The sequence below is a fragment of the Amblyomma maculatum genome, chromosome 10 (assembly GCF_055883805.1).
Source record: "Amblyomma maculatum isolate TAMU_Amacu chromosome 10, ASM5588380v1, whole genome shotgun sequence".
Classification (NCBI taxonomy): Eukaryota; Metazoa; Arthropoda; class Arachnida; order Ixodida; family Ixodidae; genus Amblyomma; species Amblyomma maculatum.
Window position 1 is genome coordinate 44,850,717 of NC_139353.1, and position 142,718 is coordinate 44,993,434.

The 142,718-nt window shown below is 46.9% G+C and overlaps 7 protein-coding genes and 2 non-coding genes across 18 annotated transcripts in view; 4 read left to right on the forward strand and 5 right to left on the reverse strand.

Moving 5' to 3' along the window:
* Positions 1-7,208, reverse strand: part of LOC146176313 (microtubule-associated protein 1 light chain 3 alpha-like) — a 30,023-nt gene extending 22,815 nt beyond the window's left edge. Inside the window, exons 1-3 of one of the 2 annotated variants that reach the window (XM_084582651.1) lie at positions 6,998-7,208; positions 2,024-2,271; positions 1-106 (exon numbers count right to left, since the gene is read on the reverse strand). The exon at positions 1-106 is cut by the window's left edge and continues 11 nt beyond it. In XM_084582651.1, the coding sequence (XP_084438777.1) occupies positions 1-106; positions 2,024-2,144 (227 nt within the window). In that variant the 5' untranslated portion in view covers positions 2,145-2,271; positions 6,998-7,208. Of the gene's footprint in view, positions 107-2,023; positions 2,272-5,968; positions 6,157-6,997 lie in introns of those variants that run through there. The other variant, XM_084582650.1, reaches the window with a different exon arrangement.
* Positions 7,209-22,467: 15,259 nt separating this feature from the next.
* Positions 22,468-41,177, reverse strand: LOC146176314 (lysosomal proton-coupled steroid conjugate and bile acid symporter SLC46A3-like). Its single transcript, XM_084582648.1, has 7 exons — positions 40,939-41,177; positions 36,716-37,273; positions 32,934-33,362; positions 31,570-31,803; positions 27,021-27,104; positions 25,389-25,545; positions 22,468-23,190 (listed from the first exon to the last, which is right to left on the reverse strand). Exons 2-7 carry the CDS (start codon positions 37,209-37,211, stop codon positions 23,076-23,078), a joined length of 1,515 nt encoding a protein of 504 aa, XP_084438774.1. The 5' UTR covers positions 37,212-37,273; positions 40,939-41,177; the 3' UTR covers positions 22,468-23,075.
* A 6,762-nt stretch (positions 41,178-47,939) lies between these two features.
* Amnionless (amnion associated transmembrane protein) lies at positions 47,940-75,642 on the forward strand. The gene is made up of 13 exons (XM_084582654.1): positions 47,940-48,066; positions 48,726-48,889; positions 55,482-55,566; positions 56,007-56,257; positions 60,961-61,095; positions 61,920-62,019; positions 63,100-63,179; positions 63,802-63,958; positions 64,961-65,056; positions 68,101-68,215; positions 71,187-71,322; positions 73,017-73,168; positions 75,503-75,642. The coding sequence occupies exons 1-12, from the start codon at positions 48,021-48,023 to the stop codon at positions 73,128-73,130; spliced, it is 1,479 nt and encodes a 492-aa protein (XP_084438780.1). The 5' UTR covers positions 47,940-48,020; the 3' UTR covers positions 73,131-73,168; positions 75,503-75,642.
* Positions 75,416-97,117, reverse strand: yata (N-terminal kinase-like protein yata). The gene is made up of 19 exons (XM_084582653.1): positions 96,686-97,117; positions 96,447-96,506; positions 96,252-96,332; positions 96,049-96,168; positions 95,728-95,945; positions 94,184-94,274; positions 93,927-94,082; positions 93,680-93,838; positions 92,157-92,264; positions 91,827-92,033; positions 91,406-91,468; positions 89,744-89,932; positions 88,300-88,375; positions 88,069-88,212; positions 87,089-87,243; positions 80,162-80,278; positions 79,434-79,583; positions 78,059-78,149; positions 75,416-75,639 (listed from the first exon to the last, which is right to left on the reverse strand). Exons 1-19 carry the CDS (start codon positions 96,797-96,799, stop codon positions 75,479-75,481), a joined length of 2,460 nt encoding a protein of 819 aa, XP_084438779.1. The 5' UTR covers positions 96,800-97,117; the 3' UTR covers positions 75,416-75,478.
* On the forward strand, positions 90,966-91,039 carry TRNAF-AAA (transfer RNA phenylalanine (anticodon AAA)). The gene has a single exon. It is a non-coding gene; the product is annotated as a tRNA-Phe (tRNA).
* Positions 97,118-112,848: 15,731 nt separating the features above from the next.
* LOC146176318 (uncharacterized) lies at positions 112,849-134,409 on the forward strand. Its single transcript, XM_084581286.1, has 6 exons — positions 112,849-112,920; positions 114,725-114,793; positions 115,250-115,399; positions 128,602-128,670; positions 131,240-131,269; positions 134,094-134,409. Exons 2-6 carry the CDS (start codon positions 114,728-114,730, stop codon positions 134,379-134,381), a joined length of 603 nt encoding a protein of 200 aa, XP_084437412.1. The 5' UTR covers positions 112,849-112,920; positions 114,725-114,727; the 3' UTR covers positions 134,382-134,409.
* Positions 134,410-138,063: 3,654 nt separating this feature from the next.
* LOC146176319 (glutaredoxin-related protein 5, mitochondrial-like) lies at positions 138,064-139,306 on the reverse strand. Its single transcript, XM_084582655.1, has one exon. It carries the CDS (start codon positions 139,093-139,095, stop codon positions 138,613-138,615), a length of 483 nt encoding a protein of 160 aa, XP_084438781.1. The 5' UTR covers positions 139,096-139,306; the 3' UTR covers positions 138,064-138,612.
* Positions 139,307-139,669: 363 nt separating this feature from the next.
* TRNAR-CCU (transfer RNA arginine (anticodon CCU)) lies at positions 139,670-139,742 on the forward strand. Its single transcript has one exon. It is a non-coding gene; the product is annotated as a tRNA-Arg (tRNA).
* A 1,662-nt stretch (positions 139,743-141,404) lies between these two features.
* The window catches only part of LOC146176321 (dnaJ-like protein 60), a 12,689-nt gene continuing 11,375 nt past the window's right edge, over positions 141,405-142,718 (reverse strand). For all 9 annotated transcript variants that reach the window (XM_084582658.1, XM_084582656.1, XM_084582665.1 and 6 more), the window contains one exon: positions 141,405-141,551. In XM_084582658.1, coding sequence (XP_084438784.1) covers positions 141,461-141,551 — 91 coding nt within the window. In that variant the 3' untranslated portion in view covers positions 141,405-141,460. The remainder of the gene's footprint in view (positions 141,552-142,718) is intronic.

Consider the following 142,718-nt stretch of genomic DNA (forward strand, 5'->3'; position numbering starts at 1 on the left):
GTCCTGGCCGACGTCTCTCCGAAGGGCCTGCGCGGCAGGCTGTGGAACCCTGAGTCGTCCAGCTCTGTTTGTGGCAGGAAACTTGAATGCACCCATGGACACCAACCTGTTTTTGTTTTTCAGAGTCATAGCCATCGGAGAAAGGTAAAAAATAAACATAAGACGGCACAAAGGATGGCGTGGCAAGGAAAGACACTGTGTTTTATAATTTATAAACTGCTGGGGTTAATCCAAGCGTCTCCTCACCCTTTTGTCACTTTATTTACTCTGTGTTTTACGACAATCTCATCTCCTTGCCCTCTCTATGCCTCTTATTCTACACGCTTTATGCATGAGAAAATATAGCATTCCTTTTCCGTTCTTGTTTTATTCCTAAATTTAAATAGTCCACGTTGTTATGCTTCCCGTTCCTGTGTTTCCAGTTATCAGCTGTTGGCTGCCTCAGTTTCTTGTAGAATCAGAAATATTTTTGCTCTCTTACTTGTTTCCTTGCTTAGTGACAGTTGCCCGCAATGCTATGAAATTATTATTAAATGCACTACGCGATCGAAGGAGAGGGGCAACATTTGGTGCTCTTAAAATAAAATGAGCGACAATGTGAATTTTAGTAAAAAAATCTGGATCCCTTAAAGCATCAATTAATTTATAACGCAGATTCTGGAACACACTTAACGAGAATTTCGGCAAGTGTCTTAGAAGATACAAAATGAGCAGAAGAGAAAGTTGTATACATGTTGATGTGACTGGCTAAATGTCTAAGTGTAGCAATAAAAGCTAGCGATGATCTTTGCAACAAGAAACGAGACAGTCATGAACACGAAAGAATAAATAAGAGCAAAAAGGTATCTTGTCGGTGTGATGCTGCTGAGACAAAAAGGTAGTGACCCCCTTTTTTTTTATTGGTAGAAAATTTCATAACTCAGTCGACAGTGAGAGGCTAAATTAATGCCTCTTTATCGTACGTCCTTTATATAAACGACTTCAATATTCCTTCAGTGAGCCATTTTTGTAAGAAAGTCACGGGAACTTATATATCGAGTGTCACTACTATTCAGATATGAAGGAAGCTCCAAAATTGAGCGAAATATCAATCTCTGGACATACACTCTTGTTATCCGACAGACGTTCTATTAAATGAAAAGATGATCAGTGTCATGCTTCATATGTTTTATTTTATTCCAATGAAATAGAGTCGTTGGTTATATGCGCCATGGCTGTAAACAAAACCGCTGCGACTAGTTTTATTTCACGATGAATCTTGTATTTTGCAGCTCTATAGCAAACGCATTTCGTGCGCAACGAACTCCTTTTTCAGATTGGGTAAACAAGTCAAGGAAATCGTGAAAACCGAATGTGATGGGAGGCACCCCGTGTGCTGTCTTCTGGTTCGCGAAAGTGCACTGTTTAAACTTCATTGGAGACAGCTTTTAATGGTAACTGGAGACGCGGAAATGCATAACGACGTACTGCAATCACGAACGATATGCGAGTACGCCGGAAACAAATATTGGGCATTGGCCTTGTCAACTATAGTTTTCTGGTATTAATCACAGAAAATGAAGCACGCATGCCTTCATATACAATTCCAAACTATCCAAAAAATTTGTTTGCCTGTCCTCAGAGAAATGGTCTCTTTTGTATTTGGTACCCCCAACCCGCAAAAATGGATCATAACTTTGATATAAGCCAGGCTACTCTGGATACAGATGCTAACACGCATAGTAGTATACTCGCTCAACACGAAGCTCTTGAGCTTGCGCTATTGCGTACGCTTTTCTTGGTATTCACACAAGAACACTAGAAGCAAGTGTGGCTGCGCTATATAGGAGCTGTATACTAGCGAAAGTCTACGATTTCAACAACTACTCTTGTCTACACGAGCACATCATGCGCCTCTGGAAACCGTTTTCCCGCGCGCGCGCTTCTGGCTCTATACTGCGTTGCCCTATAGTAAGCCGGCGAGTTAATTCTATACTTTTCATCATGCTTGCGCATGCGTATGCGTTCACGCGACGTTACTCACCGGTGTAGAATTTGACGTGCCGTTCGTGCCTGGCGCCTGTGAGAGCCGTCTTGAATGGCCACTGGGGGGTCAGCAGCTCGTCCGCGATAGCCGCTTCCAGGCGTCGATAGTGGCTAGCCATCGTATATACGCGCTTATCGTTGACTTGTGCGCGGCGCGCCTCTTGGACTCGGCCCTCGGTCGGGTGGGGCAGGCAGGGCCACTGAGCAACGAGTGCTCGGGGCGTTGTCGAGAGAGCACCCTGCGTGCTGCGGATGTTTACGTTCAGTTTAGGATGACTGCAAACATGCGAAGTGCTCACTGGATTGAATCACGCAATGAATGGCAGTGAGAAAAATGCAGAAATGATATCTTAGATGGGAAAAGTGGATATGAAGCGAACGAAAATCTACATTCGAGGCAGATAAGGGCTGAGGTGGGGTTGTGATTGATGAGTGTAGGATGCTTGTTGGAACAGAGTGTTCAAAACCCCTGCAAGACGAAGTTATGTTGACTTTGCTCTGAGAAGCTTTTTACGCTGCAGTATACAAATAAAGGGCCTCAGGATGGAATGGTACTCAATCAAACGGGACAAGGGCAACACAGTACATGCCACTCGGATCTTGCGAACATGCAGCACAAAGCGTATGAAATATACACCGACGTCTGACCCAATGTGGAACTCACATAGCGGAGAGCCTCACCATTTGCAGAGCTCCATTAACACTGAGCGCTAAGGTCTGTCTGGCGCCTGATTTCTGTTCGAAAGCTACACTGTCGTCGCATCTGGCACTAAGGAGGTGGACATCTGCCAGCACACTGCAGTACTTCACGCGAGCTTCAGCGACGCTTTAGTGAGACTAGACCATCTAGCCAGCGAAGACTAGGATGTCAAAGTTTCGAGGTCAGTTATAATAAGTGGAAAAAAGAAGAATGATGCACTGCTGGCGCATTTTTGTGACGACACTCACAGGAAAATGCCGAATTGTCTTGTGCGTACGTGTTTGCTAAGGAATGCATCTGTGCATATTGTGTCGACGGTACAAACGTTCGGTATAGTGGTTCTTGTCCTGTACTGAAGCTTGTTCTTCCGTGAACCTGAACCCTCTTAGCATGCACTAACCTGGCAACAAGACCCCGTAAGGCTTTACTGACAGCGATACCCACTTCATATAAATAAATGCAAGTTGGACTAGATTTTAAGCCCCTTTTTTTAGTAACTGCAAAAGGGGTCACAAGATGGTCATAAGATAGGCAGGCAGTCATCAAAGCTGCTTTCCTTGTCTGAAAAGTGAAGTTTCTTCTTAGGAATCCAGGCAGCATAGACTGCCGGCGTATCACAGGTTAGCTATTATTACTAGCTATGCACGCTTCCATGTATATGAATGTCGCTTTTCCTTCTATCTGCTCATATTTTCTCAGATGTATGCGGTTTGAGACGGGCGTTACTGTCCTCCGATAATTTTTAACACATGCCGCGGTCAACCCAACAGCAGCTCTCCTTAGAGATTTATGGCTCTAGTAAATTTTATCTGAATAACACCAATAGCGTTATTGTTGTATGTATTACCGTCATAACTTCGTAGATTTCCACTCATGTGGTACACAGGTCGCGGGCACAAGTTGTGCCAGAGAATATCCTGATCTCACTCAACCCGGTTTTCCGCCGTCACGGCTGTCTTCTACTGTGGTGTTCACACTATTATTTTAATATAGACAGTGAGCTGTGGGGGGCGGAAGGGGGGTTATAGGCGTTGTAGTCCCAGCTTAAACAGCGCCAATTAACGTTTGATAAATAATTATCGATCCTCGTATGCATTAGCCCGCACGCCTGTCTGAGGCTGTTCTTGGATATACCACTGTAGCATCAAATCGGGCGCTTTGCCTTTTCCCTAACCCAGGCTGTTGCCTTCTGCTAGCATCTTAAATGAAGTAACCAGCTGCAGATGGCCATGTCATTATAACCAAGCCTTAATTGGCTCTTGCGTTCAGCCGAACTGTATTCTGCTGACCTCTTCAACGAATCAGTTACTTGTAGATGGCTACCTCACTGACTTCATATCAGGCTATTTCCTTGATCAAGGCTGCTGTATTCTGCTTGCTCATTTGATGGATCAATTACCTTTTGAGGACAGCCTCATTAGTGCCAAACCTGTCAGTTCGGCTCTTCCTGCAACCAAGACTGCTGTATTCTGCTTACATCTTCAACGAATCACTTGCCTCTAGATGGCTACCTCATTAGTGCCAAACCAAACAGTTGGTATATCCTTGACCAAGGCTGCTCTCTTCTGCTCACCACTTTGATAATTATCTGTTGAGGACCATCCCATTAGTGTCAAATCTGACAGTTGGGCATTTTCTGCCGCCAGGACTCCTGTATTCTGCTGACCTTCAACGAATCAATTACTTGTAAATGGCTACCTCAAGATGCCATATCGGGCAGTTGGGCAATACCTTGATCAAGACTTCTGTCTTCTAGCCCCTTTGACAGAACAATTATTTGTTCAGGACATCCCCATTAGTACAAAACTTACAGATCGGTTCTTCCCGCCACCAAGACTGCTGTATTCTGCTGCCCTCTTCAACGAATCAATTACTTGTAGATGGCTATGGCTACCTCAATGAGGCCATATAAGACCGTTGGGTTGGGCTACTTTCGTGATCAATGTTGATGTCTTCCGCTCACCCCTTTGATTGATCAATTGCCTGCAGAGGACCACCTCATTAGTACCAAACTGGCAGTTGGGCTCTTCCCACAACCGAGACTGTTGTATTCTGCTGACCTCTTTAATTAATTACTTGTAAATGGATACCTCACTGATGCCATATAAGGTCATTATGATAATTTCTTGATCAAAGCTTCTGTCCTCTGCTCACCCCTTTTATGGATCAATTACTGTAGAGAACCACTGCATTCATACCAAATTTGACAGTTCGGCTCTTTTTGCAACCAAGATTGCTGTATTCTGCTGATCTCTTTAACGAATCAGTTACCTGTATAGGAATACTACATTAATGCCAAATCAGAGTTGGGCTATTTCCTTGATCGAGGCTACTCTCTTCTGCTCGCCTTTTCAATGGACAAAATACCAGTAGGAGACGACGCCATTAGTATCGAATCTGACATTTAGACCTTTTCCTCCATGCACCCGCCTTTCGTCTTCTTCTGGCCTTTGCATTATATCAATTGCTTGTAGATGACCGCCTCAGTGATACCAAAGCTGATTTCTCGGTATAACCCTTTCCTTGGCGCGCGGTATATATAGCCTTAACTGCTTATGCACCCCAAAACCTAACACAACATGACTGACTGCTCAGCTCTTTCCTTAACCCGGGTTGCTGTATTCTCTGGCATCATCAGCCAATCGACTGCCTGTAGGGTAATACATTACTGGCGACAAATTTGATATGGGCTTTCTTCCTAATTGTTTTCGTTTATTGGGTTTAACCTCCCAAAGCGACAAAGATTAAGATAGACACTGTAATGGAGGGCTCCGGAAATCTCGACGACATGGTGTTCTTTAACGTGCACTGACTTGACGCAGTAAACGTACGCCTTTCTTCACGTCTCCATCGAAAAACTGCCACAGTGGCCGGGATCGAACGCGCGTCTCCGAGTTCAAGTCAAGCGCCCTAACCACTGAGGCTGCTGTCTTCTGACCTCTTCGATGAATCAGTTAGCTGTAGGAGGATCACCTCATCAATACCATATCTGATAGTTCGACTTAAGCCGTACGTTAGGCCGCTGCGTTCTGCTGACCTCTTTAGCAGTTCAATTACCCGTAGAGGATGAGGCCATCAAATCTGGCAGTTTGGTTTTTTTCCTTTATCCAGCTGCTTTCTTCTGTTGACCACTTAAAGGGATCGGTTACCTGTAGATGACCTCTTCATTAGTACCAGCTTTGGCACTTGACCGTTTCATTAACTCTCACGCCCCCCTGGGTGACCTCTTCAGTCATCCATTACCTGTGATCGATCACCTCAGTGTAATGCATCCGACAGTCCGTCTACGAGCTCTCCTGTTGCTTCTCCTCGATCCGCGTGGGCAGGCACTGCAACGGGCTCCGCGAGTGGCGAACACGTCGATATATATATATCGTTCAAGAGGCCAGCCCCTCGCTATCCATTGTGCCCAATTCGGTTTTCTGCTGTCGCCGCACCGCGGAGTCTCGCAACCAAAACAGGAAAGAGAGCTGCAACGCACTCGCCGCCGTCTAATCACTACCGGCACGCGTTACACGTTGTGCGTGTTCCTCTTGGGTTGCCACAGCAAACTTCCGGTGCAGATATGCAGTCGCTGGCAGTGCTGTGGCCACGTAGGCACTTCGCGAACTGCGCGATCATATAAGCAAGCACCATTAAGACTGCAATTCACTCTAGAGAGGGAAAGGCGAGGATACATATTAACGCGACCTCAAAGACCTGGGGTTTTGGGTACTGCCAGTTGTGAAACTACCCACATGAGCACCGTGTTTGAAATTCATCTGAGCTGGCTGCTGCAAGACTTAAACGTTGCAAGATCCTAGAGCCCACTGAGCCAACAAATTCCACCGTGACCGGGATCGAACCCGCGTCCTTGAGTTCAGCATTCGAGCCCCCTAACCACTGAGACTGCTGTCTTCTGACCTCTTCGATGGATCAGTTACGTGCCGAAAACCACGTCATCAACACCACATCCGATAGTTGAGCTTACCCCGTAACCTAGGGCACTGTGCTCTATATAGATTAGGTTAGGTTGGAGGATGACGCTATCAGCCGACTCCGGAGTTACTGGGGAGTGTGAAGGGGGCTCTGTCTGCTAACAAAAACAGGGCGGTAGGAGACACATAGATTTTGGTTGGAAGTTTCGGGTCTGCAACAATCGAACAACTCTGAGCAGTAACGACACCGCTATTTTGGGTCTGTGGCAAGACTTCGCATTTCAGCGCTAGAATTGCCTGAGACAGCACTTTTGGATGCTGTGCAAATTCAGAAGTTATTTTTATAAATACTCACCGCAACGTTCATCATCTCTGAACAAAAATGGTGTCAGGGCTCCTTGGCTGAAGACCACGCCTACATCGGAGTGTCGATTTTTCTATAAACATCTCTTCATTAAAGCTTTGTCCTCCTCCTTCCGTTTCTGTTCCTCGCCTGTTGCTGTCGCATTTTTAACGGAGACGAAATACCGCATACTTCGGCGGACGCACTTTGAAGATTCCTTGTGGTCGAATATAAATTGTGAAGCCCTGTAAACTAAAACGTCGCCGATTGCAGTGCTGCTTGGTCCATGTTGTCGGTGTCATGAACGCACGAATACTGCACATATACGAGACGAACTACATTGCAAATGCGAACTATTTCTTAACGCGCAGTCACGCGCTGCCTCCCTACCATTCCCATGTTCCCTCGGCACCGACTGGGCAGCGAAATTGCGTCGTGCTTCTCCGTGAGGGCAGCACACGCTGTTAGGTTCTAGTCTATGCAGGGCTTGTGAAACGCGGGGCTCGAACAATGGTCGGCAGTCAACGCGTCAGCAATTAAACCGAAACAAGTACGGGAAATAACCGGCTCACAACGGGGTTTTCTTCGACGCCGGACAAACGCGCTTTCTTTTCCCACATTGTGCAACTTCCTGATCACTGTGTGCTCGTGAAGTGGACTGTGCTGTCGTACTGATAAGCGCCCGCAGTGGTACTGCACTCTCGAGATAAGCCTGAACAAGTGCATTGTTCTTCGCGTGGCTGCTGCTACGTCGATTTCAAGCGACGTCCGGCTATTGCTCAAATCCCTGATGCCTTAGGATATAAGAGAGGCTGCATGCGGCGCTTGAAAGCCCTGAACATTGGAAAAACAACAACTTCTTTATTTACTCCGTGTTATTTTGAGCGCTCTTTGTATTTTGTTTCCATGTTCATTGTTTCATGATGCCAGATTTGCAACTGTGTCAGTGACTGCTCTTTTTTATCATTCTGACTGAGTTGAGGTGTTGCTCAGAGTCGTGCAGCTAATGGAAGTGAAGCCTGACGGCACTTGATCACATGCAGATTTTATGGAACTCTTTATAGGAAACGAAGGATCGGGACGCGGTCGCTCACTATGAATACAGTCTTGCAATTTCGGCCCCAGGTTGAATCATACCTGCAGGTGCAGGTTTAACGCTTCATTGTTCTTATTTGATTTGGTTAACTTTATATGCATGGTTTAACGTCCCAAGTGACTCAGCGCGTGAGGGACACCGTAAAGATGTAGAAGACTCTGGAAACTTCGACCACCCGGGAACGTGCACTGATATAGAGCACAGTACGCTGGTGTCTTGCTCTTCGCTCTCATCGGAAATGGCCGCGCACCCGCGGCCGGGAACGAATCCGCGTCCTTAGGATTAACTGTCGGACGCCCTAAACCACTGCGGTGGGGCAAGGTTTTTGTACAGGAATGTCGCTGCAGGCTTGTCCATAGAGCGATGTATGACACAACAGGTGAGGCAAGTTTTTCCCCGAGAGCAAGCATTGTGAAACCCAGCCATTAGCTGGCATAAAATTTCGCTTCATTTGCTCGTGAAAGCGCTGTTGTAGTGCTGCAGACGTTTGAGTCAGAAGAATTCTATTCAGTTTCTATTGAGGCGAAAACCTTTCTATACTCAAGAGGTGCGGAAATGCTCGCACAAACTGGCAGTTAAGAAAAAGAAAACGGGAAATCGAACCACTATCTCTCCGATCCCCAGCCGGGCGCGCAAACTACAACGCCACGTCTGGCTTTTTTTTTTTTTCTTCATTGCGTGGAAAAACTTCCGAGGAATAGAACTAAGACCGCTCATGCCTCAAATCACCGGGCTGCATAATGCAAGCGCGCTATATAACCCAGTAATTCACCAGCATAACAAATGTCAAATTTCTGGGAGGCACACAGAAGCATCGAGATGCGGTCGCCAACTAGCCGGTTCTTTCAGGGCAACATACACTCCCCACACCAAAGCGCACTGCTCTCGGAATAAAGGCTTAGATTCGTGACTTGATTAGCCTTAGATTATACACTCGTGGGGATTCAGCACGACGGTCCATCATTCGCCTTTTCAATAAACTAAATAGCCATATCAACATAAACAAATTATAAGAAGCACCATAGTTCTTCCATAACCTCCTTAGTTCTTCCGAACGGGCAAAAGCGAGAGGTATTTCGATGTCTTCCGCTGTAATATGTCCCAGAAAAACACAGCATCATGGCACTGAATATAGCAGTGGTCAATGGTCTCTGGCATGTGACAAGGCGGCAGTTCACGGGCCATGGCACAAACATCTGCTTGGTGTGAAGAGGGAGCGGTGATGTGTGCAGTTAAAAAAAAAAAAAAAGAACGTTTTTGCAGCTGACTAAATGCGCATGCTCTTAACATGCTTAAAAATGCTAGTGTCAGGAAACTCGTGATAAGGTTGCCGATACAAAGGTATTGGAAACAAAGACTCAGTACGAACCTGGTCATCTTCCTTCTGGATAGGCTATACAGTTAATCTAAAGAAAAGCACACAGCGAGGAAATTGAAGATGGGAGGCTGCGGCCCCCTCTCTCCTATCTCTACCTGTGCAGTTTTTGTGTCGGCGTTCAGCTGAGATTTCAGTTACAAATCAGATATATATTCGGCGTGCCAACGATACTCTGCCAACGCTGGGACAAATTACTTAGTAATTACAGAGTATATTCTTATTTTTAAACTCCGCATATCCCTTCAATGAAACCACGCTGCCACAGATTTTGACCAGTGAAGAAGATTAGAAACCGAAACTTAGGCGGGACCAGCTCATTTCTGTATAGTGTAGGTTTTGCCTTTGCGTTTTGTGAAGGCTGAACTGCACGTCGCACTTTGCAAGGGTCAGATAAGCTGTGGAGAAAACAAGTTTCTTTGACGTCAAACCTGGAAGTTCTCGTCGAGCATCGGAAACTACTGTGCAACGAGTTGATACACGATAAATAGCAGACAATGCATTGCATTCACCATCGATTGCCAAAGCGCCAGACATGCGACATTTATACGTGCTCAGTTGTTTTTTCAGGAATGAGATGATGTCTAATCGGAAGTGTTCTATCTGCTGGCAGTCTCTCCTAGGCCGCGCAGAAGCGCGTAGTTCGTATGTGAAATAAATAAATAAATATATATAAATATATATATATATATATATATATACATGATGCGAGATTGCGACCCCTAAAAACGCGTGATGCTCCTGCCAAACTAATGCGTGCGTGTACGTCTAGCATGGGACTCGCACACACTGAAAGATAGTCTTTTTTTTTCGCAAACTTGTCATAAAGCATATATGAACGCGGTTCCTGCTGTTATTTTCGTCGATCAGTCAATCGGAGAAGTCCTCTTACTTTGTCGTCACTAGTCCCACTTCCTACAGAATGTGTGTCATTGACACCCTTGTTCCATCACATAGTCCACAGCAGGTGGCGAACATCCATCTTTGAAGCATGTGTATAGAACATTTGAGATAGGTCTGAAACAGTCATAAACTTCAAGAAAAAATTGCTCTGGTTTAGCTCTAGCTAAACCGGGTTGACCCTGCGAAGGTCTTGTAAAAGGTCGCAGTATCAATAAATAAAAAAAAAATTGCGTTAGCAATACTTGGGTCTCTCGTTTCACATGGGACGGTTATGTCAGAATCAGCCTGCTAGGACCCTGGCAATCACGTTACCACTATAGACCACTATAAGGCACGTTCATACGGCTTGGTTAAAAAGCGGGGCTTTATATGTGGGCTGGCAAGAGCTACCAACTTAGGTCTCTCGTTTCACATGGGACGGTTATGTCAGAATCAGCCTGCTAGGACCCTGGCAATCACGTTACCCCTATAGACCACTATAAGGCACGTTCATACGGCTTGGTTAAAAAACGGGGCTTTATATGTGGGCTGGCAAGAGCTGCCAACTTAGGTCTCTCGTTTCACATGGGACGGTTATGTCAGAATCAGCCTGCTAGGACCCTAGCAATCACGTTACCCCTATAGACCACTATAAGGCACGTTCATACGGCTTGGTTAAAGCGGGGCTTTATATGTGGGCTGGCAGGAGCTGCTAACTTGGGTCTCTCGTTTCACATGGGACGGTTATGTCAGAATCAGCCTGCTAGGACCCTGGCAATCACGCTACCCCTATAGACCACTATAAGGCACGTTCATACGGCTTGGTTAAAAAGCGGGGCTTTATATGTGGGCTGGCAAGAGCTGCCAACTTAGGTCTCTCGTTTCACATGGGACGGTTATGTCAGAATCAGCCTGCTAGGACCCTGGCAATCACGTTACCCCTATAGACCACTATAAGGCACGTTCATACGGCTTGGTTAAAAAGCGGGGCTTTATATGTGGGCTGGCAAGAGCTGCCAATTTAGGTCTCTCGTTTCACATGGGACGGTTATGTCAGAATCAGCCTGCAAGGACCCTGGCAATCACGTTACCCCTATAGACCACTATAAGGCACGTTCATACGGCTTGGTTAAAAAACGGGGCTTTATATGTGGGCTGGCAAGAGCTGCCAACTTAGGTCTCTCGTTTCACATGGGACGGTTATGTCAGAATCAGCCTGCTAGGACCCTGGCAATCACGTTACCCCTATAGACCACTATAAGGCACGTTCATACGGCTTGGTTAAAAAGCGGGGCTTTCAAGAGCTGCCAACTTAGGTCTCTCGTTTCACATGGGACGGTTATGTCAGAATCAGCCTGCTAGGACCCTGGCAATCACGTTACCCCTATAGACCACTACAAGGCACGTTCATACGGCTTGGTTAAAGCGGGGCTTTATATGCGGGCTGGCAGGAGCTGCCAACTTGGGTCTCTCGTTTCACATGGGACGGTTATGTCAGAATCAGCCTGCTAGGACCCTGGCAATCACGTTACCCCTATAGACCACTATAAGGCAGGTTCATACGGCTTGGTTAAAAAGCGGGGCTTTATATGTGGGCTGGCAAGAGCTGCCAACTTAGGTCTCTCGTTTCATATGGGACGGTTATGTCAGAATCAGCCTGCTAGGACCCTGGCAATCACGTTACCCCTATAGACCACTATAAGGCACGTTCATACGGCTTGGTTAAAGCGGGGCTTTATATGTGGGCTGGCAGGAGCTGCCAACTTGGGTCTCTCGTTTCACATGGGACGGTTATGTCAGAATCAGCCTGCAAGGACCCTGGCAATCACGTTACCCCTATAGACCACTATAAGGCACGTTCATACGGCTTGGTTAAAAAGCGGGGCTTTATATGTGGGCTGGCAAGAGCTACCAACTTAGGTCTCTCGTTTCACATGGGACGGTTATGTCAGAATCAGCCTGCTAGGACCCTGGCAATCACGTTACCCCTATAGACCACTATAAGGCACGTTCATACGGCTTGGTTAAAGCGGGGCTTTATATGTGGGCTGGCAGGAGCTGCCAACTTGGGTCTCTCGTTTCACATGGGACGGTTATGTCAGAATCAGCCTGCTAGGACCCTGGCAATCACGTTACCCCTATAGACCACTATAAGGCACGTTCATACGGCTTGGTTAAAAAGCGGGGCTTTATATGTGGGCTGGCAAGAGCTACCAACTTAGGTCTCTCGTTTCACATGGGACGGTTATGTCAGAATCAGCATGCTAGGACCCTGGCAATCACGTTACCCCTATAGACCACTATAAGGCACGTTCATACGGCTTGGTTAAAAAGCGGGGCTTTATATGTGGGCTGGCAAGAGCTGCCAACTTAGGTCTCTCGTTTCACATGGGACGGTTATGTCATAATCATCCTGCTAGGACCCTGGCAATCACGATACCCCTATAGACCACTTTAAGGCACGTTCATACGGCTTGGTTAAAGCGGGGCTTTATATGTGGGCTGGCAGGAGCTGCCAACTTGGGTCTCTCGTTTCACATGGGACGGTTATGTCAGAATCAGCCTGCTAGGACCCTGGCAATCACGTTACCCCTATAGACCACTATAAGGCACGTTCATACGGCTTGGTTAAAGCGGGGCTTTATATGTGGGCTGGCAGGAGCTCCCAACTTAGGTCTCTCGTTTCACATGGGACGGTTATGTCAGAATCAGCCTGCTAGGACCCTGGCAATCACGTTACCCCTATAGACCACTATAAGGCACGTTCATACGGCTTGGTTAAAGCGGGGCTTTATATGTGGGCTGGCAGGAGCTGCCAACTTGGGTCTCTCGTTTCACATGGGACGGTTATGTCAGAATCAGCCTGCCAGGATCCTGGCATTTACGGCACGTTCATACGGCTTGGTTAAAGCTGTATTCGGCTCGGCTGCGGCTCAAGGTCAAACGTGGCCCTTCCCGGGACGACGCGACGGGCTGAAATCTGGCGCAGTATTGCTAACGCAATAAAATATGTATCGTTTGAGCTGTTGTTTAAAGTGACTTGCAGCTGGCGTCACGAGCGCCATGATGGTGCACCACGTATGCCTTCTACGACGCATACCGGAGCAAATGCCGACAAGCGGATAACAGAAACGTGCGGGTTTCTGCTGCGCTTATGGTCCCCCACCATAGCGACTGCTACGTCGCCGGTGCCAGCCATCTGCTGCACTTGAACCACTCGCCGAGAAAGAGAGGGACAAACATTTATTCGGAACAGGCGTGAAATATTCAGCCCTAAGTGGGCAGCCTCCTCAGTCCAGGAAGCCGTGGACCCGAGCCATCTCCCGAGTCCGGTTCACCAGACTACGCTGATCCTCCAGGCTGGGGCTTAACAGCTGAGTCTCCCACTGCTCTTCGGTTAAGTCCTTGGTGGTTATAGTAGCATTTGGTCTCTTGCATCCCCACATTCACCATATGTTGTAGGGTGTTTGGTACGTTGCAAAATGCGCATTCATATTTGTAGGTGATGGGCGAGATTCTGTGTAGTAAGGTGCCGTGGACGTGGCTGTTGATTTGGATTTTTCGGAGGGTGACTGCTTCTTCTCTGGTTAGTTTCTTGTGGGGTGGGGAATATTTTCTTCTTCTTAGGATGTCTATATTTCTTGGGTACATCCTGTGTTCACCGAAATCCCTCTGGAAGTGGTGCCCGGTTAGCATATCCTCGGGCTGAGGCGTCGGCGTCCTCGTTTCCTTCCAAGTGAGTGTGTCCCTGAGTCCATATGATGTAGGTGTCTGGGAGGTGGAAAGAGGAAAACATTTGTGCTGCACTTTGGACCACTAATTAAAGTGCGATAAGGCGAAAACCTTTGTTTGTCATTTCGCTGATTCCTGGTTTTACTGCGTCTGCTTCTGTAGGCTGCGTGATGCGGCGTTCTAGGAAGCGCCAAATGAAGGGCGCCACACGGATCGGTATGACGCGATAGCGTAAGCTACCAGCCAACGTATAAAGCCCCGACCGAGCCGTATGAACTTGCCTGCGTGGCGTAGGGATAACCTGAAATGGTCTCGGCAAGCTGATTCTGATATCACCCTCCCATATGAAATTAGGGCAGCAGCGCCTGCCAAACGTAATGTCAGGAAGCCCTACGTCCAGTTGGTGCTCGGCCATGTTAGTTGACAGCTACCGCATCCCACGTAACGAAAGCGTATTAAGGCTTACGACTTAATACGTCCCCATTTGGGGGGAGGGGGAGGCATGGGCCCAGGGTGGCCTTCCTTGACCCATGGTGGCCGTCATCTTTGGTGGTATCACGTGACCTAGGGTGGCCGCAAAGTAGGACCCCTTCTGCGAACGACAATTTATGAGGCTTTCGCCTTAAAAATCGGACTAGACTTTGTTCTCTAACTTTTCCAACATTTACACTGAACTTAAGCGGTGACAATTTAGTGATTCCTCAGCTCACGCGATCATTAACCTAGAACCACGAAAAACCTTCGCTGTACGATCGTATTAATTAAAGTGCAGCGCTTACTCGCTCATTCCTGATTTGTGTGGCGTCGCCACCGCCAACTTGGGACGCTAGATTCTGATCGGCCTCTCTCAGCCCACCTTCGACATCCAGAATACAGACAAAGTCTGGGATGCTGAGGGATTTCTTAACGCTAATGCATCCTTTTGTCTGGAATAGGGCGCCATCCGCGGCTATCCTATGTATTGAAACACAAGCATTATGAACGGTATACTGCTGTGGAGCTTGGGGGTGAGGTTGGCAGTGGCGGAATAGGCAAAGGTATAAGCTTAAGGTGGTAGGCAGAGGAGGAGGGTAAGTGGCGCGGTGGGCGTTGTGAGCGAACAATCACGATCAAGCATGCCTCTGGCATGTTGGAATTGGTTGGCCACACGAATTGTAGGCAAGAAGGTGATATAGGCTGCCACCCGAGTGCGCAGCTGCCAACTCAAAAGCTGTCAGATGGGAAGCTTGGTGACGTGGGAAGCTAATCTGGGACTCTAGTGTCATGAGTCAGATATGCAACCCCTATAGGCCATGTAACGTTGAGATAGGAAGCGAGCAGAGTTGCTCAGAGAAATAACTCGAGTTGATAACATTATAGTGGAAATCAAGAAGAAATGGGCAAGGGCAGGACATGCAGTGCGCAGAAAGGGCAACCTTAGGGTAACAAATTGGATTACATGGGTAGGAAAGTGAAGCAGGGGGCGGCAGGAAGTAGGTGGGCGGATGAGGTTAAGAAGTTCGCTGGGGTCAAGTGGATGCAGCTATCACAGGAACGCGTTAATTGGAGGAATATGAGAGAAGCCTTCGCCCTGCAGTGGGTATAGTCCGGCTGCTGTTGCTGCTGATGATGATGATAGGCATGTGCAGGGGCTTATCCGGACGGCTTTGTTGAAGCGGGGCTTTTACATCTGTGACTGACGGTTTTGCCCACAATGTGGCAGTTTACACGACTGCTGATGTCTGATATGACGTGTGATATAATAGGGGCACAAATTAAGAGAATAATGATTTAGTGAGTTCGAGAGGGCGTGAACGTAAATGAGAAAAAAAAGGGAGCGGCAGATGGGGGCCACAAACTCTGTCGCATAATGCCCTAAAGGCGGATCTTAAGGAATGCGCAAAATATCCACTGAAATATGTTTTGCGCAGAGCAGAAACGCGGCCACATCCCAGGGGGCACATACAGTCGGCCAATATTGGTACCGTGTTGGCAATGCAGTGGTCCTATGTTGTACCGGGTACTGCCAATGGAGTACCAATATTGGGTCAGTAGTGGGGCTGCCTGGCGTCTTTCACGCGCCACTCGAGGCGTGGTCGTCAGAACACGACGCCGGCACCACCAGTTGTCATAATAGCGCCTCATATATAACAATCAAGAACCAATGAAAAAGGGGTTAGGGCAAGTTTAAGGATGATTATAGTTTGGTTTGGTGTGTGGTGGGGGTTTAACGTCCCAAAGCGACTCAGGCTATGAGAGACGCCATAGTGGAGGACTCCTCCGGAAATTTCAACCACCTGGGGTTCTTTAACGTACACTGTCATCGCACAGCACACGGGCTCCTTGCTTTTCGCCTCCATCGAAAAGCGGCCGCCGAGGCCGGTACTCGATCCCGCTTCCTTGGGAACAGTAGTCGAGCGCCGTAACCACTGCGCCACTCCGGCGGGTGGATGATTATGGGGTATACAGTATAGGGAAGGCTGAAATTGCGCATATATAAAGAAATTCTATCAAATTCTTTATCTCAGCAAATTTCAAAAACTGAATTGCCTGGATAGCCGCGCTTGAACTTCAAATATCGTAATCATCGACCAATTTTCAGGGCGCATCTCTGTGCACCATTGAACTTTGGGCAAGGAAAAAATAGTGCGGACAGCTTCATACGTCTTGCGAGTCTAAATATAGTATTCTGGGCTTGCTCACAGGCGTCGCATCAGGTTGGTGAATTCCCTCTTTCGAGCGCATGATCGAGCTTATCGATGTGACGAGTTCTCTTTTGGCACCGAAGCCTGCTGAACGTATAGTGTATATCGCGGTTTATAACATATACTCTGGCAGGGTATATGGGTGACCCGAATAGTGCTTCACCTAGCGCTGAAAATCTCTGCGGGGGGAGGTGGTGAAGGGTGGCAGTTCCTGGCCCTACGGGGCTGGGATGGTAGGTCAACGCCGCTTGCGGCGGGGGCTAGCCAGCCACCGAATTTTTATCTTTTGTAGGTCGTCATTGCACCCGCCACCGCTTAGGTGGTGAACGATGGCTATTGCGGCGCGCGTCTTTCTCTCCCTCTTCTTTTTTCTCCTCTGTTTTCTCTTCTGTCTGCACGAGGCAGCGGAGGTGGTTCAGCTACAGAGCCAGTAGCAGGCCCGTGCATTTTCTTTTCCTTCTTCCTACAGCCACAACAACAACAACGAAATATCCGCGTCCTTGAATGCCGCCTAAATTTTAACGCGAAAGCCTTTAATGGTTCACGACTCGCCGGGCTGTCCATTCGCGAGAAGTGTCCCACTTTTTCGAGATTCCGCGGGATACCGCGATATTGTGACGTCATCTTCTGATGACATCATCGGTCATGACCAGACGTGACATCATGGCCTATGATCCTTCTTTTAACGGTCGCTGCTCATTCTGTGTTGAGGTGGCCAACACCGTCCACATGGTTTGGGAATACAGAGAAAATCCTCGCCTTCTCCAATCGCCCCTTCCCCTACCTAAGGAAAGTTCGGGGCGGCTCTGCTAAGCTGGAAGAAATTATCGGCCCAACGAGCCCTGGTTCGGCGGACCTGTGCAGCGGTCAATACCAACGGGATTCCGGAATTAAGGACTCCACTTGGTATTGTAAGGGGTGAGACCCACTATAGTTTTCTGTCCCCGAGCAGCTTTCTATAAATACAGCCAAATAAATGCTTTTCTCGGCCACCACCGCACGAACTGTAATAGAGAAAAAAGTTGTTGAGGCACATAAGAGCGATAAGGCGAAAGCCTTCGGGGCTGGTTCTACTGTGGTGTTTGATAGAACAACGCCGATAACGCAGTGTAAGTCAGCGGCTTTTTCCTTGCCGGATTCGAGGTGAGTAGCTCCACACGGTGGCGATGGCACGCGCTCCTTGCGGAGCTTGGTCTGCATAGCTAGCAGCAGATGGCGTGCGCCACCCTCCCTCCTGGAGACCGGGGTGAAGGCATTCTCATCGCATCCCTGTGTTGTCATGGGGACGGCAGAAAGGCTAAACAAGGAGAGCTGAGTTTCTCACGTGTCCGGCGTAATCGGTTAACGCGCTCGGCAGATTATCGAGGGGTAGAAGTTCGATTCCCGATGGAGTACACATCTCGCGGACTGATCTCGACACTCGAGATTTTCACCATGAGCCAAGTAGGGCTTCCGCCTTAAAAACATCGCCGCGATTGGGTTTCAAACCCATGCCAAAACGAACAGATCAGTTTCTCTGTGCCGGCATGACTATCGCCGCATCGTTTTTTTTTTATTGCATCTAAAAAGTTCCAAGAACTAGAAACTAAAACTGATAATGTCTCGAATCACCGGGCTACATAATGTGGGCCCGTACCTTAGTAATATACTCCACCATCCCATAGGTCAAAATTCCGGGAGGAACGCACAAGCATCCATGCGGCAGCCAGCTAGGCGGCTCTTTCAGAGCAGCATATATTCCCCGCACCAAAGCGCCCTTTTTCGTGCGAGGAACGTAAGTTAATACTTCGATTATCGTGGGGATTCGGCATGGCCGTCCATAGTACGGCTCTTCCACAAACTGAACACTCCCATCAATATAGATAAATCATGAGCACATCACAGTTTTTCTCAACAGGCAGAAAACGAATACTGTAGAGTGTGATTTCAATGTCCTTCTTAAGCGTTCGCTGTAATACGTCCCAGAAAAATACTACGTCATGGCACGGCATAAAACAATCATCACTGGTATCTAGCGTATTACACAGGTGATAATTCACCGGCCTTGGTACAGAGGCCTCTTTAGCATGAAACCACGTCTTTAAAGGCAGCGTTGATGTGTATAATATAAAGAACGTTTTTGCGGCATTGCTTAACCCTCTTTATAACGCTATTGTCTTAAAACATAAGATAAGACTGCCGATATAAAGGCGTATGTAACAAAGACTCGGTAAGGGTCTGGGTCATCCGCCTTCTGAGGAAGTTATGCAGGTAATCTATACAGCGAATCGCGCAGTGAAAACTGAAGATGTCCGCAACCTACCCTAGGAATCCTCCATAAAGTCCCTTTACGCACTTGTCCAGTCAGTACGAATAGATAGGGCAAATGAGCATTAAGACGCCTATTAAGCAAAGCTACTGAAGTGGTTTGCTAATTTATAAAAAAAAAATGTCCCAGAAAAATACTACGTCATGGCACGGAATAAAACAATCATCACTGGTATCTAGCGTATTACACAGGTGATAATTCACCGGCCTAGGTACAAAGGCCTCTTTAGCATGAAGCCATGTCTTTAAAGGCAGCGTTGATGTATATAATATAAAGAACGTTTTTGCGGCAGATTGAATCACATCTGCTTAACCCTCTTTATAACGCTATTGTCTTAAAACATAAGATAAGACTGCCGATATAAAGTTGTATGTAACAAAGACTCGGTAAGGGTCTGGGTCATCCGCCTTCTGAGGAAGTTATGCAGGTAATCTATACAGCAAATCGCGCAGTGAAAACTGAAGATGTCCGCAACCTACCCTAGGAATCCTCCATAGAGTCCCTTTACGCACTTGTCCAGTCAGTACGAATAGATAGGGCAAATGAGCATTAAGACGCCTATTAAGCAAAGCTACTAAAGTGGTTTGCTAGTTTATAAAAAAAAAAATGTGAAACAAGTTAACCCATGGACAAGTGAACAAGGCCTATTCCACCAGACTCTGTAAAACTAGGTTTAACCCGGATAAACCTCCTCAATTCTGTTTATGACTATTTCGACTGTTTTAATGAAACCACCCTTTTTAACTCTGACGAAGCGAGTTGCCAATGTTCTTAACTTTTTAAAAAGAAACTCTAAATACCAACCTTTACTAGGGGATTGCCAGAAGAGGCGAAATCTTGTTCCTCGATGTTCATTTTGTCTTCTCATATAGAGATCATGTATGTTGGGTGTACAACCTATAGATACAAGAAACGCCTCACACCGTTCAACAGTGCCCGCTGCCGAGTAGAAACTAATGAAACGGGGTATTGCCATGGAATGCCTTAAAGCCACCTTCTCTAAATCCTACAAATACCATATGCAGATTGGATCTGTCAATAAGTTTCAGAGATAAGTAATGTCGGCCATCCGCACTTCATGAAAACTACTGTGTGCAAACCTATTCTGCAAAAACTGAAGTGCGCACGCACAGACATAAAGCCAAGATACTAGAGGACTGTTGCACTAATTTCATACATGGATAAGCTAAGGCACATTAAGAAAGCCGGTAGTTGCTTTAATGTGAATGTTGTTTTTTTCGCACCACCTAAACGTACTAAGATCTTTCCTATGATGAATACAACAGGCTGCCAAAAAATACATATACACGTCACGAACCGTCGAATGCGCTTCACTGAGTGTGATGCTTTGGTCAATATGAGATGACTCCTAAATGCTGATATGTCTCTTCTGGCCAAACAAGCCGTGAGTACAAGCGCTCGCTGGAAAATAATTCGAAATGCAATCTGCGAGGCTTTTGCAATGAGCGAGAAAAATTGAAGCAAGAAAAGGGCTCATATCGAACATAAGAAAATGGAATTTTATCGGCGAAGGAAGAGAGCAATCGGAAACAAAGTTACTGAAGCCTATTATATTGTGACATATATACCCTGCATCGCTGGAAGTTGAAGATGACAACGATCAGCAACAGTGACACAGAAGAAGACAAAGTGGTAGCAACGATTGATGCTAGAATAAGGTCGACGCTGCTGTGTTTCTGTGTTCTGTGTGCAGTGCCAGCCTTGACTAACCTTCGTGGGCTAACCTTGCCACGTATCAATATAAATATATATATATATATATATATATATATATAAAGAACGCTGGGAGAAGCTGTATCACAGCACGGAAGGAAGGGGGGGGGGGGGGGGGCTGAGCAATCAGGAACTTGGTTTTCTGGAGGGTATGTGTAAATGCAGATTTCAAGAACTTAGCGATTTCGCCTTTTGCATGTGATACCTGTTTTCTGTCAGTGTGCTGAGAGATGCACTCATAGGATCACATATGCCGAACATTAGAATTGTGTGTGTCGTCGCTCTGATTGGCTAAGCCGTTCGGTGAAGTCATCAATCCGAATGACGTCACTAGCCGTCCCATACGGTGATGGCTATAGCAACCGGCTGGACCGGCAGCCCTCATTTGAAACTCGCATTCCGTAACAGTCGCGGGCATACACCTGACAGATAGTATTTTGCGTCACTAGAAGTAGGACGCATCATTCGACTGAGCGATGTGTCGCAAGCATCGCCATATTTGTTTTAACTGATTTATTTATAGGAAGGGAAAGGCGTGGTAACTGTCTCACTTGTTTTCTGTAGACACCGCAACCGCGCCGTAAGGGAAGGGAGGAAGGTGGGAGTGAAAGTGGAAAGAGAGAAAGAGGAGCCGTAGTGGAGGGCTACCGAGTAATTTCGACCACCCGGGGATCTCTAACGTGCGCTGACATCGCACAGCACACGGACGCCTCTTCGTTTCGCCTCCATCGAAACGCAGCCGCCGAGGTCGGGTTCGAACCCGGGTACTCCGGCACAGTAGTCGGGCGTCTTACCACTGCACCACCCCGGCGGGGCGCCATATTTGTTTTTGTCGCGCCGGGGATAGGAAGAAGAGGCGAGCTCACCACAGGAATGGCTGACGCTCGAGAGGGGAAGGGAAGAGCGCAGGCCCACTAGGCCATAGTTGGGAAACGCTAGTCGCAGAATAGCATGCTACTAGTTCGAGTCGAGTTGAATCACAGTTTTGAAAGTCCGAAGAGTTTGAGCAACAAATTCAATCAACGAGACCTAGTATCCCCAGAGAGAATGGCCACGTATGAGATGCCGCACAGGACGACAGGTCATTTTAAATTGTCCCGGCCGAAGCTCATGCAAAGGCAAGGGTGGCGCTCAGCAGGTCCAACAAAGCCCAAGAGGCGTCAGTGAACAAATTCTCCATCCTAGCCGTTTTTTATCCGCAGCTTCACTCTCAGCGATATGCCTTTCATCACAATCGATTAGCTTCGTCAGCTGTTGTGACATTACAGAGAAAAATATTTTGAAAGAAGAAGCGAGATCCTTTTGTCCTGCCACTTAAACTAGCGATCACACGGCATCACGCAGCAGAGAGAAAGCGGAGTGATCAGCTCGAAACAACACGCATCTACTTGAGGTGCATAATGCGCTCACGAGTCGCGAAGTACTCTATATAACGCACTCACGGGTCACGAGGTACTCCTCTTTGAGGGAGTCAGGTCATTGCGTTGAAACGGCACTGCTCACTTTTAATGAGGCATGCGTATATACTCTGCGATGCTAAAATCTTCGAAACCACTCTTGTGTTTAAGTGGCGGATGTCTATTTCGGTTGTGGAGTTCGATGAGCAACAAGAGATTCACGTTTACTGGTCAGCACCCCCCCCCCCCCCCTCCCTCCTGAATTTTAATAGCACAGCCTGCACTACAACTGTTCAGTAAACACCCCGCACTTATTTGAGTAACGACGCGTCGTGTTTCCTACTTTCAAACCTTCGATGATTACTTATGGGCGATGTTTTATTACTCATTCGGAATTCGGCACGTGAGCTTAACATATCTATATACATTTTATTGCAGAAATTGAGGTGAAAAGGTGAAGTATTTATATCAACAATTGAGGTTATTGGTATAGTATTTTGATACGAAAAGAGCTAATTTAAACAGGGAGCGCCCAGGGAGAAAGAAACAACGAACCGGATGAGCGTTCGAAGCAATGCCCTGGTCTTCCCTGGCCGTGCTGTTTAATTTAGCGCTATCGACTGCAAAAAAAAAAAAAAAAAAAAAAAAAATTGTGACACAAGGCTTTAAAACATGACATTCGCACGCAACGCACTTATCACACACTTCAGTTCCTTCAGAAGAATCAAGCGCCTCTAAAATGTTTCAGGCTTGATTACTGCTGAGGAGAAAGAAGATTTCGTGCATTTACACACAAAATATGAAGTATGCAGGTGCGGTACATGGGCCGATGAATTCGCTGGATTAAGGTATGGACGCGTTCTGTTGCCTTGCGGTGTCGCTTCACATAATAGCGGCACCGAAGTCCGGTCTTGGTCCCAGGTTTCGAAGTAGTGGCACCTTTTCTTCTTGAATCAGGTTGCCCAGGTTTCCAATACGAAGGTTGCGTCGGATGTATCTGCGATTTGTCAACACGACTACGTCAGAAATGGTTACATTGTATCCGCTCTAAGATCGTGTGCTGCCCGGCATCACACCTCTGTTCTGTCACACTGTCACCCCTCGAAACAATTCAGGCGAAAGCCTTTTATGGCTCACACTGTTGGCGTTCGTTCGTCCGCTCACACTATAGCTGTCAATCAAATGACGTCATAATGACGTCCTCATAAAAATAACAATCCTATCTCCACCGGGAATCGAACCTCATCCCTTCGATCCCCAGCCGAGCGCTTTAACAAACTGTGCCACGCCCGGGATCGTGAAACGCACATCACAATTCTCCTTCTCTACCGTCGGGATGATAGTAGCGATTACAATGACGCTGCAATCAGTGATAATGAAGATGATGACATTAGCTATGATAATGACGGTGCATTTAGTTGATAATGAGAGCAAACGTGGTGCACCGTGTGCACCAGCAACGCCTAGACTTTCGCTTTTCCTCAGTGTAGATTCCTCAGTGTAGATTCCTCAGTGTAGATTCCTCAGTGTAGATTCCTCAGTGTAGATGCCTCAGTGTAGATGCCTCAGTGTAGATGCCTCAGTGTAGATTCCTCTGTGTAGATTCCACAGTGTAGATTCCACAGTGTAGATTCCACAGTGTAGATTCCACAGTGTAGATTCCACAGTGTAGATTCCACAGTGCTCTGATTATTTTCTGTCCAAAACGAAAAGCTGAGTTAGTTGGTTGTCATTCAGCCTGTTTGTCAAGCAGCGCAAAACAGGAAAGAAAAAACAAATAAACAAACACTGTCGTGTGTGACGCCCCACACCTGCTTTTTTTGTTGTTGTTGTTGTTGTTGCCACTGGCTCGCCATCAAACATCGTGCTTCCCATTTTCCCATCGCCAAGTGCAGACAGACAGACCGGAAAATTGAGCAAGGCTAACCTGCCTTTCTTCTTTTGTCAAGAAACCACTCTCTCTTCAGTCGCAATTGCTGTCACCTTCACCTTTGATTTATACCCAAGAGAAGCACATAACCTAAGTGCACTTACAACGACTACGACTACGGTTCACCACCTCGAGTGACACTTTAGCATAAACAGGAGAGCAGAGTGTACTTTTAGAGAATAATAATGATGAAAAAAAAACGAACGAAATGTTTTAAAACGTGATGGAAAATGAAAACTACCTAAACATGGATTGTTTGACATAACAGAGAAGTAGAAATGAACTTGAACTTTTTAACACCTACAAGGCACATAATTCACTAGCGATTCATAACCTAAGGTACATTTTAAGCTGGAAGAAGAGTATATGTGTAGGGGGGGGGGGGGGGGGGGGGGGCATGTTACGCTGTCAACAGCGCAGTTGCAGGAGGGGATGGGTCGGGCGATGCTACGAAGTTCTGCTGCAGATTGAATCTGAAATGCCTTTAAGAGGAATGTTTGAGAGAAAAGTCAGCTCCCTTCCGTGAGAGCGGTGCCTGTTTACGTAATGAACATCGTCTTTAAGGCCATGATAACGCGCCATCTAAACTACTCGGTGGGTAAGAAGTCGAAAAAGCGCCCGGTCCTTAATTTCCTCAATTTAAGAAAAATATATAATATGGCATAGTGATTGTAGATGTGTAACGCGAGAGTCAGTCAAAGCTGTTTGCTGCAGTGATTATAGTACGGCTTTTTCGTAAGCCTTTGTCCTCACTAGCAGAATGCACAGGACCTCACTAAGCTGTCAGTAATTGTGCGGCACGCAGCAGAGCGCTTGCAGTGCTATCCATGACATCACCACATACTTTTTAACCGGTGGGGGTGCGATGTACAGTACGGTCTAGTGTTAAAGGGAACACGAGACCACGTGGCTGCCGCGATTTACAAACAACTCCCGCGAGAGCTGGCGACTAATAATCGCTCAAAGTGCATGAGCAGTAAGCACTGCCGGCTGGTCTTCTCAAGCATGCACATGGGTGCTGTCTACTCTATACCAGTTGTCGGCGGCAGCCTTTCGCACGTTCCCTTTAACAGTGGACTGTTTCGTACCTGTTTCGCCCTCTCTCCGCTTACTCTCTTTCTTCTTCATAATAGCTCGAACAGTAGATCCAGGAAGCGACAACTGTTGTCCAAGGAGTCCCTATAGTCCAGCTCTGTTCTAAAACCTTGTGAGCAAGACGGTTGCGGAGAGCATGGTGTATTGGACGCCTAGCTGTGTATACTCACACGAGAAGTAGGCAGACCAGTGTGCCCACGAAGATGGAGAGAAGGTAAATGAACTCCGTGACCTTTGCGTTCGTGGCCGAGAAGAGCTCCCAATAGGCCACGTTGGCCAGCATCGGTGCTGCGATGCTCAGAACGGCCACGTTGGCGAACAAGCAGCCTGCGCAGACAGTTGCAAGGGAATTAGTACATGAAGACTCGTACTAAATAGAAAGCGCAATGTTATAGTTATACCGGTTAAAACAATACATTAGTGGTCCTTCTGTTGACCTCAGCCTAATGAGTGCTACCGGGCGAGTGATTAAAGTGTTTCAAAAGTGGCACCAGTACGTTTTGAAATGATTTTCCTATGACTTAACATAGATATTTTTGGCGCATAAGCAACTGTTATTGGCTGACGCTTATGTTTGACTTCACTAACCTTTACGAAACTTGAAATGAACTATGCACACTTTATAAGAGGCAATATTCCTTATAATTCGGACGATCCAACTGTACTTCACTAATGACGGTCACGTAACACAACTGTAAAATGAAACATCATTTACTTGTGATCTACTCTAGATTTTGCGTGTGTGTGTGTGTGTGTGTGTGTGTGTGTGTGTGTGTGTGTGTGTGTGTGTGTGTGTGTGTGTGTGTGTGTGTGTGTGTGTGTGTGTGTGTGTGTGTGTGTGTGTGTGTGTGTGTGTGTGTGTGTGTGTGTGTGTGTGTGTGTGTGTGTGTGTGTGTGTGTGTGTGTGTGTGTGTGTGTGTGTGTGTGTGTGTGTGTGTGTGTGTGTGTGTGTGTGTGTGTGTGTGTGTGTGTGTGTGTGTGTGTGTGTGTGTGTGTGTGTGTGTGTGTGTGTGTGTGTGTGTGTGTGTGTGTGTGTGTGTGTGTGTGTGTGTGTGTGTGTGTGTGTGTGTGTGTGTGTGTGTGTGTGTGTGTGTGTGTGTGTGTGTGTGTGTGTGTGTGTGTGTGTGTGTGTGTGTGTGTGTGTGTGTGTGTGTGTGTGTGTGTGTGTGTGTGTGTGTGTGTGTGTGTGTGTGTGTGTGTGTGTGTGTGTGTGTGTGTGTGTGTGTGTGTGTGTGTGTGTGTGTGTGTGTGTGTGTGTGTGTGTGTGTGTGTGTGTGTGTGTGTGTGTGTGTGTGTGTGTGTGTGTGTGTGTGTGTGTGTGTGTGTGTGTGTGTGTGTGTGTGTGTGTGTGTGTGTGTGTGTGTGTGTGTGTGTGTGTGTGTGTGTGTGTGTGTGTGTGTGTGTGTGTGTGTGTGTGTGTGTGTGTGTGTGTGTGTGTGTGTGTGTGTGTGTGTGTGTGTGTGTGTGTGTGTGTGTGTGTGTGTGTGTGTGTGTGTGTGTGTGTGTGTCAAGGGCACAATTCGAGCAGCCTTTGCTACAGAGAGAGTGAGAAAACACATGCGAGTGGAGATATGTAAGGCAATCTTTCGAGCTGTTAAGAGCCCTGCAGTCTTGACAGCCAATCCACAAAAAGGAAATGTGTACATTTTTTTTGTGCGGCGTGCACTACAGTCCGTCGATTGAATGTTCGGAAGTAAGTGTAGCACTCAGGTAATGTTTATCGCTAGCCTTTTTTTTAGAACACTGACGCGCCTTTGAAAGAAACGAACTGCGTAAAGCTCAGGTCCTGTGACCGAACTCACCAAGTTCCTCGGGCTGGATGAGCTTGGACAGTAGCGCCAGCACGGCGATTAGCATGACAGGCGAGAACGCGCCGACGACGACGGCTGGAACGAAGAAGGAACATGAGAAATGCACCGAGAGCATTTGGCGTGGCATAACGTGTATATTGAACACGCATATTGACTCTGAGGATGACTGGAATGTATCTGCTGCAGCGCGATGATCATGCATGACAAAAGCGAAGCTTATGCGTTGCTCGAAATGAAGCACCAGCGTCGTTATAATGTAGCTGTGTTCTTTAGTGCGAAGGCATGCATTGCTACAATGAAACTGAGCGAATCGCGCGAAAAGAAAACGTGGTGCGCTTTGACCGAGGCACAAAGACATTGCCACCGCGTGCGTAAAAAAAAAAAAGTTTTTTTTTTCTAACATCCCTCCACAAGCCGAGTTTACGAATTCACTGGCGATTCATTCAGATCACAAAAAAAAAAAAAACCTAGGGGGCACTTTGAATCAGCCTTTCCCTTCCTGTGAACCAACCAACCAACCAACTTTGAATCGCTAAACTTTGGTTGTGGCTGTAGGAAGAAGGAAAAGAAAATGCACGGGCCGCGTATTTGGGTTTGCTCGGTACGGTGGCTCCGCAAGGGACAAAACGACAGAAGAGACGAAGAAAGCGGGCTGTTCCGACTAGCATCTACCGTCCCCAGGAGCCGAGCAGCCTAGCGATTAGCGGCGCATGCTTTTTCAATGGGCGTCATGTTGGACGCGGCACTACCTTGAGAGAGCCTATAATCTACTACTACTATTACTATTATTATTATTATTATCATCATCATCATCATTATTATTATTATTATTATTATTATTATTATTATTATTATTATTATTATTATTATTATTATTATTATTATTATTATTATTATTATTATTATTGCCACGTGCCTAGCGCCGCGCGACAGCCGTGTTTGGTGCCGACGACGACGAAGCGGTGGTTAGCACGAGCGGCGCGCTGGTGCTGGACTCTGTGACTCTGTGTTCGGAACTACAAGCCGACCTTATTCTCGGGTCCTCGGCTACGTGTACTTTCACGGCTCCCTCTGACTTCATTCGTGACACTGGTGGAGGTGCTGGGTATCGATCCCAGTACCTCTCGCAGTACCTAAACCGAGTCCGGCAGAACTACTACTGGCCACATCTTTCTCCGAGCGTTAGACGTTACGTACAGACTTGTCGACAATGCCAGCGGCAAAAAAAAACCACGCTCAAGCCATCCGGTATGTTACAATCTATTGAACCACCCCTCACACCCTTCGAGCAAGTGGGCATGGACCTTTTAGGCCCATTTCCTTTATCCTCGAACGGACACAAGTGGATCGTAGTCGCCACAGACTACTTAACACGCTACGCTGAAACGAAGGCCCTTGCCCGAGGTACTGCCGGCGAAGTTGCTCGATTCTTTATGAACGACATTGTGCTCAGACACGGTGCACCGTCGACTATCATTACTGACCGAGGAAAGGCGTTTACAGCTCGGCTACTGCGGGAAACCTTAACTCTCAGCCATACCGAGCATCGCACAACAACAGCGTATCACCCTCAGACAAACGGATTAACGGAACGACTAAACAAAACTTTGGCGGACATGATCTCAATGTACATGGATGTTGAGCATAAAATGTGGGACGAGATCCTGCCGTATGTCACCTTCGCCTACAATACGGCGCCGCAGGAAACCACGAAGTTTACGCCGTTCCGTCTCGAATATGGCAGAGAGGCCCGCACGATGCCGGACGCGATGCTCCCGTGCGAGGAAGAAGCGGTCGAACCCGACGCAGCCCATTTCGCGGAACAGGCCGAGCAAGCCCGTCAGCTGGCCCGCTTGTACATCAAGGAGCAGCATGCCACCGACGCTCGACACTATAACCTTCGGCACAGGGAGGCCCACTACGAACCAGGGGACCAAGTGTGGGTGTGGACCCCCGTGCGTCACAAAGGCTTGAGCGAGAAACTACTCCGCCGCTATTTCGGACCCTATAAAGTCCCGCGCCGCTTAAACAACGTTAATTACGATGTCTTTCCAGATGGAACTGTGACCGTCAGTATTCGACGCCAGCGGCCTGCAATTGTGCATGTGGTGCGCTTAAAGCCGTACTTTTCGCGTGGCTGAGCGTTCCCTGCAAGTGACACCTTGCGTTATTGTACAGTTCACCTCATGCCTAATTTTTTTTTTCTCCTCTCACCTTGTCATCGGGACGATGTTTTCTTTCACGGGGGGGGGGGGGGGGGGGGATAATGCCACGTGCCTAGCGCCACGCGACAGCCATGTTTGGTGCCGACGACACTCTGTGTTCGGAACTACACGCCGACCTTGTTCTCGGGTCCTCGGCTACGTGTACTTTCACGGCTCCCTCTGACTTCAGTCGTGACAATATTATTATTATTATTATTGGTTTGGTTTGTGGGGTTTAACGTCCCAAAGCGACATTATTATTATTAGTAGTAGTAGTAGTATAGAGGAAGACTACTGGCTCTGTAGCAGAGCCACATCCGCTGCCTCGTGCGGACAGAAGAGAAAAAAAACATTTATTTATAGGAAGGGAAAGGCGCGGTAACTGTCTCACTTTATTTCTGTGGACACCGCAACTGCGCCGTAAGGGAGGGAAGATGGGAGTGAAAGTGGAAAGGGAGAAAGAGGAGCCGTAGTGGAGGGCTGCGGAGTAATTTCGACCACCTGGGGATCTTTAACGTGCGCTGACATCGCACAGCACACGACGCCTCTTCGTTTCGCCTCCATCGAAACGCAGCCGCCGAGGTCGGGTTCGAACCCGGGTACTCCGGCACAGTAGTCTGGCGTCTTACCACTGCACCACCCCGGCGGGGCAGGACAGAAGAGAAAATAGAGAAGAAAGGAAAAAGAAGAGGAAGAGAAAGACGCGCGCTGCAACAACAGCCGTCGTCCGCCACCGAAGCAGTGGCGGGTGCAATGACGGCCTACAACAGATAAAAATCGGTGGCTGGCTAGCCCCCGCCGCAAGTGGCGTTGACTTACCCTCCCAGCCCCGCAGGGCCAGGAACTGCCATCCTTCACCACCTATCGCCAAACCCCCTCACTAAACTGCGATGAGGAGAAAGCCTATATCACGCGTTGGTCCGAAGCCCTCCATTACAGCACCTCTTCCTCACTGCCACTTTCCTCCTTTTCGTTGCGGGGCTCGGTTAAGGTGTCCGCGGAGAATTGTGACAGACACGGCGCCTTTTCTTTCCTGCAAACCAATTTGAAACCCTACTGATGCCTGCTGTATTTGCGTCTGCTTCTTTATGCTGTGTGGTGCGGCGTTCTAGCGCCAAATCAAAGGCGCGACATGGACGCCTGAATCGGTATGACGCGATAGCGTAAGCTACCAGCCAACATATAAATCCCCGCTTTAACCGAGCCGTATGAACGTGCCTGCGTGTCGTAGGGACAACGAGAATGCAAACGGTTCTGGCAGGCTTATTCTTATATCCCCCTCCCATATGAAAGGAGAGGCCCGAGTTGGCAGCTCCTACCAAGCGTAATGTCAGGAAGCCCTACGTCCAGTTAGTGCTCGACCATGTCAGCTGCCAGCTACCGCCTCCCACGCAACGAAAACGTTACGGACGGACAGACATGATCTTGGTCGCGAGCATGGACCATTAAAGACTACCGCCTTAGTATTTTACGGCTGACGCGCTTTAGATTACTCTGACACTGTCAAGCGCCTGGGTGGGGCAGTGTTTCAAGCCCCTTTCTGCTTTCCTGTCTTGTGTTTCTTTATTCGGCGCTAATGCACCAGCTGCAGAAGTACAGGAACGCATTAACAAATTATATTTACATAACTTTATGTCATGAATGGCTCGCTAGTGTTGCTGTTTGTTGCTTGTTGATTATCGTTCGTCATTACTCGTTGCTTGTCGCTTGCTGCCGCTTGTTGATCATCGCTTGTTAGGCAACGTTCGTCCTTCGTCGTCCTTTCTTCTGTTTACGTACGTTTTTTTTTCTTTTTTTTTTGCGCTGTTTGGTGCTATAGAGTTAGCGTGTCGGTCAAAGTGTGCTGCTGGTCAGTTTGGAGTGCTCTGTATACAGCGGCACAGTACACAGGGAGGTCAAGAAAAACTAGCACATGGCGGAGAGATCGGTGTCGTCCCGCGCGTATTCCATGTCAATTTCCTACACCCTCTGCTGCTGCACCGGATAGTTAATATCTCCAAGACAGAGCATAATCACAACATGGTCGGCTCCAAAAAGAAATCACAGGTGCAGGTTTGCTACACCGGCGCCTATAGGATTCATTACGCTTGGCTGAAGACAAGTGACCCCTTCCCGAGCAGATTGAGGAGGAACGTTTCACCGGTATTCGTATAAAGCATACTGTAAGCGTTGAACAAGCTCCGGACGGCCTATTCTAGTTGGTCACTGCCAGGTCGTTTGGGGTCCGCATAATCTGGTGACAAGTACACTTTTAACGATTACACTCCCGTAATTGATGATGCAAAGGCGCTGCTTTAGGAAGTTTCATTTTTCGACCACTAAAACGCGGTACTAACCAATGCCGTGCATTCCTCCGGATAGTGCGATCGCCTTGACGGCCGACGCACCCATGAAGGAGATGGTACCGGCGATGGCCAACGACGAATCCTGGAAGCCTAGCCGCTGCGAGACGCACACGGCGAGCAGCGTGAACACAGCCTCGCACACGAACTGTAGGCCGATCATCAGCGCTGCCTGGTGCGTCCAGCCGAAGCGCCGGAACAGGTACTCGGCCCACACCACCTGCTCGCCTGCACAGTGAGAAGATGCACGTCACTCTCCTGCCTCTTGTGGCAAAGTATATAACAGACATTTTTTTCGAGGAGTCCATGCATACCAGAGCATAGTTTTCCACAGATTAAAGCAATGCAGTCCACATACACGTCCTCACAGTCAACTATATGCACCAAATGGCAATCAATGGTATATCAGTGTACGTATATGCCTACCTGGATAATATTGTAAACTCTTCCTCTCACACCAAATACAATGTTGCTAAAACGAGTAGACCGCTCTCGCCAGCTCTTCAGAATTAAGTGCTGACTTGGCAAATCGGTGATGACTTTGATGGCAATGCTTTTTAGTAATATGGTTCATTCTGTCTATCCACGTAGCTGTTTATAAAGAAGCTGGACAAAGCGATAGAGGATGTGAACATAAAACAGTTTGGCAGACTCAGATAAGGCAGCTGTTTGTCTCAAAACGCCTTGATATCAGCAGTGCGAAAAAGCGTACGAGCACGCGTGCCTAAAATTTGCACAATTTTCACTTAACAAATCATTGATTTGGCAAAATGCCTATCTGAAGCCCCGGAACAGAAATATATCCATTTAGAGTGCGTTTACACTGAAGTTTCATGAGAGTATGTTTACTCCGTATGGAGCGCAATACGAGGTGCTCACGTGGGTAGCATCCCCCTCACTCATCGGGGCAAACACCTGCCGCCCACGCTTACTCATCCGAGTTCAGGAAGCAAGAAGCGTAGCAGCCAAAAGAAAGCTGCGAGACCATGCATACAGGCAACGACAGCAGCAGCAACTACCACAGCATCAGTGAGTGAGTGAGTGAGTGAGTGAGTGAGTGAGTGAGTGAGTGAGTGAGTGAGTGAGTTTATTATAAGCAAATAGCGTTTCACATTGTCCGCGTAAGCATGAATGCTTGTATGTGGACAGGGCAGTCCAACACATATGTCACTTATATACGCGAAAATGTAACGCAAATCTCCGCTTTACACAACATTTTAAGGCACTGCAAGCAGCGGAAAAAACTAAAACAGAAAATCTTTTGACACTGACAGCATTTGAAAAAAAAAAAAAAATACAACCTCTGTACATATACTATAGAAGAATCATAAATTAACTGTGAGTGAGAATATACTCACCGCAGTAGATAAATCGTGCGAGCAGGAACACGGCGCACAGTACAAGCACGAAGTCTCTGCCCTTGGTGTTCCTCTTGCGCACGGTGAACAGTACGACCCTTTTCAGCTGGCGCATGCATACAAAGTCCCACGCGGGGCTCCCGTTGTAGCCTGGCATGATGCGCAGGGACTCTCGGACAACCATGATAACGCCCACAAAGCACACAAGGTTCAGCACAAGCTGCACGCTGACGACGATGACGGTGACGCGGGCGAACGAGTGCACGACCAGGGGCTTCCATATCTGCTCGATGAACACCGAGGAGGAGCGGCCCACGTACAACGCGAACGTCAGGCCTCCGATGCGCATGGTACGGCTCCTGTGGTCCGAGTTGTCGCTCACGTGGCACAGAGCACCTGCCGTGAACAGGTTCGTGCCTCCCAGTAGCCCTGGTCAGAATAGGCAGAAAGGTTAGAAGGCGACAGAGGTTAATGAAGACTGTGCAAAAATAACTATGAGTGGATGCGGCAGAGTTGGTGTGACTGCGGGGTTCCCGTGTCCCTCCTGTCTTAGCTCTACCTTTTGCTCTACCTTTTCGTATTTTTTCTGTCCGGTATTATTGCAAGATCTGGAATATCACTTCATTGTTTAAGAGTTTTTGTTTTGTGTTACGATGCCTGTCGTTATTTTTTCCTCGCGGATTGTTTGTTTTTATTTGTTTTTCCCTGCTAATATTATCTGCTCACGATTGTCATTTATTGTTTTGCACAATGTTTGAATGTGCCTTTCCTGATAGTACCATATATGATTTGCAGTATTTGAAACAAATACATGGAACCTTTTTTTTTTTTTGTAGACACGATGGTCCTATGCAGCACGTAGGCCTGCTTGTTTATTTTTGGCTGCCACAAGTCCTACGAAGGCTGGAAGAATATTTCCTGAAGAAGTTGCATGAATACTTTAGGTTACCGTGTGCAGAATACATCAAATCAGCAGCCTGCTTACAAGCATATCTCATGCAACACTAGACCCGAGAATTAGGTTCCAGTGTACTTCAGGTAGCGAATACGCCCTGAATCAGCAAATCTAATTTTCTTCTCAGCATTCGGCGATGCTGTAGAGAAACATGAGAACACATCTGGCGTGATCTCCTGATTTAAAGCTCCGGCTTTCGTCCGGCCTCACCACGACTGGAAGAGACTTTGTCGCCTGTGGCCTCGTGTTGCCTTCACAGACCCATAATTCTTTTTTCAGCGGCATTGCTGATAACCATGCGTGTGACACCTGTGGTAATGAGGAACCCATTTTACACAGTCTTTGTGAGTGCTCTGAATATAGTGCCGAAAGACGATCTCTAAGTCTTGCACTAGAGAACCTAGACCAACGCCCGCTGTCAGAAAAACAGATCCTCGGAAGCAGCGACCATCTGCGGTGAAGGACTGCCAGGTGCTCTTTTCCTAAGAACGTCGGGCCAGCGCAACCAGTTGTGATTTTACAGCGCGTGCTTCTCTTAGTGATTCTCATTTTGGCCTTTTGCTCCATTTAGTCTTTCTCCTTTATATCCCATCATCCTTTTCCCGCCAGTGAAGGGTAGCAAGCCGGCTTCTTTTGCTAGTTAACCTCCCTTCTTTTCCTCCCCCTCCTATCTGGCGTGACGTAAGAGCTCGCTTATGATTTTTGTCGGCAAGTACATCGCCTCAATGACAACAGAGTGATCTAAGAGTTGAGCTGTTGTGTACTGATGAATAGTAATCACTGCAGCCACATTTCGATGGGCAAACCCTCGTCTACCCAGTTTAGTTTACGGGGTTTAACGTCCCGAAGCAACTCGGGCTATGAGAGACGCCGTAGTGGAGGGATCCGGAAATTTCAACCACCCAGGGTTCTTTATGACGTGCACTGACAACGCACAGCACACGGGTGCCTAGCTTTTCGCCTCCAAGAAAAGAGGCCGCCGTGGCCGGGATTCGATGCCGCATCCTTGGATATAGAGCACTCGAGTGTCCTAACCACTGCGCCACCGAGGCGCTGCCTCCACTTCTATTTTTCCACTTATATGCCCCGTGCAATTGATTCCGTGAAATCAGTCAGAGGGACGGATGATAAAAATGAAGGAGAACCGCGCGCAAATAATCTTATCATAGCCGTCTTACATTCTGCATGCCTTCCCTCCGCTGCAGTTTTATGATATGCAGGCTCGTGATGCCTTCAGTTTTTCAGCTCCGATGAAACAGAGTGCAGAATAAAACCAAACGCACTCTTCTCGCTTTCTAAACTTGTCCACGTGAATACAGAAATTGGTATTCATATTTCGAGTAGAACGCGCTTTATAAAATTTCCGAGTGACAGGCAAACTTTGTTTTTGTTGCACAACAGTTCAAGCAATCGTTAGGTCTTGCTTTCCTGTCAAGATAAACGCGCCAAAAAATGCCATTCTAGACGTGCCATTAATCCTTTTCTCCGAAAAAGCGTCCATTCTTTCAGAAGAATAGTAACGCCGCCATATTTAATTGCAAATACCTTTTAGCTCAGAGAACACCTGTTTGCAGGTCTGATCCGCAAGCCCCCTCAGACCGTTGCCGACCACAGCAGTGAAGCTATCGTCATTGAGTGAGCCCTGCAGCAAGGTTGCCAACGTAACGAGTCTACGTGCGTTCTATGGGTGCCCATCGACAAGAACTGGATGGTCGGAGCTAATAGTGACATCGGCATAATGTGAATTCAGTTACGGGGTTGCTTTGCAGCGTCATATCGAAGCAACAGAATCGGGCTGAGCGTCAAGGGGGAAGTGAAATCAATTCCGCTGGTGGATCAACCTCCCCGCCAAGTCGGTGAAGCCCGCAACATCCACTGCATGACAACGCAGGTTTTTAACTGCCATTTCTTTCCATCGCGGTATAGGGCTTGGAAACATATATCAATTGAAGACATCAGATATAAAGCATGTAATGATCTTGAATGTATTCCGCGCAAATCTGAGCCATTTATATTCTTGTCAAAATCCAGATTACGGTAGTGATTGGGTGCACCTCGCTCTTTATCGAGGCGTAAAGATTGAAGTGAATATTTCAACTCTGAGGCGTCCTGATTTCTAAAAACTTAGTGGACTTATTATCTACAGCGAGGACTTACATGATAGTGGACAGGTCATAGCACGCCGATTTTCAATTCAAGCGCCTAGCTTACCTCGATAGTGGACAGGTCATAGCACGCCGATTTTCAATTCAAGCGCCTAGCTTACCTCCCCATCAATCCGTTCCTTAACTACTCCGTCAACTTGCCGTGTAACATTGCAGATCTGTTTTTGAATTCAGGAACTCTTTTGCAATTTATTCTTTTCAGTAATATCACTATAGCCTCTTGCGCCCATCATTACGAGTCGGCACACTTTTCGGAGATATGTGGCACGAAAAATCTGCTCGGCTATACACCTTTTCAAATTTGGCCAAAGGTATACACCTTTTCAAAGGTGTATACCTTTTCACGACCATGGGAGAAACCGGTTTGACTGGGCTGTGAAGCAGGCGCGGGGGGAGAATCCGCAGCTTTTGGCTGTGCTATGAGCACAGCCCAGTCTCCAATATGGCAGCGCCCTTTGGCCAAATTTGTAAACGTTGACGATCTCGGTCCTGTTCTACAGAGACAGCCCGCTCTGACCTCCATCACCTCGAATTTCTTTCTGTCGGAAGAGTGTAATGCTGAAACATCGAAAGTATCGAAAATCTAGTAAAGTAAAGACATTGAACGAGAAAATCTGCAATTTCCCGCATTTCTGATGGTTACTTGGAAAATAGTCACGCACCTGACGCTATGGTTACTCCGTAAATGACGTCCCGGCCAGGCATTTTTGCGAGCACGAACACCAGCGCGGCAAGGTCTTTTATGAGGGCCCCTATGAGGGCTAGGATTAAATGCAGCTTGCGTCCGTGGGCGTCACTCCATCCGCCCAGTATCACACAGATGACGAATGAACATGCCAGCTCTACGATGGGAAGGCTCAGTACGAGGTCCTCGAGGGGGACTTGTTCAGGCCCGATGCTTCGGTTCGCTACTGCTGCGGCGCACCTGTCCAAACGGTCCGGGACAGCGCCCGCCTGCGACGTCGCCAACCTCAAGCTGATGTCGCTTGGTAAAATCTTGCCCCCGTAGATACATTCGGAAATACTGAGGAGGAGCTGGTGAACACTTCCAGAGCTCGTTTGTGCGAAGATGTATAGGAAGGCGAAGGCTTCCAGGACGAAGTCAGAGGCTCGGAAATGGCTGTGGCGGGAGCGCCGGCTTTGCGACGCTGGATCCATGATGATCAAGCTCTGGGGTTAGGCGTCACACACAGGCTATGGCAAGCCAACGTCGGCAGCTCCTGCATGTTAGAGGAAGATAGAGACATTTTAATGATTGCCGAGATCTTCCTTGGTATAATATAATTGGAATGATATCCGAGGTGAGGTTTAAAAAAAAAGCGAAAGCGAGCTCACTGCAGATAATACTCGCGCACTCTCAACACAGAGAAATTTCAAAAAGTGTGCATAAACTCCATGTCCTCGAGGTATGTTAGGAGGCCTTTTGTTTAATGAGCAGCCAAAGCCGGAACAAGACAAGTCTCAAGGACATGCTGCAGCCTCCCGGTTTTCCAGGCGCAGGACGTCGTCCTAGCGGAGTCCTTAATCTTGCGGTGTACTAAAATTGTGGCAGCAGGAAACCAAGTATTCAGGATTTTCACGCACACCGAATATCGACAAAAAAGGCTGTTCGATGCACCAATTTTATGCAGAAAATAGTTCTTAAAATAAGCTGCCACGCAAGTCTGGTATAGCAAATTGCGGTCACGCCTGTCTAAATTGCCTGGCATGCTAAAATTGCATGTCGGCCGGGTCAGTGACATGTTAAAATAGAAGCTTGGGCACGTTGGTAATCCATTGTGTAGAACAGCGCGAAAAAAAAATGACAGGGACGAAGAAATGGCGCCATTGGTCGCGTCGAGAGGGCGCAAGATGCCTAAGGTGAAGGCTCATTCCTTCGATGACATGCAGGGGTCTGTGCTGACGCTCCGGGTCACACCACAGAGAGAATTGCGACTACCATGATTCACCATGTCACAAGCATGGCTCAGTCACTTCGACAACAGGGAATGGGAATCAGCACGGATGTATGGTCATGCGTGCCACTTTCGCAGCGCTGTCAGCATGGTCGTCGCCTGCGACTTCGCACGGATCAGCTAACCATTAACTGCAGCACAACGCGGTGGCTTATCTCGCAGGCTTAGCTCGGTTGGCCATGAGATACTGCTGACTGCGCGATTGCTTTAATATGCAGCCCAACAGCCATGCGAAGATAACCCGTGCTGTAGGGTGTGGTTACAGAAGCGCTTGGTAGCAATAGTCAGAGCACGGTGACGTCACCAAGATTGTAATGCACGTTGATGGTACCCAGAGGACGACTGCTGATAAAACGGGCGTGACAGACCCTTCAGTGTAGGTGCGGCAATGCGCACTACAGTATCCGTAGATGTGCTCAATTGAGGGAAAAATATTTTCAGTACTGGTCCGGGGATGCTGGCATTGCTCATAATGACAGGTGTAGTCCTGATTAACTACACAGCAAACTTCCAGAATATGGTGATGCCGAACACTATAGGACACTCCGTCTATGACGTACGCTGCAAGTGGATGACTAAGTTCACGTGCCCCAGACCGCGTCTGGCCACGAAGCAGCTCCTGTGTTAGCAACTTTTATAGAGAGACGTCAGCGCTCTGCCAGAGTCCCTACTGTGGAGTCATTCGTGGAAAGATCGAGGCAGACTTCCAAGTCTAAGCAATGGCATGGCTTTCAACAGTTTTATGTCATGCTTGCGAGATACCCCGAAGAGCAAAGGGACTGTCTATAACGCGGAAGGGCTTCAAAGAGCACTCCATACAGCTATTGAAATGAATCTGCAGAGCAGGCTCTTCTGACACTCGAGTGTGTGTGAAAGATAGAGGCGTATGAGTAGAGTTTAATCTTTAGCTTTTGGGCGTACCGGTGGCGAGGGAAGGTACTTGTCAAGGATCCCAGCTAGAAATTCTTGGCTTGTGATAATATTAAGGTGGCAGAGACTTTCAGCACGTAGCGCAGAATGTCACTCCTTGAAAATACAACTGCTGCGAACTTCTTTGAGGGCACGATGAGACTCCCCTTGCTCTAATTCAATACAGCATATTGCCGTCTGTATAGTCGCGCATTCACATTGCGCCTGCTGCTTCCGGATCACCAGATACGGATGCCTTCTATACAGGAGCAGATATGCCACTACCGCTGCGGCATGGAAAATAGGCCGCTGTGCGCATGCGTGCCTCTCCCCTGGTTGAAAACAAACCACCAGCCCCCGCTGCGCATGCGCAGCTCTTGGCCTCCGCGATCGGCGTAGCCGGAGCTGATATCGGGGGTCATGCGCAGTTCATATTCGTGACAAGCGTATGCGACAGATGGCGGCAGCTGTCAAGAACAAATATCACGATTTCTCGGGTGGCTACATTTCACAAGGACGTGAAATTTCAACCAGTATAGACGAATTTTCAACAACTATCAGAGGCCGCTACATTTTGTGAAAAAGGCGGATTGTCACATTTAGTTTTGTACCACATTAGATTCTCGATCTGTCCTTCGACGTTCATGACAACGCTTGGGCAGGGATACAGGATAGCGCGAGAGTTCGGAACGAATTAGCGAACTGGGTGGTTTAGCGTCAACTGCTGAGAGCAATTTATTCTTTCTCTCTCTCTCTCTTTTTCCCCCGATTATTTGGAGTGTAAATGAAAGGAACAAAAATGAAATAATTACAATACTTCTTTAAATGAAATGCGCGGCAAGTAAAATCAAAATAAAAATGTAAAAAAGAACTGATCATTCTGGCCCTTTCCTGGACGTTATCTAACTCATATTCGGTTGTTATATACGTCGTAATATTTAAGTCTTGGTCGTGATTTCTTGCATATATATGTAAGGCCGCGCTTGCACACAACAAACGAGAAGCGCTATATAAGTACACCGCGATGAGGTGAAGGAGGATGTACATATTCTTCTTATTTCTGCTTGTTTATTTACTACGCTATCGTTTTGTATCGTACACTCGAGCTTAATTGCACCTTAAACGAAACCGCGTGCACCTGTATCTTTCAGCCATGCTTATAAAAGCTCTCAGCAGCTGTACGATGCAAAGAAACAGTGGATGCTCTCAGCAGCAATGCATGATCTATTGCGTGCGACGCAATAATAGAGCTAAAGTCATTTCTTTTACCCTGACATCGTCAGCATGTTGGATTAAAACCAGCTGCTGATGCACGCCATTAGCTAAGACATCATGACCAAACCAGGCCGCAGATTATCATACGAAAATGAATATTTCCCCGGTAGTCGTAGCCGCATGTCACGTTCTTTGAATGTCGCCATCGGTCGCGTCGAGAGGGCGCAAAATGCCTAAGGTATCTCCGAAGGCTCATTCCTTTGATGAAAATTATTCTAAACGTGCGTGGAACACTATACTAATGTCGCCTCTTAAAAGCTTTCTATCACAGTTTCTGGCATAAAATAAGAGAATACTGAAGTCCGCTTTCATAGTCACCATTGTCATCTAGCAAGTGGCGTTCACTGCAGATTGTACGCATTTCCCATTGCTCTCACTAGCCGCCCTGTCGTGTTCTATAGTCGCAGCCACTCTATCTCGACAGATTATCTAATCTCTCCCCCCCCCCCCCCCCCCTCCTCTTCTTCCGATTGACTCTGCCTCTCACGACTACGTCTCTAATGACGGCTATCGTCTTCGTGTCCCTTCGACACCCCTATCGTTTTCCTTCCAACAGCCCACTCCGATCTCTGATATAATATAACTCATGACTTTTCGTTATATTATTTAGCATTCCCCTCACTAGACGTCCTCTCTCTGTTACCTCCTCTTTCGAAGCGTCAGCGTGCAAGTGAACTATGCCACACAAAGCAGCGCTGTATTGTTGCGTATAGAAAAGCCGCTGAAAAGAGCACACCCAGACTCACCGTACGTGCTGAAGCATGGACGGCATTTCTGGCACTACAGAGACGTGCGACGCACTCTGCGCAGGCCCGACAGCCGGGAGAGTGTGTAGTGTACTCGACGCAGTTTTCCATCATTTTTACGCCTTTCTTTATACTTCCTATTTCTCAGCGGCTACCTTATCTCCGCAGCCACCGCAATGAGGGAACGGCGAGTTATCCCAGGCGCACAACGCCGAGATTAAAAGCGGGCACTTCAGACGGTTTCGACACCTCGTTATGTGGAAATATCCTGAACCGTGTGCGCATGCGCACGTTTTTGATACTGCGCTCTGGCGCCTCCCTCGCCTCTTCTTCACTCCCTCTGATTTCTTGGTTTGGTACTGAGCTACATAGCCAGGAGCATGGGTGACAAGTCTAATTTGCAGTCATGCGCGCACTTCAGAAACGGCGAAGACTGGTGAGGCCGCTCCGCGCATACCAAGACACTGGTAGAGCTGTAATCAGGCGACAGCGAGGCACTGATAGAGGATGGATGCGTTGGTAAAAATTTCCCAAGTGCGTCAAGGACGGAGCTGCAACAACGCGTTCCGCCATTCCGGCATTAACCGGCTTCACTGAGCACCAGGAGTCATACGCGGAAGCCCAACTCTGGCAAAGCATCCAAGAGTCAGTGAATCTGTGCAAGAGACGTGCAAGAGACATGCACGAGCCATGGGCTCGGCTCCTACGAGCGGTATGAGCGTATACCACGAATCATCCCCTATTTGACTTGATTATTTATAGATTTATTTTTTTTTTCTCTTGTCAACAGCGTGATACAATTTTCGATCTCATCTACTCATCTGTATTTCTGCCGCCTCGTCCTCATTTACTTTTTCTTGGGACCCGCTCTATTACCCTAACGGATCATTGGTTATATGTCTTCCATATTAAACTTCCTGTTAATGTCCGTTTCTTATTCGCGATTTCAACCACGGATACCATTAAGTCGCGTTTGTTCCCTGACTCGCTATTCTTTCTTCGTGACTCTTTGGGAACAGTAGTCGAGCGCTTCCAGTGTCCTCCCGAAGGACAGGGGTAAGCCGATTACAACTTTTTGTAAAAGCACGAACAATTAGTCTGCTGTGGGATCCGAGTGTAACTATCTTGGCAGTTGATAGAAGAATAACCGACCAAAAACAATGAGTGGCGTTGCACAGACGAAAGGCAATCGCTGTTGTACCCAAAGAAAAAAAGAAATACTACGCTATGAGCGACTTGCTTTCGTCCGTGGGGGTGACACTCCTTTTGTTCGTGTATATGCTCTCCAAGCGCAGGCACCATCTCAGACAACAGCCATGGGTTAAATACTTCGTCGGAGCCGCGAACAAAATGCGTTGGTTGACGCGCACTCTGCTCGCTTTGTTTACGGCAATCTGCGACCGAGATGCGCAAAAGCGGGACTACTGCGCAGGGAAGAGGGTCAATATTCGTCAGATAAGATGAGCACATAGAAGAGTGACGAAAGTCATGCTTTCTTTGAGTTACCTGTTTTTAATATTGCTCTCGCGTATCATATACACCGCCGAAATCTTCGTTCGCCCCAAACGGATAGTGATCGGGCCCTAACACACTTGAACAGCGGATTACTACGTCTCTTTCACGAGGTAGTCCGTGTAGTAACGGACCGCAAAGCTTCACTTGCGATGGCGACACATGGTACTCGGGGCACGCGTGATCATAATATACCGCGAATATATAGCCTTCCCAACCGGCGAACGCTCCATTTAATTGTTTCTAAATTATTCAAGAACAAACGAGCTGTATCATATACGCCTCTTCTTACAAACACCCTAAACAAAAACAAGGCACCGCAGACTTCATTACGTATAGTGTAATCCCAGTCGGAAAAAACTACAGAAACTGTTCTGTTGTTACGACAGGATTTCTGTGCGGTTTTCGACGGGAAACCTGTTGTGACAACAGAACTTTCTGTGGTAACATCAGAAATTTCTGTAGTTACGACAGAAAAGTGCTACAGAACTACAGACAACAGAATTATACTACAGAAAAACTATAAAAACTATATAAAAGTACTACAGAACTACAGAAAGATTTGACGTTTACGACAGAACTACAGAATATTTTGCCGTATTTTTGACACGGTTCTGTAGTTTTTTTCGACTGGGATCGCAGCCGATTTATGGAATGTCTAGCGGACGAACGGTAACAAAGGCCAGCGTAATGACCCAAGGGCGAGGAATGACGCACACAACAGACATCAAAGTATGAACTGCTTACCTTTCTCCTGCGGAGAAGCCTTCTTTGTCAGCAGGTAAGTAGGTACCATGCTGTCTGTACGACAGTCCTCCTGCAATCTTGATCTGTGTTGAGAACATAGAGTCATCGCTTCGGCGTCCGCTATATAGGAGCAATGCTCGTATAGCGACAGACCTCGACGACTTTTGCTCGGCGCCAGCTCCCAAGCCGGCCCCAGATTCTTCTGCTGCTTCAGCGGCTCAGCGCGCGAACTGCCTATCGGCTCTTTCGAGAATGTGTACGACGCTATCGACCCTATCGTCCGCGTGCCTTGTAGAAGCGCGCAGTATAAATGTGTACATGCACATGCATATGAGTGATGCAAGCGAGGTAGACGAGTTGTATCCTAACGTCCACAGAGAGAATTCATCCCTTTTTGTAACAAAATAAGTGAGCATGATGTGCGGCTCTGCTTAATCGCGTGTATTGTTGAAAGCCTCGTTTTCAAGATACGAAAAAAAAAACAACAAAAAACGCGGACTTATTATAGACAAACCGTCCGTTTCCCGTTTTAAGACACATCCGTACACGTTCTGTACGAGATCCGCACCGGAAAATATGGCTCGACGCAGTGGATTCTGGTTGCTCAGCGGACTGAAGTGGTGACACCTGCACCGCGCTGCACTTAACATTTTTTGTTTTACCTTTCCTAGCACATATAAGCTCCATTTTCAGTGACTTAAGTAGATTCTGCCGTCAGAACGTGCATGGTGATCTATCGATGCAGACCAACCTCAATTGTTTCATGGTTCCGCTATGTGAAACTATTACAGGGATTTGTGTTGCGTGACGTGTGAGATAAAACGAAGAAACTTGAGCAATATACTTTTGAGCCTTGCCTTCACTTTCTTTAAAATCTGCCAACGTCGCCACTGTCAGAGCTGTATCGAGGGCTCCTGAAGCGATGTACTTCGAGTCCAGTACCAACCCACTCGATCAGTTCTATGAGACTGCAGCGAGGGGGCTGTGGTTTTATCGTAGTCGGTAAACATTGGAGCCGCGGGTTAAAAGCTGTGCGAGTTTGTCTCTCAAGTGACAGCTTTCGGCACATTTATCTCAGAAGGCGGTTTGGCCTCTAGTTGTCCTCTTGCCCAGATGCGCGCAGAAGCATAGAGTATGGTGAACTTTGTCGACGCCGATATCTTATCTAAACCGCATATCATTGTGGAGTGTTAATGTGGCTGCTACACTGGCCTGCGGCTGTAGTTGGCAGAGAAATTTCCTGTATGCACACGTTGCATATTCATGACACTTATAGCCTGTAATCGTGTGTGAGCGTAAGAGAACTGTTAAAAAGAAAACCGTTCTGCTCGCTGGAACTATGAATATCGCGTGGAAGTTTAATTGCTCTAGCTTTACTTATTTTCGTTTCATTATTAATTTGGTTTGCGCACACACGCATTTACGCTTGCTCCAGCCACATAAATCGTACATATGAGGCAAGCGCCGTAGCTAAAAAGCTGTGTTGCAGTACGATCACAGTTCAATGCTGATTGTTTCGTCTAAACTTGACGAGTGCTTCACAGGCACTGCCTTTGGGCTAATATTTTAATTTCTCGTTGTTTTCAGTTGTTCGGTCAGATCTGCCTCACTAGTGAAATGTGGCTTCGGCTAGCATAGACTTTCCGAGTTTCGTACTTAACAATGATATATATATATATATATATATATATATATATATATATATATATATATATATATATATATATATATATATATTTACTGCTGGCTACTAATACAACTGTTACTGCTCTACTGGAGTGGGATAAAACAAGTAGTTGGCCACACGAACAAAACCGAACAAAGGTTGAGGGAGAACTTCAGCCCGCAAGCTGAAGTTTCGACACGGGACTTGTCTTCATCTGGGCAGCGCGGTCATCTCTATCGTGGTTTACATAAGCCTTTCCTTTCGAAGAAGAAAAACATGTTTTTCTTCTTCGGAAGCGACATCGTGGCATGCCCTGTGCCCTGCAGGGCAGAGGGAGCGAATATGGCGAGGATTGAGAGTGGTTTCTTAAAACTGGCTTTGTCTGATACTGTATGGGTGCACTTCGATTGCCCAGTATCTGTCTCACTTTTCGGGGACACCTACACTTAAATAGGTCAAGGTCATTCAGACCCAGTGAGGCGAAATCCGAAGTTGCACCTAGAGTAGTAGAGCTGCTTATTACTTTCATCACGCCATTCGGGAGGTTTTCCTTTAACAGGCGCTTCCACTCTTTTTGTCGTCGCCTCGAGGCGACGAAACTAAAAGACCCAACGTTCAGGCTCTGGCCCTGCCTAGTTCGCTGCCGCTCTTGATCTTTAGTCCTCGGAGAGTTTTGTCGAGACTTTACTCCATGACCCTCCCAGTCGAAAAAAAAAAAAACTACAGAACTGTGTCAAAAATACGACAAAATATCCTGTAGTTCTGTCGTAACCATCAGATTTTTCTGTAGTTCTGTAGTTTTTCTGTAGTATATTTCTGCTGTCTGTAGTTCTGTAGTTTTTCTGTAGTATATTTCTGCTGTCTAAAGTTCTGTAGCACTTTTCTGTTGTAACTACAGAAATTTCTGATGTTACTACAGAATGTTCTGTTGTCACAACAGGTTTCCCGTCAAAAACCGCACAGAAATTCTGTCGTAACATCAGAAAATTTTCTGAATTTTTTTCCGACTGGGCTATCAAATTTCTGGCAACCAAAAGCCTTACAAATATACCAAACAGATGCGACTATGAATGCGCGTGATCAGAACGAAAGGTTTCCGCGGCTTTGTGGCCAGAAAGAAGTCCAACACCTTTGCTGTGTGGCTCCCGACCTGACCAGCTGTAGAAAGTACATCTGCAAAAGCTACAGTGCATTGCAGTTATCAACGATGTCTCGGTGCCGATACAGGTGTACCTCGCCGAAGGATATCAGATTGACAACGCTTTGTTATCTACAACGTCGACGGTAATGAAGATTGGCCAGGCGCCCCTATATAGACGGAGCTTTGCTGTCCTATATATTGTTCCAAGAACGTTTAAAAGGGGCCCTCTTGCATTGTAATCTTGCAAAGACCACCAATATCGCCAGCCTGCTTGTACTAATATGTGTACATTTCACGGCCTCGTCCATGTAAAACCAGTGTAGTCTACTACTACAGCGAAATTAACCGCCAAACTGATAAGTCAAACAAGCTGAAAAAAAGTTGTAATTCCCTACATTTATACCTTGTCCCAGCTAAACAAGTTAGTGCAACGTTCCGATGAGTAGCCTTCTCCGCTGGGAAGGCTACTGAGGGACTAGATTGAGAGATTCCATGTTTCACAATATTGTGAAAAAATGTATGTGGGGCAAATAGGACGGGTACTGAATGACACGTTAAGAGAACATAACAAGGATTTGGTTAATTCAAAGAATCGAAACCTACCACTTCATTGCCTCAAATGTACAGAGGAGCGTAAAATATAATGCAACCTCTGTTCGATAAAGGCAGGAGTTACAGAAAAAATAAAATAAAAGACCGTATCCCGAGGGTGATAACTGAAGCTCAACGAATCCTATAGAACTTGGGGACCGTTGCTTTAGCACCACTTACCAGGCGTTCTGACAAAGAGCAGGTATTCTTGGCAAGGCATAAAAATTATAATTAACTTCGGTTCCGGCATGAGCATCTAACCTTTATTCTGCCACGCATCGAGTCTTGTATATGTACAGTACGGTCCACTGTTAAAGGGAACGCGCGATCGCGTAATCTACACACTTCACAAGGCGCTGCCGCCGACAACTGGCGGGAATGGGCCGCACTATAGTGCATGCTCGGGAAGAGCAGACAGCGGTGTTTATTGCGCATGCATCTTGTGTCATCGCTTGTCGACGGCTCTCGCCGGAGTGCTTTGCAAAGCGCGGCTGCCACGCAATCTCATGCTCCCTTTAACAGTAGACCGCACTGTACCTGCGGACTTCTGAAAATGTTAGCGCTGTGTGTGTGTGTGTGTGTGTGTGTGTGTGTGTGTGTGTGTGTGTGTGTGTGTGTGTGTGTGTGTGTGTGTGTGTGTGTGTGTGTGTGTGTGTGTGTGTGTGTGTGTGTGTGTGTGTGTGTGTGTGTGTGTGTGTGTGTGTGTGTGTGTGTGTGTGTGTGTGTGTGTGTGTGTGTGTGTGTGTGTGTGTGTGTGTGTGTGTGTGTGTGTGTGTGTGTGTGTGTGTGTGTGTTTGCGTGCGTGCGTGCGTGTTTATTGAAAATGTTGTGGGCCCTAATTTAGAGTAGTTAATGGCAAAGCGTTGGGTGGGTGGTATTTACCGGCGCGACACACCTGGGGCGCCGTGTATACAAGCCTTCTGTATATTTGGCCTAGTTTGTCTTCGCACGTGTAGCACTCCACTCCGTAGCTCACAGAGCAAGCAACTCCCACGCACATTGTCATAGATGGTCTCACTTGTTCAATCACTCACTTTTGGCGGTTGGATGAAGTAGAGTCGTTAGCAAGCACTGCGAAACGCAGCACGGTTCGTTTAGGATAGAAATCAGTGGCCTTGTTGGTAACTCTGCAATAGACAACGTGTTTACGTGTTAAAATGGGCAGTGCAGCGATACGTGTAACGCTCGGTGTGCAAGCGTTTGTCGTCTCGATGCTCTCGACGCGGCGGTGGGCGTTCGACTGAGCCGCGAGCGAAATTCGACCCCTGCCGAGGGGGAGGTGTCTGCCAGTGCCGGCTGTCCTCCCTACCATCGGACTCCTTCCGACGTGGTGCTGGCGTTCTTTTCATTCATAGCCGGTGCTTCCCAGCTCTGTTACCTATCGCACCGTGTTCCCTGCTTGGTGCCACTTGTCTCGTCATCGAAATGCTGCTGCTGCCTGTGCTCTGCCTTGCACTGCTCTGCCTATCAGGTAGGACAGGTCGAACGCTGCGCGCCGCCACAGTGTACTGTATTGTACATCCTATCTTTCTGGCCTCTCTGAAGCTGTTCACTGCAAGCTGCTGTTACTGTTACCCAATAGGAGTCTTCAGTATTTTCGATTCTAAGATACAGCTTACTTTTTTCGGGCCGGCGCAGGTGATTATACTCTGGATTAATGCGGCGTTTATGGTTTCGACTGATGGCACGACCGCTTTATCGGTTCCAGATACAGGCGGGCTAGCTAGGCATGACGCTGTCGTATACCGGAGCTACGGCTCGTTCTGCGTGTGAATCAAGACGCGTCAATCAGCGAGTGCTTGTAATGAATTTAATAAATTAGAAAACGAATCACAAGAGACTTCCAAGCACCCTAAACTGATCTGGGCCATCTATCTTTTCCGAAAAAGAAGAGCGACGAGTGACAGTGTGAAGAGACACTCGAGGTACTCCATGCGAATATACTAACAAGCTGTCTTGCCGTTATATCTCCAGATAACGTAAGCCACGAGGGAGGCTCAAAGGTTAGTCTAGCCCTACTCTGCATCTGTTCTTGTTTAGCAAAAGCTGAAACAGTAACTTCGCGTAACTGTATGGCGGCACCACGTTTTTGGAAAACGACTTATGGTCATCCCCTCGTGTGCGCTGCAGTGAGAGGCGAGGGTGCCGTGAAGCGGTGGCTGCCGGACACCCGCTGGGAGACTGGACGCAACTGGGCTGCAGGGAAGCCCCCGTGCCCCGGACAGAGGGCCTCGCTTGGACACGCCCAGGGGCTTGCCGTCTACCTCAGCTCGGACGTGCAACTCGGAGCTCTGGTCGGTGGGCCTCGGTTGTCAACTCTTTTTTTGTCCAGAGTGTAAGGAAATGGTGGGCAGGATCTCTTCCCCACATCGTCGTGATCGACGCTATCAGCTTTTCCCATTTTTCTATAAGTCACGTATCTTGATACCTTAGCAACATATAGCATCTTTCCCGCACATCATGATCGTTACTATCAACTTTTTCCATATTTACAGAGGTCTCGTGCCCTGATACGGCTAGCAACATACTTTACGAAAACGCAAAAGAAAGAACGAACATGGAAGGAGAGAGACACAACGGCTGATGACCGCTCGTCTTCCTCTATTCACGCTGCCGTATAATCACGAGCAATATCGAACTCTCCCGCCAGCTGTACTTACCATTTAGTGGTACGTGAGACTAACTAATATAGCTTGGTTTACAGGTGTTGGTCTTGCCGCATGTGAATATCTCGGCTGTATGATACACAAACTCATGCGGCCGTGTCTGTAACTTTCCGCTTCAAGATGCTCTTCAGCAGAAATCTGAGCGCCTTTTCTGCCTCTGGACAACGCGAACTAGCATGACTGTAGGGAAGAGTTTCAGAAGTTTCATTTTATAAAAAGAGAAGAAGTGGGGCTGTGGAAATCTGAAATAATTACATATAGTAATAAAAGGTCATTTGAAAGTCAGCGCTGGATGAATCTATTTGTGTTGTTTATGTTTTCGTTTCCTGTGCTGTTTTGTAACTATTCTGCAGGGGACATAACATCAGCATGTTTACTCAGAGTTAGCGTCACAATGGCCCGCTGTGTCGCTTACTTGCAAATTTATCGCACCTAAACCTGGAGGCAGAATGGTCAGCGGTTTGGGTCGTCTCGTTATCCCAGATATGCGGTGTTGCATATTGTGCATGCATTTCACCCATAAGCAGCTCATCCACCCGGTTTCACCTTTCGGAATAATCGGGCTTGCTGAAATTTTCCCAGCATATGACAGGCCCTCGCGAAAACAGCAGCTCGCGGTCTCACGATCCTCCTGGTGCTGCATTTTATTGCATCGCTTGGCGTGGTTAGCTCGTAGCCACCTGCCGTGGAAAAGAAAAAGCGATGCTCTGCTCTCAGCGACTCCGGAACTAGAGGGGCAAGGAGAAGCCCTAATATTTGGTCAGGGGATATAGGGCCCCCCTCCCTCACTCCAGCCTCTAATTCAGTTTACCGACAAGCTGTTCAATTCTAGGGCGTTACAGTCATGCCTCGTTAAAATGGACACTTTGGATCACGATTAATACTGTTCATAAAGCGAGTCATCCAACATAGAGAATCGCGTAAGGGAAAAAAAAAACAAAACGTCATGATTAAGGTCTGCTTTCGTGGATGGCGGCAGCCAGGAAAAACGGAATTAGACAATTTACGAATCTACAACCAATTATCCCGAGCACTATTAGGATTGAAGTAACGTGGTGCAACTTGACGTGTCTACTTATCCATGAGAGCTCAGTGGCATATCATGGATAGAGAGCAACCAACTGTTCATATACATAACATCAGCATCCGGCCGGCTGAAAGCGACTTAATTTGGCTTTCTTCTTTGCATAAGCTGCAGGGATTGTTTTTTGATCAGTCATTCATGCAATACAGAAAATGACAAGGTGTATGGATTCAACAAATTCGCACCGTAAATAACGAAACCAGAAACGAAAAAATGCTGGTGCAATGGTGGTACGGTAGTACCAATGGTGGCATGCTTAAACCTATAGTGTGTACGCGATAGCTTAATTTACATGATTACGCGTGGTAAAGCTCTTTATTGTGCTGAACGGTTATGGCTATGAAGAGGCTGTGTTGATCCGTGTAGAAGGTTGTCTTGCTTTCAGCTTGGCGCACCTGCAGTGAAGGACTGCATCCCCTTTCTCTGCAAGATCAAGTCCCTGAATCCCACTGCGCGCAATGAACTTGGGTTGGCACTTTGCTAAGTTCAGGTTGAATCTCCGGTTGTTAATAATAGTAATTGGTTCACAAAAAGGGAAAAGCGCAATATCTGTCACGCTTGTTACTGTGGGCGTCTGAACCATGCCGTTAGGGAAGGTATATGGGAGCGAAAGCGGAAAGAGTGAAAGAAGTCAAGTAGTGGAGGGCTTTGGAGTAACTTCGGCAATCTGGGGGCCTTTAACGTGAGCTGACATCGCACAGCACAGGGCTGCCTCTCTGTTTAAAGCTCATTATAGTTTTTGGGTAGACACCAAGGAATCGCGCACAGCCACACTTAATTACGCCAAGGTAACATGGACGTTAAATTTAGTGTTACGGCTCTATCTAGCATGTAAAGCTTTCACTTCAACTGTATATTTGTTTATAAGAAAGGAAAGACGTAGTATCTTTCAAGGTCACTTGAAGGTCAAATTCCTGTACACGAAGGTCTTAGCTTTACATCGCGTAGTGAAGCTATATCGCTTCAAAATTGTCATCACGCAAGTCATTTACACTGAGTTCTTCAAGTTACCCGCACCCAAAATGCAAGGAATAAAATATTTTGGAGGACAGAAAACTGGGCGAGTTGATTTCGATACAGATCATACATGATTATAGTGAACTAGGATATTCTAGTTCCCTATAGACATGATCTAACAGCGCAAAAAACACGAACGCAGGATAGAAGTGACACAACATGGCGCTGACTAGCAACTGAATTTTTATTCTGGAAGGACAGGTTTTTATACACAAAAACACGTGTTTTTGTGTATAAAAACCTGTCCTTCCAGAATAAAAAAGTTTGCTGAAGGCATAGCTTGGTACCGTTGTCAGATGGGAGGAGGTTTGGCTCCAGAAGGCGCCGCACCTCAAGGTCTCACATAACCTATCTGCCCGTCATCATTCATACATCATCCCCGGTACCTCCCCCTCCTCCCGGATGTCCGGAGGGAGGAGGATTTTGATTCGGGATGACGGCCGTACCCTGGCAAGGGGGCAGTCGTGTGGTGACACGCACATAGCAGTCACCGAACACTATGCCAACTGCGTTTAAGGTCCCCGCTGTGATAGCAGGCCAAACACAGGGAGACCGGACCTTCTTTGGACTTCGGATGTCCTGAAGGACAACTGTAACTTTAAAGGGCTTCATATTGACACTGTTATGGTACGCCCAGAAACCTCGCAAATAATCGGTGGCCTGCTCCACGTGTCTATGAACTCTTGCTCGCTGAGGTGACGCTGCTCACGGCTTAGGTGAAACCAGACCTCCCTGCGGACTCGTGCGAGCACCTCATGAAGGCCCGGAACACTGCGCGAAAATGCAGCGGCGCACCTGGCAGACCAGACTTGGTACATGCACTCAACGAGCAAGAGCACAAACTGTTTCACAGCATGCCTGGGTAACGGGTTGAGGTACCTGACAGTTTGATATGCAACTCCTGGAATGATAAACAAGGTAGATACTCGTCGAAGGAGGGCTGCTGGGAGAAGACATTGCGTAAAGATGTGCACAATGTCTTCACGACCGCCACAGAACGGGCAAACTGGATGCAAGCTCGCTCGTGTGAATGCCCTGCTGCGGATGGGGAGCCGTCCGTGTGCAAAGCGATACATGAACGTTGCTCTGCTTGCATCCAAAAAGTTTGCCAGTATCAGATTCCAGCTTGGACGCATATTGAACAGATCTGTTTGAATATACCTAGGGGGGAGCTTCGGCGTCAAAAGATTGGCGATCTTTTAACGGTACTGCCAGAATATCTATGTCGGCCTGGAGGCCTCTGAGTCGCTCCAAGCAGTTAGCTGCTTAAAAGGGCGAAGGAGAGCCAGAACGGGGAACACAGTGAGAAAACGTGCTTTGCGAAAAAAGACGAAGGCGGGTGCTCAGGAAGAACGAGGTCAAGCTTCGAGTCAGGGACATGTCTGAATTCAGGGCTGTCTGGGTCCATCTGACGTGTAGCACTGCGGTTACTATAGCCCAGGTCGGGGAGGCCTCCCTTGTCCCGAGGCTGTTTCACCACAGGCCTCCCGATTTGATCTATCATTCCGTTCCACAGGAAACGGAAGAGGATTCTTTCAAACTGCAGCTTGGTACGTGCCGGCAGAGGTGTTATGCAGGCAACATACGTCAGGAACGAGAACAGAATTGACCGAACGAGTAGCCCGCGCCGTGAGAGGGCACGCCAACGTCCCATATTCTCTAACTCTCTTCTCAAGCTTCTCTTTAGAAAGAGGCTAGTTGGTCTCTGATAACCCGTCGGAACGGAAGTGGAATCCTAATATACGAACTTCATCCCTCACAGGAAGGCCATGAGAGGGGTTTGGACTCGACGGTGCTTGCCTGATATACAGGGTGGCACTCTTGGATTTATTCAGCCTAGCCCCACTAGCCCTGCAGTACCCTTCTATGACGTTCAGGACGGAGCACACAGATGCTTCGTTCGGAACGACGATAGTCAGGTCGTCTGCATAGGCAAACATGGGGACAGCGGAGAGCCTGGCGGTAACGGGAACCTGCCTATCTGGGAGTCTTTTGCTAGTCTTTGGAGGAGAGGTTCGATTGCAAGCACGTAGAGAGCAGATGATAGGGGACATCTCTGTCGAACTCCACGGCCTACATCAAAAGCCTGCGAAACCATACCTTGAACTGTTACCGCAGAGGTAGGCCTTGAGTACAAGACTCTCACCATCCTCTGAAAATCAGAGTGGAGGCCAGCCTCCTCTAACACTCTGAACAAGTAGGCATGACTAATGATGTCGAATGCCTTTTCTTGGTCAAAAGAACAAAGAATGCCTGATACATTACGCGCCTGCGCCCAAAGAAAGAGGTCTCTAAGGGCGAAACCATGAAGCTGGGTGGAGCGGCCTGGAACGCAACAAGCCTGATACGGACCTAATAGGTCGCTAATGAACAATGTTAACCGTTTGGACAGGCATCTCGCGATGAGCTTGTAGTCGCAGTTTAGGAGCGTGATGGGACGCCAGGCTCTCAGGTCAGTGCGTCTCGACTCGTCCTTACACAGGAGAATGATCAGCCCCTCCCTTTGAGTATCTGACAAAGCCCCCTCACTAAGCAGCCTATTCACTAATGAGGTGAAAGGACCCCCCAGTTGCCCCCAAAATTTGACGTAAAACTCAACGGGGAGGCCGTCCGTCCCTGGACTACGATTTCGATTGGAAGCCTTAATGGCTGCTAAAATTTCCTCTGCCTCTGAAGGACCACCTGGGACATCTACCAGTTTGGTTAAGCCTGGAAGACTGCGAAAGCAATACCCTTAGCTGCGCCTTGTTCGGCGGCGGCGCCCCGACTACTGCTCGGAGCCGAGCCACAGCCCCATTTGTCTTCCTAGCGTGACGTCACAAACAGCGAGCGCCCTCTCTCGGCTGCGACACAGCGCCGTGTATGGACTCGCCACCATCCGATGGCGCGAGCTGGGGCCCCGTCTCTCGGTCTGGTGTGACGTCACACAGGCACGTGAAAGGTCATGTACAGAGGCGCCACTACACGCCAAAGGCTCGAAGTGCTAGCAGAAGTTGCTTTCGCTATAAAATTCAGTTGCTAGTCAGCGCCATGTTGTCTCACTTCTACCCTGCGTCCATGTTTTTTGCGCTGTTAGACCATGTCTGATTTGAATGAAATATATGTGTGAGTGAGTGTGATTTTACTCCCATTATGGTCTATATTAATGCGACAAAACTATATGGTCTAAATGGATTCTTCATTTCCTTGTCCGTTGTCCAGATAGCGAGTTTTTATATTAATGAGGCATAAATTCATTGAAAAATGTTGGTCCCCAGAAAAACTGTTCATATTTGAGTCGCACACGTTAACGGGGGTCGCGCGTATTAACGAGGCACGACTATAACAATGTAAAGCGCAGTGGAAAAGCGTTAGCTGGCTTTGTAACCATTCTTAAAGCGTTTGACTCACCCACCATGTTCCAACAAAAGCCGTTGACTGATTGACCTAAATTCATGAGCGTAATTACCAGAATACGCAGATTATTTTAACGCAGTGACCACTAGCTAATGTGTACGTCTTTATAAACCTACTCATTGAATTTAGGTTTATGAAACCGAAATTCAATGAGTTCATTGAGTATATGTGTTAATAGACCTTTGGACAGTTCAAAATACAAAAGTGTGAACAAATAGAAATGTTCATCGCCTAAATAAAACAACGAATAAATAAAGCCAACTCCAAGTCCCCTCTTCCCTCCGCCCATACAATCGCACTAAATAAAATAGAAAAGTGTTCCGAAGGCATTGGCAAAGCTTCTTAAGCACCATGGTCGTTACACTGCCCAAATTCATCTCGCAGTTTTCTGGCTTACCAGTTTTCAGTGGCCAAAATTAGCTTCTGAAGCCAAGCAGCATAGGACCTCATTTTCAATTGGCGCGCCGTAACGACAGTGATTGGGGAATCTTTCCTTTCTTGAGGGAATTTAGCAGGTAAACTTGACGAACTGAGAATTTGAAAGGATATTTGAATAACCGGTATTTTCTCAATTTCTTCACAATCGACACAGTTTTCAGCGTGTTGCAGACAAAAAGTGTCTCAGATAGGAAATTCTGGGTCCTAGCTGAGAGAAATTTTGCACACGGCTTGAAACACTGCCTTGAAACACATACGCTTCGGTCGGTGTGCTCAATATCGCAGGTGTTCCCCAAGACGGGGCAGCTGGTGCTCGACGAAGGCGCCGCGCTGAGCTTCGAGAGCTTCGAGAATGATGGAGACTGCGTTGGTAAGTTCGCCCACGTGCGTGTCGCACTTGAACGGTGCCCTTAATACACCACGGCATGTTAAGATGGCGTACTCCAACACCGAAAGCATTTTATCTCGGTTGAAAGGTTGCAGAACTGAGCGCTCCCTAAAACTCCCATTGGAGCACACTTCCTTTGGTCAATTCGTATGTGTGTGTGTGGGGGGGGGGGGGGGGGTATGAAAGGAAAGGAAATTGGCCTGAATCTTCACTGTTCTTTGAGCCAGGTAGTACCACCGTGCCATGCTGGGCAGTGGCATCAATTCGACTATCCTAATCCTTGCAGTTGGAGAGCAACCGCTTATCAGACGTAAACACCTGGGCTTCCAGTTTAGCATGTGCTTAGTAAGTTGAACATTAGCTGGAGGTGTTCCCTCTTGTGTTAAGTGCGAGCTTAAGTCGTCGCGCGCGGGCATGCACAGGCGAGGCCCAGTTCATGGCTCAAGAGCGCGTTCACTGGTACAATCCGGACCACTGGGCGCTACGTCAGTCATCCCAGCTTCTGCCCGAGAGCTTGGAGAACCGGCCTGACACGGATCCCAGGCCTCCGGCGGTGCCAGACGCCGAGCTGGTGCCCTGTCCCACGGACTTCGTGGTTTTCGAGGACGAGCGCTTCCGAGTCGACACGGACGACCTCACGCCCAAAGTCCGGGAGGTTCAGATCGGCGACAGGGTGAGCCTCTACAGCCTTTCTCCAAATGCCCAAGGCAGTCCCACTATACAAATGCGCTATAGTGTGACAGGAGGTAGGCACGTTGCAAAGTTGCATGTTGTATTATCTTTTGAAAACGTAAACAGCACTTCTGCGACGTAGACGTAACAGAAATGTGTGCGAAGAAGAAATGGGGAGAAAGCGAAGCAGCTGGGCTGCGTCATGCTGAATAGTCAGCATATATATGGCCACCACGTGTGAGATCACTGCAAAGCACCGCGTTGATTTGTCCGAACGTTGTGCCGACACGAGTGGCGGCATAGCCACGTGACGCCCACTGTAACAAGAGAAGATACGTATTGAGAATAACTAATATAATCGCCACCACAGATGGCTGTTGCTCAACCTTGCACTGCGCAATGGTAACCACATCGTGAGTTCTTTCGTATACTATAGCTTTTCTAAAAAGGTATCCATTGAATCTGGACAAAAAATATTATTTGAATTGGGAAAAAGTTATCGATTCAGTACAGTCATGAGAGACCGGTGATGACGACCCTTTATCCAAACAGTATATGGTACGCTGTACAGTATATTTGTCCATGATGTAAAGTTTAACGAGTACTAGCGCTGTTTCATTGCAGCTTAAGTTCTCTATATCCCTCGAAGGTCATTTTACTGTCAATAATCTCTTAGTCAAAACCTTGCAGCCCAAGAGGCTTGCTTCTGAACTGTGTTTGGGTATTGTGCATCATTCTTGGAAGTCTATATCCGGTGGAGGGGCGGGACCAATGATCTTACCTCCTGGAGATTTGCAGTGTATTACAGAGGATGCATTCCGAGTCCCACAGTGCGGCTCAGAACAAACCTCTTAAGGAGGGATTCGGGAGTTGTTGTTGTTGTCGTTGTAGTGGTTATTTATTGTATGTGCAAAAGGAAAGAAAAGATATTTGCCAGCCCCGGTATCTGCTATCTTATATCTGAAGCACCTGAACTGGGGCGGCGGAAATAAAGGGATAGCGAGGAGAAGGTAGAGGAACTCAAAGAGGTAAGTGATAGGGAGAAAGAAAAGGGTAGGTAAAAATAAAAGAAATATATACACTATGGTACAGTATACAGTAGTTTGCTTGAGGCCCACCCGCAAATGTCTTAAGTCACTGAGCACTCGGCACATCGGGCGGGCCTCCGCAATAGCTCTGCGTCCAGGCAACTGTCCACAACGCACGCACTGGCCCACTGTACAAAACACTGACGGCTGTCGTGGGCGATCGGCCGTTATTGTGGGAAATAGCACACGTGGAGCGTTCAGTCACAGCGCGCACTATCTGGCGAGGTGAAATAGGCGGGTCATCAAGCCTGCCTGTTCGATGTACTCACACAGGCTCACGTGAGATCGCTCGCGTTCGCGCGCACAGCCCGGCGGCCACAGGAGCAGAGCTACGCTGTCCGGGATTACCCCCTGCGCTCTGTAAGCCGCCAGCAACTCACGTCGTGGTTCGGCTAGCGCGGTGCAGCGCAGTAGAAGATGTTCGAGAGTTTCTACCACGCCACAGCCGTCACACACGTCACTAGTGGCAAGTCCGTGGCGCATCCGTCGTTCCCCAGGCCACACGCATCCAATGCGTGCACGGAGGATCATTGCGCGTTGCAGCCGAGTCAGCGAGCGGCCGCTGACACTGTTAATGCGCTCACCTCTTGCGATGCGTGGGTCGGGGTGCTGCGTCCGGAGGTGATCGTCGATTACCGCACGCGCATCCTCCAAAGCGAGTTGATCGTCGCTAGGAGGGAGTTCATGTGCTGCGGTCGCGAGCTCGTCGGCACAGTAAAATACCGATTTTAGGAAAAATTTTGAGTTTTATTGCAAAAGCAATACTACTCTAGGTTTAGAGGCTTCAGCGTAGCGCGGCCGCTGGCCACGTTTTAGCCACGTGACGTCACACCCCACGTGGGCTGGCAGGAGCTGCCAACTTGGGTCTCTCGTTTCACATGGAACGGTTATATCAGAATCAGCCTGCTAGGACCCTGCTACTCACGTTACCCCTATAGGCAACTAAAGCACGTTCATACGGCTTGGTTAAAGTGGGGCTTTATATGTGGGCTTAGGAAGAAGAAAAAGAGAAGAAGAACGCTCGGTTACCCGCAGCTAATGCTTTCGCTGAATATTTGGTTCAGCAGCGTTGAACCCTTGTAATTTTTTAAGTTCGAGTTGTTTTGGATTGCTGGTTTAATGAATATTCTCACCAAGTTTGATTGTTGCCTGAGCAGTAGAAAAGAAGAAAATTAATTTTTTTTTCACGAGGTGGTGGCTCGCATCACGCTCCGAAGACGTCCACTAACGCTATTCTCAAGACGCGGCCGCAGAGCATACAAAAAACCGAATGCGAAGTCAATATACACGTTACAAAGTTTGTTTTTTACGCTTTTCAGTCACGGAAGACGTTCTATCGAGAAACACAATGCCAATAACGAAAAATTGAAAACGAAAGGCATATTTCCCGCCGCGCTAATTACAGAGTGGCTGGCAAACCGAAACAGGAACTTGGATTGGCGAAATATACCACGTGGCCACCCAACGCTGCTTTCGCGCCATTTGGAGTCGCTCCCGCTTTGGCTGTGAGCGACGCTTGCTATAGCGAACGTTTCTTATTTCTGTGAGTTTATTGCAATCAGCGGGTGGCCGGTGCTCTCACCGAAAGATGGCCTTCACGAGCGAAGGCAAGGGCGATGGAAAGCTCTAAAGCTGAAAAAAAGAAATGAAGGCGTGAAGTCATTGCCACAGAGCAGTCATGCTACAGAGCAGCGTCGTGTTGATGAGGAGGGGCTGACTTATAGAGCGGGGCACTTTGATTAATTATTTTTACCCCAAAATAAAACAGCATGTCCTGAAATCGTTGAACTCATTTTTCTCAGTGTGCACTTTTTGGGATAACACAACTGTGAGGTAAACTATCGTTTCCCAACCGCATCGCATAAGGCTGCTTTCAAGGTGGTTCCTAGACTGATATTTTCTCAGGAACAAGATAAGGTACTTCTTAGGTCGTTAATTTTTTCTAACATAAAATATTTTTGCATGTCTAACATACAATGGTAACAAAAAAATTGAACTTTCAGAGTGATGAGATTTTTACAGAAATGGAATAAAAACATGGGACAGGCCTTATACCGTATTATAAGTCATCTAAAATATATCTAATCACAAAAATGTAGTATATTTCTATTATTTTTGTAACGATAGTTTGCTTGATGACACACGTAATTGTTCTACATGAAAGGTAAAACGTTTTTTTCTGTTTGAGCTATCGAGCTGAAATTCTGGCTATAGTCTTTTGATACGAATGTAAACCACCCCTAAAAATTTTATTAAAATTTGTGAAGCGGTTTAAAAGCATCCCCCCTTAAGCTCCAAACATTTCACACATGGTATACATGTCTCCGTGCGCGGCATGTTGTCAGGAAAACAGATGAGATAATAAAATTCGCGAATATAGCGGCGAAAAAGGCTTGGAGATTAACCGGAGGCGCCTTTCTAACGCGCCAGCTTTATATATCAGTCTCGTTGTCCGAAAATTTGGTGATGAAGTGTGAGAGCGAAAAAATACAAGCATGCATGTGGCAGGCCAGTGACATGACTGGACATTCATTGGTCGACAAATTTATGACGTCAGGAGGTCACATGACATTACCGACTCGTCAGGAGCTGCCAAGTTGGGTAGCTCTTTTGAGATGGAAGTCTGAGAAGGGAATCGAATCTGGGACCCTTGGATGCCTAACCAGACAGGCTCTTTCCGAATGGTCTTCCACATGATTCGGTAGCTTACAACTGTATGCTAATCATGCTCTTGATTAAAGCCGCACAAAATTCAGGGATTAGTAACTAAGCGAGTGGCAAAGTGCATGAACGCAAACGAGGATACGCAGGAAGAGACGCAGACGGGAGCCAGAGTTTTAGCGTAGCGTGATCCGCGATCCGTTACCATGATCCGATCCACCACCACGCGTTCCACTGCGCATGCCCAGATCACCTTGATGGCGCTAGATGGCGCTAGATGCACAAATTCGGCTCGCAGACTTACCGCGCCGAGGCAAATCAGCGGGCACGCACTGGCCGCGCGCGATAACGGATAAATGACGGATCGCGGATCGCGCTACGCTAACGCATTTCCGCAATATGCTAAAGGGTACAGCTTAAGTGACGTTGATGACCCCATCCCCACCTTCATCACGCGTTTTATTTTCATGCCTCCATTCGCGGCTATTCTTTTACGGTCAAATGAAAGGAGCTCATTATAAGAAAGAATCATGAGATATAGGGCAACTATTTGATCTTGTTTGCATATCTGCCAATTTTAACCGGTTTTTCGTTTCTTATTTTATGGATTCGACTTGCAGCTATATATCTACGTCTTATAGAAACTTTACGCCAAACATGAAGCTGCTCAAATATTTTCCGACACAGTTGCGTAATAAACTCTACTCCTGCTTAAGACACCTTTCAGAGGGCGTTCATTAGAGAGATTTAGCTTACCGTGATCCGCGATCCGCCACCGTAACCTTCTACCCCCGCCCACGCGCGGTAGGGGGTCACGGTGGCGGATCGCGGATCACGGTAAGCTAAATCTCTCTATTAATTAAAAAGAACGGTATTGTGTGTATTTCGGTGGATGGCGCTCAAGCCAACTGTCTTATACACAATATGTGCGATGTCTTTCCGAATGGCGGTGCAGATATACGGACGTCCCGAGATGGAGTTACTGCTCGATTCGGACGAAGGCAAGGCTATGTTCAGGGGCGTCGTGACCAGCGGCACTCCGGATTGCAAAGATCCCCAAGGTTGTGCGTGCGGCAACGACGCACCCGACGTGGGTATCTGCAGCGCTACCTTTCAAATGCATTTTGTTCGTGGGAAACATTCACGCGAAGACGTGTCCCAATTGGGTGCTGGACAAAAGCTCGCCAGTTTTGAGACGGTCCAGACAGTCTTCTGCAGGTTTTTCTGAGAATAATTCCAAGGATTTAATGCAGATAAGGACAAAAGTAAAAGTGTTAATAATTGACTGCGTGAGTTCTTGGCAGTTTACCATAGGTTCAGAATAGCGTTAGTGTAGCGTCAAGGTTACGTAATAATGTTCTATTATGTTAGTATTAAGTAGAGGAATTAAAAGATTATTTTTCTGTAGAAACACGACTGCTAGGCCTCAGTGCATTGAGCTTTTATCCGAGTCAGTTCAAACATGGGTAAGCTTGTGAATGGTGAACTTTTGCACAGAATTCATGTTGCACGGCCGGCGAATGATATGAACAAGAAGCACTCATATCAGCAGACCTTGAGACCTGCTGGTATATGTCGCCGCTATTCACGACAGCTGTTAATAAATGGGTAATTATCTATGAGTTAATTTCTACGCTGCAGCTGTTTCAAATGAACTGTAAGCAGTCTGAGAGAGAAAGAGGATATATTTGACAAAACAGCAATATTGTAGAACCGCCGAGACGTCTTACAAATTTATTCATGGCATGTTGAGTTGGAGACCTGAACTCATGGTAATTCTTTGTCCTTTTGCTTATTTTCAAATCTGCTTTTAATGGCTTTTTAATTTCGCGCTTCCTGTATGGAAAAGGATGGGTCGCGGTCTGGTACGAAACAGCCGGGATATATAGGCACTAAAATTTGCTCTTGGCGCAGCCTCTCGAACGGATCTGTATCCAGCACGGCCCACGGTGCTCTGAGAGCTTGCCGTGCGAGGACTCCATCTATTTGATAGGGAACTGCTGCCCCATATGCGGTAAGTGAGGCCATCGTCTCTCACGCACAAAATTCACTGACATCCAACACGCTCTCCTATACCAAGTTGTAGTTGCTCTTGGGAAAGCGTAGACGGGCGCAGCGCGAAGCGGTTATGCCGCCGCCCTTCTGAGCTGATTGTAAGCGTACACCATCGACATCAAGTCACGTGTCGTCACGTGCTCAGCGCTGGTAACGTGATATTGCAGCTGTCGCGATCGTTGTGGGAGTCGAAGGTGCTGCAAAATCTGTAGGAATGACTATAGACCTCAGTCATTAACAAAAGCCACACAGCAGCACAGGGACCGCTTTAGAGGAGTTTTGCGTGCATTGCAACATAGCGTAATTAAACTCCTGGCTTCAGGGTAGGACTCAATGTCATTGTCACAAAAATCCAACTCAAAGACGGTTCGAATGAATAGAGAGTTTTAGCTTACCGTGATCCGCGATCCGTTACCGTGATCCGCCATCGCGCGTTCCACTGCGCATGCCCAGATCCCTTGACGCCGATAGATGGCGCCACATACTGGATGTCGGCACATAGACCTGCCGCGTCGGGACCAATCAGCTTGTGCGCCCCGCCCATGCACGGTAGCGGGTCATGGTGGCGGATCGCGGATCACGGTAAGCTAAATCTCTCTAATGAGCTTGCCCGCGGCGGCGATTGCATAAGTTAGCTCGTAAATATTGCACCACGACCACTTTTAGCGTGTACATTCAGCTTCCATCAATAGAAGTCTTCTTGACAAGACTATTGTGCTGGTCAATTTGTTCCTCTTTGAAAAGTGGTTTGAGCGGTAATCTAAACCAATTGGAAGAGTTCACTACCTTCTATACCGTAGCAGACCACTTCTCAAAAAGGAATCAACGGACCAATGCAATAGTTTCGGCAACAAGGTTCTTAGCACATGGCTCCAGAGTTACTTTCACGGCACAGTTTGGTTGAAGCTGTCGTGGTTAACCACCCTACCCCAGCCTGTCACTGTATGTCAAGAGGAAGACTAATAGACGGCCGGCTGAATCTACAGCTGCATATGCGCATGAATGTGACTGCAAAAAATATTGGGCTGCTCTTGTGCAGCTTCCTCTGTGCAGGTGAGACCCGGACCCGATTTCGTCTTCGACAATATCGTGCAGCTACTTTTCAACGACATCGTCAAGGTTCGTTAAAGACACGCTTACACATTAGTTCGTGGGCCAGCGAATTAGAAACAGGAAAAGGCATTGCCGAAAACTTAGCAAATCCGATTGTCGTCTTGACAAAAATACTTGCTGCTCTTTGTTATCTGGCTTCTCTGTGGGATGAACTACTGAACCAACAATATTGCGGTAACAAAGCAAGCTAAACAACAGACTATCCTTTACTGAAATCCTAGCTGCATGTCTTTATTAATAATGAAAAGGTTCTCTTCATTGTTTTTAGTAATGCTAATAGGAAGACTTGCACCAACGCTGAAGAACAGCATAGGCGGTTGTCAAACTACGGATCACGGTGTCTGTGCTCCGGACATACACGTACAGGGTCGTCCACTTCTAGCTATAACACGGTCACTACTTTCAAAGCGTCATTGTGTACGACCCGGCCACGCAATAAAGCCAAGTGGCAGGCCTTGTGATGCATCTCCTCCGTATCCCTCTGTGCGTCTATCGCTTCACTTCGATATGCGCATGCGTGGGACGCAGTGTTGCACTGAAAGTAGAGACCGTGTTATAGCTAGAAGTGGATGACCCTGTACGTTGCAACTTGCATCAAACAGGGATTTTCACGAGGCGTCCTTTCCAGCCGCAGTATGGAGGCCATGTCCAGGCCTACGTTCACCGCACACACAACGAATTCGTCCAAGTCATCACCGTCGACCTCGGGACTACGAACAACGGCATGCCCATCGCACCGGGCTACGCGCACAAACTCGCCACGGACATCTACGAAAGGCTGACTGGCAAGTATTAACGCCAGGGCGTTCAAGGTCGTGTTCGGCACAAAATGGCGTCTGGGCTATGTCAAGCATAAAATGTAAAGCGAATCCCGACTAGTTGAAAGCGGAGTAACGTCAGATCCAAATAATTACGCAAAAAAAAAAACGTCCTACCCTCTGTACCTTGAGTCGTGAGTCCGGCCCATTACTCCTGCGCTTCCACGGCAGCTTTATTTATTTTCAAAATGGTATTTATTACAGTGAAACAAGGTTCGTTGTACACGAACTGTAATATTATTTCAGCACCAGCGCCAATAAAATGAAACTGTCGCAGAATACAGCATATAGCTAAGAAATAATGCCCACTAGAAAATAGGCAATACAGAGCACATCACCCAGAGTGAGAGTGCCACTCCGGTTCGAACTGTCTGTACATAAAATGCGGTCGCCTGCGCAGCAAAAGAACGCTCACGGACTGCTCCAGCGGATTTGGGGTGGGAGGGATGAAGCTTAAGGGGAAGGGAGGAAGGCACAAATCGATCTACATCAACTCAAGTGAACAAAAAGATGCTAGCGGCCGAATAAGCGTTGTTTTAACGAAACGTAATTCTGACCCGTCACTGAACACAGGACCTGGCAAATTTTAGGGGTGGCGACCGCTTCCCCTCGTCTCCCCATGGTGCCGTTAGGGAAACTTGCGTTCTTCAATTTTTCGTTTAACTAGAACTCGCTTAATCATCTCTGTTCTTGTCAGCGTTAGGCCTATCAATTTGGTACCTTTTAATCTGAAATATTGTTTCTAGTCCTCCTCTAACTATAGAGATTAATTTGATATTTGATGCAACCGCCCCCCCCAAAAAAAGAATTATTCAAGTGGCTGTAATGGCTTCAGTGCCGTAAAAGACGATGTAACTTCGTTAGGAAGGCACGAATGAGTTTGATGGAGTCCGACACTCGTATTTGATGTTGGCCTGTCATCGAAGGCTCAAATAACTGCTAAGCGTTGTGTGCGCTTCTTATCCGCAGGAAAAGACGCGCAGCGTTACAGCATCCTCAGTGCAAGTCTCAGCAGCAGCCAAAAGTGGAACCTCACATCAACCGGAACCAATGGTGCATCGAAAGGTCCGTCCGGTGATATTTAGAGCAACATATCATGATACAGATATGTGAACGCTGCCAGTTACCGAAGCCGAGGAAAGCACAAGCGATTGTTTTTGTTTGTTTGTTTATCTGTGATATTTATCAGTGCGGTACTATAGTATCATAACCATTTTTTTTACCTGAAAAGTATTTGAGGAAGCATAAGAAAAACTCCATGCCATCAGTGGTATCCAAGCTCCGTATTCCGAGTTAGCGTCGGTTTCAGAAGAGTCGTTATCCCTCTGACCTCGAGTCATCTGTAATTAGTAGCAACACCAGAACAGGATGTCACTATCACTTCCGGTTCCGGTGTTTGAACCAATCAGATGACTCGAGATCAGAGAGACAACGACACCTTTGAAGACGATGCGAACTCGGAATACAATAACACCACTGTAACATAACTTCGAGAGCGTTCGCCAGCTGCACTCTCGACAATAGCAGCGGGCGAGAGAACGTCCTGTGATACCGCATGTTCCACGGAGAACATGATCGGACGGTAAGGGAAATATATATGCATATGCACAAGAACCACACTACTACGCTCCCATATGGGCAACGGCACAAATTAAAAAAGATGGCAAAATTTCCACCAGTTTCAGTGACTGTGGTTCCCTCGAAATGAAAGTTGTGCGCACACCATTTCAAATTCAGAACCATGTCTAACATTACGTCCTCATTACGCCGCACCGGTGTTGCCGAGTTTTGAATAATTGAACAGCATGGCGTGAGCGGTGCCAGTTTTAGCTCACCCAAGAGTACAATGCAGGTTCTCAGCTGCAGAGTCTCTTTTTAGCACAGTTTTAGAGTGCAGTCTCTGCTATAGGGAGCTTGCATGAAGCGATGCATACTGGGTAATCCGCCATGATGTTGTCGCTGGCAGCAGACGACGCAGCACGTCACTCACACTAGCCTCGTCTGCATGGTCACGTTGTGCGCGCAGACGATGCTGGCGCGATCAGACAGGCAGACTGCGGGTTCTTCACAATTCCAAAAATACGTATGCACGAGTGCGGGAAGGCAAAGGATCCCTCTAGCGTCGCCGACCCGAATGGCTCGCACGGGCCAACACACGGAGATCGACACCAATCCGGGAAGGTATCAAACTACTCGCCAGAACTAGAAGTCATGAATGTCGGCGATGCCGGCGATGTCGACGGGCGGCCACAGGTCCAGACGCATAGTACAGCCAGTCGTCTGCGCCTAGCGTGAACAGGTCCGCGCCGCACTGCTTTGCCTTTCTTCATAGCGCGCCCGATTTTTCGGGTACAGCGTTGAAGCGTACGTTCCTCACTGTTATCTTGCAAGATCTTGCACGCACATAAGGACCGCGCACGAAAAGCCGCTTGTTTGCTCGGTGGACCGTCGAAAATGACAAGGCACTCGATCCATTCAGCCTGGCTGCGCTTCCCGCCGTCTGCTGCCAGCGACATAATCATGGCGGATTACCCAGCATGCATCGCTTCATGCCATGTTCCTCATGGCCATTCGATCATCGCGGTCACCATGACCTTGAGATCGCTCGAAGCGCAGTCTTGAAGGTGTTAGTAGACACCTTTAGCAAACCATATTGCGTTTTGCCGTCTGCATTACCGGAGTTGCGTTATCCCTAACACCAATAGCGCGCGCGCGCGCTTCATTGATTCCGGCGCGTGGAAGCTAGTCTTGAGCAACGTTGGTCTTGAGAATGCCAAACGGCGCTAGCTGCCCGTCAGCTTCGACTTACTGACATATAAGCGGCTAGGGCACATCATCATCATCGTCGTCATCTTAGCGCATGCCCACCGTAGAGTGTACTAGACCACCGCGGCGGCGGAAGCACTGGTGGGAAGGATCCCGCAACTCCAGTAACGCAGGTGGCAAACATGCAACAGGGGCTGCTAGAGGTTTCTATCACGCTGCGCTATCACGTGACTGCGCTAGGGGTGTTTCGCGGCGCTGACTTCTCAGTCTCGCCATGGATGATGCGCCGGCTGGGCCATCGCTTTAGAGCAAAACAGAATTCGATCATTCAACTGATGTAGTTTGGCGGCAATTGCCACTCTCGTTAAAGACAGCGAAAACAGCTGTGCCAGACAAAGTGCCGGGACCCCCGAACAACGAGAAGCCAGACCAGCCCGTTGCCGAGCGTCTTACCAAGCGCGGAAGCCTGCTATAAATCGAAGCGGCAGCAGCGACTGATGGCTAACCCTCGTGAAATTTGGTTCAAGGATAGTTAAACCTGTACATTTTTTTACCTCAAATAAGTTCTCGCCATACGGCGGGTATTCGACCCACAAGTTCTGGGAAAGAATAAGCAGACTTCAGGTTTTAGTGAACAAGAAATATGAAGATATTTCTAGTTCACTTTACTTTGGCCATATGCGTTCTCGAGCTGTTTTTAAACAAACCTGTGTTTGTGTCTGTCTCTGTATTGCAGGCGCCTATTTTTTTTTCTTTCTCTCTCTTTACGTTAACTTTGGAGTATGCGTCTGAACAGAAACGTGCTGCCTCGGTTAAGTTTTCTTTTTTACCTTCATGTGGGGTCACTACGTCATGCCTGAAGCTCCGAATATCAGAAAAGGAAGGAATACGATTCTTCTCACCTCAGAACACTTCGAGCTTCAACGTGCCATAATTGCTTGTATGCGGTTTGGTTTGATTAATGGGGTTTGACGTCCCAAACCGGCTCAAGCTATATGAGACGCCGCAGTGGAGGGCTCCGAAAATTTCGACCTCCTGGGGTTCTTTAACGTGCACTGACATCGCACAGCACACTGCCGCTTGGCTTTTCTCCATCAAAAAGCGGCCGCTGCTGTCGGGATTCGATCCCACATCCTTGGGCACAGAAGTCGAGTGCCCTATATAACCACTGCACCACTACGGCGTGTGTATGAGGTTAAAAAATGCTATAGACTTTGGACGAAATATGTGGACGAAATAAACCGGGCGGAAATATTGCGCGAGAAGGTAGACTTCTCGAAAGCTACCCATACTAACGCAGCATGGCTAGCCTCTTTCTTCTTTTTTTCTTCCCCCTTTCGCAGGTGGCTCAGTAGCCGGTATCGTATTTGGAGTATTGTTCGCGCTACTCCTCCTGGCCGGCGGCGTTTTCTTCCTGATTCGACGCTACGGATTCAGGCACCCCAAGACACTGTTTAGGTGAATTATATTTCCATGAAAATACATTTCTGCATGTATACCGACGTTCGGACGACGTGTACTTGAAACTGTGCGCTAGACTCCCTGCCAGCTCACGTATTTCAAATGGTTGTACCGTCAAATGCAGGGATTAGCCGAGGATTTGAAATTAGGGAGAGAAGAATTTTAAGGTGGGAGGAGGACGGTGAGGCGGGAGGGAAGTGGTAGTTATTTTTGGAAGTCGTCAGTGCGAATAATATTTTGGGAGACGCTTCAATTTTGCTCAGGGGCTCTAGGCAACAGCGTTAAATTAATGGCTCCCGTCTCCGGCTTCGCATACATGTGCACTTTGCTACTCGCCTAATCACTAATTTTATTTCCGCATCTATTAACCCATACATACTCATTAGCATACATTCGTAAGCCACAATGTGTGGAAGAGCACCGGACAGATATATTAAGCACTGCTTTGGCCAAACCATACCAATGTGTCCTCATGGCCTAGGGATATTGCGTCTGAATATAAAGATCCAAGGGTTCCGGCAGGTTCGGTTTCTATAGCAACCTCTGGACAAAGGAGCTGAACGAGTTGGCAGTTGCCCTCATTTCGTGGTCAGTGGTCTCGTGACGTCACACGATCGACACGCCGACTGCACATCGCCGGCTGCACCTGCCAGAATTATGTGGTTTCGTGGTTTTTGTGGTTTAACGTCCCAAAGCGACTCAGGCTATGAGAAACGTTGTAGTGGAGGGCTCTGGAAATTTCGACCACCTGGGGTTCTTTAACGTGCACTGACATATCGCACAGCACACGGGCGCCTTGCTTTTCGCCTCCACCGAAAAGCGGCCGCCGTGGCCGGGATTCGATCATTGGGCACACGCAGTAGCCGAGCGGCGTAACCACTGCGCCATCACGGCGGGGCACCTGTCAGAATTATGCTCGTGAAATTTCGCTCACAGCGCCGACAACGCCGCCACCGGATTTTCTGGAGAATGGTTGGTTGGTTGGTTGGTTCATAGGAAGGGAAAGGCGCAGTATCTGTCACACTTGCTCTATGGACACCTGAACCGCGCCGGAAGGGAAGGGATGAAGGTGGGAGTGAAAGTGGGCCTTTACCGCTTTGACCACCTGCATGGAGTCGTGCATTGACTTCACACAATATATGTGGACGCCTTATGTTTCGCCTCCGCCGGAACGTAGCTGGGTTCGAACCCGGGTCACTCGGTCAGTGTTCGAAAGAGCCACCGCGGGGGGACCTTAATTAGTGCCTCTGCTATCTCATGCATACTGTTTAGCACGCAGTAACAAGCTGATAGACGCAAATAGTCGCAGCTGCCAGATTTTCTGGAGAACGGGGCATTATAAGAATGATCGCGTTGAAACCGGCTGGTAGCAACTGCAGTCATTGCTCAGTAATTTCCTTACAATCACCCTGAAATTTAAAAAATGCGGGGAGGAGGGTAACGCGTCCACTTATTTTTTTCAGAAGCGCCCCTTAATTCGTATCGAATCCGAAGCTCTTCACTACGGCTTGTACCTCTCACAACCTGAGACGGTTTGGGACTTTGAACTCTGTAACCAACCGATCAATTGGGGATTAGTGATTAGACGAGTAGTAAAATGCACGTACGCGAACGAGGACCCGAGCGGGGAGCTGCAGACGGGAACCGTTAGAGATTTAGAGTAGCCTGATCCACGATCCATCACCGTAATCCGCTACCGCGCTCTGTCAGTGCGTACGTGCCGATTCAGCCCTATACACGTCTGTGTACAGACTTCCAGCATGTGGCGCAATCTAGCGCCGTCAAGGCGATCTGAGCGTGAACAATTGAACGCACGGTGGAGATCACGGTAACGAATCATGGCACTGCGCTCTTTTGGTAAACTTATAATGCAAGAAATCCGTAGAGGTTGTCTTTGTGAGTATGCGAGTCAAATCTGAAAGCTTTGCGTGGAGCCGATAATTTACAGATAATGTTTAGAAAGTGCTCCCGGCGACCGCTCGCAGCCGATTTGGGGCGGCACATCCCAGCGTGTCAACGTGTCAACCTCTCCAGTGACGTCACTGAGGCTTCCTGGGCGCGCCCGCTCATTGGACGCTCCCGAGTTGCGTGGGTGGGACGGGGCGTGGTGGGGCGCCGTCGCGACTTCTTTTCTTCATTTTTTCTTGCGCGCCAGCATGGGCTGAGTCGAGTAGGGAGGGGAGGTGCACCATACTAGATCTCCCATATGTTTGGTGCTAATGCAGTTAGCTTAAATGTTGTTGCATTGTGGGCAGGATTGATGGGATACGTACTGCTCGTGCGCTTTTATAATGTTAGTGAATAGCTTTTCATGGGCCCCGAAAAATTTTGGAGAGACATTGAATAAAAGTTCATCCGGTTCTTTGTCCTTAGAAAATTCAGATAGCCAAGAACATTGTGACTGCGATGACGTTTGTCAGCAACAAAAAGCGCTCTCAATGTAATGAAATTTGCCTTCTCTATAATCATAATAGAGTCGTGAATCTCATGAATCATGTTTAATATCGTGGGTTTGCTTATTTCTCACTCTTAGTTTTTATCTGTTGCACAACAAAAGTACACAAGCTTTGCAAGATATAAATGTTGCCTATAGCAATCAGGGTTGGTATAATATGAAAATTATTTTGCAATTCCATCCTGCCTTTGAATGTCCTTTCCTTTGCTCTTTACTAAAGCGACACCACTCCCATAGCTTGGGCCCTGAAAATTGGTTTAATGTGCCATAACCACAAGATGTTCTCATGACAGCCACCTTTAGACCTTGGATGAAGGTAAGAAATTTTAGCACTCACTGGTATGCCTATTCATGCTTCATGAAGCTCTAAACATAAACTTCTGGAAAGGCTGGAGACTCGCTATATAACAGCTTCAGATGTGAGAAAAAGCTGGTGGCAAAGGAGCACCTTCTCAACACAATTGCTACTGCACATGCTAAATAGATGCTCATAATTCTTTGTCGTTTTTTTAGGGGCAGGCCGTTGATGCCCCTGGCCCGTTTTGACAGTGGGCGCATAGAGCTGGAACTGGGCACCACGCCGCATGATGCCCTGGTGCCTTCAGGGGACGAATCCAGCTTTGAGAATCCCTTGGCTGGACCTTTCGAGGTAATGCTGACACCACTTGACCACAGCCATCACTGATATGTTAACAGTGATCGTTTCCACACCATTAAGAGCTAAAAAAGATACAAGGATGGCTGTCCCTTTGTCTGGTAGAAATATTCCAGCGCTGGTTCCGGGTCCATTGTTAGTTAGCGCTCGTGTCTTCTCTTTCTGTCTCTCCATTGTCTGTTTTATGCTGGTCCTCGAGATGAACAAGCTATCTCCTTGTTCATATTTATTGCTCATTAGTTTCCATCTTCCTCATTTCGTCTTTTACTGCCTGTAGAATATCGAGGCATCAGTCGGCTGATTGGATTCAGTGGGCTGAAGGAAAAATAAATCTTAGACATTAGACATGACTTGGAAACCAAACATCAATGCAGATCCTTTGACATTCCTTCAGACGGCTTTTAGAGTAGCTTTGGCATTCAGTTGTGGATCCTAAGGTAGTGTGATCGAATCGCAGCAGCCTGCATTTCAATGGAGGCAGAACGCAAAAACTTTGGTAGAGACACCTAGGATGACCTACATTTGAGAAAGTGAAAGAACTACTCTTTGTGGCCGCAGTGTATAAAAGCAACAACAAATGACAGCAGTAGGATTTTGTCCCAGGGGAGGGGCGGGGGGCAATTATGCTGTTGAGGTTGAAATAAACATCCCAAAAAGTTTTTCTTGTCACCAATGTCAGCGAGAAAATAATGAAGCACGAGTGGACGAGGGGGTGTGCCCCTTTCACACCCATCTGGCAACGCCCATGTTAGCAACTCCATGCAGTGTGTCACCTCCGCGAACCCGGCTTTCCCACCACACTGTGCACCTCACCGCAATGTTTCACCACTTAGGTTGTGCAGTGAAACATCCTCAAAACGCGACGGAGCCGTTTTATAAAGAGGTACCACTGCAACTGTGCCACACTGCAAAAAGGGTAGCTTTGAGTTTAGAACACTCCTTCAATCTTCCTGACAGTGTCATAAAACAAGGCACCAGAAGAAACCGGGACCAACCGTCGTTTTCAGTAGGGCTTCAACTCAGATGCAGACAACCATTGTTGAGGTGTTTATCAGATAAAAGTGCTGTGATGCAAACGCATTTTCGGCATCTAATTTTCCAGGCACATTCATCATTCAAACTTTTGTTAATTTAAACATTTGTTCTGGTCCGCTGAAGGCCAAGATAATGAGAGTTTATTGTACCACTATCACGCAGACATAATCACGTGCATAATCATGTGTATTACCCATGCTTTTGTGTTTCCCCGCTGAAACCACTCTTCATCTCTGCTGCAAACTGCGTATTTCCCTGATGAAGACTAATAAAACTTTTAAATGCTCAAATGAAGAGAAAAATACTAGCTAGACAAGTTAAATGCATAGAGAGAAGCGTTTTACATAAAGCATAAACCTTCACATCCAATTTTTCTCACTTATCAAACCTGAAGTCTTTAAATCAGGCTTAGCCAATAGAATTTTTTTTACTCATTCTCATATTTCAATATTACTATTTATAATTGTAACAATTCATTCCTACTGTAATAATATATCCCTTTCAATGGCTCCATCACTTGATGTCATTAGGGTAACATACGCTACCCTCTGAGCATTTTTAAGGGAGGTCCTTTAGCTTGCTAAACATGACTTCAGGCAATTAGAGCAATGGTTAGTACAGTTATTTTAACCTTCAAATTCTTCTCCTTGCAGAACTTTCCTGATTTTAGCTCAAGCGAGAAGCAGCAGCCCGGGACATTCTCAAATCCAGTGTATGAAGAAGAGAAGAAGAGTGAGAAAGCAGATGATGATGATGAATTGCAGTGACGAAAGAATTGTCAACCCACAACGATGGCAACAATGCAGTAAGGACTTTTCCCACCTTTACTTTAACGGCAGTGTTATACTTGACCCTATGCAGCCAATACTTGCACTTATGAGCAAAATGGTAATCATTTCAGCATGCAAAGTGACATTAGTGGCTAATAATAAACACTTTGTGTGTAACACTTGTCTGCAAGGTTTCTAGAAAAGTAAAAAAAACTCTGTGCGGCTTAGCTCAGCTAAGCCTGATTATTCACGCAAAAGCTTAGTTATGCTTGGTTACGCTGTGTTGCTAAGTCAGATTAGACTCATATAGATAACCTAGTTTACAGAGTGGAAGCTCGATTAAGCATGAGAGACACGCTTTGCTGTGGCCTCCATGGCTGTCTACGAAGGCCAAGGAAATGCAGCCGAAGCAGTCGTTCAGTGCGCGACTCCCCCATGAATGTCTGCGAACCTCAAGGATACCGCAGCTGGAGCTAGACGACACGAAGGTGTCGAGGGCATTTTGAAGGAGGAGGTCTCATGAGGCGAGGCAGATGGTCAGCGGTGGCAATAGAGGGAAAGGGTAGTCAGAAGACTGGAAGTCTGTGTGGCACTGTGTCAGGAGACATTGCGTATTTGTGGAGATATGTACTGGTATGAATAAAGTTTGCCAGGTGTGTGAATATGAATTCAAAGCAGCAGGTGTGCAAAGGAAAAGAAGCGAGTGCCGCATATGCAAAGAAGCGCAGTGCCGGCTCCTCGTGCCGCACCCGAAGTGAAATTCCCGGCACCGATGACCTTGGCTCAACGAGGCCAGTAAAGAAAATAAAGGTTCAACTTGAAATGCAACAGTTGCCTGTACGTGAACAGTAACGTCTAGCACAGTCATTATAATGCGAGGTACATTCTGAAACAGATAAGTCAGTAAAAAAAAAAATAAATAACATTACATTTGTACAAATACAGTAATACTGCTTGGACAGGCAAAAGAAGCTCTTCATTCTTTACTATATTCTATACCTCAAGAAAATTTAGATGATTCAATTATTTGCATTCCTATCCTAGTACGCAAACATGACAGTAGCAATAAAAAAACCTGTGTGTGACTAACACGCAGTTCAGCAAAATAATGGTAAAATCCCATTTTTTACGCCAAATTGCGGGAAACTGAAGGCCTTGGTCATCATACTAATGTCAGCGTTTTTGCAATTTCCTCGGGCAAATAATGAATGCCTGCTCTGACACATTACTGTGCACCTTGATAGACCTTTCCACAAATTGCAGCGCCGAAACCATCCCCTGGTGGATCCGCACAAAGCATGATGGGAGAACGGAGCGATCACCTCTCGCGTCGGCTGTTGGAAAACGTGTTGGCGTGCTGCGCCGCTGCTTTCTGCCATTATGAGTCTTCTCGTGCACGTTGTTGGCATTTCCTTGCAAAATGAAGCAAGCACTGGATTGCTCTGATGGTTAGCTGCTAGTCTTTCTGCAATTTTGTCGAGACTTTTGAAGAAAAGCTTCACTATGCCGTACAACGCTAAGGTCGCCGTGCGGTGCGTGGCAAAAGCCGCTACTACAGATGCGCCGTAATCATGGCAACGAGCTGCGCCGTTCCAACAGTGTTCCACCGCTGTGCGTACAGGGCCTGGCGGGGCGACGTCACAGGGAGAGTGTTTAGCCTATCTCCCTAGTCTAGGTAGCTCTGACTGTGCTTGCTACAGAGAGGAGGAGGAGGGTAGCAGCATCCCAGCAGATGCACATGCCAGTGCGGAGAGGAGGCGAAGGCTTGTTTTCGCATTACGCATGCGCGTGCGGCCACGGAGAGTTGCAGTGGCCGAACACCAGTCTTGCGTGTCGCCTGACAGTCGATGGATTTAGAACACAACATCGAAATGTCCAATGATGTGCAAAGAAATGGTGGGCACAACAGAAGTAACAGAAAACAGCAAGAAGCAGTGGTGCAGCAATGATACCGAGGTTTGCCTGAGGACCGGCTGAGTAGGAGAGATGTGAAATCGGGCCCTCTGTTTTCCCAGTAGGCTTTGCACGGCTGCAAGGTGGCGCGGCGGAATTACTGGAAAGGTCTATTACAACCACTTGAACTATCCAGATATTTGCGTAACAGTCCTTTTAGGGCTTCCTTGAGTTGTAGTTCATTATCAAAAGGCAGTGCGTGCTTTGGTTCTTAAGGCACTTCAGATTATATAGATATGGTCTTCATTTGCAGCTCAGAAAAAAACAATGGTTACTGTTCTAAATTTAAAGTTGTCAGAATTACAATGACACAGTTCTGATGACACACTGACTACCCATTAAAACATTCAAAAACTTTGCATTTATTCACAGGTTTTGTAACATTTGTCGGCTTAAAAATCCTTTTTGACACCTAGCTTCATGGGCCCCGCAGCCTGACGTGCAGCTCTTCGCTCTTGGAGCTCCTTCTGTCGCTGCTGGCGCCTAGCTTCCCGCTGCTGCCGAGACTCTTCGCTCTTGGAGTCACCCTTGCCACCCAGCGCTGGGCCTGGGGCTGCCGAGGGAAGCTTGGGGTTATTCTCCAGGGATGCAATGTGAAAATAAAATTCCCTGTAGCAAGCAGTGTCGTGTTCAAGATACAAAGCTGAAAAATCTAGCTGAACCAACTTCCGCTGAACAGAGGCTTTCTGAATAACTGTGTACATCCGAGGGCAGAAATGTCCTTCTCTTGTGTCACACACTAAGTATGGAAATGCTGTACAAGTGTACTACCAGACTCTACATTGAGCAAATGTATAATGGGGGAGAAGTGAATGTGTACTTATACAGTCGAACCCGGTTATATCGAACCCGGATATATCGAACTTTGATTATATCGAACTAACGGAATATCCCCTTGAAAATCCCATGTAAAAGTATAGGAAAGCCGCGTCATATATCGAACTTAATTTCACCGGTCGTTCGATATATCGAACTCCGCACCACGCACTGGAAAATGTGCCTTCCCCAAAGACGACCGCATCACCCTTGGCCGTTTGCCGCGTGACGTTTTCAAGCCACGCGCGGAAGGAATGAGAGGGGACAGTACGGCGACGGCTGGTCTGGACAGCGCCGCGCCCATTCCCCAAAGGCGCGTATCTGCAATTATCGTTTCCTGTGCACCAACACACGATGTTTCCAAGCCATGTGCGCGGGTGTGCCCATCCTTTTACCGAGCTATCTCTCTCCTTCAGCACGCGCTAAGCATGCGCCAAGCCAGCTCAACCCGTTTTCAGACAGGCCTCGGATGTTTTCTGCAGCGTTTGTTGCGAACCCTCTGCGCGCGGCGGCTGACGTGGCTATGGCGCCTGCGGACGTTAAAAAGCGGCAGCTCTCTCTCTGTTTCCTTTTTTTTTTTTGCGAGTCAGCCTTTCTTATCGTTGTGCTGTTCGGACGTTAAAAAGCGGCAGGTGTTTTTTTTTTTTTCGGGAGTCGTTTATCCTTGTATGTATGAATCAACGAAAGCACGCGTCAGCTGCTGCGATCATGAGGCGTGATAAATCGAACCAGGCTTGTGCAATCAAGCCTTCAGGGCACTCTGCCAAGTTCGCTCCCCACCACCGCAGGAGCTATCCAAAGATAAACGCGCCCCGACGTTATCGCTGCGCAGCACCTTGGCACGCTACCAAGAAATGAGCTGTGGATGAGAGGATCGAAACGGAGTGAAGCGCGCCATCGACATGCAAGCGAAAACGCTCGCAATTTCTGCCGCAGCGACACAGGAACCTTGTTTTGAGCTGCCGCGGTGGCTCGAGCAGCGAGAGGGACGCAGTTCCAACAAGTTTGAAATTTTTCGCTCTGTCGCTGCCGCTCGTCGCTGAGATCGCTGAGATCGCTGAATCACTTGCATGTGAGCGAGCTGGCCTTAACGCTTTTTTTTTTTTTCAAATTCTCGGGTGCAAAAGTGGAGGGTGGATTCATAATGCGAGTGGGTTGATTACGTGACAAATACGGTATCGTTTTTTCGCATCGTAAGGGCCGTCACAAGCCGATTTTTGTATATCGAATTATTGATATATCGAACTGTTTCGCGATCCCCTTCGTGTTCGATATATCCGGGTTCGACTGTATTCAAAGTCAAAATATGAGGTACCTTCGAGGAACCACTGTTATAACAATTTCCACTGGTCGATTGGAGCTGGGTGCCGGAACCGAAATAGAGCGACCTAAGCCCCTACAAAGCGAATCAGCCTTGGTCGACCAGCGAAACATGCAGAAAGCACGGCAGAAATAATGCTGAGCCGGTTCCAGAAGTCGCATACTAGTACCAAAATGTGTTACGATTGATAAATAGGCGAGTGCAGCACCCTATGATTTGTTTTTGCATGATTTTAATGCCGTAGACAGCTTTCGATAGACGCACTTCGACATGTGTGCACAAAAGAATGGTGATACCGGGTTCCTTCTGCCGATATCTCTGAAACTGCTAAAAACAGCTAAAAAAAACAAAAAAACCCGCTACCTCTGGAAGTGATATCAGTGACTAGAATTTCTGACGAGATCCAACTCTCGTAGGCGGATCGAGCTAGAGCGCCCCAAGTTACTCCAAACGACCAGCGGAATATGGGCAACAGATCTTGGTTGATCAGTGGAATTCGAAATCTTCATCCCAGAGTAAGAAAAGCTGCTCCGGAGCAACCAGTGAAAATCGCCCTAATGCTGTTGCAAGTTCCCTGTTTCTGCAGGATATGTTGCAGAGCATATCACTGTGCTGTGGAGACTTTCAGTGACTCATATTCGAGAGATGACACACACAGAAAAAGGTCAGTCAGCCACGTGCTTTACAATTCCATGAGCATTATTCAATGAACACATTCTTTGGGCGGGAGGAAAGCAAGGCCCATTAGCCATGAATGAAAATGCAGAACTATAACCTTTTCAATAAGCTCATTCTTGACAGGAGAGAAATAAAACACTGTGACAAATAATCTAACCTTTGCCGGCACCCCAGTTGTCCCAGTCATCGTTTTCCCACGCATTTTCAGAACTTGGGCTCTGCTTCGATGCAGCTGCCACGGGTTTAGACTGAAACACAGGTAGAAAGAGTACCAAATTAGAAGTGAACTCAAATGCTATGGGACTGAGAAACGACGTAAATTTTAGTACCATATTACACTGCAGGTACTTTCATAACAATGATGCTCAATAAGATGGCCTGCTTCTTGTCAACCATGTGAAATGCATACAATGTAAACCCACGAGTAAAGCGTCCAAAGCTTCAGTGGTGCTCTCGGAACCCAAGTACCCTTTGAAAATGGAACAAATCTATAGCAAAACATGCATCCTCACTCCTGCCATTACAAGGAGATGTCCTGCCTATAGAGTTGTATTTTTTTTAATGCATCGATTATAATGAACTCTATCTGTCCAATCATCTGAAGCCTTAGTTGGCATGATGGAGAGAGTATGCCCCTCTCCCCTTGGGAGACAAAGTGGGAGACAGAAGATGAAGAGAGGGGCGGGAGGAATGGATGGTAGGTAAAAGAGAGTGTAGAGGGGATACGGTATGTCACTGCAACTGTGATTCATGCTGGATCAAGAAAGTGAACAGGGGACAGTGTATACATTGTGGTCAATTTTGTTCGGTTCATAAGGTATAATGTTCCAAAGCGACTTAAGCTTTGAAGGACAACACAAGGACTCCAGCTAACTTTGACCAGCTGAGGCTCATTGAAGTGCACTGACATCGCACAGAACTCGGGCGTGCCTTACGTTTCACGCCAATTCGGCATGGCCAGGATCGAACCTGGGTCTGCCAGCTCAGTAGTTGAGTGCAGTAACCACTAATAAGCCATTTGGCAATGATCACACCGTGATTGACGGACTTTGAACCTGTTTGAACCATAGTTTGAACCCGCCAACAGCAGTGCTTTTTTCGTCTAGGGGAAACCCTAACACTAACGCATACTCTGCTACGCCAATCACATTGGCTGCTTGTCCCTTTTTGCGGTGAAAGCTGTCAGAGGATCGGTTTAGCCAATAGTCCTGTATTCTACCATGGAATCAGCAGTTTCAGCCATACAAGAGTTTAATTCCTTGCACAATTGATTTCATTACCAGCTGCCACGCCAGGCAAGTGTGAGTTCAACTGAATCGCGAGCGGCTGCCACAGGAAGAACCCGGCTGCCGTAGGAGAAGGAAGTTATATGATGAGGGCAGAGTATGGTGCAGGGCTATATACACCAAAACCAAAGTTGTAACAGCTTTCACTTATTTGCTCTAGCAATTTTTCTTACCGCGCTTTTTGGAGCAAAACGCCATACATTTATCTTATTAGGATAATATGAGTAACAGCAGGTAGGAACCTACCTGTTTTGTTGCTTTCAGATGAGAGGCGCTCGAGAAAAAATCATCCGTTTCGTTGTCTCGAGTTATTCCCCAGTTGTAAGAACTAGTCGGCTTTGTATCCGAGGCGGGTTTAGATTCAGAGCTTGACTTGCTAAATGGTTCGGCGGGAGACTGCAGCACACAAAATAACATGACTGAAGACCATGAAGAGCACTCAATAGGTGATACCATTGCACTGAAAACCAAAAACATTGCTGAAAGCTTAAATTTAGGCGAAACGAAAGGGGGAAAAAAAACACCAAGCAAAAACAATGTCTTTGAGATGTTCCTGACCTGACATTTCATAGTACTCTCGCTTACTTAGCTCGCCAACATGCAGTCACCAGTGTGTGACACAGCCCATATATATATATATATATATATATATATATATATATACGACCAGTCGAAGGCATCTGTTTTTGGTTTAACGGGCATTTTTTTTTAACCAGTAAATTAGCATATATTTGTGAATTGCCACTCTCCCAAGACTGCTGATGACTAAGCATCTAGTAAAACCGTGAAGTGAGAGCAGCGAATAGCACAGCTGGAAAATGCTTCCCAGGTCTATTGCTTGAATCGAAGACAAAAGCTAAGGTTTCCTTGGAGAAATAAATATTTTGGCGGACACAGCAAATCGAAAAGCGCGAGAGCTCAAATCTGAATGTAAGCTCCGCAAGAAACAATTGTAAGTACAGCCCAGTGCTTACAGGGGCGCGTTCCTCTTCAAAGCTCTCCCAGCCGCCATCGTCCCAACCATCTTGTGCTGATGAGACAGGCTCTCGAGACGACACACGGCCTTTCTCAGTGTTGCTCTTGTTCTCCTCCTGTAGCAACGAGAACATGAGCATCACAAGTCTCATAAGCAAGTTCTCTTTCAAGTTTTTTACAAGTTGGTAATTTATAAGAAGAAATCTATCCTGACAACAAACAAAAATGTCCCACTGCTGCATATATCGTCTAAGGGTGGCCAAACCATGGCTCCTTGTGGGTTTAAGTACAGCTCGCGACCCTCTATATTTCTTCAGGCCTCCCTCTTACAGCATGTGGACCAGAAACTTTGTCAATGTTTGGGTTCACCTACTACTGTGAGGCACAGTTCTGGACAGTGAAAGCGAAATCAAAACAGCGGCAACCCTTATGAATGAACACCTAACTGAGCTGCTTAGGACTGCAACTATGTCACTCGAGGCACACATCAATGTGCTCGCTTCATAACTGGAGCAGCACAAATGCAGATGTGCATGAACCATTACTGCGTAGGCAGCATTCATTGTGACCTCTAAAATTATTTGATGAAATAAAAAAATTGCCAAGCACCCTTTACATGCAACTCTTGACTAAAAATACTATTTTTTCACAGTTCTCTGCATATGCCTGTCTGGTCAACTTTACAACACGTGCAACTAATTATTATGTCCCAGGTGTGGGTGAAACCTGCTGGTAACCACTTGTTTCTCAAGTACAGCTAGAATCAATATGAAAGGGAACACGGGAGTGCTTTGCGCGTTGCAAAGCGCTGCCACCAACACAAGACGAGAATGGGTGACACCAATGGTATGCTTGGAAAGAGCAGCCAACCAAGTTTACTTTAGATGAGTCTTTACCACTGATGATGATGATGATGATGATAAACTCTTTATTTACTCTCAAAGAAGGGGAACCAGCCGAAAGACTGGTTGCACTGCTTAGAGAAGGTCAGCAGGGATCCCTTGGGACTCTGCGGCCTCCAATGCGCGCAAAATGAGCTGGCGCTGTTGGGCGAGCTCGGTGGTACGCAGGAGGGACTCCCACGCTTCCACTGTATTTGTATTGTCTGCGTTGTGTCGTGTACATGTACACACCATGTGAATGAATGTGGCCGGTTGTGAGCAGTGTTTGCAGCTAGGTGCAATAAGATTTGGGAAAATTTTGCTATATAGCCATGGGTTGGGAAAGGTTCCTGTTTGTATTTTGCGCCAATGGACGGCCTCGCGCAGGGATAGTTCCCGGTGTGCACCGTTCGAGCCGATAATGCTGGAGGATGTCCGTGTATGTAACAAGGCGTGAATGAGTGCCTTGGGGAGTGTCAGAGGAAGCGGCAGGCTGAGGAGGGTGCTCCGCCCGGTAGCTGAGTTCTCGGGCTAGAGCATGCGCATGTGCGTTCCCGCTGAGCGCCTCATGAGCTGGGGTCCATATGAGAAGACGAGGTGTAGACGGTAAGGGGAGAGATCGGAGGATAGTGTGTGCCTGTCGGGATATGCGACCTGCATCGAAGTTACGAATTGCCTGTTGGGAATCGCTAACGACTACTTTGGTGAAGGGGTCGGTCAAAGCTAACGCGATGGCAACCTCTTCTGCGGTGGTAGCAGTTGCGGCGTTGAGGACGCCGCAGGGGTTGTGCCAATTTCGGTGCAGTGCCAATGCAACCGCAACCATAGCGGGGCGATGGGGGTGGTGGGAGGCATCTGTGTACGTAACGTCGGGGCGACCGGTAAAACGTTTGTGGAGCTGCCGGGCGCGGTCGGCTCTGCGCTCTGTATGATACTCTGGATGCATACGTTTGGGAAGCGGAGGAATACGAAGACTGAGTCTCTGCTCAGGCGTGAGGTCCATATACGTAGAAGTCACCCTCAAAGGAGTGATTCCTACCTGGCTCAGTACTGCACGGCCCGCATGTGTCAGCGAGAGGCGCTCATATTGGGAAGTTAGAGTCGCTTCAATCAGCTCGTCGACTGTGTTGGAGATCCCGAGGGTCATCAGTTTGGTGGTGGAAGTGGACATGGGTAGACCCAATGCTGTCTTGTATGCCTTGCGCAGTGATGCATCCAGTCGTTCCCGATCTGTTCGCGTGAGGCGAAGGTAAGGGGCAACATAGGCAATGCGCGTACAAACGAAGGCTTGTACGAGGCGCAAAAGGTTGGATTCGCGCATGCCCTTATGCTTGTTGGCGACTCTCTTGAGCAGGCGGCTGATCTGGATTACAGATTGATCTATTCGCTGAAGAGTAGGGGCGTTTCCTCCATTATCTTGTAGATGAAGGCCCAGGATACGGATTCGGTCGGTACGGGGTATGGGAGTGCCCTGTACTTGCAGATTGAAGGATGCCGGAGGCGATCTGGGGCGTCTTCCCTGGTTTGGGACAATGATGTATTCAGACTTGGTGGCCGAGCAGAATAGGCCGACTGTGGCCAGGTAGGTACCAACGCGATCGATGGCTGTCTGCAGAGTCTCCTCGATCTGGCCGTCACTGCCGTGTGTAATCCACAGAGTGAGGTCGTCGGCGTATAGGCTGTGGTGCAAGTGGGGAATATCTGCCAAAAGATTGGGCAGGCCAAGCATATTGAACAGGAGTGGGGAAAGCACTGAGCCTTGGGGTGTACCCTGGCTTCCAGGAGAGATGGAGGAAGGATTTCCTGAGCCGGTGTCAAGTTGCACTGTGCGGTTCGTGAGAAAGTCGCGTATATATGCATACGTTCGTTGTCCCACCCCTAGGGTCTGGAGGTTCTGCAGAATAGCTTCATGCCGGACATTGTCAAAGGCCTTCGCGACATCTAGACCAACTATGACTTTGGTGTCCATAGTGCTATGTGTCAGCACCTGATGCTTGAGCAAGAGCATGATGTCTGGGGCCGCAAGGTGTGGTCAAAAACCAAACATCGTGTCTGGAAGTAGGTGATGTTCTTCTAGGTAACGAAGAAGACGGGTCTGAATTACATGCTCCAATAGTTTTCCCACGCAGGACGTGAGAGAAATGGGGCGGAGGTTCGAGAGAGTAGGTGGCTTGCCCGGCTTGGGGATGAGCACGAGGTTGGCGCATTTCCACTCTTGCGGGATGGCTCCCCGCTCCCAGCATTTTTGCAGAAAGTCTGTAAGAGCATGAATCGAGGCGTCGTCGAGGTTCCGAAGCATACGGTTAGATATCCGGTCCGGGCCTGCAGCTGAGTTTGTCTTGAGACGATTGAGCTCAGCTCGTACCTCCGGTAAAGTGATGGGAGCATCTAAACGGACGTTTTCCTTCCCCTGATAAGGAGGGAAAGATTTCACCGGTCCTGAGCGGATGTAGGTGTCTACTAGCTCCTGTTTGAGGGCATCTGAGGTGCCCGGAAATTGGTGGAAGATACGCTGGAGCTGCTGGAGGGCTTGGAACTTGCTTCCTTCGGGGTCGAGGAGGTGACGGAGTAGTTTCCAGGTGCTTCTGGCGTTAGGAGCCTTATCCATCTGGTCACATATATTGTGCCAGTTTTGGCGTGTAAGCTCTACGGCATGGTTTTCGATGTTTGTATGGACTCGGGTGAGCCGTCGTCGAAGATTCCGATCCCACTTGCGAGTTTGCATCAGGGCCTTCAGCTTGCGCTTGCGGTCCCACAGTTGGGCATAATATCTGTCGCAGTTTGGTACGGAGTCTTCCACAGCAACTTCAGCAGTGACATCTGCAACTTGTTTGAGGATGTCGGCTGATTAAGCGGCGATGTCTGTGATAGGTTGGGGAGAGCCTTGCTCTGTTCGCTTGGCGCGAAAGCAGTCCCAGTTGACCACTTTAGCTGGTCGCGTACGTTGTCGAGTAGGCTCCTGAATGACAATCTCCAGAACGTAGTGGTCGCTTCCGAATGTTTCCCGAGTATTGCACCAGGTAGCTGCAATCCCCGGTCCCGTAAAGGCAAGATCCGGGGTTGTGTCCCGCGAGACGCACGTTCCTCTCCGAGTGGGTTGGGTGATATCCGTTAAGAGGTTCAGATGGAATGTGTCTCTTAACGGATATCACCCAACTTTACCACTGATTCTTATCACCTATTGGTGACAGCGCACCTGAAAGCGTGGAGGACACACGCTCCCGTGTTCCCTTTCATACTGCTTCTAGCTGTATACATATACATACATATAGGAAATGTGCATGGGCAAATGAGCTGCACAATACTTTAACGGACTTTATAGGCTAAACAAAGGTATGTGAACATTCAAAATTTCAAGCACGAGTCAAATATATCTGTTTTTCCATTCATGCTGAATTCGAGAAATGAATATATTCAGCAGCCACTGAATGCAGCCAATATTCACAAATACTACAAGCATAGTAAAGCCACAATATCTGGCTAAATAATTTGAATACTAAGTTTAAAGTGTCAGGAAAGCAGTACAAAGACATTTTTATCACTTCTTTCTTTGTGTGCTATTGCATGGACCAATGCAGCTAGGCTTGGAGCTGAAAAGAAATTGCTTAAGTGGGCTTTCCCATGTACCATACAGAGGGGGGTGAAATGTGTCTGCTATAGACCGATGTGCGCAGAGAGTAAGGATAAAGATGTACTGTAAATACAGACACCTGCTGGTTACAAACAGGCTCACGTCGTTATCGTATTCAGAGCCTCCAGGACACATGCAACTTTCAAAAGTGATTATTATGTCCAGAAGAAGGTACTCAAACAGATTGTGCGTACAAAGGGCCTGTTTAAACTACACTTTGCTCAGCACCAGTCTTCAGGCGGGCTCATGCTTCAGTAGCTGTCAGGTTAATATGGACAGTTTATTTATTTCTTATATTATTTCAAGAAACTCCTAAAGAACCTCATCAAGAGGATATTTAGAAAGTGTGTGTGTGTGTGGGGGGGGGGGGGGGGTAAAATTCGAGCATGAAGATACAAGAAGGAACACCTAACATGAGGAACTGAACAAAAACAAAACAAGAAAGGTGCAATAACAGTATAGTCAACAAGTATCAAAATGTGGTGGAACAATATGCAAAATGAACATAATGAAAAAACAACTTAACAATGAAAAAACAAAACTGAACAAACTGGCATCATTATAGCATGAGATGATGGCCTGCTCACATTCCTTTCTTAAAAGTTAGGGAGATAAACAAAAGTGCACTGGAACCCCGAAACAAAAAAGTCGCTGGCTAGATGACGACTGAGGTGCACGTCCACACTAGGTAGGATCAACCACGGCGCCCCAAGGTCGCGATTCTGCCCGATGTTGTGGCCAATGGCATGAAATACAGCGCACTTGCGGAATTTTGTAACAGGCTCCTGAAGGAGTAGATTTGTTGCCGAGAGATCAAGCAATCATGCCAAAGATCCCATCTACAGCTTGGTGCACCGTAACCCATGTACATAGTGACGACTGGAACAACCCCTGAAGCTAGGTCAGGAAAGAGTATGACTGCATAGTTTCAGGCTTCCAAACTTTGGGTTTCTCGTTCTGTGTAGAAGCAGCCTCGCCGCTCCCACGTAAATGTGTGCTTCCTTTGCCTAATTCTGCACTGCTTTTCCAGCATACCACAGCTGCACATTCTTCAAGGGCTGTTTTGCTATCCGTGTTATGTAGCCTCATGAAAGGCTTCGTCCCACTTCCAGCAGCTTTTTTATGGAAGGGGTGGGGGCAGCATTTTGATAACTTGACTTTGGACAATTTGTGTGTTACTTTTGGTGTCCAGTGAATTTCCTCAAGTTAATGTGATTCTGCTACCTATCACGCTGTTATATTTTTATTATCCAGCCATGTTTCAATTCATGGAATTCATTTTGTTCACAATTTGCATGGCCGCAATACAGGCTGCCCCTACTGTTACGCTATCTAGTCAAATGAGTTGTGCACATCGCTGGTTAGTACCACAATACATACCAGCAGCAAACTGTCTTGCTTCCTTGCTTTTATCTTCACAGTAAACTGTTTGTGGAATAGTACTGCATAGATCATAACCATTTATTATATCCTTAAAAGCCTGGAGTGGGGTATACCACATAAGGGAGGAGGGGGGGGGGGGGGGGGAGAGGTTACACATAGAATAACACGAAAATTGATGGCCCAAACAAAAGCATAAATAGTCAAAAGGCTCAAGTACGAAATTACACTCGAACTGATAGAGGCACTGTAAAAAAATGGAAGAGGAAACAATAAGTTATAATGTAAGATGACATGTAAGGAATTATTTGAATCTGGCAGGGCACCATTCAGTTACAATATATTCAGGACACCAGGACACTTGTCACCACTTGCTGCAAAGCACAGTGAACAAACTAACAAGCTAAGCCCTTCTTAATGCACATGATGGATGCTACACTTTTTAACACAAGCAACCAATGCTATACCAGTACTTAAGTGAAAAATGCATGGAGCGAATTTGGACACAAAAACTCGAGTCAATGTGCAGCTAGTAACGCATGGGAGCAGCAAATTTTTGCATATGTATCTTTTTTGCTTTCCTTAACACTCCAACAAGGGTCTAATTTGAATATATATTATATCTAGCAGAATGCGACCGCACGCAGCCTCAAAAAAGAAAATATAGAAATTTACACTGCTACGTTAGAGTCCAAGGCACTAACCAGAGATTGCACAGATTCCTCGCTGGTTGCTCCACTGACGAAGTTAACAGCAGTTAAAATGCCCCTCTAATCAACCACAGAATGGAAAAATATGCTCATTAATGCACATGGTACAAAAAAAATGCATGAAGGATGGTAGATGTATGGAAGACTTTTTCCAAAAAAAACAGAGCGAGGAAACGGGGACGAAAGGAAGAAAACACAGGAACAAGCACTGCCCAACTCGCCCGCTTAGCTATCCTGTATGGAAGACCACACACACAAAATGGTGCTGAAACAAAAAAAAAGAAACTTGCTGAACCAAAAATGACAGGTAAGAGCAGTGCCCACCTCCATATCTCCCCAGTCTTCCTGGTCTTCCCACTTGTCATCAGCTCCTGAGCCAGAATCAGCATTGGCATCCTCTGACGCTCGTCGTTCGTTCAAAATAGCACCTTCTGTAGCGGGTGAAGTCACATTCGAAGATGGCTGGGACTGTGAGCCTCCTGTTACAGCAAAGATCAACGTGATTAATATGAAACTGCCCACAACACTAACTAGCCAAACAATTAAATGCCTTGAGAATGATATTTAAGTGCATTTACATAAAGTACTCAATCAACGCTGAAAATTATGCTGAACAATACTGGATAAATTAATAAAAAAGCACTGGTAGAGTGAGTTTAACAAAGAAGGTTATCTATTTGCTACCTGCAGACACAAGCCATTCAACAGCATTTTAAGCTGTGTTCAAATCTGAAAATTTAAAAACAAGCTCATAACAATTTTCTCTTTATTATCATCACAGGAGGATTGATTTCTAGTGCACAACGTCAATGGTATTACTGCTGAACACCAGAAGATGATGGTAAACACCAGAAGTCCCAAACTCAGCTGCTGAAGAGCTCATGAAAGAGGTGGGCAGCAAACAACTTTGGTTTACTTCCCGTTTTTACACATCATCAACTGATAACTGGGATAAAGGAATCTTCAAATGTTTTTTTTCGTATGCAGATAAGCATGCACAAAAATGTTCCATAGCAAGAAGGCAGACTACTGCACATACGTACACGGCAGGTTTTCCCAAATGTGTTGGCAAACAAATGAAAACAAATTGAGATGTGATGCTCGGAACTTTTCAGAATGAATCTACAGATGGCCTGGGGTGAGCAATAACTTTTTATAAGTCGTCAAGCTTGGTGCACAGAATCCTTTTTTGCCCAACTCTGAGGACCTTTACTGACTGAGCCTTTTGCGCACCATCATGGTCTTCAAACTGCTTGCGTGGACTTCTGGCTTTATTGAAATCTCCCTTATGTGAATTTCCTCACCAGCGCTAGCAAAAGTTGGATTAGGTGAACCCTCTGTAGGTTTTGACCGGTAAAACTTGGACGTCAGTGACGTTACTGCCCAGCCAGCCCAGCTTGCAGCAAGGCTTGACGGAATGCTTGAACTGGCAGCATTGACATCCGCCTCTGTAACGAAAAAAGAATAATGATGATTGTTTAAACTTCTCCAAAAAGCAGTTCGAAGGGTCTCGCAGTTGCTAAAAGGCCACATACCCATCTGCTCCGCCAGGCTTGGGTCCTCAGACACCTTTTCAAGCTTCCCCAAGAAGCCCTTAATGGCTCTGAATGCCTGTGGAAAGAAAAAGGATCGGTATTTTGCCAGCTTTGATACCTACTACCATGCATTTCTTGTGAGCTAGCACTGGTATAGGTTACTACAGTATGTAAGGAAATATGTTATGGATGCAAACATTTATTTGCAAGCTGGATAAAGTTACATACCCGCACAATAATTGTGAAGTGCACAAAGGCGCTCCTTGTGTCCAGGTGCTCTCTAACTTCAAAGGTGCGAACTGATGGGTGTAGCTTACTGTTTGTTACATGGAAAACCTTTTTGCCTGTCAGCCTCTAAGGTCAGTGCTTATATGGTGCTAGAAGATATAAAAGCAGGCCCAGTGCTCCCCGTACAATTCTTTTCAGAGCCCAGCTCCCAGCTTTGTGTCTTCATGTGCCAGGCTTTTCATCAATTTTTTACACACACGGTACATACATTTACACACCATATAAATTTCCATACGGCAAGCCCAATGTGCGGAAATGCGGCCATTAGATAAAGCGCTGAAATATACAAAATTGTTTGCAGGACTATTTCAAGCAGGACATGTGAAACAAATGTTACTAAGTTACTGTCTTTAAACACATCTTTGTGCTTTGCAGTAGCCCTGCTCCAGTCCAGTGCACATCTTCTTTCGTTTGTATTGCTGGTTTGGTTTGGTATGGTTTGTGGGGTGTAACGTCCCAAAGCAACTCAGGATATGAGAGATGCCGTAGTGGAGGGCTCTGGAAATTTTGACCACCTTGCAAAGAATGAGTGTTTTAAAATGCTTAAAACACTGATTAGTTTTAATGATGCGCTTTCGTTATTTCTCTACTAAGTTCCTGTTCACAGCAAAATTTGACATTTGTGCCCTTTCATTACTTCACTGATATTTGTTCACCATGAAAAGATGCTTTCACCTCAAGAACTTAAGTCAGTGTTAGAAAATATTTTTCACCACTCCAGTTCAAACCTGTGATATGCAAGATGCTGTTGACTGCTGTGCCTTCGTCCCATTCAGTTTTCCCCACTTCAGTGCTGTTTAAGTCTCTTGTTTGCACAAAAAAAGCACTAGTGAAGCATAATTAGCTAATATTCAGGTCTCCAACCCCTCATTTTCTATTCCAATCAACAAAAATGTCACACCTGATGTCACTGACTTGAGCCTGCCAAAACTTCCTGCTGGTGGCAACAGCTGTTCCCGATTTCTCACTGTTTTTCAGTTAAAAACACCAACACTATTCCTGAAAACAGCCTCCTTGCCATCAGGTAAAGGAATCCATCGATCTAAGCCAACTTCAACCTGTCCTCAGAGACATTTAGGATCTCCATAAATTGCCTTTCCAAATGACAACTTCTCAGAATATGAAGTGGGCTTCCCTGCATAAGAAAACTACTTACGTGGTCCCGCACGGTCTTCTCGGGGTCCATGGTGAGAGCACACAAGGAGGGCAGCACCTTAGTCGCACAGTCCTTGAGGGTGAAGTAGCCCTGAGTGGCAGAGAGGGCCAAGATGGCCGCCATCCTTGATGGGTGGAAAGGGTCACGCATGGCACGTGTGAATGCCACAATGAGCACCTTCTGCCGCACCTGCAAAAAAGTGACGAGTGACAGCATTATGCGGGTCAGCAGTAGCCACTTCACATTCTCTCAATGACATCTCAGAACCACAAAGCCATCTGGGAAGCAATAAAAGATATTTTGCTGACGTGATGCAAGAATCGAAGACTGGCACCAACTAGAAACTGTGAGACGTGCACTTATTCTGCATGTGGGAGTAAGCTCCTGATTTCTTACATTTAAATCTTGTACTAGTAATGTCCCTCTAAGCAGAGTGAAATGAATGATAACAAATATGAGAGAGTTAGGCAAAAGATTAATATGAAGAGTTCAGTGCTAAATAAACGGATACCTTGCTGTGTCACATGGTGTTTAACAGTACCAAAAAAAAAGCATGGGCTATCAAAGAATGTAACAGTGCAGGGTGCACCATATCAATTTATACCGTTGTCGTTTTCTATAACATGCCCTGTCATTGCACTAAAATGAAAATGAAAACTGGTTTTTGAGGAAAGGAAAGAGGTGCAATATCTGTCTCACTTATCAGTGGACATCTCAACAGCACCATGAATGAAGGAAGGAAGGTGGGAGTGAACAGTTTCGACCACCAGGGGGAGATTTTTAGCCTGCAGTGACATCACACAGGACACGGACGCCTTCTTTGCGCTTCTTCTCCACCAAAGCATGGCCGCTGTGGTCGGAACCAAAGTTGGGTATGCCGGTCAGCAGCCGAGCGTCTTAACCACTGGGCTGCCACAGCGAGTCTGACGCTGCTCAGCACACCAATACTTTAGTGTGCTGAATATTCAATCAACCCCTAAATATTCAATCAACACTGTTCCCACTTCGAGTTATTGATCAATTTGCTCTCGCCCTACCATCTGATCTGCATACCGTCCTGGTTAGCTCAGTTGGTAAAGTGACTGCCCCGAAAAGGCGGTAGTCCCGGGTTCGATTCCTGGTCAATCCCCGGTCGATCAACCCCTAAATATTCAATCAACACTGTTCCCACTTCGAGTTATTGATCAATTCGCTCTCGCCCTACCATCTGATCTGCAGACCGTCCTGGTTAGCTCAGTTGGTAAAGCGACTGCCCCAAAAAGGCGGTGGTCCCGGGTTCGATCCCCGGATCAGAACGAATTTTTCTTTAACTACGAAGTTTCTGAGAAAGCTGTACAGCTTTCCTTTGTAGCTGTTTGGCTGCGCTTGGGTAGATGCCAATGAGTATTTACTCCCTTATTACACCAATAATTTCATTTTGGCACTTTGAAATGCAACTGCCGTGATTGATTGGGGTTTGTTCCCATGACCTTGGTATCAGCTGAATGCCCAAAGCTGCTGAGCCATCGCGGTGGGTTCAAATCTTATAGTGTATTACGTCTACGAGACTGACAGTTACTCGGCAGCCCATCCACTGTACATGTAGAACTTTCCTCCCCCACTGCTTAGCAGCACGCTCATAAGCCTTAGGCAAAATGTTGAGAGGTGGGCAAGATGAGGTACCTGAGGGTGAAGATGACTGGCTATCTTTCCAAGGCATACAGTGGTGTTCGTTCGTATGCCACCCTGCACACAAAAGAAGGCATCAAGTTAAAGGCGCTTGGCACTTACCACTCGGCCAAATTGACGAGCAGAAAAGAATGCATTAATTCCTGCAATAGTACACTCTACACACCTTGCATGCATTTCTTTACCAAGAGCCCTTTCATCCCACAGCCCAGTTCATAACCACATATCTGGAGCACTATGTATGCGAGAATCCTTTCAACCCCAGCCAAAGTGAAATACAGCAAGTAGCAGCTCAAAGACCTCACGAGAAGATTAAGTATTTGAACTCAAAGAAAGCATTCGGAGTGCAACACACTGAAATCTTAGCTCAATGCAGCAGACTCGATATGAAGAGAAGCAGCAATGGCTTGCCGACCTGGTCATCCCTGGCCTGGAGGCGGGCAAAATGCCGCATCACTTCTTCATTCAGGTTGTTGTAGTTTAGCTTTGGTGCCAGGTGGACAATCGCCTTGACTGTCTGCTCCCGGATGGTGGGGTTAGTGTCCGAAAAGCCTTGAATAACGTGCGGGAACACCTCCTGGTTCAGGACGTCATTGCTCAAGTGGTCGACAAACTGGTCTACCTAAAAGTATTTGAAAGACAAGCCAGCAAAGAGCAGTTGACGAAAGTGAAGGCATGGGATGAACAGCGATATAAAACGAACAAATTAGGTTGCAAATGAAAATAGATTAGCAGTACGCCTTGCCTGTTGCAAAAGGCGCGCTCGCGTGGCTCTGTCTTTCGATGAGAACAGTTTGACAACACAGGGCACGATTTTCTTCTGGAACTCTTCGGCATCCAGCAACTTTCCGATCTGCAATTACGGCAATAAGGTTCAAGTCAAAATACACGACACAGACCCGAGAAAAAACTTGCAGAATCAACTTTGTAAAATAGCTTTGCATCTTGACGTAGTTGTAAACCCACAAGCTCATTGCGCATGGTCACTGAAGATTTAATTTTTGTGAAACCTTGATGCATAAAAATTAAAGCTGACATGTTGAAGCTTAACCCAGTTTAATGAATTTATAAAGAAACCTCCAAGGTCGAATAGATTTGAGCCTTAGGTTCGAATTGCAGACCAAGGCTTTTTTCTGTTTTAAGTGGCACTGAGTAAATTTTCATCGAATTATTTATATTAATAAATTTAATTCTGTGGCTTTTCTCATGGTATACCAACACCAGATCAGCAGACAAATGGAAATTTATTACTGGGAAAATTGGTTTAAAAGATTTGCCCACCAGTCGAATCACTATTGTAACATTCCTACCAAAATGTACCGAGATCCCCTGTTTTGAAGTGAATACCTAGCCTCTGGTATTTGCACCTAGAAGTCGAATGTCAACCCATGCAAAGCACTCACGAAATTATTCTGTGATGCCAGAAACTTTATTTTTCGTTTGTGTTTTGAACTTTTTGAGCTTATTAAAGCTCCATTTTGGTGAGGGCGGTTTCTTCATGATCAGAACATAGTACACCATCGATACAGGCCCACTGCAATTTTCCCCATGTCCCTTTAGTTGCTAAGTCCTTTTAGGAAACTGCATAACATTCCCCTACAGATATATGACTGCATTCAAGTGTACGCTAAAAAGCAATAACTATTTTCCGGAACCTTAACTGCGCAGTACACTCATGTGAAGCAAAGCACGATATGCCACCACAAACACGTTAGTCTGCAATCTATTACTCTTCTGCTACTGCCATTGTCATTGCTACTGTCATGCAACAACCAGGCTGTCAGTGTGCTACACCAAAACGGACAAAAACTCCAAAGCACATTCGAGATGATCCAAGATTAAAAATGAACATCACTTATAAGAACAGTAAGTACTAAATAGCATCCACTGTAGTGCCGATATATGGATACAAAGAAAAGCTGCATGGACTTATCAGAAATTTGGCAGTTGAAGAAAAAATCACTCTGAACGGGGAGTTGAACATCACAGAGTACTACTTTAAGCTTCAGCCATTCTTTTTCTAGAGCAACACCTGACACACTCCCAGGCAGCACAAGCCAGTGCGCCAATATTTGCCCAATATTATAACACTTTGATCACTCAGCTGCTCTATGTCAGTGGGCCAATATTGGCCCAATATTATATGCTAGCAAATTACTGGTTCTATGTAGAGCCTGACTTTGCCAACACAGTCCCAGTATTGGGTTGATGGTTTGTGCTGCCGGGGCTTCTGTATAGTGAGTGACGAAAAACAGAAGGCTGTCTTACCTTGAAAAGTGGTGTAAGAACAGCAGAGCCTGCATCACCAAACTCGAACGCATTGATCAGTTGAGGAAGAATCTTGTACTTGCACACGTTAGCTGGGAAGTTGTCCATGACAGACGTGAGACCCGAGAAGAACCTATTTTTTTCCGTGCTGTCCTTGATCTGAGGTGAACGGGACAGAAGAGTACTGTTACATCACCATTCTATGACCTTAGGTCTTGGCAAAGAAAGGGCGGACAGAGAAACAAACCTGAATCTCCTCAATGAAAAGCATGGTGTCGACAAAGCTGTTTTTAAAGAAGCCTCCACTAGAGCGACACCTTGTGAGAACATCTGCAGGACTAGGCCGAGAACCGCAGTTTGAATGAGTCAGTTGATTGAAGGCTGGTGTGAGCGACTTTGGGATCTATGCAACAGAAATAATGAAAATTTCACAGCTTCCTGAGTATGCAACAAGACATAATGTAAAATATCTATTTGCAAGCATGAATAATGAATAGCAGAAACCTTTCCAGGTGATTCAAGGGAAGAAGGTCTTGTCAGAGGTCCATTGAAAACTTCCCATATCAGGCAACCAAGACCCCAGCTGTCTCTGGCCCTTTTGATAGAAAGACCGAAACAAGACAAATAATATTCTACAAACAAATATTCTAGAAAATCTACAAAGTGACCACAATCTATTCTCCTCTGCACTATTGTTCTCCTTCAAGTCACGGACTGGATATTACTCAAAATGTAAGACATTGGGCATGAGTGATTAAACTAGCTCACTTTAGATTTGTCAATAGAAAAGAGACAGTAAGATCCCTGAAAACATGATAGAAAGGTTACCCAGCCAGCAAATGAAGAAACCAATCACGTGATTTCTGGAACAAGCTTTAGTATGCAGGTATACCACAAAGTGTTAATTTGGTAGGTAGCACTGTGTCCTGCTAGTTCTCCTAATGGCTTTTTCAAAAACATTTGTCTCAGTCCAGTGTCACACTGAGCTAGATAGATGTTACACTATTTCCTCCATTAGGAAGTAAAACACCATTTTCATGAAGAGTTAGAGGAAATGACCACTGAATTTTAAGCATCCAATTTTCTCGACACACTGTGTTTTAAAATGCTCAACCCTACAGCTTATTTGTCAACAACAGTGTAGAAGATTTTTACTGAGAATTTTTCAATGAGCGCATGTGTCCTTTTCTCCGTACCCTGATGTCGGAACCACGACCAGTGAGCCTTAAGGCAGTTGCAAGTCAGTAAAGGCGATGTACCAAGAGCTAATATAAACCTTATCCATCAGACGGTAATTAGACTTTTTCACTTAAGGGACGCATCCAATTCAGTTTCCACACTAAAGCTGTTATGGCACAGCAAGAAACTTTTATGGCTCGTCACTGAAAGGTTAGTTGGTTACCGCAGAATGCAATAAATGCAAAACACTGTAGAACCATCTAATGAGAAAAGCAAAAAGCACAAGCACATCTCCGGTGATGCAATGGACCATCTCTCTTCATCGAAGGGTGTGTTGGAGAGTGTAAACTATGATAAAACATCACAAACTCTCCTGAAATAAAAAGATATACTGTGCCCTTACAACTAACTAGTGACAAATCATCGTGATGTGGCCACACAGTGGGATACAGAAGTCACGCGTCACATCTCACACGACACCAGTGCGCAGCTGATGTCCGTGATCCCCTGCGGAGCACCATGACAACAAAAACAAACTTAAAAATTTAAACAAAAGGGCCCTCGCTCCCTCTGAGCAATGGAGCTGGTGCACAAGCGTCGGCAGCGTGTCAGGCCAGGCGCGGGATGCCTCCGACCCCCTGCGGCGGAGGGCGGTCCGTCGGTTCCGTGTTTTCAAGATGGCACATTAGTTGGCTTTATAAGTTTTTTTTTTGTGTGAAATTAAAGTGACAAATCCTCCTTTCTTGGATGCTGGAGTCAATCATTCCAATATGAAACAATATCTTCTCATTTCCATCATAATATCATGGCATGTTTTGGTAATTGGTCAGCACTTTGAATTTAATGTTCATCTCACAAGGCTCTCTTACCATTTCGGCCCTGGCCTTTTGTGAGATGAGTCCTTGAGTTCTGGTGGTAAATAACAGTCCAAAGCATGAAGGCTTTTTCTTGGAGGAGTATCGGTTACAGGACACATGTAGTCCACACCACCAATCTTCCACTCTCCGGCACGGTTGACAAAGACAGATGCTGAACAAATGTTGTTATGGCTCAGGCCGCAATCTCCAGTCAGGAAACCAAGTCCTTTCTAAACAATGATGAAAAAAAATTTGCACAAGTCATTATAATGTTGTTGTGTCCAAGAAAACTAACAGGTTTTTGTGACAACTAGAGCACGACATGACACTTACCGTAACTTGATAAAGACCCCATGATGCAACCAGTTTCTTCTCTTCATCTTTCTTTGGCAACTCCAAATTAATAACAAGTGGCTCCACATATTCAGTCACCAGATAAATTACTTTTTCTGTCTGAAAAATTTTTGTACACAATTTCTCATTACTAAGCATGACGCTACGAACACTCAGTTACTAAACACAGAAGAGGTGGATACCTCTAGACTGTCCATATACTGTAGAATGTTCGGGTGCCTCAGTGTCTTGAGCCTTTTGACGGAAGCCTTGGCAGTGTCCAGCTAATAAATAAAGAATTCGGGAGCAATGTAACGAACTCTGAATCACAGAACGCACCCAAGTAGCAATTCATTTAAACTTCCCGCCGCAATAACATGTTGAAAGGTCGCACTCACCAAGCTCTCATAGCCTGCTTTCGCTTCAAATACAAAAACTGACACATCTTGGTCACCTCCCTGCAAAGGAAGGCGTTCACCAAGTGAATGGTAAGAGCGAAACAAGCTTCATACTGAACTTCAAAAACTTTCTGAACAGTCTCCATCGCGTCATCAACGATGGGCTTTTACGAACTGCCACGACGCAACCAATCGAGTCGCCTCACTGAGAACAGAAACGGACAGCGCAGCAGCGGTACCTTTTTCTTTCCTTTGTGAAGTTGCCAAATAGATTTATCGTCTAGTCCCGGTACGAGCTCGCCGATCTCGTATCCGAAGTCCTTGGCGGGGTCCCTTGCGAAGAATGACCACATTATGAGTTGCCGCCGAACACAAACGACGCCGCTGACGCCGCCTCTTCGGACGAGGCAGTCACTTGCTTACTGCTGCTCGTCGCTTCGACGTAGGACGCTAATAATGAAGTGTCAACGTCAAGTCGCCGATACGACCATCAGACCGGCGAGCGGCCTATTATCTGTGCTTATCGGTTGCAAGAATTCCACGCCTCATTTGTGATCACTTGCAAGAAGGCATGTAAAAACACGGACCGATCACAGCCACACGGTGCTTACGCTGATGAGCTGATGTTTTCTTACATTGGTCCACGACTGTTGCCAACTCTATGAGAGCTGACAGCTGTGCGTTGTTGCTGGACGAAAATCTCGGAAAGCCAGTCCCTAGTCTGACCGGTAACTGATCCGGAAATGCGCGCGTAGGTTTGAAATCTGAAAGTTGCACATAACTTTTCAACATGCGTATTTGGAGCAAGCATGGAGCAAGACAATACAGAAAACAGCAATAGAGGTGCTTCTTGCTCTTTGTCTAATCTTGGTTTGTCTCGGACTTCATTCTATGGATTTCTTTGTGGCCATGGAGGAATTTTTTTTTTGCCCTCCATGATTGTGGCCGACCGTTCTAAGGTTCACTGAAAATTTGTAAATTTCCTCATTTGGATCAGATATCATAAACACAAATTCTTTAAAAAGATCACAGTTCAGTGCTCTATAAGTTTTTTATAAATTCTGCCGCAGTCATTACACAGTCCTTACAGAGTTCCTCATAACCAAACGATTGGAAGAATAGCGAAGGTTGCGAAGGTGGTGCCGCTAAATAAATCGGGTAACACTAATTCATCCCTTAACTACAGGCCAGTATATTGTAGCGTGTGCAACAGCAGCCGCTAGGCGGCAGCTCATCGAGAGTCTCGTGCGCGGACTGGAAGAAGTGGTCTCGTGGCGTTTTTGAGAAGAAGCTGAAGTCGGCTGCTGTCTCTCAGTGCTCTCTGGACCTACTCTTCTGTGCCTTCTAGGTCAACCCCCCTATTAAAACCAACCTTCTGGTTACGGGCCTAAACGGCTACGTGACACTGGTGGAGGTGAGGCCTTGAATTACATGTCTCGGGCCTCTCGCAGCCGCTCATCGAGTCCCAACCGGCTTCCGCTCGTGTCGACACCCGTTCATCGCTGCAGCCGTCGCCTCCGAGGTCTGGCGCCGGAGTTCGCTCCTCTACCTGAACCGACGCCAGCTGATCAGCAGTTCGAGACTTCTGTAATGGCACAGGCAAGTCAGCACCAGTTGCTGCTTCAGCAGCCTCGTACGCCCCCCAGTTTCCATGGCGCTACTGGGGAAGATGTCGACGACTGGATCGACCAGTTCGAGCGAGTGGCGCAATTCAATCAGTGGAGCCCTGCTCAGAAGCTGCACAATGTGTATTTCGCCCTTGAGGACTGCGCAAAAACATGGTATGAGAATAGGGAAGCCAGTCTTCAAAGCTGGGATTCCTTTCGCCAGCAGCTGCGGGACACTTTTTCCAGCCATGACCGCCGTGATCGCGCACGCCGCCTCCTAGAAGCTCGTGTGCAACTACCAAACGAGAGCGTGGCCATGTTCGCTGAGGACGTGACGCGTCTTTGCCGACGGGCTGATCCCGACATGACGGAATCAGCGAAGTTGCGCCACCTGATGCAGGGCGTAAAAGAACCCCTCTTCGCTGGTCTGGTTCGGAGTCCACCTCAAACCGTCGCGGACTTCATCAATGAAGCTACCCTCATTGAGCGAGCCCTGCAGCAAAGATACCGGCGCACGGAGTCTGCCTGTGGTCAGCCCTTCAGCAGTGTGGCCACATTGAACGGATCCACTGACGATCACTCTCTGCGTGAGCTGATCCGCGAGGTAGTTCGCGAGGAGCTCCTCAAGTTCAACCTTGGATCACCTAACCCGACTGCCGTGGCTGTCACCGAAGCCGTGCGGGAAGAAATACGTCAGACATTGTCCCCGACTGAGTCACCGCCGGAGCCACGTTCTATGAACTACGCAGCGGCTCTTCGTCGGCCTGCAGTGCCTCCTGCGCAACAGCTTCGATTCGAAGCACAGCCGCCACCCACTTTGCAGCCACCGTTCTACCAACCGTCCTTCCAGCCGCCATACCAGCAGAGCCTCGTCATACAGCCGTCCGCTCCTCAGCCACTATACTACCAGCCTTCCTACCAGCCACCGCCCCAGCAGAGCCCCGTCATGCAGCCACCGGTTCGGAAGGCAGACGTCTGGCGCACTCCTCGCCAACGGCCGCTGTGCTACCACTGTGGAGAACCCGGCCACTTGTACCGTCGTTGTCCATACCGTGAGCTCGGTCTTCGGGGTTTTTCTCGGGATTCCCCGCGTCCCCGGGTCGGCGAACGCCCTCCAGAAATCGAGGAATACCTCGCAACCCGTGCAACCTCTTCAAGCAACCGTACACAGTCTTCTGCCGCGCGCTACTCGTCACCTAGCCGCCGTGATTTTAATGATGCGCCGAGGCGCCGGTCGCCAAGCCCACACCGGGGAAACTGAAGGCGGCGACCTCAGGGGGGCAGGTTGCTGACGAACGGAACCGATATCCCGAAGACCCCCCCGTGACGACTCAGTCCGATGCTGTGACCAGGATGCCGCCGCCGCCACATGAATCCGAAACTCCCAATCAACCTCAAGCCGATCAAGTTGTTAGCGCCGACCTTTCCGTTCTCGTCGACGGACACCCAGTAACAGCTTTGGTAGACACCGGAGCAGACTTCTCAATAATAAGCAAAAATTTCGCAGATCGGCTCTCTAAGGTGAAAACTGAATGGCTGGGGCCGCAAATTCGTACTGCTGGCGGTCACCTTATGACGCCGATCGGACGATGCACTGCCCGAGTAACCATCGCCGATTCAGCCTTTGTAGCCGTTTTTGTTATCCTGCCACACTGCTGCAAGGATCTCATACTCGGCATGGACTTTTTACGTGAGCATGGGGCGATTATTAATGTTCCTCGCCGTACTGTAACGTTTTCGACGCCTGAAACGATGACCGCTGACTCAGAAAGACGCCACGCACCTTTACGCATCGTTGACGCGAATGTATTCATGCCGCCGCGTTCGTCTGCTCTCGTCGCAGTCAGATGCGACGATCAGTCCTGTGCTGCCGGTGTTGCCGAACAGAACATAGAGCTTCTGTTACATCATGGAGTCTGTGTTGCACGCGGTATAGTTCATCTGACTAATGGTCTAGCTCACGTACTGATTACGAACTTCGGGAACGAACTGCAACGCATCGCTAAAGGCACCACGGTAGCTTACTTTGAAGGTGTCGCAGAAGCAGCCCACGGCTGCTTTGTTCTTGAGACCAACACGTCTGCCAGCCAAACGCCCAACTTCAACCCTGATGTGAATGCCGCTCTATCACCGGCAGAGAAGGACAGACTCGTTGGGCTACTTTTTCAGTTTCAAGACTGCTTCTCATCCGCCTCCGCGGTTAAACAGACGCCCTTGACCAAGCACCGCATAATAACCGACGACCGCACCCGACCAGTCAGACAGAACCCCTACCGAGTGTCACCGCGGGAACGCGAAGTCATTGCTCAACAGGTCGACGAGATGTTAAATGACGGTGTCATCCAGCCATCGAGGAGTCCCTGGGCTTCGCCTGTTGTCCTCGTTAAGAAGAAAGACGGAAGTTTAAGGTTCTGTGTGGACTACCGTAAGCTCAATCAGGTCACAAAAAAAAGACGTCTACCCGCTGCCACGCATTGATGACTCATTAGACCGGTTGCGCCACGCGCGCTACTTTTCATCGCTTGATCTCAAGAGCGGTTACTGGCAGATCGAAGTCGATGAACGTGATCGCGAGAAGACAGCGTTTGTCACGCCCGATGGACTTTATGAATTCAAAGTCCTACCTTTCGGATTGTGCTCCGCTCCAGCGACATTTCAGCGAATGATGGACGCAGTTCTATCTGGTCTTAAATGGCAGATGTGTCTAGTCTACCTGGACGACGTCGTTGTGTTTTCACCAACGTTCGAGGAACACTTCCAACGTCTCTCCGCTGTGCTACGGGCTATCAGATCTGCCGGCCTCACGTTAAAACCACAAAAGTGTCACTTTGGCTATGAAGAGCTCATGTTCTTGGGCCACGTCGTCAGCCATCGAGGAGTTCGTCCCGATCCCGCTAAAACAGCTGCCGTCACCAAATTCCCTACTCCATGTAACAAGAAGACAGTTCGCCGTTTCTTGGGCCTCTGCGCCTATTACCGCAGATTTATTGAAAACTTTTCACGCATTGCCGCTCCGTTGACACGCCTCACCCGGGATGATGTCACCTTCACCTGGGCGGACGAACAGCAAAAGGCATTCGACGAGTTACGGCACCGCTTGCAGACAACACCTGTACTTGCCCATTTCGATGCGAATGCCGAGACTCTGGTCCACACAGATGCCAGCAACGTGGGTCTAGGCGCTGTACTCGTCCAGTGGCAAGACGGTGCCGAGCGAGTTATCGCATACGCAAGCCGGACTTTGTCCCGTGCCGAATCAAACTATTCAACCACCGAAAAAGAATGTCTGGCCGTTGTATGGGCGGTGATGAAATTTCGACCCTATCTTTATGGCCGGCACTTTCGGGTTGTGAGTGACCACCACTCTCTGTGCTGGTTAACAAACTTGCGAGACCCCTCCGGACGCCTTGCACGATGGAGCTTACGGCTACAGGAGTTCGACATGACCATCGTGTATAAGTCTGGACGTCAGCACAACGACGCTGACTGCTTGTCCCGTTCACCTGTCGAGACTGCGCGGGAAGACGAAGAACCAGACTTTCCCCTTATCGCAGCCGTCGACGCGCTCACTGTTTCGCAGCAGCAACGTAATGATCCGGCTCTCGCACCACTTATTGATTTTCTAGAAGAGCGCACTACAGAAATTCCCCGTCTCTTCGCCAGAACGCATTCGTCGTTTTGCATGCGAAACAATGTTTTATACAAGATCAACTTCGCTCCGACGGGAAGAGATTATCTCCTCGTCGTACCAGAGTCTCTTCGCGAAGAAATCTTACAGGCATGTCATGACGAGCCCACCGCGGGTCACCTGGGGTATGCTCGAACTCTGGGCCGAATTAAGAAGAGTTATTATTGGCCAAACCTTGCGGCCGCAGTACGCCATTACGTGAGAACATGCCATGATTGCCAGCGACGAAAAACGCCGCCTGTGAAACCGGCCGGTTTACTACATCCTGTTCAAGTGCCAAGATACCCATTCGAACAAGTTGGCATGGATTTGTTGGGTCCTTTTCCAATTTCTGATTCCGGCAACAGGTGGATAATTGTCGCTACAGATTACCTTACGCGTTACGCTGAAACGAAGGCCCTCCAGCGTGGTACGGCAATCGAGGCAGCGAAATTTTTCATCGAACGCATAGTCCTCAGGCACGGCGCCCCGAGAGTTATAATAACGGACCGAGGCACTGCTTTCACTGCCAAGCTACTGGAATCTGTCATGCAGCTAAGCGGCACTACCCATCGCAGGTCAACAGCCTACCATCCACAAACTAATGGCTTGACAGAACGTCTGAACAAAACTCTCGCCGACATGATGTCCATGTACGTGGATGTTGAACATCGGTCTTGGGATGACGTCCTCCCGTACGTCACGTTCGCGTACAACACGGCGCAGCAGGAAACAACGCAAATGATGCCTTTCTCCTTATTGTATGGCCGTGAAGTTTCGACAATGCTCGAAGCCATGTTGCCCCACGACGGCCGTGACCTCGAAGTTGGCGCCGAGGAGTTCACTCAACGCGCAGAACAAGCGCGACAGCTGGCGAGGGCACGCATCCGGAACCAGCAAGGTCGAGACGCCCAGCGGTACGATCACCGCCACCGTGTAGTGACTTTCGAACCGGGCGACAGGGTGTGGCTCTGGACTCCGATTCGACGTCTGGGACTATCCGAAAAACTTCTGAAACAGTACTTTGGCCCATACAAAGTGCTCCGTCAGCTGAGCGACGTGACTTACGAAGCGCTTCCGGACGGCTTTTCTTCTACTCGTCGTCAGCAGAAATCCGAGGTTGCTCATGTCGTGCGCATGAAACCGTACTTTTCGCGAGAAAATTAGCGCACCGCCTACCGCATGTTTCTTGCTTTATTTTTTTTCTTTCTGCTTTTGAATTCATCAAACTCGCATTTATTTTTTTAGAGAGGGGGGTAATGTAGCGTGTGCAACAGCAGCCGCTAGGCGGCAGCTCATCGAGAGTCTCGTGCGCGGACTGGAAGAAGTGGTCTCGTGGCGTTTTTGAGAAGAAGCTGAAGTCGGCTGCTGTCTCTCAGTGCTCTCTGGACCTACTCTTCTGTGCCTTCTAGGTCAACCCCCCTATTAAAACCAACCTTCTGGTTACGGGCCTAAACGGCTACGTGACAATATATAACTCTAAAATGGCTTTGGGAGGTTAAAATGAATTTAAGAAGTGATTGTGCGAAATTTAACTTTTATTTCTAGCTAACGATTATTTCCAAACTGTTCATAAGAAACAAATCGCTGATTGCAATTTTCTTGGTTTCGTTAAAGCTTTTAATATGGCTTCACATAAATTACTCCTCTTTAAATTAAGTAGTCTTAACATTGGCCCTAACATGCCGGGTTGTTTGAAACTTCTTGCCTCACCGCTCACAACTTACAATATGTGTCTGCTAATAGACTTGATTCTCCGGCAGTGTCAGTAAAATTTCTGGAGTGCCGCAGGGCTCTTTCTTGGGACATAGTTTGTTTCTTTTATATATTAAACATTTACACGGACTAACTTGCAGTCGCAGATCGACTCGCAGTCTCTGTTCAATGACCAACAGTTCGATATATTCTGACCGTGGTGAGCTTGAGAATTAAGAGCAAATAGAATAGGAATAAACATGGAGTGGGCAGTTTTACAGCTTCTTTTTGCAGGTTCAAAACAAGCGATGATTTAAAGGGAAGTAAGTGGCGGAGGAGGGAGGGTGGGAAGGGGAATGAATTTAGAGAAAACATGTCCCGGTGATGCGCAATTTACGTCTTTCCCTATAACCAGTTCATTTTAGAATTCTACGGCACAATGCTGTAGTGGTAGTGGTGATCTTGGATCCGTGTCCAGGCCAGTAGGTGATGCTTCCAGGCGACTTTCAGAGCTCATGTCCACTAGCTGCCGTTGAGCAGCCGGGTCAGAACAGGACACCGCAGCCTCCCATCGCTCGAGGTACGTGAGTCGCCAATCGGCTGGTCGAAGGAGCTCAGAGCAAGAATAAATAATGTGCGCAAAATCCGCTTTTGGAACGCCAGAGAGGGTGCATTCCGACGTGAACAGTTCAGCATGAACAAGGCAGGGGAAAGGAGGGGTATAAGATTGTAGCTGGCGCCACGTCACCTGATGCAGTTTAGTGAGAGATTCGTACGGAAGGGACAGTGTAGAGTGATCTCGTGGTACGCGATCCTTACGATCTCGAGCGTCTGTCCAACCTTAATTCGGAAGCTTCTGCTCGGTCGACGAAACCTAGAGCTTAAGAGCCGCCTCGTTACCTGGCTGGCCGGCGTGGGCGTGGGGACCCAGACAAGCTGAATTAGGTCGAATATGAGGAGTCTTGAGATAGGGCGTTTCGCGGCAAAGTTTTAGGCCGCTGTCTGAGTCACTGGGTGGCCGATTTAGTGAACACTATACTAGTGCTGCCTCCTCCGCTTCCACGGAAGTGGAGGCGATGACAGCGCCTGTAATAATTGGGTGGAGGAGTTGGACACTAACAAGGCAAATACGAATGGTTCCGGCTGTGTGCCATGTTGCTCGTTAGGACTGCAGCCTTGGCAGCACGACGAGCTGAATGATATTCGGGGCGCATGTACTTTGAGATGGGTTGAATGGTGAGAAGGTCTTGTGTCCGGCGAGGGAGAAGGTAAGGGAGTAATATGCGGGGTGGGGTGCAGGCCTATGGCGCCAATAATGTGATGGCCGGCTATGGAGGAAGAGAGCCGATCAAGTTGGCAGATCGATGGGTTTCGGTGAGTTTGGCGAGTGTGTAGTGTACGCCCACCTTAAAAAAGGCGCTAATTCGACGTTTATCTGGAAAGGTTGAGGGCCATCTTGTACGCTTGAGGGATACGGCAGTTGCCCTTGTTCTCCTCTACTCAGGGACGGAAAAGATAGGGTAGGGTATAGATTACTCTGATCAGGACGAAAGCCTGGATCAAGCGATAGAGGTCATGTTCCCGCATGTCATGGTGTTTATTGGCAATTCGTCTAAATGAGGTGGACTAGCTGTTTGCTGAACGGTAACAGCGAGCTTGGTGATCGTGGCAGTATTCTTGCCACTTTTCTGAAGAAGCATCCCAAGGTGCGAACTTTGTCCACCTCCGTGAGGCGGTGGCACTAATGGCGACCACAATGCTAGGCGGGGAGCTTTGTTAATTCTTCCACGAGGTGGGTGAAGACCAAAAGTTAAGACTTGGTGAGTGAGCATGCAAGGCCGACCTCGACCCGATGAGCATGGGCTAGAAATCACCACATCTGCGCTTGCAGCGTATCTTCAACGGTTCCCACACTACCCGTGGAAGTTTACAGATGATTCCATCAGCATAATAAGAGGGCGAGAGGGCAGGAATGGCTGACAGAGCATTTGCCATGGGGATGATAGTAATATATATTAAACAGAGGCGGAGAGAGTTAAGATTCATAAAGAGTACCTCGGCTACCGAGGGTAAAGACAAGGGAGGAGAGAGATCCAAAGGTGATTTATCTGTGAGATGGCGAAGGAAGGCTGAGATGTATACTGATGGTACGATAGCCTATACGTTTAACGACAACAGAGCGTCTATGATGTAGAATGCCTTTTCCAGAAGCATGATATTTTGAGTGAAGAGGTAAGTTTGGAATCCCACCATCGTGGAGGGGGGGATGGGGGGGGGGAGATGAGATTGTCCCCCACTGCTGTGCGCGTCACCCCTTTGACATACGGCCATGCTGAACTAGAGACTCTCAGCTGCTCGAACGCACTGAAGCGTTTAGCCACATGGTTCAGTCGTGAGGTATCCATAAATTGCAACAACGCAAAGTCAGCTGGAGATATTACTGTGAACTCTAGAACAAATTCGGTTGTCAATGGCAGCGCATCTAAAACGAAACCGCGAGTGATTCGCGTAATTTGTTTCTTTTTTTACAGACGCAAAAACGCGAAATAACAGAAGAATGAAACAGATAAATATCAATCATAGATGTTTTGTGTTAACCGCAACAAAAAAAAAAAAAACCCTGTGAAATGACATAAAAGTAAAAACAGAAAACGTAGTATAACAGACGCCTCCTGTTAATCTGCAAAATTTTCTTTTCGTTATAAACAGAAAAAACTGTGAAATCACAGAAAAATTAGAAACAGAAAACATAGCAGAACAGAAAATGTTTGGCAAGACCGCTGCCAGAAAATTTCTGTACTTTTAAACACAATTGCTTTACAGTGCGGCGGCTCTGGGAATCGAACCCCGCACCTTTCACACATAATGAGAATAGTCAGGAATCACTTCTGTAACCGACTTCCCCTGTGACGGTGTGGAAATAAAGAGAGAGAGAGAGAGAGAGAGAGTTGACTTTGATTTGAGGTACATGCTGAGGCCTACTTGCCGTATGCATAAGCATTATGGCCAGCTGCAGTAGTCGGCGATCGAGGGCCACCGACTACAATCCACTCGCCGGTCGGAGGAGATGGGCTATAGGTAAAGGTTTGTTTGTTTTGTAGGGTTTAACGTCCCAAAGCGACTCAGGCTATGAGAGACCCTGTAGTGGAGGGCTTCGCAAATTTCGACCACCTAGGGTTCTTTAACGTGGACTGACATCGCACAGCATTTGCTTTTCGCCTCCACCTAAAAGCGGCCGCAGAGGCTTGGATTCGATACCGCATCCTTGAGCGCCGTAACCACTGCACCACCCCGGCGGGGCTATAGGATAAAGGGTAAAAAAAAAAAAAAAAAACCCTTTACCTTATTGTAAAAAGTAAAGTATGTGGGCCTCACAGGCCTGCCGTTGCTAGCCGGAATAACAACGAAAAATCAGTTTGTGATTACAGAACTTATTTTGAAAAAATGGCGTGGTTCTGTTAGAGAGGAGGCTTCGAACTGTCACCTGTATGCAACACCATTCAATTTTAACACAAAAGTTACGGTCCAAGAGGCTTCCAGCCATTTCGTTTTTCTCTTCAAAAATGTGTTCACATCCAATTGTTTAAGGTATACGGTGGAAATGTGTGCCGAGACAACAGAAAACAATCCTGATGACTCGGCCTATTAAAATAATCCATACCGACTTCGCATCTTGTTGGTGTCCCTTGGTCCAACGAAGAAGACAACGTTGTATGTAGGTGGGGCATGCGGCGCGTAGTCGGAGTGCGCGTGAACAAGAAGAGCAAGACAATCACAGGTTGGTACATTCTATCTTCCGTCCCTCGCACTAGATTTAAACAACAGAGCTTATTATAAGCTCGCAATCGCAGCTCTGGGAAGGCTCACCGGAGTGCCTGTTAGAGCACTTAGTACCATTCCTTACTCATTTGAGAAGCGCCAGTTATGGCAGTTACTAGAGGCTAACCCTTTAGTGAGCCTGCCCCTGGCGCACACAAATAGCACTCGAAGTGTGTGACATTCGCCCACTGTAATGCCGTTTAATGCGTACTCAAATGGAGAACCAATGAATACTTGGGTGGGTGGGCGGCAGTTTAGCACTCTGATGCCTTTCATTTCTCTGTCTTGTTTGCTATTACTTTCTTGGTTTGCATCCTTTCAAATACCGGGATAGAACATCAACTTTTCGCCCGGCTTCCGGGGATAAATGGATTTACAGTACCACCATTGTTAGCTGGCCCCGCCACGATAGTGGTGAACGTATACGGCAGAATAACTCCGACACCATCGGGTCTTGCCCCGCCGGGGTGGCGCAGTGGTTACGGCGCTCGACTACTGTTTCCAAGGACGCGGGATCGAATCCCGGCCTCGGCGGCAGCTTTTCGATGGAGGCGAAAAGCAAGGCGCCCGTGTGCTGTGCGATGTCAGTGCACGTTAAAGAACCCCATGTGGTCGAAATTTCCGGAGTCCTCCACTACGGCGTCTCTCATAGTCTAAGTCGCTTTGGGACGCTAAACCCCACAAACCAAACCAACCAACCACCATCGGGTCTTCGGAAAGCTTTCGTTGGGGGCCTTCTTGTCCCGCATAGACCCAGCGTGCATAGGAGATTAAGCCGACAACACGGTAAGCCGCGCCGTAATGCATAGCGATAATATGAGTGACATAATTCAAAAGAAACGAAGAGTTCGCGGTAAGCATATATGAGTATTTACCACTGACTCCTATAATCTTCGGCTCCTGAATAAAGACAAACCGAGTCATGCAATGGACGTCTGACTGCTTGTCTCGTTCTGATTTCATCCCGCATTCTCTTGGCTTCTCTTTCCAGTCACGTCGCCTTAGCACACAATGGCGGAGCCACCAGCCCAAGTAAGTGCAACATCATCCTCTGGAAATTCTTGTTAAGAGTCTCGTGTCGATTATATAGGCAGCTAAGTGCATATGTCGCGCCGCTGGAGCAGTCATATATGTGATCTATATGGAATGCAGACGACTTTTTCTGGGCGCTTTGGTCTCACGATGGAATTGTGAAACTCGCGGACACCAAAATTTCGTAAGCTTAATGAACGTCACCTTCTTTTGTCGCCAGCTGCTTCGATTTATCTTGTTGCATGACCTTCAGGCTTTATTCAGAACACCGACTTTAGGACAGATACCTGAATAACTTATAAAACAGTACAATTGGAGAAAAGGCAGTGTGCTTCAGGAACCTCATAGAGAGTCGATTAATGTTTTTTATGTTTCCAAAGCGTCATAATTCTGGGAGTACCGATTCCGGAGTAATTTGGATGGGAGTAATTCCGGAGAGTAGATGCATTTATCATCAAAAACAGAATGAGAACCTTGGCGGCTCCGAGGCGCACTATGCGTATTCTTAGACCTCACAAAGCGTTTTAACGTTTTAAGTAAGCTTTTTAACAGCCGGCAAAGGCGGAGAAAGCGCGCTCATGCAACATTATCATTTGTTCCCTCCAAGGACCAGAAGCCCCACCCCAGCGACATGAAAGCCGCGATCGGGCAATACGAACTAGTGAGTCCGATATAACTTTTTTATGCCTTGGTGTATCGTTATGCCCTACGAAGACACGCATGGGCCACACTTATTTCCTCAGTTTTACTGCGAATTACAGCTCTCGTGCACAGCACAAGACCTATACTAGAGCTGTGACAAAAAGGTGCAAAAGGACTCTATGTATGCGAACGGAGACTACGAACATGATGAGCGCGCTTACTTGCAGATGTCTATAATTCGAGACCGTAAATGCTTAAGAAATGAGACATATTCTTCTGTCTGAAATCAGACGTCCAGGGTAACAGAGAACACGTGGCTAACACACCCCACTCTCGTGGCTGGTGAAATATCATTTTGTGGCACTTCATATAAATTTTTAATACATTTATTCGATCTAACAGCTGGAAGTAAGTGCTCGTCCTGTTTATGAGCGCTATCGAAATCTGTTCTCACCCATTTGTATCAAAGTTACCGCTCTCCAATTCACCATGTCATGCCAGGATCGCATGATACTAGAGAGATTTAGCTTACCGTGATCCGCCACCGCGCGTTCCACAGCGCATGCCCAGATCCCTTTGACGCCGATAGATGGCGCCACATACTTGATGTCGGCACATAGACCTGCCGCGTCTGGACCAATCAGCTTGTACGCCCCGCCCACGCGCGGTAGAGGATCGCGGTGGCGGATCGAAGATCACGGTAAGCTAAATCTCTCTACTAACGTTCTTGTAGTACCGCGGGGCAGCAGTTCAAGGCTGAATTGAACTGCACTTTAACCACTGCTTAGTTGCATATGTGGTTTAAAGGGTTAGACTTCCCGAAGCGACTCAAGCGGGACATCATATAATAGAAGGCTCAAGTAATTTGGACCACCTGGTCGCCCGTGTACATAGCGTGTACTACAGTACACAGGCGTCTTGCGTTTTACCTCCATCGAAAAACAGCCTCCGTGAGCGGGATCAAACCCCTGCCTAGTGGCGCCGCGTAGCCGAGCACCCTAACCACTGAGCCACCGCGGCATGACTGTCGTATATTCCAGAGGATTAGGAAGTTTGCAGGGTCAGGAATGTGGAAGGGGTGTGCAAAAAGTAGTGCCCCTCACGTTTTCTTTGTTCGAACATCGTGTTAATACAAAATTTATGAAATTCGCAAAAAATACAGCCGCGTATCTTCCGGACCTATACATAATTTTCAATTCAATTCCGGTCAACTTGTGAGGCTTCAACTGTGAACAGCCAAGGGCACGCATGCCTTCTTTGCTCCTGCATGTCCGCTTCTGATGCAGACGTGCCTTCGCGCTGCGAATAGGCTTGTCGTTCTGAAACTTGGATCCACACAGCTCAAAGGTGAAAATCGTACGTTGCTTTACTGCAAGGAAGATGTTTCGAAAGTGCTGCGCCATGACGGAAAGAAAGCTCCGCGCGCGCGCGCCCTACTGAAAAAATTGTATGAGGCGATAACCTCACATTTTCTCACACAGTCTCACTCAGTTCACGTAAGAAATCACATACAAGTCGCATATAATTGCGTAAGATCTCATAATTTCTTGCACAATAACATAAATTATGGAGATAATGATAATTATGTGCACCGTATGAGAGTCTATGTGACTTGATGAGATTGTGTGAGGTTATTGCCCGCAGAACTTCTCGTTTTTCAGCCCGTACACAGAAAACATGCATGCCATATGGTGCAAAGCCATACAGTTTGACTGAGATTGTATTGAAAGGTAAAGTATAGGCCCAGGAGGTATGCGAATTTAATATCTGTGAATTTCATTAAATTTTGAATAAATAGATCGAAAAAACAAACAAACAATGAAAGCCCATCCATTTTCGGACATCCTTGGCAGCAGTGGATATTCAGTGCAAGACACGAAGAATTGCAGACCTTTGGGGGACGTCTTTTTACCACGATGGACGTAGGTGATTATAGTCTCGTGACGATGCTGCTACTTCAGCTGACGATTATGTATTCCAAGATATGCGTACGTGGGTAAAATCCTCAGGGTGTTGCTGCAGAGACTGGTGGAATACATTTTGTAGCGTGAACAGCAGCATTTGCAACTATAGTGAAATTCCGTAACGGCAAGAACCACACAGTTTTAAGGCCGCGAGCCAATGTTCCAATCTCTACGTATTTTCGATGACCCGATAGAGCGGGATGCAAAAGAGGCCTGTGCAATGAAGCATATGATGGGCACTACATTGGCTGCATTGACGAGGTTCATAACTTGTAAGTTGAGCTGCGACCGCATAGCCCACAATTGTTTAACGAGATAATTACCTAGCATGCGGCGGGGAACAATTGACTGTCGAAGGGTATATACACGCAGCAGGGTCCTGATTCCGAGTTCGTATCATTAGAAGTCTCGTTATCTCCCTGACCTCGAGTCATCTCATTGGTGGAAACACTTGGCCTGAAGTCACTATCATTTCTGGTTCCGGCGTTTCCACCAATCAGATGACTCGATGTTAGGGAGACAACGACAATTCTGAAAGCGATGGAAACTCGGAATGTGGACCAAGAGCCTGTTTTCCCCCTTCGATGAATTCACTGTTCCTCTGGGTCGAGTTTCAGGAGTTACCCGGCTCCACAGGCTCAACCCTGCGGGTCGGGACGAATGGTATCGGGTCACGTATACTTTGGAGGTGAAAGATACTTGAAAGAGACAATGCAGCAAATAAGTCTATACAGTTGGTAGTCTGCGCCTTGTGTGTAGTTACTGTAGTATATGTACATACGCGTGTTCTTCTCGTTGTCCATGATCTTGTTTAAGCTACAACACATTTTTTTATCGACTAAACAACAGCGGCGCAATGAAATTTCAATGGCCCTCATCTAAATTGAATGTACTACACAGAATATTAGTGCCATCAAAAGCCGTACACTAATATTAAGTGAGGCGAATTAAGTGAAATTGTTGCTATTGCTGCCTGCTGTCACTTGTGCGGCGATGCAGACAATAACTGCATCATTGTCTTTTTGTTTGTTACTGTGCATGCTGCGTCTGTTGACCTCTTCGTTACTTCTTGATGACATCATTTCATTCATCACATAGTGAACCCGTAAGGACAGGTGCAAATGAAGTGAACAAAATTCTTCATGTAGTTCGAACTGTAGTTTGGACAAGCTATACTGTAGTTAAGTTCAGTGTTCGCACGTGACTACATCAATCAGAATTGTGGTATATATTTGACGGATCGCTCCGAAAATATATACTGTGTTTCAGCGCATACTGCATCAGGGCACAACGTGTGCATTCAAGAATTCATTTCCACTTTTCTTTTCTTTTTTTTCAGATGACTTCGCTTTCCGCACAAGCCCTTGCGAACGCCGGGGTAAGGCTGTTAATTTATTGGTTGCATGTCGGTAGACCTTGGAAATATTGAGACAGAGCGCAGAATACATCTTCTAAATATTTATTTGAATTATCCTACGCCAAAATCAAAAATGAAATGGCTTGCATTTGTAAATGTGTAGAATGCAAAACAAAACCATTCTGTCGCCCAAAGATAAACTTATGTGCGCAAAGCGGAGATGACTACAGACGGCATGACACCACTAACACTAAGAACCAAATTTCTATACCTGTCAAGGTGACGTCGGTGTAGCGTATTGCTTGTGAGAGAGAGAGAGTATGTGTGTGTGCGTGCGTGCGTGCGTGCGTGCGTGTGTGTGTGTGTGTGTGTGTGTGTGTGTGTGTGTGTGTGTGTGTGTGTGTGTGTGTGTGTGTGTGTGTGTGTGTGTGTGTGTGTGTGTGTGTGTGTGTGTGTGTGTGTGTGTGTGTGTGTGTGTGTGTGTGTGTGTGTGTGTGTGTGTGTGTGTGTGTGTGTGTGTGTGCGCGCGCGCGCTTGAGTGCATGCACTTCAGTGGTTCCCTGCCGCTATAGTACATTACATTACACGCTTGCTGCCGCTCGCTTAACAGCCGGGAGCCGTCGCAGTCCACCGGCAATCATCGCTGACACCGAAGAGCCCCGTCTTCACTGACACGCCGGCGACGCCAGTGGTGAGTGCGAGTGATAAGGAGAACGTTTTTAGGAAGCGTACACTTGAAGTTTGGAGTTAAACTTTATAGTCAACAATATTCACTGCCTTTGTTTTTGACAATTAAACCGAAGCTCTGCATTTCTATTTTTCCCTATAAAAAGAGAAGGTTCGTTTCAAGCCATTAAGAATATAAGACCGTGTTAAAACGAGATACTTGTATTAAATATCTACTCGGTTTCCTCCAAGCGGGCTTCCCTAATGTAAAGTTATTCCAATAGCATTTCGCTATACAGGATAGTTCCACAGCTGTACCTAAGGTCTTGACGTTTATTGTGGCTCATTCCATAGCTCCTTCTGTTTAAAAGCGATATTTGCTAGTATTTTGAAGAAAATTCTTAGAGAGCAAGAAATTGCTAATGCGCAATTATTAATCTCTCCATTAGGAGAGAGACGCAGCGTCCTTCTAAAAGTGGTCTTATATAAAGCCACCTGACAGAAAAATGGCGTCACGTCAAAAAGTGGAGACATCCAAAGTGACGTCATCCGTAAAAAAAGTGGCTCCGTAATACGACGTGTTAGTTGGCTACTGAAGAGTTTACGAGCTTCGCTTAAGAATATAATCTCCTCCCCCTTCTTTCTTTCCTCTTCTGTATACCTCTTTTCTTCTTCCTCTGCCTTGCGTGTTTGTGTACTCGTAATAATTATATCATTACTTTCTGTGGGTTCGTCGCCAGAACCTATTGCGACGTCCTTACGGGGGAAATTATGTTGACGTCAGAACCTATTGCGACGTCCTTACCGGGGAAATTATGTTGATGTCAGAACCTACTGCGACGTCTCGCGGGCACATCTCGCAGATGCGATGATATTGACTATGAGCCTAGAAAAGCTTTCGCCTTTAAAAACGCGTTGATTAGGAACTCTCCTGCACTCAACACAGCTGTTCACTGACCGTTCGTTTTTCTGGAAATGAACTCCTTTGAAAGCGCAAAAAAAAAAAAAGACAAGGAAAGCAGCAAAAGACAGACACACGAGCGCTTACTTGCAGCTGATTTTATTCCATCAGCAGCCATTTCATCGCAGTCATTATTGAAATATATCCTAACTATTATTTCAGATTAAAAAAGTTAATTTTCCCAATTGTCCAGATGACCGTGCGTGAGCAAAGGAGGGGAGTGGGAGGGAATGGATACAATACCTGATTACTTTTCTAGTGTAAACATACACCGCCAGTTCTCACTTGAAATTCGTGGCCCGAGGCACCAGCATCGAAGCGATAGTTACTGATACTGAGAAAGGTGGAAAGCAAATGGTGGCCAATAAAATTTTGCGCTTACTTTACGCAAAAAGCCCGGCGACATACTTTGCAGGAAGGCGCTCAGAGCCCCGCGTACCACCCAAAACAAGCACGAGAGCCCCGCATACAGTTTGTCTCGGAGAGTCCAACGAGGACATGTATGACTGTAGTGAAAAGGCCCTTAGCGGCTGTGTTTTGAAAACTTCACGCCCACAGAACACCCAGTGGGTGTAAATTTACTCTCTACAGCTGTCATCAGGTGCAGTTAAGGCCAGGAACTGCGCCATACTGGGTCGTGTTGCGGTCATCTATAAAGAACCATAAGAGCAGCGTATGAGTTTACATGTTGGTTGGTTTGGTTTGTGGTGTTTAACGTCCCAAAGCGACTCAGGCTATGAGAGACGCCGCGTTTACATGTATACGTGGGTTTATTTGGCTCGGGGTTCTAGCTTCGGTATAGACTTTGAGTGGGATACGCAATTTCCAGTTGCGTGTGCTCATATGGTCTCGCCTTCCTCGTGTCCAGGAGATGAACCTGTCCAAGGAGGCGCTCTGCGGTTCGAGGGCAGCCAAAGACAGCAATGACGCATCCATGGTAATTTCGGTCGACATTAATTCTGCGCTCTCTTCCCGCTGCGGGTGGTGTTGCAGTTTTACAGCAACATAGTCGAACCCGGATATTGTGAATTGTTGACTACAAATAATTCGACATATATGAGTTAGGTATATCCGGGCGAGAACATACAGATTATGTCCTTGAAAATACTTTGTAAGATATATGCATAAGTCGCCGGTCGTTCGATATATCGAACAGTGCGCCCCGCCCCGCAATCGGCTCTTCTCACCCTCCTCCCTCCGTGGACCCCGCAAAAACATCGCTTCGCGGACCCCATTTGAGAAGCCCTGTCATTGGCGAAAAGGCCTGCACTTGAAAGCAGTTGAACGTGTCATCTTGCGCCTTAGTTCGTACTTCCTGTTTCCTCGATGCCATATTATTATTAGCCTTTTAGCCGATCGTTGAGTGTTGCACGTCTTCTTGCTCTCATTGCAGAGGGACTCGGCCCTGCAGCGAGTTCTGAGCCCACCGGCGCCCGCTTCACCGCATCCGTCGAACAAGAAACTCGAGGTGGTTGGTACAAGCCGGCTGATTCCGCGCGACGAGCTTAACGCACGCCTAGGGGGCGAGGCCAGGGTTGTCCTCGTGAGACTTGCGGGCTTTCATGATTTATGGCATATTCGTAAAGGAGATGCAATGGCCACGATAGCATGTTCAGCTCGTTCCGTCCAGAAGCCGTGTAATGGACAGGCTGTAGATATAAAAATCCGGGAAACTGAACTGCGGAGCATAGTTAATACCTGCCAAGGCAAAATGGCGGCGGCTGTCAAGCGATGCGGGCAGATGCGCTCCGGAATTTCAAGGGGTTCGCACCTGGTGGCTAATTCGGCACTAATGGGAAGTGACATTTTTTTCAACTCCAGGTATACGTAACTGAGCTGCTAATGATGATGCTGACGAGCTGAGTTTTGCGCAAAGGCAAACTTATCTCTTGTAGATCAGGAATATCAATAAATGAGGAACGGCAACGAAAATATCTCAAAATATAACTGATCAAATATATTATAGGATATATTGTTACGAGGTAGGGTCACAGTCAGGAGACATGGAGACACAGGGGCAGATTCGCACATTCCCGGCTGGCCGCCGCGCTTCCCCTTTTTTCCCCACCGTAACATATTTTCACCGAAGGGGGGTGGGGAGGGGGGAGAGGGAGCTCACTACGTGTCCGACCACGCATGCACGCACGCACGCACACACACACACACACACGCACACACACACTACACAGGGAATGGACACAACAATAACACGCAAGGCCACACCAACAATCGCAGTCCAAGTCTAAGCCCGGGGAGGCCAATCGATGCTCAAATTGCCTTCAAGTGATACCGTCCCACGGCAAAGGCCGCTCGCCCCAGTGCATGGTAGTAGCGCGAGAGTATGCAGATCCCCGTTTCACGCAGTGCTCAGACCACGGCGCGTCCAAGTTTATGACCAGGTAGAGCACGTTGTTGACCACCTGGTCGAAGTTCGACGGCTGGGGCTTGAAGACGTTCGGCTGCACAATGATGGACTCGCTGTCACCTTTGATGAGCGTAGACGTCGTGTTTGGCTCGAACTTTGGCTTCTTATGCTTATCCTCATCCTCCCTTTCCCCCTTCTTGCTCGACGAGGGATCATAAGCCTTTTTCTCGACCTTCACAGACTCAGCTCCTTGCTCACCTTCGCCGCTGCTGCCCTCCGTCGCCTTTGTTTCATTCTTTGTCTCTCCGTCGACTCCTTCCGTTTGCGTGCGTTCTTTTAGCGCAGCCGTAAGATTGTACTTGCTACGTTCAGAGTTGGTTCTTGCTGCTCGGTATCTCCATCGAGTGCCTGGTCTCTGTCGTCGCATGAAACCTCCCCTGCAACCGCAAGGTCGAAAACCAAAAGCGCTATCCCAGCCTTCAACTGGAGCACCTCGATTTTTCGATGCATCGCTCTGCAGACATCGCCTTGTCCAGCCTAGTCTCGATGAGCTGCTGCAGGCACTTAACGTCTACAGCGGAGGAACCGTCCTCCGGTGCGAGTTGGTGGCCCATACCATGCTGATGCTGTTGCTTCTTGAGCCATTCCCGCAGCTCCCTCTCAAAGCACACCAGCCACTCCAAATGGACCAGACCCCCATTCACGTTGACTGCAGGTAACAAACGCTCCAGCAGCTCCCGCTCGCTTCCACTCATACTCGGGCAACAACCTCTCTTCCAGGCTCTGGATTTCCTTCGAATGCCTGGCTTAGAGTGTCTCCAGCTCCATGCTCAGTTCCTTGGCTTTGGCTTCGGCTTTGCATTCGTATGCCCGCATGGCCTCTTCCCTCTCCCTGATCTTGGTGCGCAGTTCATCATTTTGGGTCTGTTAGTCGTACCACTCGCGACGCAGCTGTTCGACAGCAGCCTCATGTGCCTGGATAAGCCGCCGCTCGGCCCCCTCTGCCTCCTTGCGTGAAAGCTCGCTCGCCTCACGGCTGTGGGTCTCGACGACTTCGAACAGGCAGGCACGCAACTCCTCGACCAGGTGGGCCTTCACCTCGCAGCGCCGCTCCAAAGCGTCCAGCCTATATGCTAGTGCTCCGCCCGCTCTGCCTCCAGCTCCACTTGATGCGCCTTGCTCAGTTCCTTCACTTTGTCTTCGGAGGCATAGCGTTGGACAGCCAGTTTATGGGCTTCCTGGCCGAGCCGCTGCCGTAGATGCGCGCACACAGCCTCCATGGTCTCAGCCTGTCCCTGGGCCTGAGCCAAGCGAGCCTCCACCTCCTGCCGCTCGTGCTGGCCTCCCAGTGGGAGTGCTCCAGCTCTTCTTCCCGCGAAAGCACCCGTACGTACGCGCACCGAGGCCCATGCCCGCTGTAGCTCCGTCTCCAGCTGGTGCAACTGCCGTTGCAGCTGTGCCGACTGCTCTTCATCAAGCTTCTGCTGGTCCTTGGAACTTTCTCCTATTGCTGCACCTTGCTCATTTGCTCGTCCAGCTCCCGCTTCAACTCCTTCACTTGGCGGCTTGCGAGAGGGTGCGCTGGCTCTCGGCCTCCAGATTGCGCTGCCGCTCGGCCAGCTGTCTCTGTAAGTGGGCCTCTTGATCGGGGACAGCGGCAGAGATGGCGAAAGGCACCTGACCTGCTTTGTTGAGATCGGCCGGCACTATATATAGAACGTCGCGCCGGAGAGCTGCCCCCGTCGCAGTGTGGGCAGCCAGTAGGGCCTCCGAAGCATCCAGCCGCTGGGGGAATACTTTCAGGAAGCGCTGAGCTCCAGCGTCCAACTGTTGGGAAGGACTGAGCTCCTTCGGGTGCCTAGGCCTAGCGGCGCGGGCCGCAGTCTTCGGCGCCATCCGCCATTGGTGAACGCTGGTCGTCCGCCACATCGGGAACTTGGCTCTGGGAGCGGATGCGCGGCATTATCCGACCGCTGCCACCAAAATGTTACGGGGTATATGATCGCACTCGGGAGACATGCAGACACAGACACAGAGACAGATTCGCACACCCCCGGCTTCATAGTTCTCTTCTCTCCTCCCCCTCCGCTGGTCATGCGCTTCTTCCCCACCGCAACAATATATTGAATATTTGGTCGAATTACGAAACATTAAGCCCCATCGCTTACTGTCGAAATACCTTTGTGCGCCTGTTAAATGAGAAACAACTAAAGTCAGTGTGTTATTTTGTCGTGAAATTTCAGTTCTAGTCTTAAGCATTTGTTAACTTTATCGACTGGAATAATTGGTTTACAGTCAGGAGGTCGGAGTACCATAGAAAATGTTAAGATCAGCTTATTGCGGCTGATAAAGCGAGCATTCTCTCATTTAGCCATGCAGTTCTGGATTTGAAGCTAGAGCCGGCCCGGTCGAATTAATTGTTAAGTAAGACCTAATTATTGCCCGTTTTGTATGGCCTTAAACCCAACGCCCCTCGCCTTGATTATATGCAACCACGTGGGCCGCTTTCTCGCATATGCATCGCGGCTCGCTCAATCACGTGATATGCTCCAACACATTAATACTGGTACTGAGCGAGTAGGGCTAATTGTTCGCATATTTCGTCTTAAAACGTGCAAATTCGCTAGATTGTTGATAGAGCTGTCTTCGCTTTACTATTTTGACCTGGCCACGCCCCCAAGGCTCTCGTACGCGTGGTGAAAACAAAGCGCACAGAACACTTACAAATGCTTTACACAGTCCGTAGACTGCCTATAGACTTCCGTCAATAATGTGTATAGACTGTCTATAAATTATGGGCGTAGACTTTTCTTGGACTTTTCCCATTGACTGTCTACAAATATATGAGCCTATAGATAGTCTATAGACAAAAGGAAATGAAAGTTGTTCTAGACTATAGTCTATAGATGTTCCATAGACTATCTGTAGAGAAAGTTAAGGGGACTGTATACTTTACTCTATAGATAATTTAGAGTCAAAAACAAAAGATCTAAAGGATGCATATAGAGTCTATAAATGTCCAGAGAGAGTCTATACACCATTTTGGTAAGAGAAAGCACGGACTAGAAAAGACACAATACTTGCCTGTCTCGTCTCTAGTCCATGTTTTCTGTGGTCCTTGAGTTCACTATAAATTTTATCTAGCTGAGAACCTTACTTTACAAAGCTCAGGCATGTGTAGTAGGGCACAATATGACGCACGCATTATGTACACTATAGCTATAGGACATGCGTGCTACAGTGGCCGCCATTTTTTTTTTCTACATGAAACTCGACCAAAGGCGAATACGCATCTCTAATAAGCGGTTTGCTGCCACCTGGCCCGGTCTCCAGCACTGAAGCTGCGCGCTGTATGCCGAAATGGAGCCCGTCGTGTCTGGTCATACAAACTCCTCGATACACCACCTGGTTCCATATGCCCTGGTTCCTCCACGCAGCCCTTACAAAAATGAATTTTGAAACTCTATTGTTGGACTATTGACCGCCTTTTGAATTTATTGAATTTCGATAGACATTCAACCCCAGCTGAGTGCAATCTTTACAGGGCCAACAGAATTTTCATTGTGTTCTACCCAACAGACTTTTTGTGCTATTTTTTCTATGTGCTTTTTGTTGTCAGTTTTCAACGTTCACGAACAATTAGCGTGTACTGTTCATGGTGACCCATGTTTTTAAGTAGTTTTAGGCACAAATGATAAGAACATGATGTGACAATTTCGTTATGAATTTTTGCTCTAACTTGTAATCAACTATTGGCCACATTCTGCAAAGGGAAATATAGCAGCATGCAGTTGCGTGCTCGTTCATGTTATATAAAAGTACATATTAACGGAGCACACTTAGCTCAAGCTTCGCAACACAGTGAAAATATGCCCTAAAAACTTCATGATGGCAAAGCCTCCACTAATAATGCAAATACATTGTTGAATGTCAATCAGAATCCGTAATGAACCAGCTTCTGTATGTCGCAGAAGGTAACTTTAGGGGTAGGACATATTTTATATTTATCATAAAACAAGTTCAGTGAGTCATCATACTAACAAACAGGATCCTAGATTGAACCTACCATGTAGGGCAGGACAGAGCTTTTTTAAACCAGTTGCAAAGTTCACTATATATATGCTTCAGGGTCTGACATTCTGCCCAAGCCTAGGTATTTTTGCCCGGAGCTTTTGCCGCAAAATGAGGTGCAGTCTGTATTGGAATCCTCCACCGCTGTATGTCTTTGGAGAATTTTACTGTTATTTTTTTCTTTTCCTTCCTTACTTAAAGTGGACACCATGCTAAAATGAAGTCACTTTAAACATTGAGGGGTTCTAATAATGACGGATTGATCCCACGCATACTATAGAGTTAACACGCATAGCAAAAACGTTCGCGTATGAAATAAAAAGAAAAAAAAAACAGGATCGCAGGCGTCTTCTGTCGGCGACTCGTCTTTTCAAAGAAGCATTCGGCCACTGCCTTGCTCCTGTCCACACCCATCTTTCCCCTGCGCCCCCGAACGGCGCCAGCATGTCCGGAGGGGTCGAGCGTTACTTCCTGTCGGCCGGGGGGGAAAAGGGGGGGGGGAGGGGTCGCTCCCTCTGGGTCTCTGCTCTCTGCCTTCTCCGTGGTTTGTCTTCACGGAGATGACCTTGGCAGCAGCATAGCAGGAGTCGCGCAGCGGGGGCGGCGGCTCCCCTTTTTCACCGAAGCTGTTCTTCTGCGCCCCGTTTTCGTTGCACGCAGACGCGGGTACGCTGAGTGCGGCGATGTGCCAGTTCAGTTGGCGTTTTCCCGCCACCGTGGTAGCATCTTGCAATGTGAGCGAAGCACCGTATGCAGGTTTTTCGCTGGTGATTATCACGAAGATCGTTTTGTTCAAATTGGAGCGCGAACGTACGCATTTAAGCCTTCGGAGGAATCCACTCTTGGGTGGCAGCTTCTGCGCAAGGAGGACGTGTTTAAGAAGTTCAACAGTCGCAGGCGTTTTGGATTCTAGGCGAAAAGCCGGCGCGGGCGGAGGGAGCGTCTGCACTTTGGTGAGTGTTTTACTTTTTCCTATTCGTGTTTGTGCCAGTCTTGTACAGTGTGTGCTATGAGGTGAAGCACGCATGTAAATATTTCTAGCAGGCAAACCAGCCTCATCGGAAAAAAAAAGGAGGGGGAGAGAGAGAGAGAGAGAACGAGGCTTGTCTCTACGCGGACGCTGGGGCCGATGGAACGCCAGCTGGAATGGCGACATTTTCTTTCTTTTTTTTAACCGGTGACCGTTTTTGACGGATTGTTCGGCACAGTGCCGTACTCTTTCGATACGCTACTCGCGCTGAGACGGACACATTATCGAGATGATAATATGCCTCTGTCACACATTGTGGATTATTGAATCTGTGCAGCTCCACCATTTTTGCAGTGTCTGTTTTTGTTTGCACTCATTTTAGTGCCTATAGTTGGTAATTTTGCTTCAAGTTTTCTGGGTAGTAATGCTTGTGACTTGCGCTTTGCTATTTATATTCACAATGGGATCTTTGACGGCAGCATATATTGTTTATCAGGGAGAAATGAACGATGTGGTAGTGCTGCCGAGCTGTGGAGGCGGCGGTCGATGCCGTCTAAGCAGTGAAAGACAGTGACAACTCATTTTAGACAAGAAATTTCTTGAGCTATGACGTGGAGCAGCGCACAAATGCCTTTGCTCTATTTTTAGGTTAGTATATACCGCAGCTTAATTATGATTTATATTGTTTATTTCAGCATCACATGCGAGGAGTTCCCGGACGTATCAGCGTTTTACGCAAAGAACAGCCTGGCGTCATACCTTGCACATGAATTGAAATAAAGCAAATAAACAACCCAGCTCATGTTATGGGTTCACCAAAGATGCATATTTTTTCTTTCTCATTAACGCGCATTTTTTATTATGTGTTCCCTTTCCGCTGCGGATTAACAGAAAATGCTGCGTGATCAACGGTTAGCCAGGAGCAGGCACGAGGTGGTTTACATTAATGCAAAAGTAGCACAGCACATATCCTTGCTGCGGTCAGTCAACACATTCTATGTTCTGCTCGACCAATCAACAATTTAGTCAGTTTAGTGTAGGTTAATGAGTGAGTAAGTATAATGGGGCTTAAAAGATCGAGATCTGTTTTGTTCTTTTATGCCTCACTATGCCTATCATTAACCAGCACTGATCAGACAGGATTGTTGATTGGTCGGGCAGAACATAGAATGTGGTGACTTATCGCAGCTAGGAGATGTACTGTACTACTTTTGCATTAATGAAAATCACCCCGTGTCTGCTCCTGGCAAACCGATGGTCGTGTACTATTTTCTGTTGTTCAGGAGTGGAAAGGTAGCAGAAAATCAAAAAGCGTCACTTGCAGAGTTTCTGAAGCATTTGAGCCTGAAATCAACAGAATTTCAGTTGCGCGAATTCCAAAAGCGCTCTTAAGAAACACATGGGCCACTATTTCATAAGCGCTCAACAAGAGGTCAACACTGCATCATCCAAGATGTTGCCGATTATCAACAGACTTTCAACAGCGTGTATTGACACAACGCTTTCGAATTTCCATAGAAACCCTACATGCATTTTTGTAAGGGAGTGCTCTGAACGTTATTTATGAAACGTTTGTGGCCTGTTCATGACTGCACAATTTACTTGCGCGACGATTGTCGCGTCGTCCCAAACTTTTTTTTGTATGCTGTAGCTTTACTATACAAGTCATGTTTACCTGTCACATCCCAAGTAAACACAATTTTAATGTGCTACGTAGACTGCCACTGTTAGAAAGTACTCCACAAAACAGGTTCCTCAAACGTGTGTTAAAACCTTTTTAATGTGCAAGCCTTACTATTACTAGTCTATGCTCTGTCCGCAAAATCTTGTCATCAAAATGTGTCGCCGGATGTGACATCATACATGGCGAGATCTTATTTAGTAATATTGGTCGTTACTATTAACAGTGATAATAAAATATGACAATAAAAGATGAAAATGATAACTAGTGATAAGAATTAATCATAAATAAAATTACTCATCTTTAGTTAGCGATAATAATAAGTGATAATTGCTAATTAGCGATATATAATAGTTATAACATAATTAGTGGTAACAACAGTTCAGCGTTAGCGACACACTTGTAGGACCAACAGAACCTAGCTTCAGCGTCGTCGTTCTACACAATTTCAGCGTACAACTTCAGCGTCAGGCGTACTGTAACAATGTAATTAGTGATAGGTAGTAAAAACGTTGCCGCTGCGGTAGTAACTTTCACATTCTTCTAATGAAGTTTCTGCAATTACCTGTAAGGCTTTTTTTAACTGTGATATACAGTGTATATATATATATATATATATATATATACATTGTCGGCCATCCATGCCACATCCCCCTTAGCCAAACATGTGTAGCGCATTGATTGGACAGTTTTTAAAGCACGAATGGAGCTGAGGATGCCTGCACAGAAGGATTCTCCACAGCGTCTGAAGAAAAAATTAAGGAGGCCATGGAAAGCGCAACTAATTGTTCATTTAACCTGCAGTTGCGAACTGCACCGATTTGGACATTGAGTTACAACGACTGCGATAACTTCGGCGGAGGGCAGAGCGTAGATGCAGACGCACAAAGTCGCACCTAGACCTCAGAGAAGCAAGGCGCACGCAGAAGAAGATTCGGCGCAGAATTCGAGCCCTGCCGACACAACTCTGGAGGTCTTTTTGTGAAAAGCTAGATCCACGCAAGCCTTTGTCACGCGTTTGGAGTGTCATTCGTGGCTTTCGCACGTACCCTCAATAGCGTCTCCCGTTCAAATTTCTCGCACTCCACCAAAGATATATTTAGGTAGAAGTAGCCGAAAATTTCTGCGCAAGAATAACAGTCGCACAGAACCCATTCACAATTCTACATTGCTGCGACGTTCCACCTTTGCGAGATTCACAGGTGGATCTTCCCTTCTCCATGGAGGAACTTGATGCTGTGCTGGCAATGGCATGTTGTAGAAAGTCATCATCGCCAGAGCCCAATGGCGTGACATACTCCGCACCATATTTAACCTTGGCCAGGAGGCTCGATGGTATCTTTTTAATAATTACAATATATCATGGTGGGATGGCACAGTTCCTAAGAAATGTAAGACCAGTCGCCTGGCTCCACTTCTGAAACCGGGAAAGTCACCACTCGACCTTGTGTCATATCGTATCGTCCAACTGCACTGGCCAGCTGCGTCGGTAAAGTCATGGAAAGAATGTTACTAACACGCATCGAATGGTACCTGGAGCGATACCACATTTATTCAGATTTTATTTCCGGGTTTCGCCGTGGCCGATCCTCTATCGACAATGTGGTTGACCTCGTAAAGTCTGTGCAGCCCCAAAAGGCTTTGAAGAAATTGACAGATCATTGTTTTTAGACATCAAAGGCGCCTACGACAACGAAACACATCACGCCATTTTGAACGCCCTGGCAGCTGCTCAGATCGGAGGCCGCATGTTTAGCTGGAAACGCAGCTACCTGTCAGGTCTCTTTACGTCCAGACTGAAGGTGGACCAACGTCTCTGCATCGAATTTCACGCGGAGTTCCACAGGGTGGAGTGTTCAGCCCAACTCATTCAACCTTACTCTCGTAGGCCTCGGTTATTACCACAGTCTGCTCAAATCTCCGTCTATGCAGATGATATATGTATTTGGGCATCCAGTGTGACTCGGCCCCAAGTACGTGCGAGGCTACAAAAGGCTTCAACATATTGACGTCACACCTTCGTCGGCAAGGCGTAGATATTTCGACCGAGAAGTGTTTCCTTGTGGCATTCACTCGGAAAACGATGTCACACCAATGGAAAATCCATCCCCTACGAGAGAAGCCACCGATTCCTTGGATTTGTCACTGACAGAAATCTTTCGAAGAGTCCTCATCTCAGAGAAAGGAGAAGAAAACTTGTAGCGATTGTCCAAGGTCTCTCCTTTTTCGGGGGAAAGTCCTGGGGCACACCAGTGCACTCGATGCTCCAACTGTACCGGTCACTGTTTCCGGGCTACATGCGATACAGCTTCAAGATGTACCAACACGCCCAATTTAACACTTTAATCAAGCTTCCCCGTATTTAATACCATTAGAAAAACGAATCTCAGGACCAATCAAAGTCTGCAAGGCTCGAGCTCTTCGTACATGCCTTGGACTTCTCAAATGTGTCTCAACAGCAGCGACTGTTCTTGTCGTCCGGGATCATCCTGTTACCACACATATTGCTGTTGACACAGTGAGAACGCATATTTGGCACCTAACCAGGGTCCCTGGTCATCATCTAGCAACATTTCCAATAAATAGGCCAAGCACTGCATTCGCCAAAGTTATAGAAGCCCATCGCACCTATATCCTTTCGCAGTTCCCCCCCTCTGTAAGACCATGCTCCCCCATATGGAGTCTACATGAACCAAGGATACAAATTAATATCCCTGGAATTACGAAGAAAGCCGGAATGTCATTACCTACTCTTAAACAATTTACATTGGATTATCTGCACTTCAAACATCAAAATCGCATACATGTCTACACATATGGCTCAGTTAATCTAACCAGTTCCGCTGGGCATGTGGTCATACCGGCCAAGTCAATCCAGATAAAGGTTAAAACATCATACCTGACTTCTTCAACAGGTGGTGAACTAGCTGCCCTGCGCGCGGCAGTTCAATGTATTTACAAAGAACGTCCACATTACTAGACATATTCTATGGCGAGGCAGACAGAAGTAAAGAAAAATAAAGTGCCTCTGCCCGTGCCACACATTACTAGACATATATTATATTGAGGCATGAAAAGGAAAGAAAAATAAAGAGCCTCTGCCCACATTACTATACCAATCTTCTAGAGCACTATAACATTACTAGACATCAAATATGGTGAGGCAACCAAAAAGAGAATAAAATAATATGCCTCTGCCCGTGTCACTCTAGGTATAACAGGCTCAATCCAATCGAATATAAAAGAATTGGTCCCGAAGGACAAGCTTGGTCTGTGTTTGCACCCGTAGGCGAAAGAACCCGAAGGTTAAAAAACAAACAAACAAAAAAAGACAGTGTTTACAGATTCTAAAGCAGCCCTTCAAGGCGTACAAGCAGCACTACGCCGCGGGTCACATAAACAACTGGTTGTAGAGATCCGCCAGCTGCACCACGACGCAGTATTTAAATGTCACAATATTATTTTTCAGTGGCTGTCAGGACACTGCGTCATCAAGGGAAACTACCAGGCGGACGAGGCTGCCCGTCCCTAGTGAAAAACACCGTATGGGTCACAATACCCTCATACAGATTTCTCATACTAAGCTCATACAAATCTCATTAATTCTCATATATTTCTTATATGAAGAATGAGTTTTTATGAGATTATATGAGATTAGTATGAGTTTAGTATGAGAATTTGTATGAGGTTATTGCGACTCATAGGGTTTTTTCACTAGGGGTTCTGCCCACAGCGATTACTTTCCAGTTAAAATCCCCATAACGAGGGTTGATGCCGCACGTTCCCTACAACGTTCGGCCCTGGAGATCACAATTTCAGCGTGGAACACGGGGTAGTTTAGCAACCGCCGCCTCAGGGCACTGAATCCTGAACTGCGCATCCACCTTCCCCATTAGATTGCTCGTCGAGAAGCAACGTTGCTGTGCCGTTTATGCCTCGATGTTGCGTTCACCAACAAGTATGCTCCCAGTCGGAAAAACTACAGAAAATTTTCTGATGTTACGACAAAATTTCTGTGCGGTTTTTGACGGAAAACCTGTTGTGACAACAGAACATTCTGTAGTAACATCAGACATTTCTGTAGTTACAACAGAAAAGTGCTACAGAACTACAGACAACAGAAATATACTACAGAAAAACTACAGAACTACAGAAAAGTACTACAGAACTACAGAAAAATCTGATGGTTACGACAGAACTACAGGATATTTTGTCGTATTTTTGACACAGTTCTGTAGTTTTTTTCGACTGGGCTTTTAGGATTAGAACGGCCGACAGCCCTGCCTGTGAAAATTGTGATTGTGAAGAGACAATCGAACATATCTTATGTGAATGCCCTGCATTTGTGAGTGAAATACGTAAGCTGCGTTGTGCGCTGGACCGCCTCGATCCTCGCCATTTAACGGCGGATAAGATCCTTGGTCCATGGCCACGGCAGTCAACCGCCTTTAAGGCATACAAGGCACTGTTTAGTTTTCTAACAACCACCGCCTTGTGTGACTAACTCGGACTGTGCTCCACGTCCCTTTTCTCTTCCCCTCTTTAATCCCCTTGTCCCTTTTCCCCAGTGGAGGGTAGCCAACCGGAGGCCTTTCTGGTTAGCATCCCTGCCTTCCATCCTCATTCCTATCGATCTATATGTTAGTTTAAAAAATTTTCACGGATAGAAAAAAGGGAAAAGTGCTCAACTCAATGCTTAAAATATATCTGTAATGCTGTTTAATAGGTCTGATTCAAACATTGTAATAGCATGTAACGATTATACTAAAACACTGTTTAGTTTTAGTTGTAACATTAAAATGGCGGTTATAATACAACATAAACATCATTTTTTAATTCATAACATTATTACAATATTGAAAAGTCAACATTATAATGTATATTTAGTTGTTATACTAGTGTGTGTGTGTGTGTGTGTGTGTGCGTGCGTGTGCGTGCGTGCGTGCGTGTGTGTGTGTGTGTGTATGTGTGTGTGTGTGTGTGTGTGTGTGTGTGTGTGTGTGTGTGTGTGTGTGTGTGTGTGTGTGTGTGTGTGTGTGTGTGTGTGTGTGTGTGCGTGCGTGCGTGCGTGCGTGCGTGCGTGTGCGTGCGCGTTTCACACAAAGGTGCATCACCTGAGTTGGGTGGCCTCACACGGCAGTGTTCCACTGCAGCTATGTGTTAGATATATGACGTCATCCTAGCCGACGATTCTGAGGCAGGAGCGGAATTATGGGGCACTCTTGGGTAGAAACGCCCAGCGTGGTTTCCTTGCAATAAATGCCATTTGCGGGGTAGGGTTGACCGCCTCCCTCCTCGTGACCAGTGGTGAGCCTGCATGCTCGTGTGAGATGCCTTACCATTTTCAAGAATGTTACGTATATGTTGCCTGCGTGTTAGACATACATTGTTTAAATGTCTGTAGAAACGTTATTCTAGCGTTTATTAATGGCAATACAATAGAAAGAGAAAGAAAAGGACACTGAGAACACCGAAATAACGCTCGACCAAAAATTAAAATTAATGTTTCGGTGCTAGGCTTGGACTGTAGTATGTTGCCAATGCTACTGGCTAAACGACAGTTGTAACCACTTGTGTGAGAGGCATACGATTTCGTCGCACAGCAATCTCGGGTAGACACCAGCAAGTGTGCTAAGCAGCGCAACATCGCGTTCGCAGATCGTCAAGGGTACCAAGCCGCAGCCGCCACCACCACCTCCCTTGGCCATATCGCCCGATTTGTTTGACGTAAGTGTGCGACTGGATGTTTTCGTTGTGACGTTAAAAGCCCCGTCGGAAACAAAACGCTGCATATGGTGGCGTGTGTAATGAAATCTTTGTAAAAAACGATAAGCCATACAAGCGCAGCCATATGCGGCTATACAAGCGGAAGCGTTAAAGGTTTCATAGAAACTTCGTACCGTATATAATATCCCTATAGTCATCGCCTACTCCCCATTTCGGAAAAATATCGATTAAGACAAAACCATTTAGTCATCTCTCATCCTTAGAATTAAACGGAGGCCTAGCAATTTACAAATACCCTCCCGAGCGTCGTGACCACAAAATAACAACACGCGAATGAGGTGCCAGATACCTTTGTTTATGCATCCAACGAATTTTCGTTGCCCCAAGGTCAGAGGACGGTTGTGCAGAAGAATAAGGACGAGGTGACTAAGGTGCATATTTAGAAAACAGCGCGAACAACGACGGCCAAGTACAAGAAAGACATGGGACGAGCGCTGTCCCGTGTCTTTCTTGTACTTGTCCGACGTTGTTAGCGCTGTTTTACAAATATGCATATTTACCAACTAGCCCAACTGAACGTTCTCCTTATAACGAAGGCGCATTCTTTAGTCCGCGAGCGCAAGGAAGTGCGCACCCGATACGAAATAACTGAACGTTCACCTTAATTATAACGAAGGTGCATTCTTTAGTCCGCGAGCGCAAGGAAGTGTGCGCCCGATACGAAACAAGAGGTCGCTACCTTTTTGTACCTTGATATACATAAGCTGTCGCAATTCGATTGCCGGACTACCCCTGCATATTACCGCCGCGGGCCTAGTTGCAGTTGCGTGGAGATGTCCTGCATGGTGCAAGCGGTGGATTTCGCGGAGAGTAAAAAACTATTTCCATGAGCCTTGTGAGAGCAAGATAACATCTCGTGATTAGAAATGACTATCTCTCTTTAAGCCACGCTAGTCATGCAAACAACAAAAAGCATATCTTCTATGTTTTTTTTTTCAATTTTTAGTTTGGTCCCCGAGACATGACCCATCCCGCTTTTTCTACGAATTTCAAGTGGCAGAAAAGTGGGCGATGACTGGGAATATTATGATAGTTGAAGAAAAAATCATTACGACTCGCTTGGATAGGTGCTAATGAGCAATGAATCCCTCAATTGTTGCAAGTATAAACTCCATCTTTGGTTATCTTCTTAAACTTTAGACCAACACCCTTCTCACTCAGTTGTCTATGTATTCACTCTCGCCCTACCATGTGTTCTGCTAGCGGTCCAAGTTGAATCAATTAGGAACGATTGCCAAAACAGGCGGTGGATTCAGGTTCGAACCTCTGACGAGAGAGAACTTTTTCTCAACTACGACATTCCTAAGAAAGTTGCATAGTTTTCGTATGTAGCCGCACGGCTATATGACTGGGTGCATGCTAACGAGTGATTACTCGATTTTTAGTTTTACTCCACCTTTTTACACTGGACTAAATTTACTTATTGGCTGCCGGAAAGTTTGTCGCTAGACCAGAAGTGTTCCTATTGGCTGGGTGGTAGTGACCACAAAACTGGAAGTGGCATCACCAAACGGGAATTCACAGCCGTCATCAGCCCGACTGCACCTAGTGCAGGGCATAGCCCTCTCCCATACGCCTCTAATTAGCTCGGCCCTGTGCAAGCTGCATCCACTTAATCCCTGAAAACTTAATCTCATGTTCCCACCTAACTTCCTACCGCCCCCTGCTAGGCTTGCTTTCATTTGGCTTCTCCAGTCTGTTACCTTAGCGACCATCGTAGATCCTGTACTGGCGAGTGCACGTGTGAGAACTATGTTTTTATGTATCTTCTTTTCGTATATGTCGCCACCTGTAGACTCTTCTGGGAAGTATATCACCAAAAGCCAGATGACACGATGATGCCTGGTTGTGCGCAGGCAGACGTGTCGGAGGTCTCTTAGAGCATGACGCAAAACTTGATGGGAAGGTTCAATTTCTACGGTTTAATGTCCCAAAGCAACTCAGGCTATGAGGGATGCCACAATGGAGGAGAGCATCGACGGTTAAATATCCCGTTATCGTATTGCTAACATAATCTACTCGGCAGGCACTGTTTTCACTATGTACTGGGCAGCGTTTGAGGTTTACTTTCACCATATACTAGGCAGGAGGAAATATTGCGACGCAACAAAGTGGGGTGCTCTTCATCGCAAGTCATTTCCAGATTTTTGAACGTAATGTGCATTATGTGTGTTATACCATCATTTATTTTATAACTTTTCAAGATACTACAGGCCATTGCTTGGAGGAGCGATATAGGTGATTTCTGCATATAATGTAAAGAAGAGACCGTTTTTAGAACAAACATACAAAGTAAAAAAAACAAAAACAAATTTAGCGTTAAAGAAGTATCCCAGATTGCCAAATGGATTGAAATACATTGCGTAAGCACGAAAAAAAAAAAAAAAGGAAAGGAAGCTCTACCTGCGAGTTTCATACTGGTCTTCGGCGGAGATATTAATACAGGTGATTTGGGCCTGCATGATTTATACTGTTTGTTTGTTGTTTTTTTTTTTTTGTATGCACGCAGGATGACAACGTGTCCACGTTCAGCTCAACCGTAAGCAACCGTTTTGATTTTTCTGCATCAGTTTTTTTCCTGTTTCCGGCGAAATAATTTACTCTCACATTGAGAAACTGGCTCTACGCTATAGGGTACAACTTAGCACCAGTACGCGGCACGTGGTACGCGGCGTGTATATTACTCCGCTAAACAGGAATCAGTTTTTGATGTTTGACTGTGCCAAACAGTCCAGAGGTATCGAAATTCTTCAGCTTACGATTTGTTCTGATGGTTAGCCTTTTGTTTAGATAACCACGAAAGTATTAACTAGGAACTAATTTATGCCACGGAGGAATTGTGTACGGCGGTTATTGTAGACAGGGCCCACGAACAGCTGAATACGAAAACTAGAAAAAGCGCGCAAGCAATATAGGTATCCCATCAATCGTCATCGCAAAGCAATTTCTTTTTTAAGTTACCTCTATTAGCCCTGAGGAGGAGGGAGGAGGAGGAAACAAGTTTATTTAACGCACTATTAAGAGTCGAGAATGTCCTGGGCCAGGGTTCCCAAGGCCACGGTTTTTCGGCTGGCCAGAGGCTAACCAAGCCCGCCACGTGGGGGGAGGAGGGTGTGGAAAGTGAGGTGACTGAATTGCAACAGGGCAGGAAAACATGCAGTGTTCTAAGTTTGCATAGTGTTCAGAACAATTCGGGCATGAATGTCTGATGTGGTATAGAAACAATGGGGCAGGATTAAGAAATGTATTTAGGTGTATGCGTCGAAGAATGCGTGTTTGCCTAGTAGTGAGGGATTTATCAGGAAGAGGAAGTGTACGAAGAGTTTGCCTAATGTTGTCATAGTGAAGGTTGATTTTGTTGTTGTTGTGAAGAGTATATCATACCATGTAGGTGGATAAGGCCAGGGAATCCCAGGCGCCCGGCGCTGATGGGCGCGGGCGAGTCGATGCACTATCTCACTGCCTGGGATTCCAGTGTGACCATGAATCCACCTCAGTGTGACGGTGTGGGGATGTAGTTTGGTAAGAGCTCTATGTATGTTTATCCTGTGGTTCTTCAGGATTGCGACCCGTATGAATGGAGTGTATAGCCTGTATTGAATCAGTGTATATGCTAAATCCTGAAGGGTTGGGGGTGCTTGTGCGAGGTCTTGAATTTATATAGGCGATCGAAAAAGATGCTCCTCCTCTTTCCGTTCAATTCAGCCCACGCCGGCGTGCAAAAAAAAAAAAAAAAAAAAAAAAAAGTAAACAAGTCGCGACGGCGCTGCAACACACCCCGTCCCGCCCACGTAACTTGGGAGGGCTGGTAGGCTTTCGCTGAGGCGCGTGTGGTAACGACACCTCATTCATCTTCCCGGTCTATCCGTTTCTGTAATTCTTGGACGAGACTCTCTAACCAAGACGGGATGGATGTGCGCATCAGAGGCTCGCCCAGTAAGCTCATGCTATGTCATATGGGAGGTTTGCCCCAATCGGTAGCGAGAGGTCGCCAGGAGCACTGTTTAAAATTATATGTACGCTCCACGAAAAGCTTCTAAATTGAACGCTATATAGTGCTCATAAGGACGACCTCAATGGATTTCTTGCATCAGAATATAGAATATGAGGCCGCGCTTTGTGCACAAACCATGCGCCCGAGGGCATGCACGCTTGCAGCTAATGGGAATCTTAAAGGGAGCCCGGGCTCGTGCTTCCATTTTTCAGCGCGGCGCATAACCCGTGGGAGGCAGTGACCCTCGAAGCTGTAGTTTGCCCCCGGAGCAGCGGAGGTATTTGGCCGAAGTGACGCTGCGGACGGATGGCCACAACTTTTGGCCAAGAAGAGGCCTTGCCTGGCAACGAAGTTCAGTATATAATAGGCTATGTCGATACTGTTAGGAATTTCATGCTTACGCTTACACCACAAGAAATAGTGTATTTCTTTTTACTCCTCGTCCGGGCTGTGTATTATATTGCTCCGTTACTGTAAGTAATAGGATATAAAATGCATTTGTATCCCATGAAGCTTCTTTGTAAATCAGTGTATATATTAGCACTATTTTGTTTGGTGTATGCTCCCGTGCAATTAATGCGTTGGCAATTCCCATAAACTATAATCGGATCCAACATAAGTCTGCAAAACCGCAAAATAGAACTCTTTCGTGACAAAATGTTGCACGCATTCAAAACCTTTCTTGTTATCTAAACAAAAAGCCAACGGACGAAGCATAACATCAAAAATTTCAGCATGTAGGTGACTTCTTTTGCTGTTACGATTGGGCTAGTTCAGGACACCGAGGAAAATATGGCCGATTTATACCAATTCTCTTTTTAATGCTGCCTTGTAATGGTACCCGAGCCGTTGTCAAGTCACTTATGTGGCTTTTAGCCTGGGAGAACCATCCACGTACTGCAAAAAAAAAAAAATAATAATAATAATAATAACAACGAGTGCACTTAAGACTAAGGGCCGATGCGTCAGCATTCCAGTTTTCGGCTGCACTTTTTTCATGTACTTGCTTCAGTTTTATTGTTGCAATCGTCTACACGTCATCAGGTACCCCTGATGGTTCGGTGAATAGGTTAGGACACCAAATTTTTTGAATGCCCCACTGCAGCCATACTTGAATTTGACACCGTGGTGCTTTGCAACGGTCACCTGACCTCTGTGATGTCATCATTGTCTCGACCAATCAGGGAATTTCGTCTTTCACATGGCAGTGGGGTTTTAGTGCTGCGCCAACTCTAATGTTATTGCATTAATGAAACTTAATTGCAGTTTCAGTTGGCTTAGGCATCGCCTGAAACATCAAGGCGACGCATCGCTGCTTGGATGGTTGCATTTATATGCTACATATGCTTTGCACCACCACTACCAACAGACGGTGGTCAAGGAACGCGTTCGCGCCATCCGGTTGGAGCTGATCCGGCACAAGGGCATCATCGCAGCCACATCGGTGACGGCCTTCTGCTTCGCCACCTACTTCTTCATCGCTTCGGTCATCATGATCTTCATGTACGCCGTGGCCGATCGACCCGAGGACACCGTGGCTGCGCGGATGGGCTTCAACCCCATCAACATCGCCATCACGCTGATGGCCATGGGCGTGGGCTGCTCGGCACTCGCCATGGCGCTGGCCTTCTCCATCGAGGACATCAACTGGGCGTAGCCTCTCGGCGGAGCAATAAAGATTCCTACCCCTCCAAGGACTCCGTATCCCCCGAATCGATGATTCTAAAGTATCGGAACGAGGAATCAGCGATAAGCACAGTCTGCCTTGGGCCTACAGTTTGTGCATCTACGCTAGTGCCAATATCTATGAGGACCATAATGAATGCAGTATAAGAGTACCCAGAATTAATTGTTTGTTACCTCGTCGTCTGAGCGTTAATGGCTACGGTTGTGTTTTGTGTGCTGTCAAACTAATGCATCACTCTCGCACTAATCAATGAACGTACCTTGTTGTTTGTTTTAGTTAGTAAAACGAAACAGTGTACATCGCAGAAGTATAATATGGAAGTGAGGAGGGACTGCTATAGGGAGGGAGGAGAGAGGTGCCCGCGTTGTAGCCCCATTTTTCTGGCCGGTCCTGGCGACATTAATTTTCAGCCACGGCCACTATCTCCGTGGTTGTTGTTGTTGTTGTTGTGGCTGTAGGAAGAAGGAAAAGAAAATGCACGGGTCTGCTACTGGCTCTGTAGCTGAGCCACCTCCGCTGCCTCGTGCAGACAGAAGAGAAAATAGAGAAGAAAAGGAAGAGGGAGAGAAAGACGCGCGCCGCAACAACAGCCGTCGTCCACCACCGAAATGGTGGCGGGTGCAATGACGGCCTACAACAGATAAAAATTCGGTGGCAGACTAGCCCCCGCCGCAAGCGGCGTTGACCTACCTGTCCCTGCCCCATCAGGGGAGTAGCTCACCGTATCTACTGTATCTCCGTGGTGGAGGCGCACTCGGACGTTTCGGCACTGTGGACATCGCTTGGAGCGCGGGCTTTATGAAAACGCGCTTATATATATTGGCAAGAGGCAGCCAAAATTTGTTGAGCCGTAGCGCCAAGGAAATCGCGCTTTCGAAATTCATAAAACTGATATGAACATTGCTGTCGGGCGGCTACAAATTTTTAACTGCAAATAGGCGCCTAACAGTAATATTTAGAAGTTATCAGAAATCAGTTAACCGGCTAACTAGTTGACATTGCCGCTCTTTTCTAATACTACTTTATCAAACGTTCAAAAGCGAGAGCCTCCGTGGTACGTTCATTTGAGTAAGAATGGCTCAACGTTTCTAGATTAGGTTAGGACTAATCTAAAACCCCCGGAGTGACTCATGATATGAATCACGAACAGCCATCCTCGTCTTCCTTTAATGGGACCACACCATGGTGAAAAATAGAATGTTTTGAAAGCGTAAATGCGCCAGACAAGTAGGCGTTGCATTAGAGGGAATATTTCATGAAAAGGAAAGTGTAGATTTTTAGAAACCAACACTAATAAAGTGAAGTAAAAGAAGGAAACTGTGGCCACGTTTGTGAATAAAGTAATATCTTGTTAATTCGGGCTTCAGGAAAATGTTTTAATTATCGAATAACCCTAAAAACCTGCCGAAAACCATTAGCACCACAGCAATTTTAATTTTAATGAACACGAAATATGGTTGTGTATAAATTAAGATGAAAGCTATGCGACGACGATTTTTTTTTTTTTTTTTTGCGGATTCGTCACGTGCTTTGTTTTGAGCACTGTGTCGGGAGTGTCGACGAATTTCTCCAAAATCACAAGTGCCTATCACCGCGACTAAGCGCGATCCATTAGCAGTGGCGCCTCGTTGCAAACGGTCCCCTTGCGTTAACTTATGAGGATGCTTCAACGCATAGATTGTGACCCGTGCGGTGAAGCATTCTCAAAGCGCTACGGTTCAGTGTGCTCGAAGAGCGGAGGAATCACGTGGATGAAAGAGAGGAAAATGTGAGTAGGCGTTATAAAGGCGTGATGCCATTCCGAAACAAAACTAAAAGGGCAGTGACGGGCCCTGAAGAATCTGAAGCAGCGTGACTGGCCACAGCACAGTCACATAAACATGAAGCCCTAGAGGTGGACGGTCGGTCTGAGGGGTGGGCAGCAAAACCATATACCGTCTACCGCGGGGCAGCCCTGTGGACAGCATGTTTCAGCTAAAATAGATGAATATTTTAAATTTAAACTGTTCTAACGAACTGGTGTGAAGTGGATGTTATTTATTTATTTATTTATTTATTTATTTATTTATTTATTTATTTATTTATTTACTTACTTATTTATTTATAGATACTGCAACCCCTACTGAGGCTATTGCAGGAGTGGGGCTAAGAAAAATGCATACTAAAAGTGCCAGTTACGAAACAAACTTCATCATGTTTACACACAGTGGATATCATGATATAGACACTGTAAAAACAAAAATGAACTAATACTTATTGTAGTTATTTAAATAAGTTTTTTTTTTTTTTCAATATTTAGCCGACCCCAAAAATGAACATTTCAAACATCGCTTTAAACACTCGGGTGTCAATGCGAACGCTGTCGATTAACATGAAAATGCTGCTGCTTAGGTGTTTCGAAAAGAGGAGCTTGGCATGGCCCTTTTCACTCAGCGAAAAGTGAAGGCCAGCAAAATTTAAAACCTAATACGTGACAGCATACTCATTGAGCCCGCACGGACTGCAATTGTAGTGCTCTTATCGGCGACATGGTAATGAGTTGGCAGATTCACACCTTCTCAGCTGCCAACGGCAGTGCTTCGTGTTGTTGGTTTGCAGCAAGCTGCAGTGGCTGCAGTTGTCGTGCTGGCATGTGCATTGTTTTCTTTCATGCTTTTACGGTTTTTTTTTGTGGACCAAATGCATGCACGTTTGTTATCACACAAAAAGGCGTCTCTACGAGTCACCAAGATGATGGTCATGATGTGGTGTCTAGAACTGGCAACACTGACACAATGAAGATGCATTCAACAAGGCTGACGACTAGATGAGTTGGTACTGATTCAACATAAAACCAGCTGGAAGACAGAATATGACAGTAGAAATGAACATAATGCAAGGCTGGTGCTCGTCTCTTGTAATGTGTTCTCTTCCAACTGTTTTCAAGGTGAAGATACATTGAAATGTATTGTTGTCATTTCTGATCTAGTAATGTGACTTTTCTCAAGCCAACGAATTATTTTCTTTGTCAATGATGCATATTTTTCCTGATAAGGCTTCAAATGCTCTCTATCAATTAAGTGCTCTCTTAGGTGGGGTTTCACGACTGCACTGGGCGAGAGACAAGCAAACATGAACATTAGAGATAGGAATTGTTCAGTGCGTTTGCACGGAATAATCACAGTTGTAAAGGCTCGAACAGTTGTCACTGAACAGTAGGTGAGAAGTCTGAAATCGAGATTTGCTTCAACCTTGCCTCACTGGCTGCTTATGTAACAACACAAATGTACTGCATGTAATGAAACCCACATGAGGAGCTATACTTGGTCCTAAGAAAAAAAAAAAAAAAAAAGCCCCAACTTTGGTCCAAATAAAGAACAAAGTAACTCTCAAATTCATCCGACAATGACTAGGGATGGTGTCCTGCACACGTTCAAGCAGCCTCGTGCTTACCACAGGAAAGAAATAATTATGAAAAAAAAAAAAAAACATTAACTAATATTGCACTTGGCAAGTAGAATTTTTTTTTTTTTTTCCATCTTAAGGCGCCGCATCCAGCACCGTAGGCTGGCGCGGGGTGCATTCACGAGTGAGTGAGTGAAAACTTTATTGAATATATATTGAATATATTGAATATATTGAATATACCAACCAAGAAGCGCTCGGACACAAGTTGATGCAAGCAATAGATTTATTTTATCAATGTCTCATACCAGGTACAGGTGAATCACTATGACGATACGTGTACAAGTTGTCTTAAAAATAAGAAAAATAAAGACTTCATGACATACCGCTGAGTCTATGCAAGGTGAAAACAAAATTCAAACCACAAGAAAAGGAACAAAAGAACAGAGGGCGCCGCCATTACCGTGCGTCTCGTAGTCACGTAGCGCCAGACTCACTGCGGCGGCATTTTTAATCTTCGAACACTCAAATGGCCACAACGGTTACCGACAGCACATTTCTCGTTGCACTGACGTTCGCGACAGGTCTCAGCAAACAGAAGAGCCATAATGTGCGTTTTTTAGGCTACAGCCGCCTGCGACATGCGCGAATTCGAAATGCGCTCTTCGCGCAGCATCTAGGACCCGACAGAGACAACTCTGCACGCTCACCGCATGTCCGCACAAGCACCCGATAAGTGGCTAAGAAAGTATTTCACTGCAGCAGCCACAGTCAGTTAATGGCGCGATACGTCACCCTCTACAATCTGCAGCTCGCGCTACCGTTTCTCCTGTTTTTCGTCGGTGGAACCCTCGGCAGACGACGCGGCGTCGACGAGCAGCGACTTGATGCCCACTTTAGCCAGTTCGTCGACTAGTTCGCCGTTCTGGTGCATTTGGAGGAGGATATCGCAGCCGCCGACGAATTGGCCGTCGATGTAAACTTGTGGGATTGTGGGCCAGTTGCTGAAGTCCTTGATCCCCTGGCGAAGGGTCTCGTCTTCGAGCACGTCGTGCGCGCTGTAGTCGACGCCATGCATGCGCAGAACTTGAACTACAGCGTTGCTGAAGCCACATCTTGGGTTCTCGGGAACGCCCTTCATGAAGACGACGACCTTGTCTTCTTTGACGAGCTTGGAAATTTTGTCCGCGGTCGACGCGGTGCAAAGAAGTCGCAGCGGCGACGCTGCCGCTGCTGCCGGCGATCTAAGTAAAGCCGTAGTCGTCGCCAGGCCCAAACGACCGGCAAGGGAAAACGCCATGGTGTTTTCTTGTTCGCTCTTGGCTTGAGGTGGTGTTTGCTTCAGGCGGTGCCGGCGAGCTGCAGTGCGACCAGTCTGCTAGCAACGATAATATCGTCCCCTGTTTCACCTTCGATTAGAGCCTTGCCGTTGTTAGCGGCGCACAACGTGATGCCGCAGAGCAGCCAAGGTGAGCAGCGCTGTCTAAACACTACAATCAGCCGCTGCTACCGCCGCTATTCGCCGACCGTACCGTACCACCGTACCACACCACAAGGTCAAAAACCACAAAAATTTTGTCTTTAATGCAACGTCATTTTAATGTAATTATAAAGCCCTAATAATGTTTTAATGTTAAATTGGAAGCTGAAAATATTTGGAAACTAGTAAAGTGAAAGCCAATATATGGACTTTAGCATGAACGCTAAAATGGCGGCACTTTGTATTTCCCACTTTTATAAACCACGAGCTTTTTAAACTGTGTAGATGTTAAATATGTAAACATTACTAGCTCTTAAAAATCTGAAAACAAAACAAAACACAAAACATTAGCAAAGTATTTTAAATGGCAATGTTCGCGGTCACTAACCGTCTCGCCCTCGTGGCCTAACGGATAAGGCATCGGTCTCCTAAACCGGGGATTGCGGGTTCGAGTCCCGCCGAGGGTAGATTTTTTTCTTTTTTGCAACCCGATTTGCCGTGAATGTTTGTTGTGTAAAAAAATACTACCAGTGCTCTATCCCCTGTGAAAACGTGCGAATGCACTGCTTAGCGTGGTTTTGCTTGCTGGTTTAGCATTGAGAGGCTGCCAGAGTTTGGCCGTTTGGCAAAGTGTTGAGCGTCTTCAGTTCGGTTTTTGAGTTAAAGAAAGGTGCAGTACAGCTAGTGCCTGTCTCACAGCTAGATGGACACCTAAACTTACAATTAACGACATAAAATTTAAGATACATACGTCGTCCGTTTGAATCCCCATCACAAACTGGCCTCCACTTGACTAGCAGATGGCTGCTAATGGGGAGCAAAACGATACGACAACACAACCCTGAGCGCTACACAAAGAATGGTTGCGTCCAAGGAGGTTATACTATAAAACCTCCTTGGTTGCATCAAAATTTTGATACACATCACATTATATCTATTTGCTGCTACTACCTGCAGGCACTTTAATTCTGTGAACGCCACTCAAGAGCCGAGTAAGCTTTTCACCTTAAAACCACAAAGGGCATTGTGGACAGTCATCTTGCAGCTGTTAGACGCAGCATATTTTCAAACTGTAAACTGTACAGTACACCAACTCTGCGAAGTCGTCTGAAAGCGTTTTAAATGGCACTTTCTGCTCTAAAGCATGTATAGTGATGCTACCTAAATGCAAGAACAATTAGATTATTTCCTAGGGGCTAATATTAATGCCAAATATAAAAAATACGAATGATTGTGTGTTGCAAATTAAAAACGAAGGCTAGAAAATGCAAGCAAATTCAAATTGCTATCATATATGTACAAAAGCAGAGCACTTGCAGATCGCTGAACAGAAGCTACTGTGTACAAGGCTGTTGTTCTTATCCCATCTCATAAATATTGTATTTTGTGCTGGGTGCCACAGTTGACCTGCTCTGTACAATCTACAGTTCAGAAATTCACTTTTCCACCTTCAATACTATCACCACACTACACCAGCAGGCATAAAACAGTTTACAGGATGCCATGATAATTATTCTATCAAAGTGTTCAACCCCATTGACAACACAGCCTCCTGTGAGGCATATATCTGCTGCATTGTTTTTCTAATTACATCCAGCTATAGTGCAAATTTTCTAAGCCTGCATAAGTGTTAAAAATTGTTGCCATAATGTACAACTGTATTTCCAGATGCACCAGTTCCCTGCAGCATATGAAGAGTCAGAAATGATAGCATTATTGATGCAAGCAAATTGGTGCATCACTCATCAAATTTTCATAGCTTGAATTCCAAGAGTCCTCTTCAGGAGTAAAAGAATACATAATCAACAGTAGCTCAACAGGCAGGAGAACGTGCTTTACACAAACAGATGCATCGGTAACTTCATTTGGATGAAGCAGTGACAAGTATTTATGCATTGAGAGCAGCGTACTCCTGCAATAAATTCTCTTGTGTGTACTAGAAATGTTTTCGAAGCTGCCTTCATAGAACTACCATTAGTTGGGCGAGTTGAATCTGGCTCATTTTGAACGTAGCGCGAAAAACGAGGACCAAGCGCTCGTGTTGTGTTTTTCTACTCTTGATCCTCGTTTTTCGCACTACCTTCAAAAGGAACTCGAATTTGGATCACACATTAAATGTGCACACCTGATGCAGATAAAATAACTACTTTTTATTACAGTCACATGTAAAACAGATGGCAAGGCCTCATTTTCCATCACTGTTGATGTCACCATTTTCTTTTTTCTCGGGTTTGTAACCAAGCAGCCGTTCCATCTGGCCTTCCATGCCGTACTTCCTGCAAAGGCGGTGAGATTTGTACGTTAAATGTCAGGCAATGAAAACACACGCTATGCTCGAAGTAATGGGCTTCAGTACAGATGAGCCAAACTAAAAAATAAACACTGCTAGCAATGCACAGAGATTACAGATATTACAGCTGCTATGAGGAACATCATGAAACTTTTTCACAGGGTTTCCAGATTAACAAATGAGAAAATGGTTTCATGATTCAGGATCGCGCGCATGTGATGGAAACAAAAGCCATTACTTTCAACTTCTAACAAAGTATGTGATCCAAAACAAGAAGTTACCTTGAGCCCCTCCCCAAAAAGCATTTCTGCATAAGTGCCTGCCTGATGTACATGGCTTCCTACTGCCGGGGTGGCGCAGTGGTTACGGCGCTCGACTATTGTTCCCAAGGACGCGGGATCAAATACTGGCCTCGGCGGCCGCTTTTCGATGGAGGCGAAAAGCAAGGCGCCCGTGTGCTGTGCGATGTCAGTGCATGTTAAAAAACCCCAGTTGGTCGAAATTTCCGGAGTCCTTCACTACGGCGTCTCTCATAGCCTGAGCCGCTTTGGGACATTAAACCCCACAAACCAAACCAAACAACAGGGCAACAGAAGTTATACAATCCCAATAAACATGTGTGTTGGTTTAGTTGGGTTTTACGACGCATAAGCAACTAAGGCTATCATGCACCAAGAGCAAGGTTAGAATGTGTTTTTTGCAATAAAGGGAATCAGTGAGTTAATAACTATAGCTTGCCAAGAAAGTGTGCCTCTTTTAGGAAGCCAAAAAATACACGATAAGTTTACGATTGCTTTTTCTTCTAAAAGTAGGCTGAGGTGGAGTCGGATGCTAAATTTGTAAAAACATAGTAAAGTGCTCTGTCCGTAGTGTCTCCGAGTTTTGGTCATGTAATTAGGATGTGGTTGACTGTGAGCACCTCCCCGCATTCTTCACACACTGGCTTATTGTGTTTCATTAGTAAGAAATCGCACGTAAGATGTGCGTGTCCAATACGGAGACGGCAGACTATCCCTTCTATGAAACAGTGTGCTTGATTTTCATTCGGCTATTATAGGCCTTACAGCGTTTAATTTATTACTGTCTTGGTTATTCTACATGCACTGCTACTTATCTTTCAGTTTACGCTGTATTAACTTCATGCAGTCTATAT

Bases quoted from the DNA above. Each gene is read 5' to 3' on its own strand.
- Amnionless (XM_084582654.1), top strand. From the start codon at position 48,021: ATGCTGCTGCTGCCTGTGCTCTGCCTTGCACTGCTCTGCCTATCAG. The intron at 48,890-55,481 runs GTCGGTGGGCCT...TCAATATCGCAG, and splicing joins ACGTGCAACTCGGAGCTCTG to GTGTTCCCCAAGACGGGGCA. The intron at 55,567-56,006 runs GTAAGTTCGCCC...GGGCATGCACAG, and splicing joins GAATGATGGAGACTGCGTTG to GCGAGGCCCAGTTCATGGCT.
- LOC146176318 (XM_084581286.1), top strand. From the start codon at position 114,728: ATGAACCTGTCCAAGGAGGCGCTCTGCGGTTCGAGGGCAGCCAAAGAC. The intron at 115,400-128,601 runs GTGAGACTTGCG...TCGCGTTCGCAG, and splicing joins GCGAGGCCAGGGTTGTCCTC to ATCGTCAAGGGTACCAAGCC. The intron at 131,270-134,093 runs GTAAGCAACCGT...CACTACCAACAG, and splicing joins TGTCCACGTTCAGCTCAACC to ACGGTGGTCAAGGAACGCGT.
- LOC146176319 (XM_084582655.1), bottom strand. From the start codon at position 139,095: ATGGCGTTTTCCCTTGCCGGTCGTTTGGGCCTGGCGACGACTACGGCT.
- yata (XM_084582653.1), bottom strand. From the start codon at position 96,799: ATGTGGTCATTCTTCGCAAGGGACCCCGCCAAGGACTTCGGATACGAG. The intron at 95,946-96,048 runs GTAAGTGTCATG...ATCATTGTTTAG, and splicing joins GGGGTCTTTATCAAGTTACG to AAAGGACTTGGTTTCCTGAC. The intron at 79,584-80,161 runs GTAAGCACTGGG...TGTGTGCTGCAG, and splicing joins TTGAAGAGGAACGCGCCCCT to TCTCCCGCCGAACCATTTAG.
- LOC146176314 (XM_084582648.1), bottom strand. From the start codon at position 37,211: ATGGATCCAGCGTCGCAAAGCCGGCGCTCCCGCCACAGCCATTTCCGA. The intron at 27,105-31,569 runs GTTAGTACCGCG...TCTTCGTTCCAG, and splicing joins CGGAGGAATGCACGGCATTG to CCGTCGTCGTCGGCGCGTTC. The intron at 23,191-25,388 runs GTGAGTATACAC...GACAAATCGCAG, and splicing joins CTGGTCTGCCTACTTCTCGT to ATACATCCGACGCAACCTTC.